At 41.9% G+C, this 144,179-nt stretch overlaps 3 protein-coding genes across 6 annotated transcripts in view; 2 read left to right on the plus strand and 1 right to left on the minus strand.

Annotated features, from left to right (window-relative positions):
* Positions 1 to 480: 480 nt before the first annotated feature.
* Positions 481 to 19,793, plus strand: rnf41l (ring finger protein 41, like). The gene is made up of 6 exons (XM_060900918.1): positions 481 to 686; positions 5,966 to 6,105; positions 9,637 to 9,675; positions 9,845 to 10,007; positions 19,250 to 19,370; positions 19,545 to 19,793. Exons 1-6 carry the CDS (start codon positions 481 to 483, stop codon positions 19,791 to 19,793), a joined length of 918 nt encoding a protein of 305 aa, XP_060756901.1.
* Positions 19,794 to 20,193: 400 nt separating this feature from the next.
* virma (vir like m6A methyltransferase associated) lies at positions 20,194 to 82,875 on the minus strand. 3 transcript variants are annotated; one of them, XM_060900139.1, is made up of 23 exons: positions 82,800 to 82,875; positions 78,268 to 78,380; positions 67,750 to 67,836; positions 67,515 to 67,563; positions 63,649 to 63,814; positions 63,363 to 63,482; positions 60,236 to 60,442; positions 58,643 to 59,825; positions 55,661 to 56,185; positions 55,410 to 55,564; positions 47,517 to 47,599; positions 46,607 to 46,700; positions 43,338 to 43,879; positions 40,246 to 40,481; positions 34,201 to 34,668; positions 33,963 to 34,095; positions 30,368 to 30,484; positions 25,388 to 25,548; positions 25,152 to 25,248; positions 24,780 to 24,946; positions 24,132 to 24,478; positions 23,874 to 24,017; positions 20,194 to 20,539 (listed from the first exon to the last, which is right to left on the minus strand). In XM_060900139.1, the coding sequence occupies exons 1-23, from the start codon at positions 82,860 to 82,862 to the stop codon at positions 20,358 to 20,360; spliced, it is 5,439 nt and encodes a 1,812-aa protein (XP_060756122.1). In that variant the 5' UTR covers positions 82,863 to 82,875; the 3' UTR covers positions 20,194 to 20,357. The 3 variants fall into 3 exon arrangements, with proteins under 3 accessions (XP_060756122.1, XP_060756121.1, XP_060756120.1); XM_060900138.1 differs by having other exon boundaries at positions 33,966 to 34,095; positions 60,206 to 60,442; XM_060900137.1 differs by having other exon boundaries at positions 60,206 to 60,442.
* Positions 82,876 to 99,638: 16,763 nt separating this feature from the next.
* The window catches only part of esrp1 (epithelial splicing regulatory protein 1), a 47,261-nt gene continuing 2,720 nt past the window's right edge, over positions 99,639 to 144,179 (plus strand). The window contains exons 1-14 of one of the 2 annotated variants that reach the window (XM_060900140.1): positions 99,639 to 100,082; positions 100,364 to 100,492; positions 107,592 to 107,705; positions 107,874 to 107,988; positions 108,987 to 109,082; positions 109,188 to 109,242; positions 109,365 to 109,475; positions 109,690 to 109,822; positions 114,065 to 114,107; positions 114,203 to 114,504; positions 118,654 to 118,890; positions 123,429 to 123,627; positions 126,480 to 126,684; positions 137,244 to 137,412. In XM_060900140.1, coding sequence (XP_060756123.1) covers positions 99,951 to 100,082; positions 100,364 to 100,492; positions 107,592 to 107,705; positions 107,874 to 107,988; positions 108,987 to 109,082; positions 109,188 to 109,242; positions 109,365 to 109,475; positions 109,690 to 109,822; positions 114,065 to 114,107; positions 114,203 to 114,504; positions 118,654 to 118,890; positions 123,429 to 123,627; positions 126,480 to 126,684; positions 137,244 to 137,412 — 2,040 coding nt within the window. In that variant the 5' untranslated portion in view covers positions 99,639 to 99,950. The remainder of the gene's footprint in view (positions 100,083 to 100,363; positions 100,493 to 107,591; positions 107,706 to 107,873; positions 107,989 to 108,986; positions 109,083 to 109,187; positions 109,243 to 109,364; positions 109,476 to 109,689; positions 109,823 to 114,064; positions 114,108 to 114,202; positions 114,505 to 118,653; positions 118,891 to 123,428; positions 123,628 to 126,479; positions 126,685 to 137,243; positions 137,413 to 144,179) is intronic. The other variant, XM_060900141.1, reaches the window with a different exon arrangement.

A 144,179-nucleotide genomic window follows, 5' to 3' on the forward strand; every position in this document is an offset into this window, starting at 1 on the left:
GTTGTAGAAGCTCCTCCCCCTGTGAATTCTGAACCCTGATATTTCAATGTCTCCATTTAACAGCTGGCAGCCATGTTGTTCCTAAGGCAACCTAAAGCTTACTCTCATTTGTAAGAAGAACAGAGTGTGAGACAGAAAGACGGGGGACTCACCTGGTCGGACAGGTAAAAAGGGTTCTCTTTTCATTTTTCAACCTTTGCAAATCATCACATTTCATGTGGTGATATTCACAAAGATTCTCCTTTGTCCTGGATCTTTGGCTTATCATGGCTCATGTTGTTGATTAACCTATGTCTCAGGGTAAAATTTTAAGTTGGTAAAAACATTTAAATAATAAAAAAAAAGACGTGTCCTTGAAGCATCTGTGCCACATGATTTTCACAGTATTTGTTTTAGCATCTTTGTGTATGGGTCTAAAATACCTTTGCATCAGTTTGACCATATAATTCCACAGTATATTTCTGTCTCTCTGTGTGCAGCATGGGTTATGACATGGAGCGTTTTGTGGGCTATGTGAACGAAGGTTTGCTGTGCTGTGTGTGTCGTGATGTGTTGGAGGATCCTCTGCAGGCTCCATGTGAGCATGCTTTCTGCAGTACCTGCATTCATGCTTGGCTTGTGAACCATCAGAACTGCCCTGAGGATCGGCTGCCCCTTAGCATCGCAAACCTGCGGCCACTTTATAGGTATTTGTGTCAATTAACTGAGAACATGCCAATCAACATACAACCCTGATTCCAAAAAAGTTGGGACAAAGTACAAATTGTAAATAAAAACGGAATGCAATGATGTGGAAGTTTCAAAATTCCATATTTTATTCAGAATAGAACACAGATGACATATCAAATGTTTAAACTGAGAAAATGTATCATTTAAAGAGAAAAATTAGGTGATTTTAAATTTCATGACAACACCACATTTCAAAAAAGTTGGGACAAGGCCATGTTTACCATTGTGAGACATCCCCTTTTCTCTTTACAACAGTCTGTAAACGTCTGGGGACCGAGGGGACAAGTTGCTCAAGTTTAGGGATAGGAATGTTAATCCATTCTTGTCTAATGTAGGATTCTAGTTGCTCAACTGTCTTAGGTCTTTTTTGTCGTATCTTCCGTTTTATGATGTGCCAAATGTTTTCTATGGGTGAAAGATCTGGACTGCAGGCTGGCCAGTTCAGTACCCGGACCCTTCTTCTACGCAGCCATGATGCTGTAATTGATGCAGTATGCGGTTTGGCATTGTCATGTTGGAAAATGCAAGGTCTTCCCTGAAAGAGACGTCGTCTGGATGGGAGCATATGTTGCTCTAAAACCTGGATATACCTTTCAGCGTTGATGGTGTCTTTCCAGATGTGTAAGCTGCCCATGCCACATGCACTAATGCAACCCCATACCATCAGAGATGCAGGCTTCTGAACTGAGCGCTGATAACAACTTGGGTCGTCCTTCTCCTCTTTAGTCCGAATGACACGGCGTCCCTGATTTCCATAAAGAACTTCAAATTTTGATTCGTCTGACCACAGAACAGTTTTCCACTTTGCCACAGTCCATTTTAAATGAGCCTTGGCCCAGAGAAGATGTCTGCACTTCTGGATCATGTTTAGATACGGCTTCTTCTTTGAACTGTAGAGTTTTAGCTGGCAACGGCGGATGGCACGGTGAATTGTGTTCACAGATAATGTTCTCTGGAAATATTCCTGAGCCCATTTTGTGATTTCCAATACAGAAGCATGCCTGTATGTGATGCAGTGCCGTCTAAGGGCCCGAAGATCACGGGCACCCAGTATGGTTTTCCGGCCTTGACCCTTATGCACAGAGATTCTTTCAGATTCTCTGAATCTTTTGATGATATTATGCACTGTAGATGATGATATGTTCAAACTCTTTGCAATTTTACACTGTCGAACTCCTTTCTGATATTGCTCCACTATTTGTCGGCGCAGAATTAGGGGGATTGGTGATCCTCTTCCCATCTTTACTTCTGAGAGCCACTGCCACTCCAAGATGCTCTTTTTATACCCAGTCATGTTAATGACCTATTGCCAATTGACCTAATGAGTTGCAATTTGGTCCTCCAGCTGTTCCTTTTTTGTACCTTTAACTTTTCCAGCTTCTTATTGCCCCTGTCCCAACTTTTTTGAGATGTGTTGCTGTCATGAAATTTCAAATGAGCCAATATTTGGCATGAAATTTCAAAATGTCTCACTTTCGACATTTGATATGTTGTCTATGTTCTATTGTGAATACAATATCAGTTTTTGAGATTTGTAAATTATTGCATTCCGTTTTTATTTACAATTTGTACTTTGTCCCAACTTTTTTGGAATCGGGGTTGTACTACTGTATCAGCAATGACTAGACCACACAACACTTTTTTTTAGTACAATAAGAATATGTATGCCTGTATGTTCTCTATTCTTGTGCATGATATACATATGTTATGGCTGGGTTCTTGCCCAAACTGATAATCACATCATCAGTTTTTCATCAGGAGGAGCCATGGCCAAATGGTTAGAGAAGCAGCTTTGAGACCAAAAGGTCACTGGTTTGATTCCCTGAACCAGCAAGACTGGCTCAATTGCCCTTGAGCAAGGCACCTAACCCCCAACTGCTCTGGCAAGATTGGAGGCATACCTTGTGTCTGATTAGCCAAAAAAAACCTGTCCATCCATCCATCTTCTACCGCTGGTCTGGGTCACAGGGGTAGCAGCCTAAGCAGAGCTGCCCAGACTTCCCTCTCCCTGGCCACCTCCACCAGCTCTTCCGGGGGAATACCAAGGCGTTCCCAGGCCAGCTGAGAGATGTAATCTGTCCAGCGTGTCCTGGGTCTGCCCCGGGGTCTCCTCCCGGTGGGGCATGCCCAGAAAACCTCCCTTGGGAGGCGTACAGGGGGCATCCTAATAAGGTGCCCGAACCACCTCAACTGACTCCTTTCGATGTGGAGGAGCAGCGGGTCTACTCCGAGTATCTCCCGAATGACCAAGCTTCACACCCTGTCTGGATCAGATGGCAGGGGAGGAGGCCGGACAGACCTGGCAGGCCCAAACGTGTAGTGAGGAATGACTCTTTTGAAAGGAAAAAAAGAAAAACTGATGATGATGAAAACTGATATACATATGGTTTGGCATTAACACAATGGATTTGAAATTAAACAATGACTTTGAGGTTCAAATCATTGACTTTATATCAGGGATCAGGGTGGACAAATTTGAAATTCATTAGCTAGTCCACCAAGTAAATAAAAGCTCAGATGTAGGCCCCTACGACCTTATAACATTGCTATTTCAGATCCAGAATCATAGAAATATATGTGCTCAACCCAACTACAGTGCAAAATCATTCCGTTATAACTTTCCCCAGTTCGCCTAATGTGTGCGTGAGTTTTTCCCCCTCGTGACAGCGTGATGCAGCCCAGCCTCAGTGGACTTCAATGGCATTTGGGAGCTATGCGCTTTTCAATCTCAAAATGTAAGACGATTATTGGAGAAATACTGCGAAAACGCCCGCCCACCGGACTCCCAGCCTCACAGTGGGAGGGACATGGCAAAGCTTTCCGCGAGGAGACTGGTGATTGGTGAAAGTGGCCGGATATTTTCTTTGATTGACAGCTCGTTTCAAATATAGCCAGGCAGCGGTGAATTTCAGTTCAGTCCCATGTGGATTCGCAAGTGCTGTGGTGTATTGTAAGAGATCAGCTTACATTTTGATTTCATTCATTACATACAGTTTCTACCAGCTTTTTTAGTTTGTATATATTTTCATTGTAAATAAAGTGTAAATATAGTGTTGTCAAGTTTGCTGTCTTAGTTCCAGAAATTTCGTTTATTTGAGTGACTGAACTTGAGGGGGCTAGTCAGCTAGCAAGAAAGCTGCGCACGGATGCTAAGCATTGCTGATTTAATTTTGACGAAGCCATTTGCCAGTCTTCCTTTCGAGGAAAAAATTAAAATTAAAGAGCAGGGTAGACCAACGCCTCAAACTGACTTGGTGAAAAAGGTAGGGAATAATACTCGTTCCTTTCAGCTCTCCTGGTACGAGAAAGTGAATTGGCTAACAGCAAGTGACCCACATCAACAACAGTAAATAGGCTACTTTAGTAATATGTCATGGATGGACCAAAAATATAGAATCTATTTAAAATGTTTATGCTGAGTATATTATATTGGAATATATATTTTTCTGGATATGAATTAAACACAGCTACAATTTGGAAAACATTTTTAAACAAAAACACAGCCAAGAACATTTCACACTACAGACCTGGATTAAAAGTGAAGGGTTATCAAAATTGTCAGTAAAACATTTCTCAGTCAAAATAAGTAAAATATAGGGAACGTGTCATTGAACGAAATGTGTGGCACCCAGCTCTATGTTTGGCTCCCCAAGGTCAGTGCTTGTGCCTATTCCAGAACACTCTGCTGTTACTGCTGAGGTTCCTGACAAAGAGCTGCTTTCAATAATGATCAATTTTTAAACAACATGCCACAATTTTAAAATATAAAATGTTAAAATATACCCCCCCTCCAACACCACCATCATGTATATTGGACAGTAGGCTAATGGGCCAAAAGAACCTGTTATTTCACAGTTTGTGACCCTGCCAACAATCAGCCAGATCAGAGGCAAGAGTATGGGCAAAATTGATGTGTTTTTTCTTTTAAAATCTGGAAATATCGTAACCAACCAGCCTTCCCTGTTTGAAAGACTACCAGCCGCCACTGGTGACCAGTGTATGGGAGTAAGGGTGTGCATGGTAGTGAAAGAGTGGTAGAAGGAGTAATGACTGGATTACTGTTTATTCAGGATCTCGATGGCCTGCAGGTAGTGTGGTAGTCTTCAATCTGCTGATTTTGGAGTGAATGTTGTGATACAGTCCGACTGATGACAGTCTGATAAACAGTCCATGTGTTGGATGATTGCGGTCTGTGGTGATTTTGTGAGCTTTCCTCAGACATTGTCCATCCATCCATTATTCGTAACCGCTTATCCTGTGCAGGGTCGCAGGAGCCTATCCCAGCTGACTATGGGCGAGAGGCGGGGTACACCCTGGACAAGTCGCCAGATCATCGCAGGGCTGACACACAGAGACAAACAACAATTCACACTCACATTCACACCTACAGTTAATTTAGAGCCACCAATTAGCCTAAACTGCATGTCTTTGGACTGTGGGGGAAACCGGCGCACCCGGAGGAAACCCACACAGACATGGGGAGAACATGCAAACTCCACACAGAAAGGCCCCCGTCGGCCGCTGGGCTCGAACACAGAACCTTCTTGCTGTGAGGTGACAGTGCTAACCACTACACTCACCTTAGACATTGTGTTAAATTAAAATTTGTTTTGCAAAATTTAAGTCTAAAGCAAGTAGGACTTTTTCTTTCTCTGCAATTTGGACAAGAGATAAAAAAAGGTGAGTGACTGCTATTCTACTCAACCTATATGTCCGCTGGACAAAGAAAAGAAAAGCCTGGACACGTAATCTTCTTGTTGGATGGATGGTTGTCCATCCATCCATTATCTATACCGCTTATCCATTGCAGGTCGCAGTGGAACCTGGAGCCAATCCCAACTGACTTCAAGTGAGAGGTGGGGTTCAACCTGGGCAGCTCACCAATCCATCACAGGGCTAACACAGAGACAAACAACCATTCACACTCACATTCACACATATGGGCAATTTAGAGTAGCCAGTTAACTTAATCCACATCCCTTTGGACTGTAGGAAGAAACCCACACAGGCACGAGGAAAACATACAAACTCCAGACGGAAAGTCCTCGTCGGCCGCAATGTTCGACCCCAGAACCTTCTTGCTGTGATGCGACAGTGCTAAGCACTCCACCACCATGCCACCCCAGAAATGTGTCATCATTACATAATTAGTTTAAGCACAACAGAGCTTAAAAAAGGTGTGACGTTACTTGTATATAGCTATGATATTTATTGCACAGCATGACTTGCGTTACAGATACATGCGGAATGACTTGGCGAGGCTGCAGCTGAAGTGTATGTATCGCTCACAAGGATGTGAAGTCATCTGTGCTTTGGAGTCCATACATCGGCATGAGGAACAGTGTGACTTTGCTCTGTTTAATTGTAGCAATGCTGGTACGTACACACATTAAACACAACATCAGGTACATTAATATACAACATGTACAGTACTATCTGTAGATACAATATCTTACATTAGATAGCAAGTGCCAGATGATGTGCTGTTGCCTCTTACTGACACCCCCACCCACAAAATAGTGACAGATGACAACTATAGAATGAAGTAACCGCAAAGTGTGTGTGACTACCAGAGCAATCATACTTTTAAATATTAATGAAGAGGCCCCCTGGACAGCCAGTGTAGTATAGCATTTAACTCGACCAGTCGGCTGATCCAGCTAATAGCAAACTGTGATGGTAATGTCAAACTTTATACAGATTAACTACAACGTAGTCAACAAAATGTCAACAACTGTTTTACCTTTCATGTCCTAATAAGTATAAGTACAACCTCAATTTCAAAAAAGTTGGGACACTGTGTAAAACATAGATAAAAACAGAATGTGAAGATTTGCAAATTATGTAAACCCTATATTTCATTGAAAATAAACTCAACAAAAATAAAAACTTTACACTCGTTTCAAAGTCAATAATTTGAACATTTTGGAAAATAGGTTTGAAATAACGATTGTATTCAATTATCTTGTCATTAAAGATGCTATAGCATACAGATCATGTTTGTCATGGAATCGGTTCCACCGGAAATGCGACGACAATGTCCATGATCAAAAACTGTGAGTCACAACTTAATGAAATCATGTCAGTATCGGGTGTGTCCTCCATGGGCGTTCACAACTGCGATACAACGTCTCCTCATGGATTGGATGATGTGTCTGAACACAGCTTGGGGAATGCGCCGCCATATTTGTACCAACATGGCACCAAGCTCCTGCAAGTTCTGTGGAGGGTTCTAGTGGTTCCTGTGGTGCCAGTTTGATGGAGACGTGTCTGGAGATTATGGATGGTCTGTCGACTGCATCCCATAACCCTCGCAACGTCAGTGACGGATGTTCCCGTATTCAGCATGCCAATGGCACGTTCACGCTGAATGTTTGACAGTCGTGGCATTGCAAATTAACGAATAATTAACCATAAAACCTTGTTTTTCTGAGATGACACTCTACTCTGCTACCGTGAGATCAACTGCACGTGTATCAATAGGTCATGTCACTTGTGTCACGTGGAAACGTGATTTTAGCGTGCAGTGCTCTCGCACGTGCTACGTAGGCCCGACCAGTAGAATGAATGTGTGACGTAATGCCCTTGACAATGCATTTAACCATAATCACAACAAGAACTCATCTCATCTCATCTCATTATCTCTAGCCGCTTTATCCTGTTCTACAGGGTCGCAGGCAAGCTGGAGCCTATCCCAGCTGACTACGGGCGAAAGGCGGGGTACACCCTGGACAAGTCGCCAGGTCATCACAGGGCTGACACATAGACACAGACAACCATTCACACTCACATTCACACCTACGGTCAATTTAGAGTCACCAGTTAACCTAACCTGCATGTCTTTGGACTGTGGGGGAAACCGGAGCACCCGGAGGAAACCCACGCGGACACGGGGAGAACATGCAAACTCCGCACAGAAAGGCCCTCGCCGGCCCCGGGGCTCGAACCCAGGACCTTCTTGCTGTGAGGCGACAGCACTAACCACTACACCACCGTGCCGCCACAACAAGAACTCTTTCAAGAAAAGTTTCTAAACACTATTTGAAAAATAATGAGTGTCAAGTTTTTATTTTTGCTGAGTATAGTATATAACAAAGACAACATATCAAATGTGGAAACTGAGAAATTGTATAGGTTTTGTTTTTTTTAAATATATGCTGATTTTGAACTTGATGAACACATTTCAGAAAAGTTGGGACAAAAGTTGTGTAATGCTAAAAAAAAAAATTCTTGGTTATTGGTAATTATGGTTAATTGGCAACAGGTCAGCAACATGACTGGGTATAAAAAAAAGAGCATCCCAGAGAGACGGAGTCTCTGAGAAGTAAAGATGGCGAGGGGTTCACCGCTCTGTGAAAGACTGCATGGGCAAACAGTGCAACAATTTAAGAATAACGTTCTTCAATGTAAAATTGCAAAGAATTTGGGGATCACATCATCTATGCTACATAATATCATTAAAAGATTCAGAGAATCTGCTCACCATGGTTGTAAAGAGTGGTTTTTTGAGTTGCTATAGATTTCTAACAGCTCTAGAGACTGTTGTGTGTGAAAATCCCTTTTCAGTTTCTGAAATACTCAAACCAGCCTGTCTGGAACTAACAAGCAACTAAGTAAACTGTGTAAACTAACTAATTTGAGAAATTTTAATTTTTCATGTTTCCATGGAAACAATTTCAGACTTAGTCTCGCAGGTTAGTTTTAGGGGTAGTTTTTTTTTTTCCAGAGCAGAACTTGAAAACTGTGAGTGGTATGGTCTTGAAAGTTGGTATATGTGTTGATTAAGTAATGTATATGTGCGTTTTGATACTAAGAAATGTGAGAAATTTTAAGTTTTAGCTCACCTGGACCAAAGGTCCAGTGGGTTTATGCCATGGGCTGCTGAGGTCAGTGTAAAGAGGTAGGGTTGTTTTCCTGCAGTAGAACTTGAAAAATGTCTCATCTCATCATCTCTAGCCACTTTATCCTGTTCTACAGGGTCGCAGGCAAGCTGGAGCCTATCCCAGCTGACTACGGGCGAAAGACGGGGTACACCCTGGACAAGTCGCCAGGTCATCACAGGGCTGACACATAGACACAGACAACCAGTCACACTCACATTCACACCTACGGTCAATTTAGAGTCACCAGTTAACCTAACCTGCATGTCTTTGGACTGTGGGGGAAACCGGAGCACCCGGAGGAAACCCACGCGGACACGGGGAGAACATGCAAACTCCACACAGAAAGGCCCTCACCGGCTACAGGGCTCGAACCCGGACCTTCTTGCTGTGAGGCGACAGCGCTAACCACTACACCACCGTGCTGCCAACTTGAAAAATGTGACAAATAATATCTTGAAACTTGGCATATAGTTGGTATATAGGGCGGGGGATATAGATGACTCGATCTTCTTATTGTATTTGTTGTTTTGTTTTGTTTTTTTCAAAATGCCTTTGGAGATGAAACTAGGAGTAAACAGACTGAGTGAACATTGTCCAATCAAAGTAGAAATGAGAGAACTGTAAGTTTTTGTGTGGTTAGAAACAAAATGGCAAGTGCAGCTTTTTTCTTTAATATGCTTGTTGCTCAGAAGAGAAACAACATAATTACAGATATGACTTAAAAGGATAACAGTCGAAGCCACTGAGATCCCATCCCTCTCCCCCTATTCTTTCTGCATGATTTCATGCATTGTGCTGTTACTACTTGATTGGCTGACTGGATAATTGGATAAATATACAGGTGTTAACAAATTAGATGGTAACTGTGCTTTCACTTTTCGTGATCATGTCTGAATAAAATGGATATCTCTGTACATCTTTTGAGTCTTCATAGTTCATCTAAAGACTTTTATTTCAGATTTTGTATCACCGACAGGCTAGAACAAATCTCTAACTGTCTAAATATTTATGTTTATATGTACAGGGGCGGAGTACTTGTGTTACCACTGTGGTAGGTTTTCATATGACGCTATCTTTCATATTCAAAGATTTTATATTGTGCTTTGCTCTCTATTTGAAACAAACCTAAACACATAAATGTTAAAATCTCCTAATTTGCCTTCACTTATGAAATGTAAGAATTTCAAAGCCAAGTCCATACACTGCTTCTTTCTGCTCACTGCTTCTCACAGGTTGTTCAGTGCGAGTGTCTCAGCATTCTCTGGAAGAACACTTGTGTGTGTGTGAGTACCGCAACGGAGTGTGTGCAAGTGGGTGTGGATACACACTACCAAATGCAGACAAGGCTCAGCACAATTGCATATCTGAACTCCGAGCTGAGCTGGACTTGCTGAGGTAGGTGGTTTGTCTCACTAACGAGCATTACTTACAAGAAAGTTTATTTTTTCAAAATTCTTTATATCATTTTACGACTGTAAAACTATTATGGTTGAGTCTGAGAGCACAGGGTCTCATCGTAGGCATGTGGCATATCACTTACACATACGTAGGAACTCATCTCATCTCATTATCTCTAGCTGCTTTATCCTGTTCTACAGGGTCGCAGGCAAGCTGGAGCCTATCCCAGCTGACTACGGGCGAGAGGCGGGGTACACCCTGGACAAGTCGCCAGGTCATCACAGGGCTGACACATAGACACAGACAACCATTCACACTCACATTCACACCTACGGTCAATTTAGAGTCACCAGTTAACCTAACCTGCATGTCTTTGGACTGTGGAGGAAACCGGAGCACCCGGAGGAAACCCACGCGGACATGGGGAGAACATGCAAACTCCACACAGAAAGGCCCTCGCCGGCCACGGGGCTCGAACCTGGACCTTCTTGCTGTGAGGCGACAGCGCTAACCACTACACCACCGTGCCGCCCATGTAGGAACTCAGTTATTGAAATATAGATTGGTAACACTATTCATTATTGTTATTCTTTTAAGTCATATCTGTAATCACGTTGTTTCTCTTCCAAGTAACAAGCATATTAAAGAAAAAGCTGCACTTGCCATTTTGTTTCTAACCACACAAAAACTCACAGTTCTCTCATTTCTACTTTGATTGGACAATGTTCACTCAGTCTGTTTACTCCTAGTTTCATCTCCAAAGGCATTTTGAAAAAAACAAAACAACAAGTACAACAAGAAGACCGAGTCATCTATATCCCCTGCCCTATATGCCAATTATATACCAAGTTTCAAGATATTATTTGTCACATTTTTCAAGTTCTGCTGCAGGAAACCAGCCCTACCTCTTTACACTGACCTCAGCAGCCCATGGCATAAACCCACCGGACCTTTGGTCCAGGTGAGCTAAAACTTAAAATTTCTCACATTTCTTAGTATCAAAAGGCACATATACATTACTTAATCAACACATATACCAACTTTCAAGACCATACCACTCACAGTTTTCAAGTTCTGCTCTGGAAAAAAAACCCTACCCTTAAGACTAACCTGTGAGACTAAGTCTGAAATTGTTTCCATGGAAACATGAAAAATTAAAATTTCTCAAATTTCTTAGTATGAAAAGGCACATCTACATCACCTTGTTAACATGTATACCAAGTTTCAAATCTGTATCATGAATAGTTTTGGATATATGCTCCAGAAACGAACATGGCTCTTAGAAACTAAGTCAAAATCATTTTTTTATGTAAAAATTTGAAAAAATACTTTTTTTTTTTCAAAAATCCAAAATAGCAAAAGGCACCAGTTCACATGTTGCTTGATATGTATACAAAGTTTCATGAAGATATATATATATCTTCAGTAGTTTTAAAGATATGGCCCGGAAACGAAAACGTAACCGGATGGACGGACGGACGGAACCTGTTTCTATATCCCCCGCCAAACTTCATTTGGGCAGGGGATAATGATCAATTCACAATGTGTGACAGAACTGAATCTACAGTCTGGACTAAAAAGACATCAGCCCCAGAAAAAGATATCATACCATTCTGTCTACACTTACATGTTGTTCCAAAAAAGTAAACAATAATCCAGTTTAAGCCATTCGTTTACAACGGCTTTACAATTGCACATAAGATCATATGGATCCCAATATATTTTTTCCATGAAATAAAGGGATCTAGAGAATGTTATCTAGAGAACGAGGACAGTGTTGTTAAAAAAAAAGAAACACTAACATTTTATGTCAATGTTTGAGGTTTTCTTTTTCTTTAAAACAACAACCTATTCATTGCTAACAGAATAGCGCTTGCTTACTGTGTGGAATAGACCATGATTTACTCAATACAAACCAGATCAATTAAAAAAAAAGATCATCAGTGACGGCATAGCTCACTCCAGCCCTGTCTAGTCCAGAAGGAATAATCTAAAGTGGGCCACCTTGCGCAATAAATGTTGCAAGCTACATACACTATATACAAGCTATATACGGTACACCCTAGGAATCCCTACCTATTTGCTAGAAAGAATCCAAAACGGCAAGGAATTGGCCGAGAAGAAGTAATTTTTCTTGAACTGCTCATTAAGGCTTAATTAGCCCATAACTTCATTAATAATTGTAATTAAGTAAATCTGGGTAGAAGTTATATGCACCCTAGGTACCCCACCTTCATGCCTGAAAGGATCAAAATCAGTGAAGAATTGAGGGAGAAGAAGCAATTTGTGTAGAAACTGCTCGTTAGGGCTTAATTACTCCATATCTTCACTATTAATTGCAATTATGCAAATTTGGGTAGAAGCTATATGCAACCCAGGGAGACCTACCTCCCTGCCAAAAAGAATAAAAATCAGTGAAGAATTGAGAAAGAAGAAGTGATTTTCGTGAAATGTGGACGATGCTGGATGGACGACGGACAGACAACACATGATGGCATAAGCTCATCACCTGTTGGCCGGATGAGCTAAAAAAAATGAAGTGTTAGAAACAAAACTCCTCATACTGTAGTATATCAAAATATATGTGCTCTATATAAATATAGAACACCTAAACCATACAGTAATTATAGTTTATTACCTTTGTTTGTACTTAGTTTGTCCACATTTTAATCATTACACCTTACATCTTGCTGTACATGGCAAAAAAAAGTTGTACGCATCATCATTGATGGCTAGTTGTAATATTAGATGGAAGGGCAAAAACCTATTAGGTCATTCTATCCACAGCATGACAATCCCTATTAGGGTTGAGCAATTCATTGTATCCAAAAATGTCTCATCAATAGCAACCAGTGGCGGCTGGTAGTCTTTCAAACAGGGGAGGCTGGTCGGTTACGATATTTCCAGATTTTAAAAGAAAAAAGAAAAAACACATCAATTTTGCCCATACTCTTGCCTCTGATCTGGCTGATTGTTGGCAGGGTCACAAACTGTGAAATAACAGGTTCTTTTGGCCCATTAGCCTACTGTCCAATATACATGATGGTGGTGTTGGGGGGGGTATATTTTAACATTTTATATTTTAAAATTGTGGCATGTTGTTTAAAAATTGATCATGATTGAAAGCAGCTCTTTGTCAGGAACCTCAGCAGTAACAGCAGAGTGTTCTGGAATAGGCACAAGCACTGACCTTGGGGAGCCAAACATAGAGCTGGGTGCCACACATTTCATTCAATGACACTTTCCCTATATTTTACTTATTTTGACTGAGAAATGTTTTATTGACAATTTTGGTAACCCTTCACTTTTAATCCAGGTCTGTAGTGTGAAATGTTCTCGGCTGTGTTTTTGTTTAAAAATGTTTTCCAAATTGTAGCTGTGTTTAATTCATATCCAGAAAAATATATATTCCAATATAATATACTCAGCATAAACATTTTAAATAGATTCTATATTTTTGGTCCATCCATGACATATTACTAAAGTAGCCTATTTACTGTTGTTGATGTGGGTCACTTGCTGTTAGCCAATTCACTTTCTCGTACCAGGAGAGCTGAAAGGAACGAGTATTATTCCCTACCTTTTTCACCAAGTCAATTTGAGGCGTTGGTCTACCCTGCTCTTTAATTTTAACTTTTTCCTCGAAAGGAAGACTGGCAAATGGCTTCGCCAAAATTAAATCAACAATGCTTGGCATCCGTGCGCAGCTTTCTTGCTAGCTGACTAGCCCCCTCAAGTTCAAGTTCAGTCACTCAAATAAACGAAATTTCTGGAACTAAGATAGCAAACTTGACAACACTATATTTACAATGAAAATATATACAAACTAAAAAAGCTGGTAGAAACCGTATGTAATGAATGAAATCGAAATGTAAGCTGATCTCTTACAATACACCACAGCACTTGCGAATCCGCATGGGACTGAACTGAAATTCACCGCTGCCTGTCTATATTTGAAATGAGCTGTCAATCAAAGAAAATATCCGGCCGCTTTCACCAATCACCAGTCTCCTTGAGGAAACTGCCATGTCCCTCCCACTGTGAGGCTCGGAGTCCGGTGAGCGTGCGTTTTCGCAGTATTTGTCCAATAACCGTCTTGCATTTTGATATTGAAAAGCGCATAGCTCCCAAATGCCATTGAAGTCCACTGAGGCTGGGAGTCCGTGGGCGGGCGTTTTCGCAGTATTTGTCCAATAATTATCTTGCATTTTGATATTGAAAGCGCATAGCTCCCAAATGCCATTGAAGTCCACTGAGGCTGGGCTGCATCGTGCTGTCACGAGGGGGAAAAACTCACGCACACATTAGGCGAACTGGGGAAAGTTATAACGGAATGATTTTGCACTGTAGTTGGGTTGAGCACATATATTTCTATGATTCTGGATCTGAAATAGCAATGTTATAAGGTCGGCTATAACATAAGCCTAGCGCAATTCAACCTACACGATGTTCGTCATTTTTAGAGGAGGCTGAGCCTCCCTTGTTGTCTTCGAGCAATCGCCCGTGATAGCAACAAAGAATGTGGGTGAACTGTTACACCCCCACAAACACACACGTACATACACTTAAAGGCTGATCGACAGCGACAATTATGATTTCCAAGTCTGTAATGCCCTGTTTTCATGCCGTATTTTCTCTAAATATGACAAACAGAACAATTATAACCCCTTAATTCAAACCAAAAAGACAAGCTGTGCTTAGTTGATCTGCTTTCAGTTTCTCTTCCAGGCATTTTTTGGAGAAAAATTACGTTAGAGTAAATAATCCACCTCATTTGCATTCATTAAACCCATGATTTTTTTTTCACATGTGCCTTCTTAAACAATGCTGACATGTTAGATATGCATCAGCACAGAGGGATGAAAAATATCAGCCCACTTGATAAAATTTTAATGTAACTGTCACTGATGGATTTCATGAATCTACACTCTGGGCTCAAAAGAAATCAGCCCCAGCCTCACTTCTTCATATGATGCTGTGTATTTTTCTTAGGACTACTGGTAGTGGTGGTGTTGGGGGGAATCCAAGATATCCACTTTCAGAACATTTGTTAACTGTAAATAATCTGGTGCCAAAAATGAAACCTTATACTTTTACTGTTTATATTTAAAAGGCAGCAGAGGCTTAATCCTGCTAACCCATTTATATGAGCTGCCCCTGTGTTTGATCAATCCTTGCCTATCTTTTTTTTTTATTCTCTTCCCAATTTCATCACCTACTAATGTCACCCCACCAGCCAACTCTCCACAGTCATACAACAGCCATTAGGAGCTCTATCCCTGTCAATCTTTGGGTGACTAAGTGTAGGTATCCATTGCATCCAGCAAGTACACAATGTTCTCCCCAGAGCGCTTTCACGTGTCAGGGCTGACACACTATTTTTTTGCCCCAACACTCCCTGAAAAATCACGTCAGATTCCTGCCTTGCGATGTTTGGAGCATATTTTGAAGGAAAATCTGTGTTTTGGGCCGGTTTGTTGGCATGATGCACTCAGGCAGACCGGAAATACCCCTGGGAAATCCTCAATCACAACAAATGCCCTCAATCACTTTACGGCTGCACTGGTACCATGAGGCTTCAGTGCCTGGCACGATCATGGTTTATGGTTTTTGTGTGGTGGGTATACATCTCCACATTTCAATCATGCCGAAAAGAGGTGCGAATGGCGCTTGCGATGTTTGGAGCATATTTTGAAGGAAAATCTGTGTTTTTGGCCGGTTTGTTGGCATGATGCACTCAGGCAGACCGGAAATACCCCTGGGAAATCCTCAATCACAACAAATGCCCTCAATCACTTTACGGCTGCACTGGTACCATGAGGCTTCAGTGCCTGGCACGATCATGGTTTATGGTTTTTGTGTGGTGGGTATACATCTCCACATTTCAATCATGCCGAAAAGAGGCGCGAATGGTGCTCACCACCCCATAGATTCATATTTTCGACAGCTAAACAAGACTAGGACAGAAGAGCCAGAAAGAGAAGAGGAAAGAAGTGAAGCCGAAGTTTGAAGTATTAATTAGGCCTAAGTATAAAGGTGCTACTCAAGATTGTGGCATTCGTGCAGTAAATGCAGTCTGCAGGGTTTTTTTTTTTTACTGCAACAGAACTCATTTAAACTTTTGGTTAGTGGTGTTCTGGCAGTGGTTCACGTAATAAAACAGCATTATTAGAAACTACATTGCTGTCAGATGACGACTTTATTTATTGCTCATGTGAAGCCCATGCCGCAAACCTCAGCATCACAGACCTCCACTTGTTGTGGTAACCTTTTCAATCATGTTAACAGTAAAAAGTGACAGTGTCAGTACCACCATAAAATGCTCCTAAAAGTCACCAGATGCCACCAAACGGGCTCCATTTTTTCAAAATTTCCTTGCAGCCACCCAAAAGTTAGGGCTTTATTTTAATCCTAGGGAGAACACTGTCTGTGAAGATTCTCAGTCATCCAGGTCATGGTAAACTGTGGGTGGTAAAAGAGAGCAACTGGACTTGCTTGAAGATTCTTGAAGATGTTTCACCTCTCATCCGAAAGGCTTCTTCAGTTCTGTCTGACTGGTAGGGAGTATCAGGTATTTATCCTCTCATGGATGAAAAGCTCATCTAAGGTATCATTGAGTCATCCTGTTGGTGTGGGTCAACTGGGAGCTGGTTGTGAACGGCCTCGAGAATCGTTAGGATGATCAATGGATCGCCCGTTAGGGTGATCAATGGAATGCTGATTCTCTCTGTCCTCCTGTGAGTCACTGAAAACAGCTGGGTTTTGGTGTGCATTCAGTTGTCTGGGAAGTGTGCCAAGGACTGCATTGTAGGTGGCTGATAAATGATGTCTTAGACCCCCACCTCTGTTCAGTGATGGCCGTTCCAGGTTGACAAAAATGGCTTCTTTAACTCCTCGCTCATATCAACGATCCTCTCTGGCTAAAATGCGTACGTTGCAATCCTGAAATGAGTGTCCTTTGTTGTTAAGATGAAGGTAGACGGCAGAGTCCTGGCCTGAGGAACTGGCTCTCCTGTGTTGAGCCATGCGCCTGTGAAGAGGTTGCTTTGTCTCCCCAATATACGAGTCCGTGCATTCCTCACTGCACTGAATGGCATACACTATATATGGAGCACTTGCATGTGACGTCACAGCCGATCCAGATTGTGACAGACGCCATCGTGTCGGTCAAACGCCATATTCCGCCTTCTACTTCTGCTTCTACCTTTTCTTCTGGAAAACCCTACTATATACAATTCTACTACAACGGCTGCGGCTACAAGCTCTCCCTACCTGTGCACGTTTTTTATGTTTTTTGTGTGTATTTTTGCGTGTTGTTCGTCTGTACCGGACTTCAATATCCACTACAACCGTATGGACTTACTGGACATGGGTTTCCAGCAGAAAATGACGGTTTGTAGCGATTTCCATTGCATGCACAACATTCCGGACGAGAAAAAAAAACAAAACAAAAAAATTCCAGACGAGATAGCGAGACCAGCGGGGTCTCCGTGGATTGTTATCGGAAGCAAAGCGAAGGAGGCAGTGCCGGGAGCAAAAGCGAGGCTGCAGAGCCAGCCTGTTGACTAAGCTCAGAAAACAGCCACTCAAATCTCCACTGCTAAGCCTCTACCTCTCCAACGCCAGATCCATGTAAACAAGACGGACGATTTGGAATTACCTTATTCTATTCTATAATCGGCTGGTCAGTGCTATACTCAATACTTAAGTGACTTACCCATTCAATGAGGATTCTTGTTTACAAGATGCCACATCTGAGTCGCTGACAAATCCTGAATTTCTGTAAAGATAACTGTCCAGAGATTTATAAGCACGCAGTGCTTCACCACTGAACAGCGAGGGAAAGTTAATGAGGTAATTATACACGTCCGGGTATTCCGCTGACAGTTCAAAATCCGGTCGTGAAAACTCCGTCCGGTAAGCCATAAGGGTCACAAATCTGTAGATCGTTTATTTTAGACATATATCTAGTTATCTTCATTAGAAAAATGAGCCGTGTAGTCCGTCGGTTGAAATTGATCCATTCTGTACACGAGTGCAGCAGTATTCAGCGGTGTTTTTGACCGACAAGATGGCGGTTGTGTACTTTCCGGTCACGTGACTGCAAGATCTCTATACTATAGGGAGAACACTGGGACATCTGATCATGTGGACAATAAACTTACCAAGTTGTCTTTGGGATTTCTGGGAGGAATTCGACTACATCTGTATCTGGATGGGCTGTATTTAGTATGTGGCATTTGAAAATAGTGTACATTTTGGTGTATAAATGGCCACGTGTCTTAATGCTAACATGCATTTAAGCCGTTTCCTTACCTCAGGCTTAAACCTTCAGTGGCTTTCGTTCAAAACTTAAATAATGTCTGAATTGTATGAATTCGTTCTGCATTGTTTGGCCCAATGTAGGATTTATGTTACAACAATCCACCCGATACTGCTGAGAGATCATGATCATACTGCTGTATCCCACTGGCCCACAATATCCACTGCTGCCTTCTTTGGTTCTGTAATTAATATAATTTTTAGGACATTTTTCAGATTTTAATAGCGTTTTTGCCAGTTATTAGCCATCTGATATGCTATTATTATTGAACAAAATATTTAACCATTTTAACCAGACTTTCTAACAGTTTCTTCCTCTGGGCCATACGCATCATAAACGATCACTGACACCTCCCCCAATTCTCTCACACACACACACACACACACACACTCCTTCACCTGCTCCGAGGACTATCGCACTACTTTAAAGTTTTAACTTTGCATTGCACATTTGAAAATGCCACCTATTTTTATATACACTGTATGATGTTCTTTATTTATTTTATTATTGTTTTTATTTATTCTATCATTTGTTTCTGTACACTGTTTTTGGTAGAGCTCACTCAATTTCATTGTACCCCACTGTGCAATGACAATACAAGTCCATTCTATTCTATTCTATTCATCCACATTGCATTTTGTTCTGCCAGCTGCATAATGGACTTTGAAAAACGAAATGTAGAATTGAACAATACCTGTTAGCAATTATTTTAAAAAATGACATGCAAACATGACTAAAGGACTTTAATTAAAATTTTTGATCAGTTCATTGTGAAAAAGGAAGAAAAAAATACGTTTTAAGCCAGTTTAACTTCTAGCTGTTCTCTATTTCAGATTTACCTTGATCATTATCATAACTGTAAAAACAAACTGTACTACAGAATATGTCAATTTTAAAAGGAGTGCCTGTTTTATAGGACTCAACTGGATTGTAAGGTTGAGAAAGTGAGACGTGAGATGGAGTCCCGGCTGGATTCTCAGAGGAGACACATGGTACAAAAGGAGAGCCTACTAAAAAACGAGGTGGATGAGCTCAAGGTATGACACACACTCACTTTTATTGGTTTTCCTGCTCAAGTATGCTCACTTAATGTGTGTCTAGGTGACTAGGAGATTTCTCTGCAATTTAAATAAAAAATTTCCTCATCGATTGAATCTGCATTTTTTGAAACTATGTACTTTTTGTAACAGCCATTAAAATTTTTTATTCAGGGCCAACTGTCTCGTGTAGTGTCTGACGTGTGTGCACTATTGGGAGCAGAGCGAATACGCAGGCAAGAGCTGGAAAGAGCGGAGTTTGAGAAAGCACAGCTTCTGGAACGTCTGAAGAATGAGGTTCTTAAACCAGGCATAGCCACTCAAATGGCAATGCGTCACGATGACGAGCATCGAAAGCAAAGCCCACACAGCCTAACGTTAGACTGCCTCAAGAAGAAGAGCAGAGACATCACGGTTCTCTGAAAACCAGCACACACGACTGCATAACTGTTTGGGGGTCTGCTAACTGCCAAATCCTACTGGTGCAGATACATGCTGCGAACCAACTGTGGTTCAAAACCAGCAGCATTTTTCACAAAAAAAAAAAAGATATATGAGGTGTTCATATTATCTTAGCAGTTTTATAAATGTCTAGGGATTTTCCAAGACAGACTAAACGATTAGGGACCTTCACAGATTTTTCAGAATGATTTATTTCACATTGTCTATTTTCTCTAACTGGCTCACAATAAAATACTTTGGAAAGTATCTATGACAATGTCTTTCTTGGAAAACAGCACTTCCTAGCAAATAGCTGAATATAAAAATGTATGCCTTGAAACTAAATTCCAATGTTAGATTTAAAAGATATTAAACACAAGTGCATATTCACAGAATTTTAATTAGCTTTTGACACACACACACACAAAAAAAAAAAAAAACACATACCACACAATATTACAATAAACGCATCCACCAATTCTCCATGTCCAGATCCTGATTGGTCCTTTAGAGCCATGTGGCCGAGTCTTGGACAGTTTACAGTTATTATCGAGTGAACGAGCGTACGTGCCGGCCTCGTCCACCTCCGCTCCCGCTGCTGCTGAATTTCCCTTGACCACGCCCGTTGTTACTTACTCCACCTCCTACACTGAGTCCTCCACTTAGCCAGGAAAGGCCAGTGCCTCTTCCTCTGGGGGCACGGTCTCGAGGAGCCAAACGATATGCGCCTGAGAAAAGTACAGAAGAACCTGTAAAAATAGAGTCGCCCCAAAAAACACTAACACCGCTGTTATTTGACCAAGTGCAAAAGCCTGAAGCTCAAAGGCATTAGTTTCATGTAAAAATGTATGCATTATTCATAAGACTAAATGTTGAGAATTGCTTCTAAGCCATGTGTTCAGGGTACTGAAAATGCAGTCAGCAGACTGTTTTTGTTTATACAAGTTGATTAAAGCCAAGTGTAACAGATTTTATTTTTCATTCCTTTGCCTAGTCCTTAGTTTTCTAAAATAACCTATGACTGATATTCAGTGTACTCGATCAGGAGTTCTCAAGCATTTTGACACAGATGCCACTTTGAAACCCACTCTAAAGCCTAGGTCACAACTGGACGTACGATTTTTTGGCTGTGCGATTTTTGGCGTTTCCCAAATTGCTGCGTTTTTTTTTGTTCGTGGAGAAAGACGTGCGTTGGCCGTAAGTTTGTCTTGCAACCTGAAAAAAACGTAAGCGCCCGTAGACTTTGTTTGACATGACAAAGAACCTCTGCGGCCGGTCTGCGGCCAGTCTACGGCTGGAAAATCAGCACGTCACACTCCGTGCGTTTCTTGCGTTTTTTGCACGTAGACCGGCCGTAGGAGCACGTATGGCCGGTTGTGACCGAGGCTTAATAGACTACATCTCAGAGTAACCATGCTAAAGCTAGTTTCCACTGAAAGATGTGGTGCACACAGTACTTGTTCTTGCTTCTTCTGTCCTATCTGCAGGTGGTCTGGGAGCTGCAAACAACCTGCTAATCTTTAATAAGTCAAAGTCCCATGTGGTGCCGATCTCCATTTCCGTAGCCCTCGGCCTCTCGCCTATTACATAGTTATGGTTACAGTGGGGGGCTAGTCCTCTGGTAACTGCAAGAGTTTGACTCCCCACTCGCATCTGTATTGCAGCGCGCCTTGCCAGACGGCAGTAGGTACCATTTTTATGATGGGTAAGACCCGACCATGAGTAGAACTCGCGATCTCCCGATCGAGAGATGGACACGCTAACCACTAGGCCAACTCGCAGTTAATCTTTAATAAACCTGCCACAAATTCCCTTCACCCACACAAGAGATACATGCATAAATTTGTGGCCTGATTAAAAAAAGAAATAAAATAATAATTTAATGGAAAAAAAACCCAGAATTAAATAATTATGGAAAATTGTAATTTGTCTGTAAATGTAACCAGAACATCAATGACGTAGCAGCTCGTCTGGCCTGCCATCAAAACACCCATAACTACCAAAACATCAAACAGAACTGAAATGTGACAAGGTGAGCAAAGACCAACCTCCACGACAAATTGTTTACAACAGGAAAATCAACAAATTTCTAAATTTTGCTCCCCGAGGGAAGATCGACCCAAAACACCGATCAGAACTGAATTTGCATGATAAATGAGAGAGGACATACAATTCTAGTCAGAAGAAAACGTGTTAAGTTGACCTAATTACTAATTTGTTAGCAAAAAATCGACAACGCAATGATCAAGTTTTGTGCAGAAGGACTAGTTCTTTCAAACGAAACAATCAGAACTGAAATCTGTTGAGAATCGAGGGAGGAGATACGATTTAACTGAAAATAAGCAAAAGTTGTAAACAAATTGTTTACAACAGGAAAATCAACAAACAAACGACCAAGTTTTGTTCCTCAAGCGAAGATCTACCCCAAAACGTCGATAAGAAACGAGAGAGGAAATAAAATTCTAGCGAGAGGCCTAATTCATTTAGCCTAATTACTAATTCGTTATCAAAAAATGTGACAAAACAACGACCAAGTTTTGTACGGAGTGATGAGTTCTTTCAAATCAAACAATCGGAACGGAAATCCATGGAGAACTGAGTGAGGAGATACGATTTAAGTGAATTGTGGACGACGGACAGACGGATGCCATGCCATGCCATGGCAATAGCTCTTCGGCCTTATGGCCAGATGAGCTAAATATATTCATCCATCTAGCTTAGGGTGCATCAGTTGCCCTCACTTTCATAAAATCTGATGCGTTTTTGTTTGGGTGTTCCTTTTCACCAATAAAGACATCCTGTAAAATTTTTTGACCATATTCAAAAGTCTAATGGTGGCACCATGAGGTTCATTTTTTGCCAAAAACGCTTATTTTATGTTTTCGCGTAAGGTTTGAATCACAATGTTGGACTCCATTTATTGATTTCTTGTGAGCCAGAGATCATGTTAAGAACCTTTACAAGGGATTGAGAAGCATTAATGTGATTCATAATACATTTGTATTGTTTAAAAGTAGTTGAACAATGATTCAATGAACAGCTAAAACTCAAACTGTGCTTGATAATATATTTAGAATATGGACTAATGTCGCTTTTCCACTACCAACGCGGCTGAGCCGTGCCGTGCTGAGTTGGGCTGAGTCGAGCTGAGTGGGGCTGTTGGAGTTGCATTTCGACTACAACCGCGCTGAACCGTGCTGGCTGGAAGTGGGTGGACACATTGGGTGGAGTTAGCGAAAGTGGGTGGACATTACGTGATGTCGTTAGGCGGCGCAAACAGTGACATCAGTGACCTTTTAAGCGGTAGTCTCACAACCCGGAGAGTAAACAATAAACATGGAGGACATGGAGTCGTTAGTGTTGCTGGTCTTGGTGTTGTGGCTTGTTGTCACCGACAACACGAACAGATACTGGCAAGAGCGTATAGATGAGGCGAGGCGCATAAGGCTTCAGAAATTCTCGTAATTCTTCTTCTTCCGGGTTTGCGGTGTTTACAGATCCCAGCGTGCTCGTGGGGCGTGTGTGGGCGTGTGAGGACACTCCTCCTCACCAATCAGTGCACAGGGGAGTGTCTCCTCACGCCCCTAGCCCCACTCGGCTCGGTTTGGCTCGCTTCAGCCCTACTCCAAAACCGTGCGAGTTTTGGGGGCTGAGCAGGGCTGAAGCGAGCCGAGTCGTGCTGTTCTTAGATAGTCGAAACGCGAGCCGTGTCGGGCTGAAGTGAGCTGAAGTGAGCTGAAAAAGGGTAGTGGAAAAGGGCCATTAAAACGTGTATCTAAGATATTTGGTATACTCTATAAGGTGCCATAATGTTTCATGAAAAGTGATAGAAATTTTGTCATAAAAGTCATAAAATAGCAGCTTTTTCCATAACTTTGAGCTCCTGGTGCCACCATTAAACTTTTGAATTTTGTCAAAATATTTCACCCAGTGTGTTTTCTTACCAAAAGGAACATAAAAACAAAAATGCATCATGATCGGAGGAACTTTTCATTTTTAGGGGGCAACTGATGCACCCTAATCTAGCTATTAAACATCTGCATGAGTATAACATGAGTGTACCTGCTGGTGGCTGCCTTGACGGTAACGGCCGTGTAAAGTTACTTTGTGCTCCTCGGGGTTCACTGTATGTCCCTCTGTGAGTGACTGCAGTCACTGGAGTGCTCCAAGTGGACCCTCGTCCACCCTCACGACGAGGATAATTACCTTAGGTGTGGAAGAAAAAAAACAAAAAAAAAACGCGCAAACGTTGATTTTCAAAAGCTATCAAACTACAACAACAAGATCTGTATGTGTTTGAATATTATCAGCTGTACATACTGGCAAGCAGTGCGCTCTTGGGTGCGGCTGGAGTGAAGAAGCGGGTGTGGCTCTGGAAGCCCCGTCCTCTGGTTCCACCAGTAAACAGGCCTCTAGTGGGTGGCTTGGCCCCTCCCCCTTTGAGAGGACGTTTGGGTAGAGCCAAGCCTACAGGTAGGCTCACTTCCTTGAACTCTGCAGCCAAGAAGTCATCTACGTGCATGGAGGGTGGCCGGCTCGTGTTCTGTTTACGCTGCCTGAAGATGTCGTGAGGCCGGCTGAGCTGGTTGAAAGCGCCACGTCCGCGCCCACGAGGAGCTACCATGATGTGAGCACGCTTAGCTGGCTCCACATACTCCGATTTGCCACTGCCGAGAGACATACAAAATAATTCTGAGTAATTATGTTGGCTATTCTATGCACACGAAGGGGGTTTTCACATATGCAGTGTTTAGTCTGTTTGAATTGAACCATGCATTCTTTGACCAGTGAATACGAGAAATGTAATAGACAAACTAATTATTTTCATAATTATCTCATTACTTATCTAACTCCAGCTGTGTTTTGCGTGCTTGGGTGAGTTGTGTGATTTCTATGTGCACTTTGCAAAGCTTATTCAATCCCTGTACTTCTGACTAATGAAAGTGCATATGAATGTGTTTTGTGTACCTAGACGTGATGAAGGTTTCATGTTTGTGCTTCCCCAGTCTAAAGCCCTTTGCTGGTTTGCTGTGGCCTGGTGAAGTCGGCTCACTCAGGAATGAACGGTCTAACTCAGCCTTCAGGTTAAGATCGGGGCAGCACTGCTGCGCCAGCGTGACCAGGTCTACTTTAACCTGCGAGGCAAAAAAACAAACTCCGCATGACATTTCAGCACAAACACAGCACATAGTACCTCACTCATCTTGAAATAAATCAGTATGAAACCTGTTTTGTCTTCTAATAACCACAGCCACCTTTCTCACACAACACAGATGACTGGGAACTGGTAATAACTAAACTGGGAGAAAAACTAGGTACATTTTTTTTTTTTAATCTCACCATGTCCTGGTCTGCCTCCATGTCATCTGACTGGAATGGAGAATACCAAAGAGCCCTCAGCTGATCATCCAAAAGATCAGAGAGAATATATACAGTTCTTTGGGGGAGAGAACACACCGTCAAATCACACAGGCATATCAAGAACCAACACTGAGTGTTATATTAAACATCACCAAATAAATTTTAGAGTAGTAATGAGAACTCAACAAGCAGGTGAGACAGACACGCTCCGATACCTGTTGTTAAACTGGGTCTGGAGCGGTTCTGGAGAAGGAAGAGTTGGCTCGGTTTCAGGTTCTGCTTGGCCCATAGTCTCTCCAGCAGTTTCCACAATCTGCCGGAGACCCACCACGTTCTCCAGCAGCGCTTCCAACGAATCATCCTCTTTAAGGAGTTCCTATGATAGTTTGGTTATAACACAAGCATTAGATGCGAGATACACCGAAAAAAGTTCATACTCAGCCAGACATCACGAACATATTTCTTTAAAGCACGCATACACACACACACACACACACACACAAAATGGAGGCTGTTCATTCGGCATATTATTTTCAGTTAACAAGATGGATGTGTGGTGCAGTTCCAATGGAGCACTTGCATGTGACGTCACAGCCGATCCAGATTGTGACAGACGCCATCTTGTCAATCAAACGCCATATTTCCGCCTTCTACTTCTGCTTTTACTTCTACCTTTTCTTCTGGAAAACCCTACTATATACAATTCTACTACAATGGCTGCGGCTACAAGCTCTCCCTACCTGTGCACGTTTTTTATGTGTATTTTTGCGTGTTGTTCGTCTGTACCGGACTTCAATATCCACTACAACCGTATGGACTTACTGGACATTGGTTTCCAGCAGAAAATGACGGTTTGTAGCGATTTCCATCGTATGCACAACATTCCGGACGAGACAGCGAGACCAGCGGGGTCTCCGTGGATTGTTATCGGAAGCAAAGCGAAGGAGGCGGCGTCGGGAGCGGAAACAAAAGCGAGGCTGCAGGCAGAGCCGGCCTGTTGACTAAGTTCAGAAAACAGCCACTCACATCTCCACTGCTAAGCCTCTAACTCTCCAACGCCAGATCCATGGTAAACAAGACGGTCGATTTGGAATTACAGCTGGAATTACCTTATTCTATTCTATAATCGGCTGGTCAGTGCTATACTCAATACTTAAGTGACTTACCCATCCAATGAGGATTGTTATTTTCTTGTTTACAAGATGCCACATCGGAGTCGCTGACAAATCCTGAATTTCTGTAAAGATAACTGTCCAGAGATTTATAAGCACGCAGTGCTTCACCACTGAACAGCGAGGGAAAGTTGATGAGGTAATTATACACGTCCGGGTATTCCGCTGGCAGTTCAAAATCCACTGACACGGTCGTGAAAACTCCGTCCGGTAAGCCATAAGGGTCACTAATCTGTAGATCGTTTATTTTAGATATATATCTAGTTATCTGTTCATTAGAAAAATGAGCCGTGTAGTCTGTCGGTTGAAATTGATCCATTCTGTACACGAGTGCAGCAGTATTCAGCTGTGTTTTTTACCGACAAGATGGCGGCTGTGTACTTTCCGGTCACGTGACTGCAAGATCTCTATACTGGGGGCAATACAGGGCTGTGACAACTAATCAACAAGAGCAATAAAATATGATAAAAATACTTGCCAATGAATATTAATATTGATTTGTTGGTCCATATTCACACTGGCCCACATCTAAGCAATACATTTGATGGCAAATTAGGGAGAACTTTACAACTAAGGAAACTATATGACCAACAAGAAGACATGCTCATCACTATCCGCTGCCACGAGCATCTTATGAAAACCTCTTAACACTTACGCCCTTATAAGCCCATTGCTTTAATATTGACTTATGTCGTAAGTACTATGGCACCTTCATAAAACGCTACCCAGCTTTTTTCAGTAATATTAGCATGCAAAGTTTCATTAATGTAGCTTATGTAGTTTCTGAGAAAACTTGTCCTCATTGAAACGGACGGACAGAAGGACGGACTCCATTCCTATATCCCCCTGCGCACTTTGTGGCGGGGGGGATAATAATAATTTCACGTAAACGATTTTCGAACTCAGCTTAGATCATGAATAGTAATATAAGCACGCAAAGTTTCATTGATGTAGCTTACGTAGTTTCTGAGAAAACTTGTCCAGATTGAAACAGATGGACGGAAGGATGGACTGACGGACGCACGAACTCCATTCCTAAATCCCCCTGCGCACTTCATGGCAGGGGATAAAGAGTGTGTTAAAGGGGAACTGAAGGCAAATATTTAGTATCAAAATTCTATTTCTCATTTTATTAAATACAGAAATGCATTTTTGATAGCTATTCTGTCGCTGCTATAGCAAGTTATGAGTGTTTGAAATACACTATGTAATATATCAGTCCATATGTCAAAGCAATGGCCATAACCGAGATTCGCTGAGACCTGTGCGAGACATCGTAGGACGGAAGTAAAACGTACAGCGGAAATCAAAGTGACCAGCATCTGCCAACGTTGTCAAAAGACGCGCGCGCCCTCCTTCGAATGCTGACATAATCAAGCCGGAAGTTTTCCCCATGTCCGAAATCGCTCCCTCCTCCCTATATAGGGCACTATATAGTGGGGACGCCATTTTGTAGTGCTGTCCGAAACCTTAATGAGGATTATTTACACCCTATATAGTGCACTCAAAGTATCCCACAATGCGTCACGAAAAGTAGCGTACAACCGATGGTCACTAACCAAAGCAATATATCCCATCATGCATTGCGGTCGCACTGAAAGAAATCAAATTAAAAGTCTCAAATTTGGTTTAATAAAAGGCAGCGGCAAAGAAGAAAGTATTCAGCCTTGATTTAAAAAAATGAAAGCTGCAGGTACTTTGTATTGATTAATGTGGGAAATGCGCTCAGTATAATATGGATTTATCACAGAAATACATGCATGTATTTATTATTTTGAAAACCCACCAGCTGCCTGATCTGGCACGTTTTAATTGTGCGACAGTAATTATGTAAATACCAGCGCGACGGACTAGTGTCCGAAAGCGTTTTTTTTTTTTTCATTTAACCAACCAATGGTTCGAAGTCGTATGAAATAATCTCCATCACTGATGAAGCTGGCAAATCTCGAAATTAATCTAAATTGGAATGATATGGCGATCTGGCTGCTGTGTAAACAGTTTTCAAAATGGTGACGCTGACGCGTCACGTTTGAAGTCTCGCACAAGTCTCGTAAAGATCGCGCGGATAAACGATGCCTGCCGTGGACCATACGGACTACATTCAACATGATTAAAAACCGAAAAGGCCGAAAAGTGAAATATAATATGCCAATACGAGTCAGGATATAAGGTTAATAAAACCGAAAACGTAATTGAATAACACGCTAATTAAGAAATAAAGCAAGTTTAAAAATGACTTCAGTTCTTTTTTTTTTTTTTAAAGATATTTTTTGGGCTTTTTTCACCTTTATTGGATAGGACAGTGTAGAGACAGGAAGTGAGCAGGAGAGGGAGAGAGACGGGGAGGGATCGGGAAATGACCTCGGGTCGGAATCGAACCCGGGTCCTCGGATTTATGGTGTGGCGCCTTATCTACCTGAGCCACGATGCCCCCCCAAAAAAAGACTTCAGTTCTCCTTTAAATATCCTAAGAAGCAAGAACAATGAATGGGTCATATCAAAATATAAGATTTCTATGTGTCAAATACAACACTGAGTACTATAAGTATTAAAGCATACATGAAAAAAACGTGTTACTGTATATGAAAGTGGCATGTTCAGATTGCTAGAAACCATATAAAACTAGCATTTATGCTATATTGTGCCCAGAATTTAAATCTCATGCTCCCAGCCCTTGTCCTGGAGTACCCCTTGTCCTGCATATTTTAGTGTTTTAACTCAAGAAGAGCTACTAAATGGCTCCCTTGGCTCCTGGACATGGATGGCTGTGGCATTGTTGAGATTCATGGCGTATTCACACCTACGTTGTTTGGTCCGGACCAAACGAACCAAATTTCCCTTGGTCCGGACCTTTTGGGTTGGTCTGAATACAAACCACCGAACTCTGGTCTGGACCAAACAAGCGGACCGAGACCGAGCTGCAAGGTCAGACTCGGTCCAGACCAAAGGAACCCTGGTGCGGATCTTTTGGAGGTGTGAAAGCAGACCGGACCTAATCCGACAGTTTTGCTTTTTTGTACCTCGGGAGCTTCCGTCATTTGTCGAGCATTATGGGAAACAGAGTCTTGACACTCCACCGCAAAGTGCAAACACTGTTTCGGTTGTCAAGGGAACCTTACAACAGTCGTTCAGTCATTCAGACCAGTGGTAGGCTAGACTACAGAGTACAAAAAATGAGTAGGGGGCAAACGTGGGCCGAGGAAGAAACGCGTACCCTTGTGGATATATGGGCAGATGTCCACATATCTGAACTTTTGGAGAGAACACACAAAAATGCCGACGTGTTTGCTGTATTCAGTGAGAAAATGAAGGAGAAGGGGTTCACGCGCTCCCCAGAACAATGTCGGCTAAAAGTGAAGAAACTCCGTCAGACCTACATTAAAATCAGGGACGTTCTTTCAAAAAGTGGCGGTACTAGCGACGCAAAAACGAAATTCATCTATTGCGTGAAGAGCCAGAACTGTCACAACATGATGTGCGCTCATCAGCGCTATCCTCCGTAGCCGCCTTGCCCTTTGTCGTCGTCGTTGATAAATTACTTGTACAACTGCATAGTAATCGCACAATTGTGAAAACAGTAAAAACTGGAAAAACATATAGCTTTGATGACATTAAAAAGAATAACAGCACGGAAAGCCTCCATGACTACTTTTGAACTTAACGCTTTGTGCGCGTGTCGTCTCTGACCAATAGCTGAACGACCTCAGGGCGCGTGGCTTTGTTGACAGATTTTGGTCCGCTTACTAAAATGTACAGTGTGAAAGCGAACCGCACCAAAATGAAAAAATAAAAAAAAACATTTGGTTCGGACCAAAGCAAGTGAACTATCGAACTATCCTGGTCTGAATACACCCTCAATCTCTTTTTTTTTTTAATGTATATTCAAATTCACAGTGATTTAAGGCCTTAAATGCGTAAAATGTAATTTCAGACAAATTACGCCTTTTACAGACCTGTTGAGACTTTGTTCGATTCAGACTGGAAAATATGTAAAGTTGGCAGTTGTACCAATGCACTTCATACCGTGACGTGTCTTTCCAACTCTGCAAGCGGATGTTCGGTGGAATCATCTTTCCACTGGAGCAGCTGTTTCATATCATTCACATTCAAAGCCAAAGAGCGGGAGTCCATATCTTCATCCTGGTACAGTACAAACAGGCTCTCATAAACACAAACTACACTCTTCCTCTCTTCCACATGCAGTCATGGGAAAAAGAAAGTACACCCTCTTTCAATTCTACGTTTGTATTTATCAGGACCAAAATAACAATTGTGTAGTCTTCACCAACTTCTATAAACAAACAAATAAACTCCGGTGACTACATATTGAAATGTTTTTTGTTTTGTTACCAATTTCCCCAAAAAGTAAACCAGCATTCTGAAATCAAGTGAGGAAAATATAAGTACACCCTATACCATATATCATAGCAACAATAACTTAAAGTCTCTCACATCACTTTTGATAAATTTTGGCCCACTCTTCCTTACAAAAGTTCATTGATATTTGAGGGCATTCGTTTATGCAGAGCTCTCTTAAAGTGCACATCACGGGTAAATTCAGGAGCAAGATCAATGCAATTCTATTTTATATTGAACTTTGGTCAAATATCCGTCACATTTTGCGCAATTTTTTTTTTACCTTGCACAATACCAGAAAAATTCAGCTGAAATCAAGCCATTTGAGGCGAATTGGTCCGCCTCTGAAAAAACTTGGCATTTCCAGGCAAACATTGATTTTCGTGACGTCGTGTGCGGGACGCCTCCCTCTAAATCCTACATCAGCGCTGGTTTGTTTATGAGAAAACGACCTGGTGGTTTTCTGCAAATTTCTTCAACGTTATCGCGTAATTATTAAAATGGTTAACAGATGTATCATAGGAGGGTGTAGCAACACCAATCTTGATGGGATTAGTACTCATTTTCCAAAAGACCGGACAATGAGAGAGAAATGGGAACGCTTGGTCTACACAGGCTGTGCACTGAAACCGTGCAAAGCTCTCGCAGCCTGCTGGCGCTTCCGCAGTTAACGTCACAAATCTGGCTCCAGACTCCCTTGGGATTTTTCCAGACACGTTTTGTTATTTTATTTTTTTCTGCTGTAGACAGATGGCCTTGTGCAAAATTACCCTCCTGGATGAGTGTGTAAAGGGACATACTTTCATATAAAAAAAATGAAATTGGTCCAGGATATGCACTTTAAGATCTTAACACAGCATCTCAATGGGCTTGAGGTCCGACTTGGCCATTCTCGTGGCTCGATTTTTTTCTTCTTGAGCCATTCAGAGGTCAATCTGTGGTGTGATAGGGGTCATTGTCCTGTTGTACGATCCAGTTTCAGCTTCAAATTTGTCTCAAGGATATTCTGGTATAAAGTGGAGTTCATTGTTGTCTCAGTGACTGCAAGTTTCCCAGGTCAGGTGGCTGCAAAACATGCCCAAATCATCACCTCTCCACTACTCTGCTTTACCACTGGTATGAGGTGTTTGTGGTGATGCACTGTGCTTGGTTTTTCCAAATATGGTGCTGTGCGTGATGACCAAGCATCTTCTCCTTGGTCTCATCAATCCAAAGGATACTGTTCCAGAATGTCTGTGGTTTGTTCAGATGCAATTTTGCAAATCTAAGTCATGCTGCCATATTCTTTTTGGAGAGAAGGGTTTTTTTTTTTCCTCGTCACCCTTCCATGAAAGCCATACTTGTTCAGGCTTTTTCTGAATGTGCGGTCATGAATGAGGTGGCACGGTGGTGTAAGTGGTTAGCACTGTCGCCTCACAGCAAGAAGGTTCTGGGTTCAAGCCCAGCGGCTGACTGGGGCCTTTCTGTGTGGAGTTTGCATGTTCTTCCCGTGTCTGCGTGGGTTTCCTCCGGGTGCTCCGGTTTCCCCCACAGTCCAAAGACATGCAGTTAGGTTAACATGGGAAGGCCTTGGGCTGAAGTGCCCAAGAGTGGCGGCGCACACACACGCAGCGGCTTTGCTCTCCTATGATGAACTAAATTTCATTGTACATAAGGCATCCTATTAAACATTTAACGTGTTCACAGAGGTCTTTAGGGCACATGATGTATCTCCTGGGTTTGTCTTGGTATTAAACAATCTGACCTTGGTCTGAATTTGCTGGAATGCCCACTCCTGGGATTACCGACGACTGTCTTGAAGGATCTCCGTTTGTAAACAATTCGTTTTACTGTAGAATAATGAATTTCAAATTGTTTGGAGATGGCCTTATAACCCTTTCTTGATTGATGAGCAGCAACAATTGTTTCTCTGAGGTCATGGCTGATGTCCTTTCTTCTTGGCATGATGTAGACGCACACCTGAGTGCTTCAGAACACCAAACTGCCAAAACGTTTGCTTTTATAGAAGTAGTCACACTTCTTAATGATTAATTAATGCATTTGTGCATTATATTAGTAACTCCTGGCTGCTAATTACGCTCTTAACCTCCTAAGGCCCAAGCTGTTTTTTTACATGCATTTTTTTTATTTCTCTTTGCTATTTGGGCTTATTAGAACCTGATTAGAATAAAAACTAAGCATCATCTTTTGATAAGATGTACTTTTAGAGAAAAAGTATGTCCACATATGTGGATTCTTGTTCCGAATTTCTAAAAAGTGCTGTCCACGCATGTGACCGCTAAGCCCTAGGAGGTTAATGACTGTGGAAGCAAGAAGGGTGTACTTATGGCCCTTTTCCACTACCCTTTTTCAGCTCACTTCAGCTCGCTTCAGCCCGACACGGCTCGCGTTTCGACTACCAAAAACCAGCACGACTCAGCTCGCTTCAGCCCTGCTTAGCCCCTAAAACTCGCACCGTTTTGGAGTGGGGCTGAAGCGAGCCAAACCGAGCCGAGTGAGGTTGGGGGCGTGAGCAGACACTCCCCTGTGCACTGATTGGTGAGGAGGAGTGTCCTCACATGCCCACACACGCCCCGCGAGTACGCTGGGATCTGTAAACACCGCAAACCCGGAAGAAGAAGAATTACGAATTACGAGAATTTCTGAAGCCTTATGCGCCTCGCCTCATCTATACGCTCTTGCCAGTATCTGTTGGCGTTGTCGGTGACAACAAGCCACAGAACCAAGACCAGCAACACTAACGACTCCATGTCCATGTTTATTGTTTACTATTCGGGTCGTGAGACTACCGCTTAAAAGCTCACTGATGTCACTGTTTGCGCTGCTTAACGACATCACGTGACGTCCACCCACTTTCGCTAACTCCACCCAAGTGTCCATCCACTTCCAGCCAGCACGGTTCAGCGCGGTTGTAGTCGAAATGCAACTCCAACAGCCCCACTCAGCCCGGCACAGCTCAGCCCGACTCAGCCGCGTTTGTAGTGGAAAAGCGGCATTATTTCTTCCCACCGAGTTTCTGAATGTTGGTTTAATTTTTGAGGAAAAATTACTACATATTATTGTTTTTTTGTTGTTACCTGAGGTTTTGTTTGTTTATAGAAGCTAGTTATGACCACACAGTTGTTATTTAGGCCCTGATAAAGTACACATGGGTGCACTTTCTTTTTCCCCATGACCGTACATGCATGAAGCTTAATGTTAACACACAATTCTGACTTTATTACGACAACAAACAGCAGGAAGTGATTATGTTTTTGTTCACCACTGAGTCATTGTTGAGAATCTGTCGTAGGAAGTCCAACAGAGCAGAAAGCAGTTCAGCTGATTCTTTGTTAAAAGACATGATTTCTCTTCGGAGGAGTGACGACACGGCAGAATTGTGCTTCCTTAGTGAGCTGCAACATAAACAGCATGATAAACCCCATGTATGGCAAAACCAAGATCAGCATTGAATGAACTACTGCACATACACAGGGGATATTTAAATAAAAGCATGTTACCTCTTCAAGTGATACAGCCCATAGTCATGTTCGGTCAAGAACATCATTGTTCTGAGGCAAGTGAGCTGAAGAGTGTAGCTGCTGTGTGAGTGTCTGAGCACCTCCAACATTCTGTCACATATACTCGGTATCATGTCCTTTGAAGGTAAGGCGTTAGCCAACTGCTCCGCCTCAGACACACACACCTCCCCTGAGCCACTCACAATCAGAGAAATGTCTTGGTCGCACAGTGATTGGATAATTGAGGCTATCAGTTCTGTGTTCTGTTGCACCGATATGTTGGCATCCACCGGCGGGAGGAGCATCGCAAGCAGGATCAACAGCATCTCGGTCGGTTTGTCTTCAGGCCGCCCCTCGCTGCGTATGCCTCCGCTCAGAAGAGCCAACATGGCTGCCTTACAGGAGCGCTGAGACACCAGTGAGTCTAGCAGGGCTAGTAGCCTTGTCAACTGCGAAGTCACAGCTTCCCTAAAACAAACAAAAAAAAAGTGTCAGTAAATCAATATCTGCTCATCTCATTATCTCTAACCGCTTTATCCTGTTCTACAGGGTCGCAGCCTATCCCAGCTGACTACAGGCGAAAGGCGGGGTACACCCTGGACAAGTCGCCAGGTCATCACAGGGCTGACACATAGACACAGACAACCATTCACACTCACATTCACACCTACGGTCAATTTAGAGTCACCAGTTAACCTAACCTGCATGTCTTTGGACTGTGGGGGAAACCGGAGCACCCGGAGGAAACCCACGCGGACACGGGGAGAACATGCAAACTCCACACAGAAAGGCCCTCGCCGGCCACTGGGCTCGAACCCGGACCTTCTTGCTGTGAGGCGACAGCGCTAACCACTACACCACCGTGCCGCCCCTGCTGAGATCATACCAATCTTAAAAGGGGAAACTCACTTAATAAAACAATTCAGTCAGTTTTTTTTTTTTTTTGGCTGCCTATTTCAGAAAACATGTGCTTCAATAAGCCATTCAGATTTGGCTGTCCTTTCCCTGTCACAAGGTAAGCTATTTCGAATTATGCCGCAGCCTCTCCTGAGTGTCTCCATCCATGACTTGAGAACTGCCTTTAAGAATGAATATTCACGAGGAAAGAGCTACCTGATTGGTCAGCAGAACAGGAGGGTAGGGTGAGCAGTGGCTCATTGTCATTGACAGGAATTGCTATGGGTTGCATCCGGCGTCACATCTGCCTCATTAGATATGCAAGACATGAAGTGGTGGTCAGCTGAGCTCACTGTTCACAAAGTGTCACTATCGCCGAGGCATCTTGCTAGTCATTAAAATGCCCTGTTCGAATCAAACAAACTGTGAAACTGATAAAAGTTTCTTCCAGGTTCCCTGTGAAGTGACAGAAAAGCGTGAAAGGATTTTACCAAAAAATGATGAGAATGGTGGCTCTTGAACCTTTCGCTGCGATGGAAGGGCACCGAGTCAAAGAACACTTGAGTTTGCAGCAGGGCTTTGAACCAGAATTTTTTTCCTATTGGTTCGTTCCGAACAGAAACGGAATTTTAACGTTTCCGGTTTTGGGTTCCACCATTAAATAGACGTTCCCGAACCGGTTAGAACAAAAAAATTTCGTTCCCGGAACGGTTAATTATGTTCCCTGTCAGCTGTTTAACAAATGGCTATAAAATTATGTCTCTGTCTCATCCAGCTTAAGCCAAATGTAGGCTAATTCTATTACAACCTTCATTAAATAAGACAAGAAATAATTCAAAACAATTATTATTTCAAATGTTGGCGATTTGGATTCTCAGTACGTCTTCCCACCTACACAAACAGAAAAAGTGCCAAAAATGAAAGATAATTCGTTTAGTGTGTTACCAAAGGCTAGTCAGGCCCTATGCATTGATAGGCTAACAGAGGTTAACGTCATTTAATGTTCGCGAGCCTCTCATTAACGTGGACAAATATATAGATATCGTGTTTGAAATTAACGTTTTTGAATAATGATAGACTGCAATATTTACCGCTTATTTAAGATGTGGAGACGTGATAGTAGTCCACCCTCCCGCTCTCTCCATTCAGTCAGCGAACGTCACACAGGAAGTGAACCCCAGCGGGTCATAGAAACTTGCGCAGGAGAAGAATGACTTTTTTATTTGTAGGCTACGGAAACTTTGAGGAACGAAATAAAAAACGGTATTAACCGGTTACCATTATTTTTAATAAGCGTTTCTGTTCCGGAGCATAAAAAATAATAAAGTTTCTGGTTTCATTTCTGTTCCATGTGAAATAGAAAAAGTTTCCGGTTTTCGTTTTCGTTCCTTGAACCGGTTCAAAGCTCTGGTTTGCAGTGATCACTTTGTGAAAGGTTTGTAAATTCCTCCGATTTATTTTGTCTGGATTCACAAATGACTTATCGCCATTTTCCATAATTCCGTGATGTTTTGAAGTTCAGGAGCCGCTTCAGTCCTCAGATGTGCTTTTGTTTACTGTTTGATCGTGGTCGCCATATTGTAAACTAACGCGTATGTTTTCACTTTATTTATCAGGATGTCTTAGCAATAGATGATGACGGAGATGAGGCTCCTACACTGGACTAGATAGATAATCGAGACGATCCACAGAAACACAAAAGCAGAGCTCATGCGTTAACGGCACGAAAGTGCCTCCCCGGTCACGCAGTTACAGTGAGCCGTGATAACTTCTCCGTCCTGTTTCACCAAGACCCAGGTCTTTAAAGGGATTTCTGTGAATGTTTGCGAATGATTTACCCAGAAGAGAAGAGCAGGGATGATTGAGAATCGAGCGGTTGTGGTTTGTTTACACCCAGATATTAAAACCCGTAGCGTCCTAGCAACTGTTGTAAAGACGCGTATAAAAAGCCCAAAAATTCCTACTTACCCGGGCATAAGTGATAGTGTTTTTCTTGTAGTGTCCTGATCCTCAGATCTTTAACCCAGCCACATGTTAAAAAATAAATAAATAAAAGTTGTTTGCCTCCATGCTCTTCCAAGTTATCATCTGTTTGTCCGTGTAGAACAGGGGTGGGCAATTATTTTTTCCATGGGGCCACATGAGAAACAGAAAATTTTGTGGAGGGCCGGACCAAAAGGCTGAACTAAATTCTGCATAATATTAATTGTATTTCTTTATATAAAGCAGTAAATAACATTGTTTTTACAAGCTGCTAAGACTGGTAAGAGTATGGAAAAAACGAGGTTGCCTTACAAAAAATGTAATTTATTCAATCAAATTTCCCAAAACAATGGTTAACAAAATGTGAACGTTTGTACCATTTTTTTTTCAGTCATATTCACCCCAAAACACAATAAAGACATCACAGTATTGTCTTTCTACTCCAAATATCAAGCAAGATACATCATATTATAATAATGATGCCGTGTCAATTCGGTGCAGGTATCAGATCTACAGATCGGCTCGGGCTCCGGCGCCTGCTGGTGACGTCACACTATGTGATTGGCTGGACCGTTTGAAGGATGACGTACAAGTTTGCGGTTGGTCTGGACAAATTACGGAAGTAGTTATCGCGGGATTAGGTTTTGTGGGATTTCATGTCATGTTCATGCCGCGCGCATTGCGTTTTTGTTGAACACAACTTCAAAATAAAAGCAATGCACATTCAGTCCATGCATGAGGTAAAATTAGAAAATACGTTTATTTTGTAATTTCTAATTAATCTTACGCGGGCCGGTCAGAATGAACCAAAGGGCCGGATGTGGCCTGCGGGCCGTAAAATGCCCAGGTCTGGTGTAGAACGATGCCTGCAGCACCAGGTAGTGTGAGATGTCGGGGAACTCAACAGATGGATCATTTTCCAACTCGTAGGAAAAATCCTTCTTTGTTAACAAGTAAGTATCTATTCCATCGCAAAGAGCAACTTTCTGAAGGTATCTTGACCGTGCACTGGCCTCTAAACTGCGAAAATAGCCAGAGACGGTTTCACTAGCTCTTTGCATAACGGCAGCCAAATTGGTTTGCCTGACCACCACGTCGTTCACGGGAAGAAAACTCGCAAGCAAAAGTCACGTGACCGAATACAACCTATAGACCCTTTTCACGTGACGTCACGACAAACGCGGCCGCCATTTTGGACATGTACTACCAGTAGTTTACCACAGCCAGCATTGAGGAACGGCAGCAAAGAAAGTGTTTATTTTCAGCAAGACTTCCATCATGCCACTATATTGTTGTGCACCTGGATGTAGTAACCATCAACACACAAGGCAAGGGTTATCATTTTATCGGATCCCGACGGAAAAGATGGATAGCGGCCATTAACAGGAAAGATTGGCAGCCCTCGGCATACCAGCGCTTGTACAGTGACCACTTTGTTGGAGGTAAGACGAATAAAATTAGCCAGAAAAGGCATTACATTGCTGTTAACATTCTGTGGCGGCGAGTGTGTAACCAAATAGGCTAAAATAACCCATTGTAACCTCTTTGTTCTTCTGTAGTAGCTATTAGCTAACGACATTAGCTAGCGTCGTGTTCCTTTGCTGTTGGTAGACTGTAGGACAGATCAGAGGCAGTGTCCTACAAACAGCGCTTAATTTGAGGGGGAGCAAGCCGGAGCGCGCTCCGGAACCTCGGGCGTTGGCTCCGGCAGCTATTTACACTGGATCCGGTGATCCGACACCTCTTTTGACTATGTAACAAAAAAAAACAACCCAAATAATTAAATAAAAAAATGCAAGTTTATTTAGTGTTAATGTCTGATTTTGATATCTGTCTTGTTGGTGATTTCTCTCATGAAACGACATCCACAAAATATCTGCAGATGAACTTAATTTGCAGTGTTATTACAAAACATGCCCAGAAGCGCAGCGCCGCGCCCCCCTCCCCCCCTCTTTTTTTCCGCACTGGAGCCACTCATCCTCTGCGCTCCGGGACCTCCCACTTTACAAATTAAGCACTGCCTACAAATAAGTGTTCAAAACAAGAGGAACATGTATTTGTCTCTTAAATCCAGGCCGTTCCCTGTAATCTGTCACAACGGTTGGAGAAAGTAATGGCAAATAGTGAGTGCACAAGCCATAGAAGGTAAACTGTACACAGCGCCAGGGCAGTGTGATGGTATGTCTACTTTTAGATTGTGTTAGCTTATCAATGAACACACTCGTCACTCGACGAGTTTCACGTCTTTACAACGGATACTTAAATGTGTGTTAGGTATTATTGTTGCAGTCTAAGCAGTCATTGTAGCAGCTAGATGAGCGAGAACCGAAAGGGTCTGTGCCATAAACCGTTATTTTTGTACGGCGTTGCTAATGTGTCATTACTGTTGTTATTTCTCCCTCTGCTCGCCCTGTAAATGCCCTACGTCGCTGGATAGCGAAGGTGTTTTCTGCATCTCGCTCCTTTTTCTTGTATGTTCTCCGTTTGTCGCCTTCCTCGCATTCAAACCAATTCGAGCCGAAGTCCGCTACATGTCCAAAATGGTGGTCGCGTTTACGAAGGTCACGTGACTGAAAAGGGTCTATAGACATTCAAATCAGCTGTTTTGAACAGGGCTGTTTAGACCAGCCTTTCTCAACCGGGGTGCCATCTGGCTTCGTTAGGGGTGCCGTCAAAAAATTATATATTCTAACACTGAAATAAATAAAATGAATTACAATTCCAAAAAAACGATAGTTACACTAATGCAGATCATTGCCGCCTCACGCATCATCAAAATTTGTCTCACGGCCCCCTTTCCCATGTCACAACGTCACTGCCGGGGTCAGCGTATGGTCAGCATGACTGTGCATATTTTATAAGCGGGTGCCTTGAGAATTTGCATACTTCTGAAGGGTGCCGTGACCGAAAAAAGGTTGAGAAACGCTGGTTTAGACAGTGTGAGAAGGGAGCTGTGGTGCTTTTTCTTTGTGGTATTTTGAACAAAGCAGGTCACAGGCATTTCATTAAGTGCTCTGGGGACTGTGTCAACTTGTGGAAAAGGAGTACGTCACCTTTAACACATTAAATATAAATACAAAGTCAAAGGGATATTGGCAAATCATTGTAAATGTCACATGTGAACATTTTTCAGTCATGCATGTGCAATCATGGTACATAACTTACAGTTGTATCTCTTCATGCAGCTGCTCCAGCAGGGTCCTCATAACAAGGGTGGCAGTTGGTGCTGCAAGGTCGCAGAGCTGCACACACACTCGCCGGAGCACAGACAGGAGAGGCGGGCAGCTGCTCACACACACACACTGCAGCACCTCCTGTAAAGTGCGCGCCTGAGCATGTAGATGCATACTCCACAGCTTACGTGTGTTCATTGCCACTCCAATGTCTTGGACTGACAAAGCCTGCCAGGTAGAGAGAAAAATGAAGGTCATCTTTAAACAGCAAAGCCTTGTGAGTTAAAGCGATTAAAAAAAAAAAAAAAACTTTCTCTGAGGCGAGAAAACACAATCTCCTGTATATCTCAATATTTGCTAATAGAGTACTAACAGAGCCATATTATGAAATACTGAAGTTCAGATATTTCAGCGACAAGTTACAAAACATTACTGAGAGAAAGATTTTTAATGAGGGGGGGGAAAAAATAAGTATTTAATGAGAGAAAGGAATAAACCAACTGAATCACTATCAACTTCAAAATACTGAGGAAAGCACGTCAATATATTTCAATTTCTATATAGTCTACATCATAAGGGGTGAACGAGTCATAAATTCATGAGCACGCCTATCAGATAAATGAAAAATCCAATGGCTTGTCCGGTCCCATATAATGATTTCCCAGAAGTCCAATTAACCAGGCTAAAATGTGGCAACTATAATAATATATACTTTTTTTTTTTTTGGGGGCTTTTTTCACCTTTATTGGATAGGACAGTGTAGAGACAGGAAATGAGCGGGAGAGAGAGATGGGGAGGGATCGGGAAATGACCTCGGGTCGGAATCAAACCCGGGTCCCCGGATTTATGGTATGGCGCCTTATCCACCTGAGCCATGACGCCCCCATAATAATAATTTAATTCAAAAGTATGATAAGCAAATTGATCTCATTAATACACACTATGAAAAATAAGCAAAAATAAACGATGACTTTATGCAGCCGTGATCTTAGCCGTAATCTCGTCCTGAAGCGTCATGTTTGCGCCCTCAACAAAAAGGCAGAAAGTCTCTGGCTAACATTTTTGCCAATGAGCCGAGTGGTGTTCTCTCATTGCATGTAAAGACATTAGTGGGCTATGACACAGTTTTCATAAAATTGATAGTTTGGATTCTAAAATCTGACTGGCTGAACCGTATTTGCAGCCATTGTTATATTCCTGATATACATACATACTGTGACCACGTCATAATAATTGAGTTTTGTAGCAATGTCCCAAGTTTTAAACCAACAGAACTGTCACACTAAGCCAATGTTCTTTTGTAGAATGTCCTAGTAGTAACCAAAGCTTACAAGTTAACAGACTATATACTGTAACATAGTGGAAAAACTGTTTACTGCAAATCACGGAAACCCGATATTGCATTGAAAATAGTACAAAGACAACACATCAAACGTTGAAACTGAGAAATTTTATTGGTTTTTAAAAAAACGTATGTTCATTTTGAATTTGATATCCGCAACACGTTTCAAAAAAAGTTGGGACAGGGGCATGTTTACCACAGTGTTACATCACCTCTACTTTTAACAACAATTTGCAAACTTTTGGGAACTGAGGAGACCAATTGCTGTAGTTTTGAAAGAGAAATGTCGTCTCATTCTTGCCTGATCTATAATTTCAGTTGCTCAACAGTTCGGGGTCTCCTTTGTCGTATTTTGCACTTCATAATGCGCCAAATGTCTTAAAATGGGAGACAGGTCCGGACTGCAGGCAGGCCAGTTTAGCACCCGAACTCTTTTACTACTGAGCCATACAGTTCTAATACAATATGTGCAGAAAGCAGTTTGGCATTGTCTTGCTGAAAGAAGGAAGGCCTTCCCTGAAAAAGATTTTGTCTGGATGGCAGCATATTGCTCTGAAACGTGTATTTATCGTTCAGCATTTATGATGCTTCCCCAGATGTACAAGCTACCCATGTCATGTGCACTAACACACCCTCATACCATCACAGATGCTGGCTTTTGAACTGTGCACTGATAGCAAGCCGGATGGTCCCTCTCCTCTTTAGCATGGAAGACATGGTGTGCATGATTTCTAAAAAGAATTTCTACTTTTGATTCATCAGACCTCGGGACAATTTTCCACTTCACCTCAGTCCATCGTAAAAGAGCTCGGGCCCAGAGAAGGGGGCGGGGTTTCTGGATATTGTTTATATCTGGTTTTAACTTGCATTTGTGGATGCAGTAATGAAGTGTTTTCACAGACGATGGTTTTCTGAAGTGTTCCTGAGCCCATACAGTGATTTCCACTACAGACACATGTCTGCTTTCAATGCAGTGTCCCCTAAGGGCCTGAAGATCACAGGCATCCAACGTCAGTTTTCAGCCTTGTCTCCTGCATACAGAGATTTCTCCAGATTCTCTGAATCTTTTAATGATATTATGTACCATAGATGATGTGATCCCCAAATTCTTTGCAATTTTACATTGAGGAACGTTGTTCTTAAATTGTTACACTGTTTGCCCATGCAATCTTTCACAGAGCGGCGAACCTCTCCCCATCTTTACTTCTGAGAGACTCCGCCTCTCTGGGATGCTCTTTTTATACCCAATCATGTTACTGACCTGTTGCCAATTAACCAAATTAGGGTTTTTTAGTATTATACAACTTTTTCAGTCTTTTGTTCCAACTTTTCTGAATCGTGTTGCTGAAATCAAATTCAAAATGAGCATATATTTTTCAAAAAACAAACTTTCTCAGTTTCAACATATATTGTCTTTGTACTATTTTCAATGAAATATAGGGTTTCCATGATTTACAAATCTTCACAGTCTGTTTTTATTCATGTTTTACACAGTGTCCCAACTTTTTTGGAACTAGGGTTGTATTTAACAATGGACTTTATCGTATTGTTTTTTTCGTTGCTGTTTTATAAAAGCAGTAAGCCATATAAGGGTATGTACAGTATAACAGTGACTTGGCCAGCTAATAAGTTTTAGTCTGCTTCGCGTCGCGCCTAAGGACAGAGATTGTTTAGCGTCTGTTCAAGTTCAGTAATGTTCAAGTTCTCTTATCTTATTCACTCCAGTTGTATGTGCGTATTACCTGTGTGGTCTGCATGGGCAGCGGTAAAGGCAGTAATTCCGATAACAGACTGAGGCTGCTGTAAATGTTCTCTGGTGCAGCAGTAATGGAGTTGAGCACCTCTTTCAGCATGAGAGACCAGCTATTTGCTGCCACGGTTTCCTCAGAACCCGTCTCCTGCTCACTCACAGCGTGTGTGAAAGTCAGTAAGACATCAGTGATGTCGCTCTGCAGGCGCAGTTCCTCGGCATCCAGGCGCCCCAACGGCGTGGAGCATGCAATTGTATGCAGGGTAACACACACGGCTGGGACACGCACGTCCCTGAACTCGCATGAACCGCCATGCAGCAGCTCGCTTAGCATTGCCCGCATAAGCCTCAGCGCACAGGACGCCAGTGACATCATCATCATCCGCTGTGGCGTGGGGCCCAAGGGTCCATGCAATCGCCAGGGGGGTAGTAACACCGAGGTCAACTTTTGGAGGACTTTAATAAAGGTGTCCATTCCTTCAGCGCTGAACAGTGTGATCACTGCTTGGTTCCATTTCAGGTCCTTCTGCTGACCTTTATACACAAAACAGATTTATGATAAATATTCACTAGTGCTGCACACTTTCCTTTATTTTGAAGAATGTAGCTTTGAAGAAAGTAGGGCCATAATGATATGCATCGTACAATGTATACTCTACGTATATAAACTCAAAAGTATTGGAACAGCAAGGCCAAATCTTTTGTTTTTACACAAATGACATTTGGGTTTGAGATGAATATAAGAGCAGATCAGAATTTCAGCTTACATTACCTGATATTTATACACACACACATATATATATATATAAATAAAGAGAGGGATAGAGAGAGAGAGGTGAGGATATTACACAGTTACGATATGAAGTTTATCTTTGAGTGGTGAATGTATACATCATGAGTGAGTGAAGCGAACTAGTGAAAATATTTTCAACAACAGAAGATAAACTTCATATTTTCATGCCGCCGTATAATGTTCTTTATATTATATGGACACATCCACAAAAAAATACGCAAGTTAATCAAAAGAATTTTAATTTTGAACCGGTTCGCTACTTTGACAACGCGCGTCAAGTCAGCAGGAAAACATTGGCAGTGACATCAGCGGAGTGAAGATATTGGGTAAATAGGTCACTCAGATCAACGATGCATTTCGTATGACATATGAGAGTTTTTCAACACAAGAAGATAAACTTCATAGCTTCAAGCCAACATGTGATGTTCTTTTTATTATATCAACACATTAACAAACAAAAAGTGCCCAAATTTATCAAAACAATTAATTTCCTCACGAGTGAAACAAAGAATTATGTTACGGTTTTTGATCTCCATGTCCCGGATGTATGAAAAATACAAGTGGCATATCTCCCAGTAAAACACTTACGCCCATATATAAAATGTACAATTTAAATGGGAAACATGCTTCAGATACATTGTGTTCATTATAATTTCCAGGGGTGCCAATAATAGTGGCACATGTGTTTTTGTTGAAAATAATTATTTATTGATGAGGGATTTTTCTTTCTCTGATTAAATTTATTTCAGTTAAAGGTTGGATTTTTCTCATTTTTTCAGTGCAAGACGAAGCGAATTCACCAAAAGGTTAAGAGGGTAAGTCAAAAAGTTCTAAAACAGATGCTATAATTTCAAAAGGTGTGAAAGACATCCCCCAGGATTCTACAAAGAAGAAATTCTCCGATGGAAACACCGCTTGCAGAAGTGTTTAGACTTAAATGAAGGATATGTAGAGAAATAGCTTTGTTATTTTCATAAATCAAGATTTTTTTTCAATTTTTCTTAGGACTTTTTGACTTACCCTCGTGTGTGAGCGCATATATATATATATATATATATATATATATATATATATATAATTATCTGTAGCCGCTTTATCCTGTTCTACAGGGTCGCAGGCAAGCTGGAGCCTATCCCAGCTGACTACGGGCGAAAGGCGGGGTACACCCTGGACAAGTCGCCAGGTCATCACAGGGCTGACACACAGACACACAACCATTCACACTCACATTCACACCTACGGTCAATTTAGAGTCACCAGTTAACCTAACCTGCATGTCTTTGGACTGTGGGGGAAACCGGAGCACCCGGAGGAAACCCACGCGGACATGGGGAGAACATGCAAACTCCACACAGAAAGGCCCTCGCCGGCTACGGGGCTCGAACCCGGACCTTCTTGCTGTGAGGCGACAGCGCTAACCACTACACCACCGTGCCGCCTGCCTATATATGAGTGATTCCACGCTTATGGGTACTGAAATGGGGACATGAACTTATTTTTAAAAATTCACCTAAAACCATTTCTTTTTTTTACCATCAGGTCACAAAACATGTAATCTTTAATGAATGATATGTTAAAAGATAACTTTAATTTTCTGAGATGTAATAAAAACATATTTATATGCCAAAGTCAGAACGTAACAGAAGTGTTGTGGACATATATATTCTCAATTTTAACAATGTAGAATTACTTTTTGAAACAAAGGAAGGTGATGTTTTAGCAAATATAATTAATACACATGTGTAGTAGAATAAACATACACATTCTTTCAATAAGATTAACATGGTATATAGCTAGATTGTAATTAATTTGTAACAGACGCGAGATGGACAATCGTAACAGAAGTAATGTAACAGACATCATTTTGGAACTCATAGGCTTGACTTTGGCATATAAATGTTTTTATTACATCTCAGAAAATTAAAGTTATCTTTTAACATATCATTCATTAAAGATTACATGTTTTGTGACCTGATGGTAAAAAAAGAAATGGTTTTAGGTGAATAAGTTCATGTCCCCATTTCAGTACCCATAAGCGTGGAATCACTCATATATATATATATATATATATATATATATATATATATATATATATATATATATATGAACTGTCCAATTAGTTCGTAGTATTGCACTTTAGAATACGTTTATAATAAGTGGACAATTAAGAGTGTGTACATTTTACTTCAGAAATAAAATCTTTTATATATACACACATATACACACACGTACATTTTATATATATATATATATATATATATATATATATATATATATATATATATACACACACACACACACACACATATACACACACACACAAACACACATATATATATATATATACACACACACACACACACATGTACAGTTATCATAGATTTTTCATTTTCATACTGTTCCAAAAACAGAAGATGTATGTGTGCTTGTGTGTGTGTGCACGCACGTGTGTGTGAGTGTGCACGCACCTGGCACCGAAGCTGGTGGACAGGCAATGTGACAAAGCACTCTGAGAGCAGTAACAAGGCCCACTCCGTCTGGTGTCATTACATTTTCCAGATTCTGATACAAGGAACAGAATCTCAGTTATGCATTGGTAATCCTTAAGCAGTTTGCCCACAATATATTACCACTGGGTCAATGAACTGTATAAATGCATGCATTAGTCCTAATCATACACAAACACTGACCCTACTTTAATTTAAACATGTCTAATAACTGGTTTCATATAAACTATATATGAAATGATAGATTAATTATAGCAGTAAAAGTTAGGCGAATAGACCTCTATCAGTGGTGTGTCTTAACAATTTAAAATAACTTTTATATAATTCCTGTGGCATATTTGTGTTGTAACTTGCATACTACACAGGAAATGTCCAGTTAGTTCATCGTATTGCACTTTCGAATACGTTTATAAGAAGTGGACAATTAGAGTGTACATTTTACTTCAGAAATAAAATCTTATTGGAAAAGCAGCACTTTCATACAAATGTATTACACTTCTCCTTTAAACCCAAGACACCAGATGTCCTGTTACAACTGACCAGATACATTGACTGACCACTTGTTTAAGAGCTCTTCAGCTGTATCTGCATGATTTTATGTTGTGCATAGCTGGCACAGGATTGGCTGATTAGATAATTGCCTGAAACTGAAAAACATACAGATGTTCCTAATATAGTGGCCAGTGAGTGTATAGCTGTGTACTTTAGGACAGGCTCAGTGTAAATAGATTAAAATAAATAAGCAAAAATAACAACAACCACCTAACTACAATGAACACGTGCTGATGCTGTCATATCCGACCTCTCTTTCAGCTAATAATTATGAACCCTAAACCCTACCATCTTGTTCTATCGTTGTGGTTAAACAGACCTGTTTGATGTAATCAATAAGGGCTGGTATGCCACTCATATCAAAACGTAGCTTCTCCAGTGGCTCCAGCCATTTACTCAGCTCTGAAACAGAAGTCACACGTCACCAGTTTCACAAAGAAAACATATACAGTGGTGCTTGAAAGTTCGCGAACCCTTTAGAATTTTTCATATTTCTGCATAAATATGACCTAAAACATCAGATTTTCACACAAGTCCTAAAAGTAGATCAAGAAAACTCAAACAAATGAGACAAAAATATTACACTCGGTCATTTATTTGTTGAGGAAAATGATCTAGTCAAGTCAAATCAACTTTATTGTCAAATATGGTATACATGCTTGACATACAGCACAGATGAAATATCAGTCCTCTCTGACCCACGGTGCAAACTGGCAATGCAATAAATAAAAATAGAATAATTGAAAAAAAAAACCAAACAATATAAACAGTATAAACACTCTAGATAGGAACTAGACAGACTAAACACTCAAACAATATAAACAGAATAAATAAACAGTATAAACACTAGATAAGAACAAGACAGACTAAACACTCAGACAATATAAACAGTATAAAACACTAGATATGAACTAAACACTCAAACAATATAAACAGTATAAACACTAGATAACAACAAGACAGACTAAACACTCAAACAGACAATATAAACAGTATAAACACTCTAGATCAGGGCTTTTCAAAGTATGGGGCGCGCCTCCCCTGGGAGACGCCAGAGTTCTTCGGGGGGGGCGCAACGTGAGGAAAAATAAACCAGAATAAGTTACTATTGCGGACATTTAGCGAACTTCAGCTAGCCTTTACCAGAGACAAAATGGATCGATTTTTAGTACCTAAAGCTACAGTGAGTGAGGAGACAGAGTCTGGGCCAAACAAAAAAACAGACCCTCCAGGATGTTGCGATTTGCAACTTCAACGCAAATTCAACCAATCCCCGCGAATTCAGGGCGGTGTTGCAATTATACCCAATCACCGCAACTTTCCCGCAAATTTGACCAATCGTTGGCGTCGTCTTGAGGTGACGTCGACAAACTACCTTCCGCCTTACTTCCATGTATACGTTCAAGAGAAGCAGCATGCGCACAGCGTTGCCAGATTGGGCGGTTTCAAGTGCATTTTGGCGGGTTTTGAACATATTTTGGGCTGGAAAACGTCAGCAGTATCTGGCAACACTGCATGTGAGAGTCAGTGTTTATGTAGGCTTAAATTCTGTGACTGAAAGTGTGTTATGTTTACAGTGAAGGACTGTGTGCACTTTACATTATTTTACTTAATACAAGAAATTAATGGATGCCAACATTTTTGCCAAAGTGATATTTTATTTTCCATTGTTTAGGCAGCTTCAGCATCATACTGTGAGATTCTGTTCAAATTGTTTTTTTTCTTCTATGAAGCCTGAGCCATTTATTTTATTAATTTATAATTATTGTTTAATTTAGTCTTCAGGAGAGACTGCCTGCACACAGTACTAGTATTAATAGTTTTTTTTTTCTTACATGAAAGCTGAGGCATTTATATTATATTTTAAGGTGACTTCATGTTGTGCTGTGAGGTTCTCTGCACTTTAACTTTTGAACCAACAGGAGCATTTGGATAAGTAAAGCCTATTTTTCTGCATTTTTGTAGTCCTGGTAATCTTTTATATTGGTAAAGTTGTTTATAGGACCATTTCTCAGTGTCTTTGTTTTTTTTAATCAATAGTTTTTCAGTAATAACTTAATATTTAACATATCACTCAATTTTAATCACAAAAAGAGAAAATCGCAACAATTTCTCGCAACTTTCACTTCCTCCCGCAATGTAATCGCAACAAAAACCTATAAAACACCGCAACTTTCATCGCAATTTTTTGGAAACCCCCCCCCCCCCGCAACATCAGACATTTTAGCCCGCAACGATCACAAAAAAGGCCCGCGGAATCCTGGGGGGACTGGAAAAAGAAGGAAGTATGACCACGATTATTTAAAGTTTGGATTTTCATGGACTGGATCTGAAGATGCTCCACTGCCACAGTGTGTTGTCTGCCAAGAGGTGCTAGCTAACGATGCTATGAGATGTTTAAAATGTGTAAAACAAGATGTTTTAAAAAGCACAGATGTTTAAAATGTGAAAAAGAAAAAAATTAAAATGTGTACAACAACCATTTTTTTAAAAAATACGAATGGAACATTAAGTATAGCAACAACAAAAATTGTAAGGGGGGGGGCTGTTGTTTATTTGCTCTCCGAGGGGAGGCTGACTCTCCCACACTTTGAAAAGCCCTGCTCTAGATATTAACTAGACTCAACACTCATACATACACACACACAAATTGGTACAATAACCAAACAGTCAAGGGCACTTGAGGTATAGCAGGTAAACATGAAATAAGCAGAATAAACAAACTAGCAGCTGTTAAGGTGAGGTAGTGCGGAATAGTGCAAATGGGCGAGGTAAAGTGAGATGTGCGGTCCCTGAGTTGTGTGTTAATGAACGATGAGATGTATGTGTGCATGCGTGTGTGTGTGTTCGGGGGGGGGGGGGGGGGGGGGGGGACTGTGAGGATGACATGTCAGATGCTGAAGGGGTGTGTGCGAGCAGAATCTGTGGCGGGGGGAGGAGGGGCAGAACAGGGAGGGAGTTGAGCCTCCTGACCGCCTGGTGAAAGAAACTGTTCTTGATAATGATCCTGGGAGTGGCAGAAGTATGTGAACCTCTAGGATTAGCAGTTATTTTGAAGGTGAAACTAGTCACGTATTTGCAATCAGTGGGCCGACAATCAGGTGTTGACTGGGCGTCCTGTTTTATTTAAAGAACAGCGATCTCTCAAAGTCTGATCTTCATAACACGTTTGTGGATGTGTATCATGGCATGAACAAAAGAGATTTCGGAGGGCCTCAGAAAAAGAACTGTTGATGCTCATCAGGCTGGAAAAGGTGACAAAACTCTCTCTAAAGCATTTGGATTCCACCAATCCAGACAGTTTGTGTGCAAATGGAGGAAATTCAAGTCCATTTACCCTCCTCAGGAGTGGTCAACCCACAAAGCGCATTACTTCTAAGAAACTAAAGCCCTCTCCAACACTGACTAATGCTAAAGTGCATATCACGGGTAAATTCAGGAGCAAGATCAATGTAATTCTCCTATTTTATATTAAACTTGGGTCAAATATCTGTAACATTCTGCACAATTTTTTTTACCTTGCGCAATACCAGAAAAATTCAGTTGAAATCAAGGCATTTGAGGTGAATTGGTCCGCCTCTGAAAAAACTTGCCATTTGAATTTCCCGGCAAACATTGATTTTCGTGACGTCGCGTGCGGGACGCCTCCCTCTGAATCCTACGTCAGCGCTGGTTTGTTTATGAGAAAACGACCTGGTGGTTTTCTGCAAATTTATTCAACGTTATCATGTAATTATTAAAGTGGTTAACAGATGTATCGTCGGAAGGTGTAGCAACACCAATCTTGATGGGATTAGTACTCATCGTTTTCCAAAAGACCGGACTATGAGGGAGAAATGGGAGCGCTTGGTCTACACAGGCTGTGCACTGAAACCGTGCAAAGCTCTCGCAGCCTGCTGGCGCTTCCGCAGGTGACGTCACGAATCTGGCTCCAGACTCCCTTGGGATTTTTCCAGACGCGTTTTGTTATTTTATTTTTTTCTGCTGTAGACAGATGGCCTTGTGCAAAATTACCCTTCTGGATGAGTGTGTAAAGGGACATACTTTCATATAAAAAAAACCAAAATTGGTCCAGAATATGCCCTTTAAATGTTCATGAGTCCACCATCAGGAGAACACTGAACAACAATGGTGTGCATAGCAGAGCTGCAAGGGGAAAACTAGTGCTCTCCAAAAATAACATTGCTGCCCATTGAAAGCTTGTTAAAGATCATGTGGACAAGCCAGAAGGCTATTGGAAAAATACTGTGGATGGAGGAGACGGTAGAACTTTTTGGTTTAAATGGGAAGACGCTGCATTCCAGCATTTTTTTTTTTGGTATATAACTTGCATATGTGAACAATGGCCCAGCAACAAAGAAGTTCCCTACTGAGCTAATCAAAGGGTTCACTGCAACTCAAGAAACATAAGAGAAGAAAATAAGAAATTGATATGCTAAAATAAAAAATAAACAACAATGACTTAAGGTCTATTTAGGAGAAATCCATGTGCACGTCCTTTGAAGGAGTCAAGGCCAGATACAGACATGTTGCCAACAATGTGATCAGGAAGACTGTTCCAGAGACGCACAGTTGAGTGGATGAAGCCTCTATCCAGTGAGTTGATTCTGGAGTCAGGTATGGTGAGTGCATGGTCTGGCATTGAATTGCTAGACCTTGTCACACGTCTTCTCTTCAGTGGAGGAGGGAGTAGCATGTGAAGGTCTGTTGGACAGTGCCTGGTATGCATTTCGTAGAATGTCAGCATAAGAACCTTATCCCATCTGTGAAACATGGTGGTGGTAGTATTTTTTTTTTCGTTTGTTTCCGGTTGAGAGTACGTCGTGCGCGTTCTGGCTGTCGCTTCTCACCAGAGCTTTTTTATTTTATTTATTTTCTATTTTTTTTCTGTGTGTTTGTGTAGTTTGATGTTTGTTTGAGTGTTTTTGTCCGCCAGTTGTGGTGTAGCTCTGGACCTAGTTTTGGGCGTCGGTTCCCTCCAGGCCTTGGTTCGCCGTGGACAATGCCTGTGCTCCCAGCTGTGGACTGCAGTGAGCTCGTTGCTCATTTTACATCGTGGTTGTCCAGCGCTCTGCGCTTTAACGCTTGGCGTGATGTTCTGAGCGATGTTGCTCGGTGGTGTCGCGGCGGCTGTGCAGGCGGTTTGGGACACACCAGCGCTCTGCATGGCGGAGCTTCTCTGCTCGCTGTGTGGATCCACAGCGTGGTGTTCGAGTGATGTTGCTGACGGCGTCACGGCGGCGGTACTGGAGATGTGGGACTTGTTTTCGTGCGCCTTTTGGTGGGACTGTGACTGCTACACCACGGGAATTACATCCTGACCCCTACTTGGTGGACTTTTTACTTTTTATTTATTTATTATCTTTTTTATTTATTTATTTATTTTTTTCTTTCCTTGTCTATATTGTAAAGCGTCCTTGGGTTTTTTGAAAGGCGCTATATAAATTTAACTTATTATTATTATTATTATTATCATGATTTGGGCCTGTTTTGCTGCATCTGGGCCAGGACGGCTTGCCGACGACCCAAAACACAAGTCGTTGTACCAAAGAATGGCTAAAGAAGAATAAAGTTAATGTTTTGGAATGGCCAAGTCAAAGTCCTGACCTTAATCCAATCGAAATGTTATGCGAGCAGTGCATGTGAGGAAACCAATCAGCATCCCAGAGCTGAAGCTGTTCTGTACAGAAGACTGGGCTAAAATTCTTCCAAGCTGATGAACAGTTACCGTAAACGTTTAGCTGCAGTTATTGCTGCACAAACGGGTCACACCAGATACTGAAAGCATTACATTACAGGCATTTAGCAGACACACTTACCCAAAGCAGCCTGGGGAGCAGTTAGGTGCCTTGCTCAAGGGCACTTCAGCCATTCTTACTGGTCCAGGGAATCGAACCAGCAACCTTTTGGTCCCAAAAACTACTTCTCTAACCATTAGGCCATGGCTTCCCCGGTTCAAAGCAAAGGTTCATATACTTCTGCCACACACTGATATGTAATATTAGCTCATTTTCCTTAATAAATAAATGACCAAGTATAATAATTTTGTCTCATTTGTTTAATTGGGTTTTCTTTATCTACTTTTACGACTGATGTTGGATCATATTCATGCAGAAATATAGAAAATTCTAAAAGGTTCACAAACGTTCAAGCACCACTGTAAATTATAGACTGGTTACAACATTAACACAAGATTTAGATATAGTTTTCTTTACTGTGTAGTACAGAGGCCCTGAAGCGCAGGTTGTGAAAAAATATTGAAGTGCTATGCTGTTATTTAGAATTAATACGCAATTTCAACTCAATTCATTATTTTCACGTGAACACGTATTTTGTTATTTTGACTTAATAACTCGTAACTTCAACTTAATTTGTTATTGTCGGGGGAAAAATGTTGACGTGCTATGCCATTATTTCATATCTTGTTATTTCTTACTTAATTATTTCAACATCTCAGTATTTTGACTGAACACGTTATTTCTACCACAAGTTGGGTTAAAAAAAAAAAAATGCTGAAGTGCTATGTTGTAATTTTGACTTAAAGTGCTGATGACACGTTTTTGACATCTTTGGCGATGTTTTATAACATAAAAAGTAATTCCCGATGATCCATATATTAATTCACGAAGGCGCCTATTTTACAAGTTATGATAAAAAACGCGGCTATTTGGGCAAATTTGACGGGGCTGCAGCACCCAGGAGACGAAGGAGGAGGAGGAGCTATATGACGTCAGCGAAAGAACCTTCCTCCTAACTTACCAGTTTGTTGTTGATGTGACAGGTGTTCAGTTTGTCATTGTTAGTATTATTATTATACATTATATATATATATACACATTATATATATATATATATATATATATATATATATATATATATATATAAGTTATTATGCCTTCGCGTTGTGTTGCCGGCTTTTGCTCCAAAACCTACAAGGATGGGGTAAGTTTATTCAAGTTTCCCAGAGATCCCGAGCTGCATGCGAAGTGGGTGAAGCAAGTCAGGCGCACTCGTGACAAGTGGGAGCCCTCACCAACATCCGTCCTGTGCTCTGAACACTTCGATTTGGATTGTTTTGACACCCTTCCCAGCTTAAAAGAATCTCTTGGGTGTTCAGTTCAGCACAAACGTGTGTTACTAACCATCAGCAGTGCCTACACAGTGTTGCCAGATTGGGAGGTTTCCCGCCCAGTTGAGCGGTTTCAAGTGCATTTTGGTGGGTTTTGAACATATTTTGGGCTGGAAAACGTCAGCAGTATCTGTTGCCAGATACTGCTGACGTTTTCCAGCCCAAAATATGTTCAAAACCCACCAAAATGCACTTGAAACCGCCCAACTGGGAGGGAATCCTCCCAATCTGGCAACACTGCCAGTATTCCGGAGGGGGTCTACTAGTAGCTATGCCGGATCCAAAGACAGTCCTCCTGTCAGAACATGTGTTGTGAAACGACATAAGATAAAGGTACGTAGAGCTATAGATTCTACATGATAATCATAAATGTAATCATAAAGTCGGCGTGATATCAGTCATGTATTTGCTTGTGAAAGCTTGCGGCTTTCATGTAACCGCCGCCTAGCAACGAGAGACAAAGGGTAAAGAGGGTAGGCTATCATAGATTCTATTCGGAAGAGATCAACACAATTCTAGACTCCCAGAAGAGGAAGAGCTAGCACTGGAGAGTTCACCGGCGTTTTCATGCGCCATTTCCATTGAGTAGAACCAGAGTAGAACAGCCAGTGGACCACAGCGTGTTCTTCCGCTGACGTCACAACATGGCCGCGAGCCACGGACCCAGTTTTCTTGCGCTGTGCAATTAAAAGTTGGATATTTGCGTAACAACAGCTTCTTTTCATGTAATTATAACAGAAATCTAACATGTTTGCCATGTTGTATAGTTTATTTAAGAAACTGCATAGAGTCATGTTCGTGTCATCAGCCCTTTAATATCACTTTTGTTATATATTATTTCAAAGTAATTTTGGAAATGCATGGTCATTATTTCAACTTAACTCCTTTTGTGTCCTTATCTTGACATACCTCAGTGTAATATTTTGACAAAACACATTAATATACTGTACAACAACTTAAAATTTAACATCATCGTACTTCATTTAATTTTCACAACTTTCGTGTTCAGGTCTTCTGTAGGACGGAATCATAAATGGCTTTGGTAAAAATTTTAAGTTGCTTGGAAGCAGATTTATGTCTCACCTTGAAGTTTTGCATTGTTCTCGTCAGCTTTGCATATACTGAGTAATGGAGCAGCATAATGTTCCATCATTCTCAGCTCAGCGGCGGACTGGATCACCAGCAGCACCAGCATGCAGGCGTAGTTGTATGTTACAGACTTTCTGGCTTTTCCCTCTCTAAATATAAATCAATCAATACATTGAAGCGCATATACACAGGATAAACCCCAGCTTGTTTGTCTTGTGTCTACTGTGTGGTGTATGTGCGCTCACCCCTGTCCGTCTCTGGCGTGATGCTCCAGCAGATTGACCAGGCAGCTGAGATTAACGTCCAGGCTGAGTACGTGTGTGACTGCGTTTCGTCCCGTGCTGCTAAAACTGATCAGATACAAGCTGTGGAGTGTAGACAACACTTCTGGATTGTCACCTTCTTCAAGCTCCAGGCCATTCAGCTCTGCGACGGCTTGCAGGGCGTGCAAGGCGTGCATTAACCACACCCAAAAGCCATCGTCCAATGAGCTCTCAGTGCCAGTGGCAGCATCTTCCCCCTCTGCCTCCAACAGAGGGGTCATTGGGGCCAAGTGTGTAAGGGGAGCCAGGTGTGTGAGAGGTGTGAGCAGACGTAACAGGATGTTGGTGGGCTCGTGCTGGCTTAAGAGAAATAAGAGGCCCTGTTGAGATTGGGACAAGAAACGCAGCAGCTCTCGCACAGCCTGCAGTACTCCCACGTGGCTGCAAGTGGCCGGAGAGGTCAAGACAACCGCCAGTGATTCCAAGAAGTGGGTAGCATGCATATACCTGTACAAAGAAGAGATTTCTATTACAGATTTTGTAACTGTCCAATATCTGGCTAACACGATCGCACAAATGATAAGCAATGAAAATACTGGGCCTCGTTTATCAACCTTTCAGTAAAGTTGTGGGTCAAACAGAAAGAAGAAATTCTTCATACTCACGTGTGTATGTTTTTCAACGCCGATCACTCACTCGTAAATTACCGAGTGCGTTCAAAGCATGTCCGATTTGCATTGAGTGAGGCTCAAAAAACTCCCAACCATCGCAGTGTATCGACTACCACAGGCACACACTAACCTTCTCCTTTTATAGAACGCCATTACTTTTGTCCTAATTAAACGTCTCGTCTTGTTTGTTTTAGTTGAAGTATGGATTCTGGACTTTCCCAAGAACTCTCATAAAGATACAAACATTTTTTCAGAATTAACTAACCGATTTACAAATAAATTGATTCGTGTCCAACTTCATAAATGAGGCCCCTTGCCTTTATATTACTTTATTATGATCTAATTATCTTATTTACAGAAAAGTGCGTGTGTAAGTCCAATAGTTTTGGCTAACATGGTCCTAAAAATCACAAAAATTACTACTTCTTTTGGCTGCTCCCGATTAGGGGTCGCCACAGCGGATCTTTCGTCTCCATTGCTCCCTGTCTTCCGCATCCTTCTCTACCACACCTGCCACTTTCATGTCCTCTTTCACCACATCCACGTATCTCCTCTTTGGCCTTCCTCGTTTTCGTTTGCCTGGCAGCTCCATCCTCAACGTTCTCCTTCCAACATGCTCTGCATCTCCTCTTCTCAGGATGTGCCCGTACCATCTCAGTCTCATCTCTCTTAGCTTAATTCCCAAGCTCTCCACATGTGCTGTCCCTTATCCTGTCCAACCTCCCATTGCAAACCTTAACATCCTCAACTCCGCCACCTCCAACTTTGCCTCCTGTCTCTTCGTTGCTGGTCTCACTACTGTCTTATACATCTTACCTTTCACTTTTGCTGGGACTTTCCTATCACAAATGGCTCCCGAAATCCTTCTCCAACTGCTCCACCCTGTCTGCACTCTCTTTCTCACCTCACTATCGCAGCCCCCATTTTCCTGCACAGTTGACCCCAGGTACTTGAATTCACCAACTTTCTTTACGTCTATTCCTTGCATCTTCACTACACTCTCATCCCCGTTCTCACTGACGCACATGTATTCTGTTTTGCTCCTGCTCACCTTCATTCCTCTTCGTTCCAATGCATACCTCCATCTCTCCAAACCCAACTCAACCTCCTTTCTACTTTCACCACACATCACAATATCATCCGCAAACATCATGTTCCATGGTGACTCTTGCCTCACTTTGTCCGTCAAGCTATCCATCACTATGGCAAACAAAAAAGGACTCAAAGCAGATCCTTGATGGAGTCCCACCTTCACCGTGAACCATTCAGTCGTTCCAACTGCGCACCTCACTGCTGTTTCACTGTTCTCATACATGTCTTGCACCACTCTAATATACTTCTCATTCACTCCACTCTTTCTCATACAATACCATAACTCATCTCTCGGCACTCTATCGTATGCCTTCTCCAGGTCTACAAACACACAATGTAGCTTTCTCTGGCCTTCTCTGTACTTCTCTATTAACATTCTCAAAGAAAAAATTGCATCCGACGTGCTCTTCCTTGGCATAAACCCGTACTGCTGTTCACAGATTGCTACCTCTCTTCTCAATCTCGCCTCCAATACCCTTTCCCATAACTTCATGGTGTGGCTCATCAATTTTTTCCCTCTGTAATTACTGCAGCTCTGTACATCTCCATTATTCTTGTATATTGGGACTAGCACACTCTCCATTCATTTGGCATTTTCACATTCTCTAGGATCTTATTAAACAATCTCGTTAGGAACTCCACAGCCGTCTCACCCAAACATCTCCAAGCCTCAATCGGGATACCATCTGGTCCGACTGCTTTCCCAGTCTTCATTCTTTTCATGGCTGCCCTCACCTCATCCTTGCTAACCAAAAATCACAAAAATTACTAACAGTTAAAAAAAATAATACCGCGAGTTGGCCTAGGGTCCGCCTCTCGATCGGGAGATTGCGAGTTCTACTCATGGTTGGGTCATACCAAAGACCATCATAAAAATGGTATCCGCTGCCATCTGGCAAGGCACGCTGCAATACAGATGCGAGTGGGGAGTCAAACTCTCGCGGTTACCAAAGGACTAGCCCCCCACTGTAACCCTAGCTATGTAATAGACGAGAGGCCGAGGGCTACGGAGATTGGCGCCGCCCTATGCGCCACATGGCGTGGGAAGGACTTTGATTTGAAAAAAATAACGCTTCATTAAACAGCTAACACTTTACAAGCCGTACAAAAAGCGTGGCTAGGTTTACTACATGTAGCGAGATTTACTGTAGCTAGCACGAGCCTGATTATAATGCCTGGGGTGTGGCTGTGTGTGAATCACCTATAAAGTGCTGGATAAGGATCATCTCGCTCTGGAGGTCCAGTAATGCGTGCAGTAGTGGGAAAAGCCTTGCCAGGTGGCTGCACCATGCAATGAGGCGCTGTTTCCAGCAGGTGGAGCAACTCTTCTAGCAAACCTTGCAGCCTCTCCAGATCAGCCTCTGACAGAGAATTCGATTCCAGCAGCGTGTCCATGTCCATTGGGCTCTCTGGCTCTGCCTCGATGTTTTCCCGGTCTCCCTCCTCTCCCTCTCTGTCAGTGCTTTCTCTCTCCCTCTCGCCTCCTTCTCGTTCTCCAGCCTCACCTTCTACGGGATGGTGCTCAGCCCACACACCTGCTGTTTTCTGAAGGTCAGTCAGCACTTCGTAAAAATGTCCCTTCTGCATGATGGCAGCACCCGCCGTCGCCACTCGAACAGTCTGGTCCAACAGAAACAGCTCGAGCAGACGCTGGTAGCCACTGGTCCCTTCGCAGTCTTGTTGATCCGCTCTAATCAGCGCCTCCATGCCAAGGGGTTCGCTTATGATGCTGTCGAGGGAGCGCAGAACGCTGAGTTTCAGTGTGGAGGACACGTGATCGGCAAACAGGAGGTCCAGCAGGAGACCCACGATTCCTTTCTCCAGCAGGGCCTGCACAGTCTGAGCACCGCACTCGGCCAAAGAAGACGCCAGTTTGGTGCCTGCTTTCAGTTGGCGCAGGTTCAGGGCAATGGGCTGCGCTAAGGCGGAGTCAAGATTCAGAGCTGTGGATGTCCATTCAACCAGCACTTTCAGCTGCTCCTTCTGACCCTCTAGGTCCTTAACCGCCAAGAAGCTCAATCCTTTCACTAGCAAAGCAGAAACTTCTTCTAATGCTGTTATCCAGCCTGCACCACGCTCCGAGTCTGGCCCATCTCTCCAAGCCTCTAGTAGTTCTGACAACTTGGATGCAGACTCGGCCCATGGCGACGTTGGGTCCTGAAGCTGCGTGACCTTAAGACAATTCAACTCTGCCTCATAGCGTGTGATATGGGGTGCAGTGAAGTGCTGGAGGGGGCGGAGTTCCCGTTCGTAGGGATCATACTGGACAGTGGGTAGCGATGCGAGGTCCTCAGGGGTGCAGTCAAGGTCGAAAGCTGGCAGTTTAAACGCCCCACTCTCGAGATCCTCCTCATCACTGGAAATTTGTTCATAGCCATCATCACCTAAAGAAAAAAGTTAACATCTGGCAAGGGAGCGTACGCACAGAATAAGCTATTATTTCATAATAAACTAAACTACTAAGAAAGCCCAGCCCGCATGCAACATCTCAGAGTCTGCTTGCTTTCATTATGGAACTAACTATTGAGCCACATTTCTAATTTTTCAACTACGCAAAGCAGAATGAGTACGAGACAGGGACGAACAAAAACCCACAGAAACAAGTTCCATGTCTATGCTATCTGTAGCTCAGGGGGAGGCGGTGTAACATGCAGTGTGATTTTAGTTACTTCCTCTCTGCTCTCAGGTTAATGCGTGAGCATGCTGGGAGAAACACATCCGCACACACGCCTGAGGGGCACACACTGTGCTGCGCCTCCCCTACCTTCACCATCATCCTCCATCTCCTCCTCACCCTCTTCTTCATCCTCCATCTCCTCCTCCTCCTCCTCCGGCTCACTTCCCTCAGAACGGGCGTCGTCGTCTTCGTCCTCCCCTGCTCCTTCATCTTCCTCCTGTTCCTGGTCTGAGAACGCATCATCAGGAGGGAGGGAGTTTCGTTCAGGAGAAACAGGCTCCAAATCGTCGTCCCCTCGCTCCACGCTCTCCTCCTTCACCGGGCCTATAACACATGAGTGATGTATTGTTTTTGCAGGATTGGCAAAAAAAAGAAAAAAAATCATCTCTTGAAAATAAATCAAATTAAAAAAAAAATAGTATTTGTACATATACAATTTCGATGAGGGTAATTCCATTCTATTACAGCAGCACTGTAACCACAAGGTTTGTTCAATATTGAATTTTCCCTACCATTAAAAAAAAATACTAAAAATCGCAATAAATTATTTCAATCACCCAGAACCTACAGTATCATACAGTCTAAAAAAAAAAAAAAAACAGAACATTTGCATTTCCACCACTTCAAGTTTCAAGTATGAGAGGGTGTAATAAGATTACCAGCTGTGCAGTTGGAAGCTGCAGCAGCAATCACGAAAACTCAGCTGGATGGCGGTTTTAGGCGATTCAGTAATAATGAGCAAACTGCTATTCCAAGCCGTCATGTTCGTACCATATTTTGGGCAGCCTAAGGTTACACCTATGATACCCAAGCAGTATACTAACTTCATATTGCTTGCTCTTTCGAGTTTTTTTTTTTTAATTTTAAAAAAAAAAAAACCTTGAAAGATTTGGAGACTCAAAAGATTTTTTTTTTTTTAAATCTGGGGAACGCGATGGCCTAATGGTTAGAGAAGCAGGGCTTTCCACAAGCGCCGGCTGCCGGCCATACAGCCGACTACACAATTAAGTCCAGCCGGCTACTTTAATGACTATTATTTTTATAGCCCACAGGCTCTAAATATTAATTTTCGATTTTAATAAAATTAAATGTTTATCTAACGGACTGACAATAATGTCAAACTGAACCACACTCATTTAAGTTGTGATTCGCGCTGTTTGTACCGATAATAACCACAAATTCCCCGCCGACTTCGTTGACCAGGGGAGAGTAACTCATCCGTGACCCCGACATGCGGTGTGCGCGCGCGCTTGGCGGAGGCAGTAGTGTGTCGGGGCCGTCGGAGGCGACATCGGAGGGAACAGAAGCAGAGATAACGCTTATTTTGTCTTTCATCTAGAGACATGATTCAAACTTTAAAACGGAGACAAAATTCTCCTGTGTGGATCTGGCATTCAACTTTTTTGCTAGGTTCTATACCCCCCCCCCCAGCTGGCTACTTATTTGTCATGGCTGGCTAGTATGAGCCTTAGTGGAAAGCCCTGGAGAAGCAGCTTTGGGACCAAAAACATCGCCGGTTCGAGTCCCTGGACCAGCAGGAATGGCTGAGGTGCCCTTGAGCAAGATACCTAACCCACAACCGATCCCCAGGCTGCTCTGTCTACGTCGCTCTGGATAACAGCGTCTGCTAAATGCCATTAATGAAATGTAATAAATGTTGCACTTTGAATAATAATAATAATAATAAACACTGCAACCCCACTATAATAAACTCCTTGGAGGATGTCCAAATAATTTGTTACACCAAAAAGTTCATAATACCGAAATGGATCCACTTATCACACCAAACACTCAAGTCCAAGTACGTACAAGTCCACCTGTGTGTTATAATTTATTTATATTTACGCTTAATTCACTTACATATTTTTAGGAAGTAAATGAAATAAATCACACTGTCCGTTGTTTGCTTGCCGCATCTTCTTTCTTTTCAGCCCATATGTTGACTGCAGTTATGTACAAAGTCTCGGAGCTCTTTTTCTTTAAAAGCTGAAATTGAATTTTTTGGGGGGATACCATATTCTTTACGCAAATTCGTTGCTTTCTTACCAGGCTTTAGACGGTCCAGGATATGAAGTTTGTCTTCAACGGTGTCATGTCCGCAGGCATCTATGCTTGGCGCGCGCAGTACCATTAGAACTAATTACCATGTACCTGTTCTGAATTCGAGCGCAATCACAGCACACACTTACACAGACTTTACAAAGTACACGTGCTGTACTTTATGTCTCACGTTACCAAGCCTTTTGTAGCACTGCGCTGATATTCTGGCTTCCGACTCCATCTTGTATTTTGCCCTTTGTCTCCATCTGTGCCTCGCTTGACCATTACCTATTTCTTGACTCTGATTTACGATCACCGATTTGGATCTGTTTGCCAGCATGTCTCATCTCATCTCATCTCATTATCTCTAGCCGCTTTATCCTTCTACAGGGTCGCAGGCAAGCTGGAGCCTATCCCAGCTGACTACGGGCGAAAGGCGGGGTACGCCCTGGACAAGTCGCCAGGTCATCGCAGGGCTGACACATAGACACAGACAACCATTCACACCTACGGTCAATTTAGAGTCACCAGTTAACCTAACCTGCATGTCTTTGGACTGTGGGGGAAACCGGAGCACCCAGAGGAAACCCACGCGGACAACATGCAAACTCCGCACAGAAAGGCCCTCGCCGGCCACGGGGCTTGAACCCAGACCTTCTTGCATGGAGGCGACAGCGCTAACCACTACACCACCATTTTGCCAGCATGTTTTTAAATAAAACTCTTCCAGCGATTCTATCACCTACGTTTTCTGACAGAGCGCATCTTATGTTTATGAGCTGCCATGATAACAGTGTTTACAGAGTAAAGACTCGAGTAAAACTGCTTTAGCTCATAAAATAATGCCCTCAAGGGATTTGGGATTTTTTGAAGTCAGTGATCACTGTTCTTGATATCTGTTTGTGACTGACACCTAAGTGAGGCTCGTTAAGCCTTCGTTTTATGGGGTTAATGCATATTGTTAACTTGACTGCGGACTTATTGTTACTTATTATTTGTCTCTGGTGGGAAGAGGAGCGCATGGCTCAGTGAGGGTTTTTTTTTTTGAAGACTCCGACTCATTGTCATTAAAGGCAGGGGAAACAAACTGAGTTCGTTATATGTGAAAGTTCATAGTAAAAAAGTTCGTTATGGCAGGGTTGAAGTGTATGAGAAATAAACTGTTCAGAGGCAGAATTTTCATTGTGGAAATTTTCATACACACCTGGCACAGGCAGTGCTTCCTCATCATCATCATCTGGGGGTGGAGGCCCTGGTGGGGTTCGAGGGCCTCTGGGTTGTGGTCTGGGTGGGCTGCCATTAAAATGCTCCTCGTTATCCCATTCTGACGCAAAAACACAACATGAAAATAGAAACGATATACACAGTTACAACAGCTTTTTCAACCGTACATTCCATCACATTCCTTTAAAGAAATAGAGCCTCGAATGAAAGCAATCGTGTTCATTTCTAACACTGCTGATGTGTGTGTAAATAACAGATACACTCACCATGCTTGACATTCCGCTTGGACGCAGGTGTCTGCTGTTGCGGCGGTGGAGGAGGGGGTGGGGGTGGAGAATCGCGCTCGTGGCCATGTGAGCGTTCGGCTGTGCCGTACACCGCCAACGTTAGGCATGTGTACCAGCCTCGCAGCACCAACCCGTCTGTATTTATCTAAACAAGATAATCAATCAAGGTGAAGTTGATTAATCATCTCACAAATTACACATACCTGTAAAACCCCTACTGCAGCCTGGCAGGTCTAAATTTGGCTCACTGGTTTCCTGCAACCTATTGAAAAGTCTGTCTTGCACACCAATTCTCTGGATCTTCATGATTAGCAAATCCTTTTTAAGGTAAGGACATGAACATCACAAAGATGGCAGAAAGGTGAACTTCTCCATGCAGCTGCTGCTGCTCAGTGACAATTATGGCATGAAATCATACAAAGAAACAGCATGAAAACACTGATCACAGACAGACAGGAGTTAAAAACTGGAAAATGGGAACAAGAATGCTCCAAGAGCACAATATCCCCCGCTGGCAACTCTGCCATAACTCTGGTAAAATGTGACCGAATTGAACGAAATTACAATATGCGTATTAGCGACATAGAACAAAGAATCCTGCCAAGTTTTGTGAAATTCCTCCAAAAATTGTTTGAGGAGTTGATTTCAGAAGGTGAGGCCAAAAAAAAAAAAATGTGTGTTTCCAGTTACCCGACCGACCCTAAACTTCTTTTTCATTTTTTTCCCAGTCGCGACTTTTACATATAACCCAACCGCGTGAACCGGAAGTTTTTGTCACTCACTGGGAAAATCAGGGCTTTCCACAAGCGCCGGCTGCCGGCCATACAGCCGACTACACAATTAAGTCCAGCCGGCTACTTTAATGACTTATTTTTGTAGCCCACAGGCTCTAAATATTAATTTTTGATTTTAATAAAATTAAATGTTTATCTAACGGACTGACAATAATGTCAAACTGAACCGCACTCATTTAAGTTGTGATTCGCGCTGTTTGTACCGATAATAACCACAAATTCCCCGCAGACTTCGTTGATCAGGGGAGAGTAACTCATCCGCGGCCCCGACATGCGGTGTGCGCGCGCGCACTCGGCGGAGGCAGTAGTGTGTCGGGGCCGTCGGAGGGAACAGAAGCAGAGATAACGCTTATTTTGTCTTTCACCTAGAGACATGATTCAAACTTTAAAACGGAGACCAAATTCTCCTGTGTGGATCTGGCATTCAACTTTTTTACTAGGCTCTATACTTTTTGATCAGTCACAGCTCAAACACCATGAGCACATCTGGAGAAATTCAGGCTTTATAATGGGTGTCTATGGCGTTACACACCAGTGGCGCTCAGGAGTTTAGAGTGTAGGCAGCTTGAAAAAAAAAAGCTCTAACTTTCTCATTTAAACTGTTTTCTCAGCCACAATTTTCACTCTACACACACAACTTTCTCAAAAGTTGTAGTCACACATTGTGTGAATCAAGACAAGTGTCTACCTGAGCGATAGGATTTACAGTTTTTGAATGAGAAGCCTGAAAGTGAGGAGAGGACAGCCGCGCTCTCCCATAGACTCGCATTATAAATGTGGCAGCGCTTTTACTGCAAAATCAGAAAAGTCACTTGTTTTTAACTCGCTCTAGTGTCCACATTTTTTACACTAGGGACAAAAAAAATTACATTTATGTGTTCATGGGAGCCTTGTAGCACTCAATGTGAAAGAATTTTGTGAATAGCTCCTTCCGTTTGCATGTAAATCAGCGTTGTTCGAGGAGAGGGAACTCTGAGAAAAAGCGCTCTTTGCTTGTTATATTGTGTCTTTTCCCTGCACCGTTACCAAGGCGACGAGCTGCACTCAGGGAGCAGAGAGGGGCGGGGCTGCTCTCTCTCTCTCATGGTGTATTGAGCTGTTATATTTACAGAAAAATTCATGTTAAAAGGTGTCTCATGCTGCATCAGATTCATCAGAAGGTGGTAACTCAGGTGACCTGCAAAGAAATTCATTATATTTTGTGAAATTATTCCTGTCTAAATATAGGTTATGGCAGCCATCTTGAAAAAAAAAATTTAAAAAAAAAATGCCTGCCTACCGACCCTAGTCTTGAAATCTACGTAACCGGAAACACACACACTTTTTTTTTTGGCCTGAGTACCCTTCTCGGGATGGATGGACGGACATCGCAACGACATAATCCCCCTTCGGGCCTTTCGGCCAGTGGGGGATAAAAATTGCAAGGGAAGTTGATTTCAGAAAGCAAGCACACCTTGATGAATTTGCCAAAGTACAAGTTTGTTAATAATCAAAGGCAGAACTCTGATAAAATTTGCCCAAATTAAACAAAATTTCAATACGCGTATAAGAAGAAGAAAGCTTTATTCGTCACATGCACACATCAAGCACAGTGAAATTCATCCTCTGCATTTAACCCATCTGAAGCAGTGAACACAAGCGCACACCCAGAGCAGTGGGCAGCCACACTACAGCGCCCGGGGAGCAGTCAGGGGTTCGGTACCTTGCTCAAGGGCACTTCAGCCCAAGGCCGCCCCACATTAACCTAACTGCATGTCTTTGGACTGTGGGGGAAACCGGAGCACCCGGAAGAAACCCACGCCGGCACGGGAAGAACATGCAAGAAGAACATGCAAACTCCGCACAGAAAGGCCCTCGTCGGCCACTGGGCTCGAACCCAGAACCTTCTTGCTGTGAGGCGACCGTGCTAACCACTACACCACCGTGCTGCCCATAATTGTTATATAACTGTCATATAACAAAGCCTTTTGCCAAGTTTGGTGAAATTCCTCCACGAATTGTTGATTTCAGAAGAACGTACACCCTCATGAAATTGTCAAAGTAAAATTGTGAGAGGAGTTGATTTCAGAAGGAAAACACACTGTCGTGAAATTGTCAAAGTATAATTTTGTTAATCAAGGGCTGTAACTCTGGTACAATGTGAGCAAATTGAACCAAATTACAATATCTGTATTACCGACATATAACAAAGAATCCTGCCAAGTTTTGTGAAATTCCTCCAAAAATTGTTTGAGGAGTTGATTTCAGAAGGTGAGCACCCTTCCCGGGACGGACAGACGGACATCGTCATGACACAATCGCCCTTTGGGCCTTTCAGCCAGCGGGGAATAAAACCTTGAACCTAATGCATTGTGTTCTGAGCTACACTTGACATTTATCAGTAAATAAAATCAGTTGGTACCATCTCTGACTATCCACTCAGAAATTCTCGCATTTTCTCATCTATATAATACCATTCTACACATATAAAAGCAAGGTCATATTTCTTTTTGTTGCTTCCTTTCTTCCTCACTGTGAATGTGTTCAGATTTGCGATATGAAGGCAGTGTGCGAACATGTCAGACTGAATACTCTGTGGATCAGCACCACGCTCAAAAGAAGAAAATATAATCTATGCTCTAACATCACGTTCCCTCTCTAAAAGGGAACACGTCGGGTCTAACACGCACACGTGTAATTCTCCTCTTACGCTACACGTCTAACATGAATTATTTTTCGTCTGTTAACTGCAACGTCTGATTTTGACTATCTACTATTTGAGAAACACTTTCCTTTCGTGGGGAAAGGTGGAGGGAATTATTTCAAGCATGCAAACAAATCATGTTTTGCATAGACATCCTAGAGCTGGAAATTCCAGACTGTATAGAACGCACTGATTTGGAGTAGATGAAGGATGCCACGAGCAACGATGATTCAAGTACAAAGGCTTTTTTTTTTTTTTCACATCTACAAACTTGCCGCCCTGTAAACCACCATGTAAAAAAGGGAAATCATAAAAATATACTTAAGGGAGAGAATATTAGGCAAAGAAGTAGTCGACTAGTCTCTCACCTTTCCACTGGGCCTGAAGACAATTGATTTATTCTCATCGTACTCCAAGCTAGGGAAAAATAAATGACGTATAACGTTAGGGATAAGACGAGGGCCTTTGGGAAAAAAGTGAGAAATATTTTCAAGTGGAAATTTACAACTGTTAAATTAGTGGATAACAGTTGTGACTGTTGGCATTTATAAAAGTGTGTGCACTGACGTGTTGAGTGGGTGGGTGGGTGTGTGTGTAGAGTACCTGCCCAACCGGTCAAACACTGGGGTGCTGGGTTTGGACACATTGTTAAAGAACAGGTCCAACTGGAATGCGTGAGGAGCAGTTTCTCTGAAAACACACACACATACGTCACAACTCAAATCCAGGTTTGGCAGCGCCCCAGCACACACATGCACTTTCCAATGGTTTGCCGTTGACATGAACATCATACGTTCTACTCACACACCAATACAATACAATACAGTCAAAGACCTTAGAGCTAATTTCCTGGATCCAAGTTCTTCCTCAGGCAAGTAATGACTGAATACATTTTTTCTTTTTAAAACGTGCTTGAAAGCAGTGCAGTGCTTCTCTCAACGCACATAATGCCCAACAGTGAAAGTACAAAACATGCGCTTCAATATATAAAAGGCAGAACCAATTTATCCTAGTGCATACTTCATACTTGGCAAAACCAAGTAAAATGAACTGAGATCAAATTTTCGCATGCCTAAATCTAAACAGTTGATGAGGGAAAGTAGATACGGTGAGAGGAGAACAAGCAATTGAGAAGACAAACGCACAGATAGGCGAGTCATAACTGAAAGCAGGAGAATACGGGGTGTGGTGCATGTGATACCTAAGAAGAGTGAGAACAGTAGAAATAAAGACACGCAAAAAACCCAGTCCTATTCCCCTGCTGTGTCTTTCAGCTAAAACTAATAAAGTAACCACACTTGCTTTGCAAGCTAAAGAAACCAGACTAACTTTAATTCTGAAGCCTGCATCAAATTCCTTTTCTTGGATACACTGCAGTTTACATGTCTGTCATGTGTCCTATTATGTTATGACGTGTGTGAGAACAATGAAGGGGGGGAAAAAAAAAAACAGTTGATCTATATAAATTCATAGTCAGATCAATCTAAGCTTTCACTGTTTATATGACTAGTTTAATAGGAAAATCAATTTGCGTGTGATAACGACTCGGGTCTGAATGATTATGTACTTTATAAACTAAAAAAAAAAAATATATATATATATATATATATACACACACACACACACACAGTGTAACTGTCAGTCGTGTTGTGCAATGACAAACGGTTCAGGGCATGGCTGTCATTCTTTTAGGATATTTTAAAGGTCGACTGCCTTTCAGGTTTTTCAAGTGTAGGTCCTAAAAAGAATTTTCCCTGACACCCAATTATTTTTGTTGAGTGGAACAAAAGCCACTGAATTCGAATCACAGACTTCCAATTACATTTTTTTTTAACAGAACAATTAATGAATTTAAGGCCACGTGGCCCTAAATTCTCCGCTATTTTTTCCTGCTTCACCATGACCCAATACAAGATCCTACGTCATGCATCACGTGGTGGGCTTTCCCCGTTCTCACAAGGCATTGTGGGATACAAATTTGAAACAGGAGAGAAAGGAAACGCGGGACCAAACTAATAAATATCAGCAGTCAGCGAGCACCTCGGTGTGATCAGCTGTTCGTTTAGCGACAGAATGATGGAACGGTCAGTGCACGCTCAAGGTAAACCTGTAGATGGCAGTAATGCAACACTGTGGATGCCGGCTGCCGTAAAACCCAAAAGAAGAAGGAGGTGAACCTGCGCATGCGCATACGGACTTCCTCTGTCTGCTTGACTGCGCAAAGCGAGCGATTTCATGCACTTTATTTGCTCGGGAATCCCTCAAATTAAATGACTTCCCAGCCACAGAATGGCCTGATTTTGTGAGATATTACAGAAATAAACATGCATCACAATGACCTAATTTCAGAAGGAACTAAATTTCACCGATTTTATGAAATTGAAAGGCTTTAATTATGTTAAACAAATTTTAGACAGTGATTTGTATCACAAATTACAGAAGATTAATTTTGACATGCTTAAGTATAAATTTAAAAAAAATAAATCACAAGAAGGCAAAAACAGAATTTGACCTTTTACAGACCTTTTATTTCAAATAAAATTCAAATGGAAAACAAATTTTAAAAAATAAGGGAAGGGGAAAAAAAAAGCCTGCAATTACCTGGCTGAATAAGTGCGTACACACCTTTCTAATGGGGCATGAGGCTGTGTTCAGAATGAACCAAGCCCATTCAATCTCATGTTCAAAATTAATCATCATATACAGTACGTGTCCTCAGGGATGTGATTCTGGTGATTCGGATTAACCCCAAATAAAGATCAGCTGTTTCTGTAGGATTTTCTTGATTTTTCATATGACTGCTGAAACCGTGGTCTTCAAAGTGCTTACAAAAGCATGTACGGGAAAGATACTCGATCAGGAGAGGAGTACAAAACAATTCCCAAACCCTCAGACGGAACATGGAACAAATGAGGCGCCGCAGTGACATTACCAAGAACAGGACGTCCCTGCAAAATTGACAAATGGACAAAATGAAAACTTATCAGTTAAGAAGGCTGCCAAGACACCTACAGCAACATTAAAGGAGCTGCTGGAATATCTAGCAAGTATCCTGCACTTGACAATCTCTCCTATTCTGCACGTTTGGGTATAAACATAGCTACATATCGGGTGTTGGGGAAGGAAGCCCTTTCTCACAAGAGAAACACTTCCAAGCCTGCCAAAATGTTGCCAAAACATACATACAACCTCTGCAAACCATGCAGCAAAATGTGTTTTGGTCAACTGACACCATGAGTCTAAGAAATATCACCCAGAGAACACCACGCCCACAGTGAAGCATGGTGGTGGCAGCATTGTGCTATGGGGCTGCTTCTCTTCAAGGCTAGCTCCGAATACCAGTCTATTTTGGCACAGAACCTACAGGCCTCTGTTAGACGGCTGAAGATGAATAAAAATTTCACCTTCCAGCACAATAATGACCCAAATACACAAATCCACACCTCCACATCAACAATGAATGTCAAATCAGATTTTAGGTTCAGAGGAACTCCTGGGATTCAGCCACAGGGAGGAAAAAAAAAACCCACCCTGATGCGTGTCTGTTACATCAAATGCACCTAAACGTTTTTATTTCGAAAATGTTTCTATATACAGTACCAGTCAAAAGTTTGTACACCCCTACTCATTCTTAGGATTTTCTGTATTGTGACTATTTTGTACATTGTAGAACAATACTGAAGACACCAAAACTATGAAATAACATCTGGAACATGTATGGAATGATGCGGTAAACAAAAAACAGTGTTTAAAAAAAACAAAATATGTTTCATATTTTAGATTCTTCAAAAGTAGCCACTGTTTACCTGTAACATTCGGCCTATTAATTTTTTGGCTGTGTTACGTTAAACGCACGAGCGGTTCTTTGGAATGAAAGCAATACTTAGCAAACACAAACAGATCATTTTCGTGAATGGTTTGTCAGTACATATAAGAAGCTGTACACATGAAATAAACTAACGATAGCATGAATTATATTACCGTCATTCCACAGTCACAACACTCAGGAAGACGCGCAACGAACAGTTCAGGGTCACATAGTGCACAGCGCAGTATATTAAACAAAAATAATAATAATGCGCCAGATACCCAAAACCACCTCAACAAAAAATATCCCGATATATTTATTAAAATCGGGATTTTTTTCGCAGCCCGGTTTCCCTGCGCTCTGATTGGCTGGCAGTTATGGACCCCGGTTATGGACCTCTGGCGACTCGCTCGTTCACAACAACAACAAACATAGTAGCATTTTTTGTCAACATTTATCTTTTTTTTTAATAAGATTTATTTATAAGATTATCAAAAATCTTATAAATTTTTGCCAGCCTTTCTCAATAGAATAGCATTAATTTTACATCATGGATAGTGATAACGACAGTGTTCACAGCGAAAGCGAGTTTTACTACCCTGAGGAAGAAGAAATAAAAGAAAACATTTCAGGAAAAGCTAAAAACATCTAACTGCTGCTAACGCCGAGCAAAAACATGGCTGAATCCTGAATGACTCAATTTTGTATAAATGGGGGACTACATAGGCGGCAAAATGTAGTTTTTTTTTTCCTGCCATGGAAGTGCACTTGTATACCGAGGCGGAAGCCATTTGCATTACAGCGTTGAATGAGGATTCAAAATGGCGGCTCAGCTCAGTTTTCCCTTTCGGGCGCTCGTTTTCTGTTAGAATTTGGTAAAGAAAAAAATAAATATATTATTTACCAGCTTAAGGTCGGCCCATATGGTAAAATACCATGACCTCGGCCTTAAATACTGACCTCAGCCCAGAGGGCCTCGCTCAGTACTTTCAAGACCTCGCTCATGGTATTTCACGATACGGACCTCCCAGCTGGTAAATAACATTTATGTATTAAACAAGAATCCACAGCTCGTAAATCCAGGAAACAGCAAGCCAGTGCGCTCCTGTGCACGTCGGGCAGCAACAGAAAAAATATAATCCACAAGTCAGGGAAAAGTTTAAAAAAAAATCATCGCCAGTTAAGGTATACCCAGCCAAAAATATATATATAAAAAGGCATAGATTAAAGTAGAAATGTGTTAATTAGCTGTATATATAGAGCGCCAGAAACTAGTATAGAGGCGTTTATGGACTGGATAGAAAAGACATTTACAGTAGATAATAAAAAAGTTATCTTCATTTGTGGGGATACTAATATTGATCTGTTGAACCCTAATAAGCACAGTATGACTGAGGACTTTATTAATACCATGTACAGTATGAGTCTCCACCCAAAAATTACCAGACCCACCAGAATTACTGACCATAGTGCTACCTTAATAGATAATATATTTACCAATGATATAGATAATAACATTATAAGTGGAATATTAATCAATAATATTAGTGATCATCTACCAGTTTTTACAATTTATGACTGTAATCATAAGAGAAATGTGACAGACCATAAACTTAAGTATAGAAGAGTTAGGACTGAGGAGGCCATGTTTGCATTAAATAATGATTTATTAATACAAGACTGGGAATCAGTTTATATAGAGAATAGCATTGATAGAGCATATGATAACTTTTTAAGTATATTCAAATTATTATATGATAAAAATTGCCCACTGAAGCAATATAGTACTAAGCAAAACTATAATGACCAACCTTGGATTACTAAGGGATTACAAAATGCCTGTAAGAAGAAAAACACTCTATATAGAGAATTAATTAAATTAAGAACCAAAGAGGCAGAAAATAAATATAAAAAATATAAAAACAAGTTAACGAGTATCATAAGGAGATGTAGGAAGGATTATTATGGTAAATTAATATATAATAGCAAAAATAATATTAAAGGAATATGGAATATATTAAATAGTATTAAAGATGGCTCTGGACAAATAAATTACCCTAAATACTTTAATGACAAAGGTATCGAAAATTATAACATGGATGTAGTTGTTAATAGTTTTAATAATTTTTTTTGTTAATGTTGGACCAAGATTAGCTCAAAATATCTCTGATCCGGTAACAAATGATGATTGTATAGATAATATTATAAAGAGGAATTCTTGTTCTGTGTTTCTTACACCAGTAGATGAGAAGGAAATTATAGATATAGTTAATAAATGTAGTAATAAAATATCCACAGATTGTAATGATATTGATATGAAACTAGTGAAAACTATTATTGGGGGGATTTCTAAACCATTAACATACATCTGTAACTTGTCATTTCAAACCGGTACATTTCCAAGCAATACGAAAATAGCAAAAGTAATTCCATTTGTATAAATCTGGGGACAAACACAACTTCACAAATTACAGACCTGTTTCTTTACTTCCTCAATTCTCCAAAATTCTTGAAAAACTATTCAATAACAGATTAGATAAACTCATTGAAAAATACAAACTACTCAGTGATAGTCAATATGGATTTAGAGCAAATAGATCAACAGAGATGGCACTAATGGAGTCAATTGAAGAAATCAGTAACTCTATAGATGATAAGAAATCTGTCGCTGGGATATTTATTGATCTTCAAAAAGCTTTTGATACTATTAATCATGATATATTAATTAATAAGATGGAACAATATGGGATAAGGGGAGTTGTATTAAATTGGATAAAAAGTTATTTGAGCAACAGGATACAATTTGTGAAGTTGGGTGACTCTGTCTCAACTCGTTTGAATATTGATTGTGGTGTCCCTCAGGGGTCAGTATTGGGTCCTAAACTGTTTATTCTTTATATAAATGATATGTGCAATGTATCAAAGATATTTAAGATGGTATTATTTGCAGATGACACAAATATGTTTTGTTCTGGAACAAATTTTCATGGGTTAGAAAACATAATCTCTTCAGAATTGTGCAGGTTAAAAAGTTGGTTTGATCGAAATAAATTATCATTAAATCTGTCTAAAACAAAAATCATGTTATTTAATAATTATAAAATAAATAAGGCAATAAATGTACAGGTAGATGGTGTTGATATTGAAAGAGTTTCTAATAATAAATTTCTTGGGGTAATAATAGATGATAGAATTAATTGGAAATCACATATAAAATACATACTAATTAAACTATCAAGAAGCATATCTGTGTTGAGTAAAGCTAAGCACGTCCTGGACTATAATTCACTCCGCATTCTTTACTGTTCCCTGGTTTTACCGTATTTAAATTACTGCTCAGTGGTGTGGGGAAATATATATAAATGTTCACTTCATGCAATAACTATACTTCAAAAAAGAGCTATAAGAATAATTCATAGTGCTGGTTACCGAGATCATACTAATTCACTATTCTTAAATTCAAAATGTTTAAAATTCAGGGATATTATAGAATATAAAAATGCCTTAATAATGTACAAAGTAAGGAATTATAAAGTACCAAGGAATATCCAAACAATGTTCTCGGATAGAGAGGGGGGCTATAATTTTAGGGGGAAATTGAAATTTAAAATTCGCAGTGCTAGGACAACGTTAAAAATGTTCAGTATTTCTATTTGTGGAGTAAAGCTATGGAACAGTTTGAATGTGGAGCTCATGAAATGTACAACTATAAACCAGTTCAAAAAAAGGTATAAGGAACAGATTAACATCATAACATTCTATTGATAAGTGTATATATGTGGGTATGGGTACATACGGATATATACAGTATATTATATAAAATGTGAGTATTTTGTATTTTTTATATATATATATATATATATATATATATATATATATATATATATATTAGTGCTGTCAAGCAATTAAAATATTTAATCGCGATTAATGTCGCGACTGTCATAGTTAACTCGCGATTAATCGCAATTTAATCGCACATTTTTGTCACATGAAAAACCATTGTAATTCTCTTATCAGCATAAAAAAGTGAATGGGCTTGCTCACCGTTCGAACTACGGGGGTACTCGGGGGATCCGAGATCCCCTGAAACAGACATGAGATCCCTTGAAAACATGATTTGGGAAATGTTGGGGGGTCTCTAAAATATTGGCAAAATGATGTTTATTGACATAGCAATCGTGTGTAACGGGAAGCATTTGCATATCCGAAGTGAGCGCGCGATGGAGAGCCGCGCTCTGAGACAAGCGCAAGCACCCCCCCCCAAGGGAAAATAAGGGACCCCCCGAAAATATCGGCATAGTTCGAACACTGGTTGTACCAATGTTTTTTTTTTTTATTGCAGAGCATAACACGTCTTGTCACAGCCACTGCAAAGTCGGGCTGGAGCCGCCGATGGGAAAACGAAACCTAAACCGAGCACCGTGGCTCTTCGGGGGAGGGCAGAGGACTCTGGCTGTGCGGGGCGTGGCATCATGTCACAGAGCGTTAATCTCGCGATAAAAAAATTATCGCCGTTAAAATTGAGTCAAGTTAACGCGTTAATAACGCGACATTTTTGACAGCACTAATATATATATACATGCATAATTGTATATAATATATAAGCATAATATGCATAATTATGATATGGGTGTCTGTGTACGTATGGATGTGTATAGTTATAGCTATGTGTACGGTATATGTATGTACTGTATATATGTATTGTATGTGTGTATATATGCATAAGTATCTGTATATATGATTTGATCGATATTATACCATGTTGGTATGTCTTGGTATGCTGGTATGTTTTCTTTTTTCTTGATTTTGTTTTCTTTTGTATATATAGTTTATTATGGTGGAAAGTGACGTTTGATTAGCGGTGGTATAGAGGGTTAGGATTTGATAAGTTATTTACTTCTTCCTAATCCTTTCCGAACATTATGTTACTGCCTTGTGGCTACGCTATTCTGTTTGTTTATGACGATGTTTTGATGATTGCATTTTTTATTTTTATTTTGTTTTTTATATCTTCTTTACTGTTCGGAATAAAGCAACCAATCAATCAAAACCAATCAATCAATAGATCTCACCGGATCTGTAGTGAACTCCACACCTGCTTGGGATGAAATCTTCCCTTGCGTCCACTCGCTGTAGATGCGAGGATTTTTGTTCCGATAGTCCAGTACGAACGAGTTTAATAAATTCTAACTCCCCGGTTGCAAAAGACGATTAACACATCTATCAAACAAAGGAGTCTTTTAGACTGAGTAGAAGCTGTAGCGTTCAAGACTCGTGCCACACATCCCAGTCTCACGCACTTGCTCGTGTATGGACCGCGTCCCCCTCAGACACCCTTTGCGCACCTACCTAAAAAAGGTAGGGCGTGCGGTGATGGGTGTAATGACGGCTGTGTCGTTTGTACAATAAACCCCCACAACCATACCATAATTTGTACAGTGGAATAAACATTAATAGGAACATGCTGTAAGCACATCTTGCTATTTACTGCTTGAGCTCAAACACATTAAGAAGGCGAGAAATTGCGCGAGTTAACTTTTGACGAGGCACACCTCTACCACATACATAGTATTATATGTAACTTATACAAACTTCATATTCATTCATTGAGCAGATGAGAAAACCAATGACAATTAACTTAATGTGACGGTGTCACATACCTTGATGACTCTTTACACACTATTGGCATCATCTTAACCAGCTTCATGACGTAGTCACATTTTCAATTAACGGGTGTGCCTCGTCAAAAGTTAATTAGCGCAATTTCTTGCCTTCTTAACATGTTTGAGATCAAACAGTAAATAGCAAATAATAATACAGTAAATAGCCCTGTTCTACAAGTGTAGTAATCCATATTGCATCAAGAACCGCTCAACTAAGTAAACAGAAACGACATCCATCATTACTTTAAGACATGAAATGTGATTTAATGAATTAAAATAAAGAATGAACATTGACTTAGAAGGTGTGTCCAAACTTTTGACTGGTGCTGTATGCTAAGCCAAAATGTACACCATATATCTCATCTCATTATCTCTAGCCACTTTATCCTGTTCTACAGGGTCGCAGGCAAGCTGGAGCCTATCCCAGCTGACTACGGGCGAAAGGCGGGGTACACCCTGGACAAGTCACCAGGTCATCACAGGGCTGACACATATGCCGCTTTTCCACTACCAACGCGGCTGAGTTGGGCTGAGCCGTGCCGTGCTGAGTTGGGCTGAGTCGAGCTGAGCGGGGCTGTTGGAGTTGCATTTCGACTACAACCGCACTGAACCGTGCTGGCTGGAAGTGGGTGGACACATTGGGTGGAGTTAGCGAAAGTGGGTGGACGTCACGTGATGTCGTTAGGCGGCGCAAACAGTGACATCAGTGATCTTTTAAGCGGTAGTCTCACGACCCGGATAGTAAACAATAAACATGGAGTCGTTAGTGTTGCTGGTCTTGGTGCTGTGGCTTGTTGTCACCGACAACGCCAACAGATACTGGCAAGAGCGTATAGATGAGGCGAGGCGCATAAGACTTCATAATTCTCGTAATTCGTAATTATTATTCTTCCGGGTTTACGGTGTTTACAGATCCCAGCGTGCTCGCGGGGCGTGTGTGGGCATGTGAGGACACTCCTCCTCACCAATCAGTGCACAGGGGAGTGTCTCCTCACACCCCTAGCCCCACTCGGCTCGGTTTGGCTCGCTTCAGCCCGACTCCAAAACCGTGCGAGTTTTGGGTGCTGAGCAGGGCTGAAGCGAGCTGAGTCGTGCTGTTCTGAGGTAGTCGAAACGCGAGCCGTGTCGGGCTGAAGTGAGCTGAAAAAGGGTAGTGGAAAAGGGCCAATAGACACAGACAACCATTCACACTCACATTCACACCTACGGTCAATTTAGAGTCACCAGTTAACCTAACCTGCATGTCTTTGGACTGTGGGGGAAACCGGAGCACCCGGAGGAAACCCACGCGGACAACATGCAAACTCCACACAGAAAGGCCCTCGCTGGCCACGGGGCTCGAACCCGGACCTTCTTGCTGTGAGGCGACAGCGCTAACCACTACATCACCGTGCCGCCTACACCATATATGGCGCCCATTTATTAAATTCACTTCATGACACTGGGCATGTAACCAAAAAGGTTTGGTAAAGCTCTGCTTTAGTAAATGTATGTTCATCATTAGTTTATCTTTGACTTTATTTAGTTTTTGCCTTTTGATACATTAATAACCATTTCAATAATTGACATAACTGAAGAGAAACATAAAACAGCAAAAACACTAAACGAGGCTTCTCAGGCTTATATGTGGATAACCATTTATGTTCTTACCCAAAAGCTCTGCTGTCTGGGAGGTTGCTGTGGGCTTTGATACCAGGAGGGATGATTCTGACTTCTGTGATCATTACACCATACGGAAACCTCACGACGTCCACATTTGTGAACTACAGTGGGGAAAAATATACAGACATTTATGCAAGAGAATTTCAACCAACTAAAATATGGACGTAGAAAAGACATTGGTTCCCTTCTATTAAGCAAAGTTACATTTTTTAAATCTAGTTTCAACTTCATAGAGGGGAAATCCATTTCTACAAACAGATTTTGGCAAATGACTGACTGGTCTAACGACTTTTGATACCGTGGCACGGTGAAATTCGGACTGATCAGAAGGCGCTCGTTTTCTCTAAGCCCATGTTTACATTAGACCGTATCAGCAGATCATCAGATTAACGTTTTTAAAACGATTAGTGTGCACACAGCAACACCAATACATGATTTGCGTGCACACAGCAACACCAATACACGGCTCCGCAGGCATCCTGCGCTCCAAATCACTCCGCCCTGAACAGCGAGTGCCCTCTGGAGGGTGCGCACTCCGGCCCTGCGCAGCTCACAGAGCACGCGAGTGAAGTGCACAAGCTGTGATTCGGGACTGAGCCGCTGTGTGTGTGATCCCAGCGCATATCACTTACCACTTGCAAGTGGAAGGATGGCTAGCCTAAAGACCATCATAACTACACAATGGGCAGTATTTGCATCAGTATTTGCAGTATTTTCATACTTTTATACTCTTTAATGAAAGGTGATACAAGGCGGAAGTCCGCGCTGTTTTTCAGCAGTCGCGTCACATGACCAACGCCAGCGAATCAGGAAGGTGGATGTCACAGTGACGTTGTCCAATGACGACACCAGCTAGAGCTCAGCACAGCGTATCCGCGTATTCTCAATGTTTACACAGCACCGGAGCTGACACGATCTGGATTGAATACGTGGACGCTGGCGGATTCCCGTTTCCCGGCGTTTCCAGGCGTTTTAATGTAAACGGACAGTGCATCCGCGAAGAAAACGAGACAGATACGGTCTAATGTAAACTTGGCCTAAGAACACTAGTGAAAAACGAGAGAAAGTTTCAATGCAGTCACAGGTGTCATTCATATGAATGCACTCATTATGATTTTTTTTAATAATTCACATTTAAGACGTTGTGCGTAATGTAAAATAGCCTAATAATAAGCAGATATTTAAACAAACTGTTGTTCTTTGAGAAAAACATGTTAAAGTTGTTGTCGTCAAAATCTATATAAGAGCATGCCATGGTTTCAAACAAAATTCAAATAATCAGCCCTTTTGTAACAGTCAAATATAACGTGAGTGTTGTTTCTTTCATTTTCTGGTACAGGGAACATCGAGAAAGAGGTGCAAATCACCCATTACTACTGTGAGTCGAAATGGTCTTAAAGCAACCTGATCTCACGCCTCTTACATTCTGCATAATTTGACAACAGAAACTGGATGAACAATGGTTAGTTTACTGTTAGTTTCAGATCAGCATCATCCAAAGAAATCCAGAGCACTGATATCAAATGGAATGAGTAGGATTGGTGTATCCCTAAAAACAACAGCTCAATCTCATTACAGCGCGAACAACTTTATACCACAGCACTGCTCAATTCTCTAATCTGATTAGTCAGGTGGTGTTGATTCATTCTCAGTCAAATGTCAAATTTCCTGACTTTCACTGACTAAAAAAAACAGGACACCTTTGTGCTTAGCAAACAAAACCCATCAATGTGCAAGCTTTATTTACCAGTTCAAAACGTAAAGTTTTCACTGCTTTAAACATAGTGACATAACCTCATAAACCAAAAAACGCTGCATGGAAAAATCACATTTTGAAGAAGAACAAGAAGCCTTTATTTGTCGCATGCACACTCAAGCACAGTGAAATTCGTCCTCTGCATTTAACACATCTGAAGCAGTGAACACACACATGCACACACACACACACACACACACAAGTGAGCAATGAGCGCACACGCATACCCAGAGCAGTGGGCAGCTATACTACAGCACCCAGGGAGCAGTTGGGGGTTAGGTGCCTTGCTCAAGGGCACTTCAGCCCAAGGCCGCCCCATTTTAACCTAACCGCATGTCTTTGGACTGTGGGGGAAACCCATGCAGACACGAGGAGAATATGCAAACCCCAGACAGAAAGGCCTCTGTCGGCCACTGGGCTCGAACCCAGAACCTTCTTGCTGTGAGGCTAACCACTACACCACCGTGCCGCCCACTTTTGAGATGTGACAACTAAATTTATCCATGCTACAAACAAAATTCCCTGAAATTCCACGACTTGGACATGGGGAAGCTGTGACCTAATGGTTAGAGAAGCAGCTTTGGGACCAAAAGATCACCGGTTCGATTCCCTGGACCAGCAAGAATGGCTGAAGTGCCCTTGAGCAAGGCACAATCTTTAACTGCTCTCCAAGCTGCTCTGGGTATGTTGTACGTCGCTCTGGATAAGAGCGTCTGCTAAACGCCTGTAACGTAATGGACAAAAATGATCAAATCCCTCGACTTTCTATGTCTGGAATAGATTTTTTTCTTAAATTCCAGAAATTCCATGACCCGTACAAATCCTTTAAAATTATTATTATTATTATTTACAGTCAGTAAGTTTTTCTCCACAGCAGTGTGTTCAGGATTAAGGACTTTGCAATTTTGCTGTTATTCAATTCAAGAAAAGTGTCTTGTGAAGATATAACTGTTTTTAGCTTTGACAACATAAGCAGTAACAGGAAGGAACTTCTTACAGACATTCAGTACCATTAAATGTAAATGTAAGTTATTAAAATGCCCATTAATGAATTAAAGATGATAAACATGGACAAACTGTTGTACTACAACAGGGAATAAACCACTATGGGACAGGCTGATTTAGGAAAATACTGTAATCAACTTTAGGGTGATTACTTTTATCACAGAGGAGTTCTTTTCCTCGAACAGCATGCGGTTTGTTCTTTATATACCACATACACTACCGTTCAAAAGTTTGGGGTCACCCAGACAATTTTGTGTTTTCCATGAAAAGTCACACTTTTATTTACCACCATAAGTTGTAAAATGAATAGAAAATATAGTCAAGACATTTTTCTGGCCATTTTGAGCGTTTAATCGACCCCACAAACGTGATGCTCCAGAAACTCAATCTGCTCAAAGGAAGGTCAGTTTTATAGCTTCTCTAAAGAGCTCAACTGTTTTCAGCTGTGCTAACATGATTGTACAAGGGTTTTCTAATCATCCATTAGCTTTCTGAGGCAATGAGCAAACACATTGTACCATTAGAACACTGGAGTGAGAGTTGCTGGAAATGGGCCTCTATACACCTATGGAGATCTCGTCTCCTTCCGCTTTATCCGGGACCGGGTCGCGGAGGCAGCAGTCTAAGCAGGGAAGCCCAAACTTCCCTTTCCCCAGACACCTCGGCCAGCTCCTCGGGAAGAACACCGAGGCGTTCCCAGGCCAGCATGTCCTGGGTCTTCCCCGGGGCCTCCTCCCAGGGGGACATGCCTGGAACACCTCCCCAGAGAGGCGTCCAGGAGCCACCTCAGCTGATTCCTCTCGATGTGGAGGAGCAGTGGCTCTACTCCGAGCTCCTCCCGAGTGACTGCGCTTCTCACCCTATCTCTAAGGGAGTGCCCAGCCACCCTGCCAAGGAAACTCATTTCGGCTGCTTGTATCCGCGATCTTGTTCTTTCGGTCATTACCCAAAGCTCATGACCATAGGTGGTCCTATGGTACCTATGTAGATATTGCACCAAAAACCAGACATTTGCAGCTAGAATAGTCATTTACCACATTAGCAATGTATAGAGTGGATTTCTGATTAGTTTAAAGTGATCTTCATTGAAAAGAACAGTGCTTTTCTTTCAAAAATAAGGACATTTCAAAAAGTGACCCCAAACTTTTGAACGGTAGTGTAATAGAAAACATTTCAGAGGTTTTATATTATATATTATAACAGAACGCTTACTTTCAAACTAGATTATTTAATAAACTATATGTGAAAGGAATGAAGAAAGCTCATTAGTGGACGATTGCAGATGTGTATATTTGGATTCAGGGATGAGGATGAGTGTGTTTTAAGGGTGTAGAAGACCTTGCAAGAACATGAATCAAACCTTGCTTGCATCAACACTGCAAATCACAGCACTTGAAAAAAATCGAGCCACTTATCTAACTTCCTCTGCAAGCCACCGGTGCTTATCGCTATCAATTTCTAGACTTATGCGCCAACTATAAATCCACCAGCTCTAAGAACAGCACGAATGTTTACTTCAGAAGAACAGCAGGTCACTGAGAGGAGCACTGTTACTATATGAACATGGTATTTCTTACAGTAGTGTTCGCTTTGGGACCTACCGACATGCTAGTGCATTTAGCCACGCTGCTAACTAACCTGCTTTGTACACAAAGCACATTAACAAAAATAATCATAAGCTCGTGAACTTATCTTACTGACACCATTTTATTGGAACTGTCTCCGGCAATAATAAAATATACATAATTCTATCGTTTACCTCTGCGCTTTGATGCTTAAACGTATCTAAAAACAGAAGCTCCATTGAGGAATCCCCCGCCATCTTTATTTCTCGGTCATTTGTACTTCCGGTTGAACTTTCACTTCCGGGTCATCGGCATGACTTCGGGAAAGAAAAAAAAAACAACGTAAAACAGTTCAGAGAAATCTTGTGCTCAAGACGCGGGTTTATCACTAATATATTTATTACTTATACTGTGTAATTTTAATAAATTCTGTGTTAATATAAGATGAGTTTGTTATTGTGTGTAAATAATGCCGTTTATAGGATTACACTGGGAATGAGTTTCCATTTATGCGTGGAAATGCCTAGTTTCTGATATTTCTGTTCAGTTTTTGAGATGGAGCCCAGTTGAACATACTGTATTCCTTAAATACACGTTTATGTTCCGCTGATAACAAAGTCATACAAATCCCAAGTAACTATCTATATGTACAGTGGTGCTTGAAAGTTTGCGAATACTTTAGAATTTTCTATATTTCTGCATAAATACGACCTAAAACATCACCAGATTCTAGATAAAGAGAACCCAGTTAAACAAATGAGACAAAAATATTATACTTGGTCATTTATTTATTGAGGAAAATGATCCAATATTACATATCTGTGAGTGGCAAAAGTATGTGAACTTTTGCTTTCAGTATCTGGTGTGACCCCCCTTTGTGCAGCAATAACTGCAACTAAACGTTTCCGATAACTGTTGATCAGTCCTGCACACCGGCTTGGAGGAATTTTAGCCCGTTCCTCCGTACAGAACAGCTTCAACTCTGGGATGTTGGTGGGTTTCCTCACATGAACTGCTCGCTTCAGGTCCTTCCACAACATTTCGATTGGATTAAGGTCAGGACTTTGACTTGGCCATTCCAAAACATTAACTTTATTCTTCTTTAACCATTCTTTGGTAGAACGACTTGTGTGCTTAGGGTCCTTGTCTTGCTGCATGACCCACCTTCTCTTGAGATTCAGTTCATGGACAGATGTCCTGATATTTCCCTTTAGAATTCGCTGGTATAATTCAGAATTCATTGTTCCATCAATGATGGCAAGCCGTCCTGGCCCAGATGCAGCAAAACAGGCCCAAACCATGATACTACCACCACCATGTTTCACAGATGGGATAAGGTTCTTATGCTGGAATGCAGTGTTTTCCTTTCTGCAAACATAACACTTCTCATTTAAACCAAAAAGTTCTATTTTGGTCTCATGCGTCCACAAAACATTTTTCCAATAGCCTTCTGGCTTGTCCACGTGATCTTTAGGAACTGCAGATGAGCAGCAATGTTCTTTTTGGAGAGCAGTGGCTTTCTCCTTGCAACCCTGCCATGCACACCATTGTTGTTCAGTGTTCTCCTGATGGTGGACTCATGAACATTAACATTAGCCAATGTGAGAAAGGCCTTCAGTTGTTGAGAAGTTACCCTGGGGTCCTTTGTGACCTCGCCGAGTATTACACGCCTTGCTCTTGGAGTGATCTTTGTTGGTCAACCACTCCTGGGGAGGGTAACAGTGGTCTTGAATTTCCTCCATTTGTACTCAGTCTGTCTGACTGTGGATCGATGGAGTCCAAACTCTTTAGAGATGGTTTTATAACCTTTTCCAGCCTGATGAGCATCAACAACGCTTTTTCTGAGGTCCTCAGAAATCTCCTTTGTTCGTGCCATGATACACTTCCACAAACATGTTGTGATGATCAGACTTTGATAGATCCCTGTTCTTTAAATAAAACAGGGTGCCCACTCACACCTGATTGTCGTCCCATTGATTGAGAACACCTGACTCTAATTTCACCTTCAAATTAACTGCTAATCCAAGAGGTTCACATACTTTTGCCACTCACAGATATGTAATATTGGATCATTTTCCTCAATAAATAAATGACCAAGTATAATATTTTTGCCTCATTTGTTTAACTGGGTTCTCTTTATCTACTTTTAGGACTTGTGTGAAAATCTGATGATGTTTGAGGTCATATTTATGCAGAAATATAGACAATTCTAAAGGGTTCACAAACTTTCAAGCACCACTGTATTAGAGACTGAACTTAGGCACATCAAAAATCCCTTCTTGTACATTTAGATTAATCACTGTAGCCTTCAAAAGTATGCATTTATATGTATTTTTCTTGAATTTAAAAATGTTTGGTGCTTCTTAACTTGTTTATAGAAACACAAATAATGCTATGACTGATTCAAAGAGCAGTTAAGTTACAAGCAAGTAGGGATAACTTTTAAAACATCCACAGTGATATTTAGAAATGTGTTCCCCTTAGACTGAGTTACCTGAACCATCAGGGATCGGTTAGGATCAAATCTTACAACAGGCATATAAATGCATTATAGTAATGAACATTTATTTGGTCCTTCCACAGTTTTTCCAACTTGGTCAAATCAGTTTCCCCCCATGTCATTATTTCTATTTTCCACCTTAATTTATAGTTCTAACATCTTTTATTTATAGTACACTTTCAGAAAATAAAGTACATTATTGTAGGGCGGCACGGTGGTGTAGTGGTTAGCACTGTTGCCTCACAGCAAGAAGGTCCGGGTTCGAGCCCCGTGGCCGGCGAGGGCCTTTCTGTGCGGAGTTTGCATGTACTCCCCGTGTCCGCGTGGGTTTCCTCCGGGTGCTCCGGTTTCCCCCAAAGACATGCAGGTTAGGTTAACTGGTGATTCTAAATTGACCGTAGGTGTGAATGGTTGTCTGTGTCTATGTGTCAGCCCTGTGATGACCTGGCGACGTGTCCAGGGTGTACCCCGCCTTTCGCCCGTAGTCAGCTGGGATAGGCTCCAGCTTGCCTGCGACCCTGTAGAACAGGATAAAGCGGCTAGAGATAATGAGATGAGATGAAGTACATTATTATACCTTTAGGGATACAACAGCTTGTCACTGGGGCAGTACCCTCTAAGGTACTTATTTGTACCCTTTATATACTGCTTGGGAACATGTATACACCTTTTTGGCCCTAAAAAGGTACACATATTCACCTTGAGGTCCAATAATGAGCCCTACGGGGTACAACAGTGCAGATTGGACCTTCGGGGGACAGAAATGGACTCCTACTGTACCCCGGTTTCTGACAGTGTAGTAATGTATTTTGAGTCATACAGTACTGTGCAAAAGTCTTAGGCACTCTATTTTTTTCTTACAAACTTTGTTATAGATTTCTATTTTATGACTTCTACATTAAGGCAGCACAGTGGTGTAGTGGTTAGCACTGTTGCCTTACAGCAAGAAGGTTCTGGGTTTGAACCCAGCGGCCGGTGAGGGCCTTTCTGTGTGGAGTTTGCATGCTCTCCCCGTGTCTGTGTGGGTTTCCTCCGGGTGCTCCGGTTTCCCCCGCAGTCCAAAGACATGCAGGTTAGGCTAATTGGTGACTCTAAATTGACCGTAGGTGTGAATGGTTGTCTGTGTCTATGTGTCAGCCCTATGATGACCTGGCAACTTGTCCAGGGTGTACCCCGCCTCTCGCCCATAATCAGTTGGGATAGGCTCCAGCTTGCCTGCGACCCTGTAGAACAGGATAAGTGGCTACAGATAATGGGTGGATGGGTGGATGGACTTCTACATTATCGAGTCAGTACAAAAACATTTTAGAGTTCCAAACGTTCGTTTTCCAGCAGAAAATTAAATGTTACAGGGAAAAAAATGTTTGTATCTGAGCAGCATATTACCATAAGAGAGCACTTTTCAGAATAAAACAGAAAACATAATGAAGGTTACTGGGTTTTGCTGCAAAATTAAGAAGCGAGTGTGACAATCAAAGTGTCCAGAAGAACTGTGGCTGGTTCTGTAAGATGCTCAATAAAACCTACAGCTCATTTCCTTATAAGCCTGCACTCACTGTACCTGAGACTCCTATTTTTTTTAATTATTTTTTTTAAAGCAAAGGGTCGTCTCACACCAAATGTTGAGTTTGTTTCGTTTATTATGGCTTACTTGTGTTATGGTATTTTTTAAATGTTGAAACATTTCACTTTATTATTTTTTAAGCCATTTTTGGTCTACAGCATTTCTTTACATATGCCTCAGACTTTTGCACGGTACTGTATATTTGGGTCAAAAACAATCAATTCCACCTCTCAGATTTTATAATAGTTTTTTAAAATAAGAATCCGTGTTCCTCTGAGTGATGAAAGATGTAAATGGAAATGTGCTGACAAACAAAGAGATTGTATTAAGAAAGTGGAAAGAGTACTTTGAGGATTTATTAAATGAGGAGAATCCAAGAGAAAAAAGGTCAGATTCACTGGAGACAGCAAATCAGGAAGCAGGGTTGGTTAGTAAGGGTTAGGTGAGGGCAGCCATGAAAAGGATGAAGACTGGGAAAGCAGTCGGACCAGATGGTATCCCGATTGAGGCTTGGAGATGTTTGGGTGAGACGGCTGTGGAGTTCCTAATGAGATGCAATCTTTGCTTTAAGAAAGTTAATGGAGAAGTACAGAGAAGGCCAGAGAAAGCTACATTGTGTGTTTGTAGACCTGGAGAAGGCATACAATAGAGTGCCGAGAGATGAGTTATGGTATTGTATGAGAAAGAGTGGAGTGAATGAGAAGTATATTAGAGTGGTGCAAGACATATATGAGAACAGTGAAACAGCAGTGAGGTGCGCAGTTGGAACAACTGAATGGTTCAAGGAGAAGGTGGGACTCCATCAAGGATCTGCTTTGAGTCCTTTTTTGTTTGCCATAGTGATGGATAGCTTGACGGACAAAGTGAGGCAAGAGTCACCATGTAACATGATGTTTGCGGATGATATTGTGATATGTGGTGAAAGTAGAAAGGAGGTTGAGTTGGGTTTGGAGAGATGGAGGTATGCATTGGAACGAAGAGGAATGAAGGTGAGCAGTAGCAAAACAGAATACATGTGCATCAATGAGAATGGGGATGAGAGTGTAGTGAAGATGCAAGGAGTAGACGTAAAGAAAGTTGGTGAATTCAAGTACCTGGGGTCAACTGTGCAGGAAAATGGGGGCTGCGATAGTGAGGTGAGAAAGAGAGTGCAGGCAGGGTGGAGCAGTTGGAGAAGGATTTCGGGAGTCATTTGTGATAGGAAAGTCCCAGCAAAAGTGAAAGGTAAGATGTATAAGACAGTAGTGAGACCAGCTGTGATGTATGGATTGGAGACTGTACCCTTAACGAAGAGACAGGAGGCAAAGTTGGAGGTGGCAGAGTTGAGGATGTTAAGATTTGTGATGGGAGGTTGGACAGGATAAGGAACGAGCACATCAGAGGGACAGCACATGTGGAGAGCTTGGGAATTAAGCTAAGAGAGATGAGACTGAGATGGTATGGGCACATCCTGAGAAGAGATGCAGAGCATGTGGGAAGGAGAATGTTGAGGATGGAGCTGCCAGGCATACGAAAGTGAGGAAGGCCAAAGAGGAGATACATGGATGTGGAGAAAGAGGACATGAAAGTGGCAGGTGTGGTAGAGAAGGATGCGGAAGACAGGAAGCAATGGAGACGAAAGATCCGCTGTGGCGACCCCTAATTGGGAGCAGCCAAAAGAAGAAGAAGAAGTTCCTCTGGAGAAACATATAATATGGGAAAAAGCCTTCTGAGTCTTAAAGTAACCATTTTTTGCATTTTTAGTTATTTACAAGTATCTAATTTAACACAACAGATTTACTTAATCAGCCTTTCATGGGCATCTGAATGTTAAAATGAAACATTTAATCAAATCTTTTTGGATTTGTTTACATATGACATTATGTTTTTAGATTTTATGGCATGTGTATGTATATCACTCAGTACAATTATAACAATCATGTTAATCATGCAGCATTTCAAGAAAAATGATTTTTTTAAAAGATCACATGTGGCCATTTGCACTCTTCAATAATAATACCACTTTTATCATCTGCCTGGCCAATATCAGAGGATGTCCTCAAAAGGCATCCATCCACTATCTATACTGCTTATCCATCAGGGTTGCAGGGGAAGCTGGAGCCAATCTCAGCTGACTTTAGTCAAGAGGCAGGGTACACCCTGGGCATTCACACCTATGGGCAAATTAGAGTAACTAGTTGACCTAATCCTCATCTCTTTGGACTGTGGAAGAAAACCAGAGCACCGAGAGGTAATCTACATGCAAACGCCACAAAGAAATGCCCCTGTCAGCCACAACGTTCAAACCCTGAACTTTCTTACTGTGAGGTGACAGTGCTGACCACTGAACCACCTAGCCACTTATAGCTAAAAGCTTAAGTTGCCAGTGTCTTAGTGCATGTGATTGAGGCCACAGCAGGAGCGTTCACATCGCAGCCGCTGTCAGGATCTACTGGAATCTGGGAATCCTGCTACCACACCATACACTGGTTTTAACTGCTACCAACTACTAGCCCCAACTCAAAGCAATGCCACATGAAGAACAAGACCATTGTGTCTGATGAACTAAAGAAAAACTGATTATGTGATTATTAGTTTGGGCAGGAGCATGGCCAAAACTAAAAACTAAGGAAAAAAGTCACTGGCGCAGGCAGAAAAATGGCCTCCCTCAAGGAAGTGTCCTGGCATCCACCTTGTCTAACATATATGTTAACAACCAGCCTATCCATCCCAACACGAGGAGCTTCATCTATGCGGATGACCTGTGCATTACAACCCAAAGTGCTGACTTCCCCAAGGTAGAAGTTACTCTATGTGAGGCTTTAGCCAACCTGTCCTTATACTATCAAGAGACTCACCTACAAGCCAACCCACAAAAACCCAAGTCTGCACCTTTCACTTGAAGAACACGCATGCAAACCGTAAGCTAAAGATCACATGGAATGGAGTCAGTTTGGAGCATTGTGACAATCCAATCTACCTTGGTGTTACTCTTGATCATTCCTTGACATTCAAAGCATGTATCACCAAGCTTAAGGGGAAAGTCAGTTCCAGGAATGCTCCTCTTCAAAAGGTGAGTATCTCAAAATGGGGAGAAAATCCAATGACCATCCAATCAACAATGCTGGCTCTCTGTTTCTTTGCTGCCAAATATACCTGCCCAGCATGGGTATGCTCAACTCATGCAAAGAAGATCGATTCTGTGCTGAACTCAAGTAGTCACTGCATGAAACCTACCAAGACTGACAACATCTATCTATTGACTGGTATTGCACCTCCTGATATCAGAAGAGCTGTAGCCAGCCAAAAAGAATGACTCAGGCAATCAGAGGATGAAAGACACCCCCTTTATGACCATCACTTGCCACCCCAGAATTTGAAATCATGCAGAAGCTTTTTATCTTCTGTCCAGCCCTGGGACTGCAGTGCATCTGCATCATCCAAAAGGGTTAAACTCTGGGAAGAGATACTTGAGAAATCTCCAGAGGACAGTCATAGATCTATCAATCCCAGATGAAAAGCTGCTCAAGCCCTAAAACTGGCACAACCTCCTGGGCAGATGCCTGAGTAGTCTTTCAGAGACTGGCATGCTTGTATCGACAATAACATCAGGAAAAAGGAACTTGAGAAGCTCAAGAATATCAGGGGCTGAAAGAAGAGCTACAAAAGATGTGGAAGATGAAGACAACAGTGGTCTCCATGGTGATAGGAGTCTTCGGTGCAGTGACCCCCGAACCGGGAGAATGGCTCTAACAGATCCCAGGAACAACAACTGAGATATCTGTCCAGAAAAGTGCAGTCCTAGGAACAGCTAAGATACTGCACAGTACCCTCAAACTCCCAGGCTGGTAGAGGGCCTGAGCTTTGAGGGGAAAAAAGACTGCCCAATGGTGTGTGTGTGTGTGTGTGTGTGTGTGTGTGTGTGTGTGTGTGTGTGTGTGTGTGTGTGTGTGTGTGTGTATCTCATCTTCATCCGCTTATCCGGGCCGGGTCACGGAAGCAGCAGTCTGAGCATGGAAGCCCAAACTTCCCTTTCCCCAGACACCTCGACCAGCTCCTCGGGAAGAACACTCAGGTGTTCCCAGGCCAGCCGAGAGACATAGTCCCTCCAGCATGTCCTGGGTCTTCCCCGGGGCCTCCTCCCGGGGGGACATGCCTGGAACACCTCCCCAGGGAGGCGTCCAGGAGGCATCCGAAAGACATGCCCGAGCCACCTCAGCTGATTCCTCTCGATGTGGAGGAGCAGCGGCTCGACTCTGAGCTCCTCCCGAGTGACTGTGCTTCTCACCCTATCTCTAAGGGAGCGCCCAGCCACCCTGCGAAGGAAACTCATTTTGGCCGCTTGTATCCGCGATCTTGTTCTTTCGGTCATTACCCAAAGCTCATGACCATAGGTGAAAGTCAGAACGTAGATCGACCGGTAAATCAAGAGCTTTGCCTTTTGGCTCAGCTCCTTCTTCACCACAACGGACCAGTAAAGTGACCGCATCACTGCGGAGGCTGCACCGATCAGCCTGTCGAACTCACGCTCTATCCTTCCCTCACTCGTGAACAAGATCCCGAGATACTTAAACTCCTCCACTTGAGGCAGGACTTCTCCACCAACCTGGAGAGGGCAAGCCACCCTTTTCCGGTTGAGAACCATGGCCTTGGACTTGGAGGTGCTGATTCTCATCCCAGCTGCTTCACACTCGACTGCAAACCGCCCCAGTGCATGCTGAAGGTCCTGGTTTGAAGAAGCCAACAGGACAACATCATCCGCAAAAAGCAGAGATGAAATCCTGTGGTTCCCAAACAGGATTCCTTCCGGCCCCTGGCTGCGCCTAGAAATTCTGTCCATAAAAATTACGAACAGAACCGGTGACAAAGGGCAGCCCTGCCGGAGTCCAACATGCACTGGGCACAGGTCTGACTTACTGCCAGCAATGCAAACCAGACTCCTGCTCCGTTTGTACAGGGACTGGACAGCCCTTAGCAAAGAGCCCCGAACCCCATACTCCCGAAGCACCCCCCACAGAATACCACAAGAGACACGGTCGAATGCCTTCTCCAGATCCACAAAGCACATGTGGACTGGTTGGGCAAACTCCCATGAACCCTTGAGCACCCTATGAAGGGTATAGAGCTGGTCCAGTGTTCCGCAACCAGGACGAAAACCGCTTTGTTCCTCCTGGATCTGAGGTTCGACTATTGGCCGAATTCTCCTCTCCAGTACCCTGGAGTAAACCTTCCCGGGGAGGCTGAGAAGTGTGATTTCCCTATAATTGGAGCACACTCTCCAGTCCCCTTTCTTAAAAAGAGGGACCACCACCCCAGTCTGCCACTCCAGAGGCACTGTCCCCGACCGCCACGCGATGTTGCAGAGGCGTGTTAGCCAAGACAGCCCCACAACATTCAGAGACTTGAAATACTCAGGGCGGATCTCATCCACCCCCGGTGCCTTGCCACCAAGGAGCTTGCAAACCACCTCAGTGACTTCGGCTTGGGTAATGGACGAGTCCACCTCTGAGTCATCAGCCTCCGCTTCCTCAATGGAAGACGTGATGGTGGGATTGAGGAGATCCTCGAAGTATTCCTTCCACCGCCCGACAATGTCCCCAGTCGAGGTCAACAGCTCCCCACCTGCACTGTAAACACTGTAAAACCGATAGTCCTCCTCCATGGCCTCACCGAACTCCTCTCAGTTCCGAGTTTTTGCCTCCGCAACTGCCCGAGCTGCAGCACGCCTGGCCTGCCGATACCCGTCAGCTGCCTCAGGAGTCCTGGAGGCCAACATGGCCTGATAGGACTCCTTCTTCAGCTTGACGGCATCCCTTACTTCCAGTGTCCACCACCGGGTTCGGGGATTGCCGCCACAACAGGCACCGGAGACCTTGCGGCCACAACTCCGAACAGCCGCATCTACAATGGAGGTAGAGAACATAGTCCACTCAGACTCAATGTCCCCCACCTCGCTCGGAAGCTGGGAGAAGCTCTCCCGGAGGTGGGAGTTAAAGACCTCCCCGACAGAGTGCTCGGCCAGACGTTCCCAGCAGACCCTCACCATATGTTTGGGACTGCCAGGTCTGTCCGGCTTCCTCCTCCGCCAGCAGATCCAACTCACCACCAGGTGGTGATCAGTTGACAGCTCAGCCCCTCTCTTCATCCGAGTGTCCAAGACATAGGGCCGGAGATCAGATGAAATGACAACAAAGTCGATCATCGACCTCCGACCTAAGGTGTCCCCTATGCTTGAATATGGTGTTTGTTATGGACAAACCATGACTAGCATAGAAGTCCAATAACGAAACACCACTCGGGTTCAGATCAGAGAGGCCGTTCCTCCCAATCACGCCCCTCCAGGTGTCACTGTCATCGCCCACGTGAGCGTTGAAGTCCCCCAGTAGAACAATGGAGTCCCTAATCTGAGCACCTCTCAGTACCTCTCCCAGGGACTCCAAGAAGGCCGGATACTCTATACTGCTATTCGGCCCGTAGGCACAAACAATAGCAAGAGCCCTCTCCCCGATCCGAAGGCGCAGAGAGGCGACCCTCTCGTTCACTGGGGTAAACTCCAACACATGGCGGCTGAGCTGGGGAGCTATAAGCAAGCCCACACCAGCCCGCCGCCGCTCACCATGGGCGACTCCAGAGAAGTGGAGAGTTCAGCCCCTCTCAAGGAGCTGGGTTCTGGAGCCCAAGCTGTGCGTGGAGGTGAGCCCGACTATTTCTAGCCGGTACCTCTCAACCTCCCGCACAAGCTCAGGCTCTTTCCCCCCCAGCGAAGTGACATTCCATGTCCCAACAGCTGGCCGCTGTGTTCAGGAATTTATATATATAAAACATTTAAATAAAACTGTACAGTGTCTCTGTATGTTTGAGCCCAAATATTATTTATTGCATGCATTATTGTATTATATATAGGTGTGAGTGTGAATAGTTGTTTGTCTTTCTGTGTCAGTGTGTATCTCTATGTGTAGGTGTGAGGACTTGAGTACTGGGGAAAGTGGAGTTACCCCTTAATCATCATTGCTCCCAGGTCCGCTCTGACCCAGAGTGGTAGCACCTGCCTGGGTTCCAGCTATAGGTTAAATAGTACTTCACCAATAACACGCTGGCAGCAGGGTACTTTTCGGTGCAATGTGGCAGATGAACCCAACAGGGTCAATGGCGCACCACCAGATGGCATGCAGAAGAGCCATTCAAATGGCCAATGGATGGCATTATTTGGCAAGTCAGTTGTCACTGCGGGGCAACTTCCATACCCGTCAGGTCTGTGGCACTTTTGTGCACCACTTGGCATCAGGTCTGTAGGTCTAGAGAGACAAAACGATGGGGGCATGACATTGTTTGTCTTACCTTACTGTGCAAGATGCTTTGTTAGGAGAGAATAGTATGCAAGAGTTAATTAGGCCAGACATTCCGGGGCAGCTTGGCCAGGCCATTCGTGCTGCCACTGTGGGCGACTCTGTTGCTCTGGTGTGGGCCTCACGGCCCATCTGCGTTTCTGCGCATCCTAATGAAGCGGTCATCATCGCTAGCAATTGACAGCTGACGATGACGTACACAGGCTGTGTCCTCGTCTCACACCTCCAGTTCTGGATCCACTGCAACACTGACCAGAATAAAGCAGTTACTGAAGATGTTGTGAATGAATGAAGGGTACCAGTATTTCTGGAGGGTTGTGTACATAATACATAATAACCAATTTACATCATATTTTCACTATTTTATTTTGAAAGAGTTAGTAGATAATTCATTCACCCCACATATTCAACTCAACTCTTTAGTCTTATAGTCAGGTTGTTGTTTTGAAAGAATGCCTTCATTTTCTATTAGAAATTGTTCAAAACCAGTGCAACAGCATTCCACTGCACAGTATTGAAGCTTGGAGTGAACTACAGGCATTGCAACGCTTCATTAATAACAGTGAAAAGTTAAAACCTCCAGTGTCGTCACTTGCACAATATCCCTGCCCCAGTATAAATGGGTATTTTTTTATTATTATTATTTTTTAATTTATTTTATTTATTTTTGCTTGAAGGTATCAAACTTATAAACCATAAGCAAAGGAACATGGGGAAGGATTATTTCCTGGGATAACATAAACAGTGCAACTCACTTCAGGTTAGGTTTATAATTTGGCATGGCCAGTTTGGTACAGATCACTTATTTATTTTATTTGATGATTGGGTCATGATTGGGATGAGTGGGTCATTATTACATTTTCAGGAAGAAAGCTGGACCATTCCTTGTTGATGGAGTGGTATTCACAAGCATACATCTTTAATACCTTTAATTAGAAATGTGTATATAGTTTAGCTTTAAAGCTTTAAATCAGAAGCTGATTTTTCAGCAGTGAGGTACATCTTTTGTACCTTAAATTATTTTTAAAGGTACATTATTTAAATAATATTGGCTGGCGTTGAGTGGTATATCAGATATATTCCATTCAGGTAGCATGATACTAAATGAGTCGAAGACAAGTTCAATATCATGCTAACTGAATGGAATATACCTGACATACCATGAAAAAGCCAGCCAATATCTCATCTCATCTCATTATCTCTAGCCGCTTTATCCTGTTCTACAGGGTCGCAGGCAAGCTGGAGCCTATCCCAGCTGACTACGGGCGAAAGGCGGGGTACACCCTGGACAAGTTGCCAGGTCATCACAGGGCTGACACATAGACACAGACAACCATTCACATTCACACCTACGATCAATTTAGAGTCACCAGTTAACCTAACCTGCATGTCTTTGGACTGTGGGGGAAACCGGAGCACCCGGAGGAAACCCACGCGGACACGGGGAGAACATGCAAACTCCACACAGAAAGGCCCTCGCCGGCCACGGGGCTCGAACCCGGACCTTCTTGCTGTGAGGCAACAGCGCTAACCACTACACCACCGTGCCGCCCTTGCCTCGAACATATTATATAAATAAAATGTATCTGGGTTCTGCAACATAGTAAACTCGCTAATGCCGCTTTTCCACTACAAACGCGGCTGAGTCGGGCTGAGCCGTGCCGTGCTGAGTCGAGCTGAGTGGGGCTGTTGGAGTTGCATTTCGACTACAACCGCGCTGAACCGTGCTGGCTGGAAGTGGGTGGACACATTGGGTGGAGTTAGCGAAAGTGGGTGGATGTCACGTGATGTCGTTAAGCGGCGCAAACAGTGACATCAGTGATCTTTTAAGCGGTAGTCTCACGACCCGGATAGTAAACAATAAACATGGAGGACATGGAGTCGTTAGTGTTGCTGGTCTTGGTTCTGTGGCTTGTTGTCACCGACAACGCCAACAGATACTGGCAAGAGCATATAGATGAGGCGAGGCGCATAAGGCTTCAGAAATTCTCGTAATTCTTCTTCTTCCGGGTTTACGGTGTTTACAGATCCCAGCGTGCTCACGGGGCATGTGGGCATGTGAGGACACTCCTCCTCACCAATCAGTGCACAGGGGAGTGTCTGCTCACGCCCCTAGCCCCACTCGGCTCGGTTTGGCTCGCTTCAGCCCCACTCCAAAACCGTGCGAGTTTTGGGTGCTAAGCAGGGCTGAAGCGAGCTGAGTCATGCTGTTTTGAGGTAGTCGAAACGCAAGCCGTGTCGGGCTGAAGTGAGCTGAAAAAGGGTAGTGGAAAAGGGCCAATAGACACAGACAACCATTCACACTCACATTCACACCTATGGTCAATTTAGAGTCACCAGTTAACCTAACCTGCGTGTCTTTGGACTGTGGGGGAAACCGGAGCACCCGGAGGAAACCCACGCGGACACGGGGAGAACATGCAAACTCCACACAGAAAGGCCCTCACTGGCCACGGGCTCGAACCCGGACCTTCTTGCTGTGAGGCGACAGCGCTAACCACTACACCACCGTGCCACCCCCCAGCTAATATTATTATTATTATACATTCCTTTCGGGTGTTCAATGTGTTTCTCTTTCAGAATTCTCTCAGAATCTGCCGTATTTAACAAAGCAAACCTGACGGCCATGTTTGTTTACAAATTGTTACAGTCACTCGCTAGTGCAGAAGTTTTACATCTCCAACGTGTGATGTCATGTTGTCTTGACAACCATGCAATATCGTAAACCATATTCAATGCTCATTATCCACTGGGTAGAGTGATGTAATACATGTAGGATAAGCGATATGCTAACAATATTGCATGCTATGAAACCAAATGAATGAAATCTGCTAGAAGGGAATAGAATACATACAGTATATGTTATTTACCAGCTGAGAGGTCCGTATCGTGAAATACCGTAACCGAGGTCTTGAAAGTACTGACCGAGACCCTCTGGGCCGAGGTCAGTATTCAAGGCCGAGGTCACGGTATTTCACCATACGGACCAACCTTAAGCTGGTAAATAATATAGTTATTTTTTTCTTTACCAAATTCTAACAAAATGAGAGCGCCCGAAAAGGAAAACCGAGGCGAGCCGCCATTTTGAATGCTCATTCACGGCTGTAATGCAAATGGCTTCCTCCTCGGTATACAAGTGCACTTCCATGGCAGGAAAAAACTACGTTTTACCGCCTATGTAGTCCCCTATTTATACAAAATTGAGTCATTCAGGATTCAGCCATGTTTTTGCTCGGCGTTAGCAACAGTTACAGGTTTTTAGCTTTCTCCTGAAATTTTTTTTTTATTTCTTCTTCCTCAGGGTAGTAAAACTCGCTGTGAAGACTGTCGTTATCACTATCCATGATGTAAAATTAATGCTATTCTCCTGAGAAATGCGAAAATAAATGTTGACAAAAATTGCTACTATGTTTGTTGTTGTTGTGAACGAGCGAGTCGCCAGAGGTCTGTAACCGGGGTCTGTATCGTAGGATATGGACCCGCTCGCCAGCAAATCAGAGCGCAGGATTTGATGGAAACCGGACAGCGAAAAAAATAAATGTTTTTATTCCATCAATAAAGTATCCTGTATGTATAATAATTCCTGATATTTCACTCCGATGCCATCACTCCCAGTGTTTTCCCACTGACTGGATGCGCGTTGTCAAAATGGTGAACTGGTTCAAAATGAAAATTCTTGATTTTTTTGTAGATGTGTCCGTATAATATAACAAACATTACACGGTGGTGCAAAGATATGAACTTTATCTTCTCGTGTTGAAAATCTTTTCACTCGTGAATATATTCACCACTTGAAGGTAAATTTCGTATCTTCACAGAACCATGCAATATCTTTGATGTTTCCAGGTGTAAGCTAGCTATTGAAGGTAGAAAAAAAATGTACACTACCGTTCAAAAGTTTGGGGTCACTTTGAAATGTCCTTATTTTTGAAAGAAAAGCACTGTTCTTTTCAATGAAGATCACTTTAAACTAATCAGAAATCCACTCTATACATTGCTAATGTGGTAAATGACTATTCTAGCTGCAAATGTCTGGTTTTTGGTGCAATATCTCCATAGGTGTATAGAGGCCCATTTCCAGCAACTCTCACTCCAGTGTTCTAATGGTACAATGTGTTTGCTCATTGCCTCAGAAGGCTAATGGATGATTAGAAAACCCTTGTACAATCACGTTAGCACAGCTGAAAACAGTTGAGCTCTTTAGAGAAGCTATAAAACTTTGAGCAGATCGAGTTTCTGGAGCATCACATTTGTGGGGTCGATTAAATGCTCAAAATGGCCAGAAAAATGTCTTGACTATATTTTCTATTCATTTTACAACTTATGGTGGTCAATAAAAGTGTGACTTTTCATGGAAAACACAAAATTGTCTGGGTGACCCCAAACTTTTGAACGGTAGTGTACCTCCCTGATGAAAACCCAGCTTCGTCTGCCCAGCTCCCCAAACACAAGCCGAACTGGTCAAACTGCTAAATCATTTTGTTATTTCCTTATAAATTATTTGACTATCATAAAGCATTAATGGGGCGGCACGGTGGTGTAGTGGTTAGCGCTGTCGCCTCACAGCAAGAAGGTCCGGGTTCGAGCCCCGTGGCCGGCGAGGGCCTTTCTGTATGGAGTTTGCATGTTGTCCGCGTGGGTTTCCTCCGGGTGCTCCGGTTTCCCCCACAGTCCAAAGACATGCAGGTTAGGTTAACTCATCTCATCTCATTATCTCTAGCCACTTTATCCTTCTACAGGGTCGCAGGCAAGCTGGAGCCTATCCCAGCTGACTACGGGCGAAAGGCAGGGTACACCCTGGACAAGTCGCCAGGTCATCACAGGGCTGACACATAGACACAGACAACCATTCACACTCACACCTACGGTCAATTTAGAGTCACCAGTTAACCTAACCTGCATGTCTTTGGACTGTGGGGGAAACCCACGCGGACACGGGGAGAACATGCAAACTCCACACAGAAAGGCCCTCGCCGGCCCCGGGGCTCGAACCCAGGACCTTCTTGCTGTGAGGCGACAGTGCTAACCACTACACCACCGTGCTGCCCCGGTTAGGTTAACTGGTGACTCTAAATTGACCGTAGGTGTGAATGTGAGTGTGAATGGTTGTCTGTGTCTATGTGTCAGCCCTGTGATGACCTGCCGACTTGTCCAGGGTGTACCCCGCCTTTCGCCCGTAGTCAACTGGGATAGGCTCCAGCTTGCCTGCGACCCTGTAGAACAGGATAAAGCGGCTAGAGATAATGAGATGAGATGAGATGAGATGAGATGAGAAGAAATTGCTTTTTAATAGCTGCTGAAGTCTACCAGCTTGACCAGTTCAGCTTGTATTTTGTGTCTAGCTTTCACCTGGAAATGTGAATATAGCCTTTCAGAGGTGCATAAAGGTACAAATGTGTATGCTTGAAGGAATCACCATAGCGACGAGAATATAGTTTGGTCCCCTTTCTTCTGACAGCGCAGTGATGAATGTACAGTAGTAATATACTGAGTTAGATATTAGCCTCAGTGTGTTGTGGGCTATGTTGAGTGTGTGTGTGAGTGTGTGTGTGTGTGTGTGTGTTTCCTGGTCCATTGCCACGTCCCTGTTTCTGAGCACCAATGAGAGCGCGCGCGCACTGGCCAGGTAACGCGTTACCTGTGGGTCACGTGGGCGATGGCCAGGTAAGAGGCGCGCACAAAAGCAAGCACGAGCGAGCAGCCATTACGGGGCTCGTGCGACTGTTTTTTTCCCTCTTTCTTTCTTTCTTTTCTTTCTTTCTTTCTTTTTTTTTTTGCATAGAGCTTGACACGCAATCGAAAGGCCTTGGAGACAGCGCACTGCTTACCTGTTCTGAGGTGTGGGGGTGACTGGGGGCCCTTACTTCTTCACTGTCACCTGGGGATTTATTTGGGATCAGGATTTACATTATTTCTTTCTCATTTTTACTTCTGTATTTAAAAAAAAACAACAACAATGACGGTTAATCCTGAATACCTGGTGCTGCTGTTCACCACGACGTCCGGCTCGAGTGGAGAACTCTTAGGCTCAGACGAGAAGGAAATCGTTCAGATGGTGTGGCAGGTCTTGAATTTAAGCACTAAAAAGGTAACTTTTGTCCTTTTTGTCAGCGTGTGAAACAGGATAAGTGAGAATAAGTTTGATTGTTTCTATAATTGACATTTAGGATAAACTTTTGTTTTGTTTCTGTAAGTTTATTTCTGTTTTTTCGACGACGACGACGACGATTGAACTAGCTCATCGGCAACATGCTCCAAAACAAACGCACTGAAAGAAATTCCACAGTGTTGTCTGTAAACAAGCATGTGCGGACTGATTATTGAGGTTATTTTAGCTGGTGTGAAAGCCTGTTGTTGTTTGTTGTTGAGACTGGAGCAGTGAATGAAGTGCTGGTGAAGCCGGAGAGTGTGGAGCTGACAGAGGAGTGCAGGGAGGTGAGCGGCCTCAGTGAGGAGGCCCTTTCAGCTGCTGCTCCACTTGAACAAGCTCTCAGTCAGGTAGGAACTCACACTGCAGGGACTTAATCATACACACACACTTGATCTTATAGTTCACTGATAGCCTACCTCTGATCAGTAGTGTAGTTTAGCTGTTTTAAACGTTTATTACCCACATGCAAACCACAGAGTAGAAATACATATTCTGTATGTAACTTATTTCACTGTAAAAATGATTTGTTGTTTTAACTTAGTGTTGGGGGATGCCAAAGTCAGAACGTAACAGAAGTGTTGTGGACATATATATTCTCAATTTTAACAATTACTTTTTGAAACATAGGAAGGTGATGTTTTAGCAAATATAATTAATAAACATGTGTAGTAGAATAAACATACACATTCTTTCAATAAGATTAACATGGTATATAGCTAGATTGTAATTAATTTGTAACAGACGCGAGATGGACAATTGTAACAGAAGTAATGTAACAGACATCATTTTGGAACTTTAAGGCAGCCCCCAACACTAAGTTAAAACAACAAATCATTTTTACAGTGAAATAAGTTACATACAGAATATGTATTTCTACTCTGTGGTTTGCATGTGGCTAAACGTTTAAAACAGCTAAACTACACTACTGATCAGAGGTAGGCTATCATCTTAATCAGAGCTTGAACAAGCTCTCAGTCAGGTAGGAACTCAAACTGCAGGGACTTAATCATACACACACACTTGATCTTATAGTTCACTGATTAAGATGATAGCCTACCTCTGATCAGTAGTGTAGTTTAGCTGTTTTAAACGTTTATTACCCACATGCAAACCACAGAGTAGAAATACATATTCTGTATGTAACTTATTTCACTGTAAAAATGATTTGTTGTTTTAACTTAGTGTTGGGGGCTGCCTTAAAATTTTGAGTTCATTGAAATTCATATGAGTGATTCCACGCTTATGGGTACTGAAATGGGGACATGAACTTATTTTTAAAAATTCACCTAAAACCATTTCTTTTTTTTTTTTTTTACCATCAGGTCACAAAACATGTACACTGTAAAAAATGATTTGTTGTTTTAACTTAAAAAAGTTAGTGCAAGGGTTGCCTTAAGGGCTGCCTTAAAATTTTGAGTTCACTGAAATTAATATAGTAAGTTCACAACAATTTAACTTACTATGTGAATTCCAGTGAACTCAAAATTTTAAGGCAGCCCTTGCACTAACTTTTTTAAGTTAAAACAACAAATAATTTTTTTACAGTGTAATCTTTACTGAATGATATGTTAAAAGATAAGTTTAATTTTCTGAGATGTAATAAAAACATATTTATATGCCAAAGTCAGAACGTAACAGAAGTGTTGTGGACATATATATTCTCAATTTTAACAATTACTTTTTGAAACATAGGAAGGTGATGTTTTAGCAAATATAATTAATAAACGTGTAGTAGAATAAACATACACATTCTTTCAATAAGATTAACATGGTATATAGCTAGATTGTAATTAATTTGTAACAGACGCGAGATGGACAATCGTAACAGAAGTAATGTAACAGACATCATTTTGGAACTCGTAGGCTTGACTTTGGCATATAAATATGTTTTTATTACATCTCAGAAAATTAAAGTTATCTTTTAACATATCATTCATTAAAGATTACATGTTTTGTGACCTGATGGTAAAAAAAAGAAATGGTTTTAGGTGAATAAGTTCATGTCCCCATTTCAGTACCCATAAGCGTGGAATCACTCATATAGTAAGTTAAATTGTCGGCAGCACGGTGGTGTAGTTGTGACCATCAGGTCACAAAACATGTAATCTTTAATGAATGATATGTTAAAAGATAACTTTAATTTTCTGAGATGTAATAAAAACATATTTATATGCCAAAGTCAGAACGTAACAGAAGTGTTGTAGACATATATATTCTCAATTTTAACAATGTAGAATTACTTTTTGAAACATAGGAAGGTGATGTTTTAGCAAATATAATTAATAAACATGTGTAATAGAATAAACATACACATTCTTTCAATAAGATTAACATGGTATATAGCTAGATTGTAATTAATTTGTAACAGACGCGAGATGGACAATCGTAACAGAAGTAATGTAACAGACATCATTTTGGAACTCATAGGCTTGACTTTGGCATATAAATATGTTTTTATTACATCTCAGAAAATTAAAGTTATCTTTTAACATATCATTCATTAAAGATTACATGATTTGTGACCTGATGGTAAAAAAAGAAATGGTTTTAGGTGAATAAGTTCATGTCCCCATTTCAGTACCCATAAGCGTGGAATCACTCATATAGTAAGTTAAATTGTCGGCAGCACGGTGGTGTAGTGGTTAGCGCTGTCGCCTCACAGCAAGAAGGTCCGGGTTCGAGCCCTGTGGCCGGCGAGGGCCTTTCTGTGTAGAGTTTGTATGGTGTCCGTGTGGGTTTCCTCCGGGTGCTCCGGTTTCCCCCACAGTCCAAAGACATGCAGGTTAGGTTAACTGGCGACTCTAAATTGACCGTAGGTGTGAGTGTGAATGGTTGTCTGTGTCTCTGTGTCAGCCCTGTGATGACCTGGCGACTTGTCCAGGGTGTACCCCGCCTTTCGCCCGTAGTCAGCTGGGATAGGTTCCAGCTTGCCTGCGACCCTGTAGAACAGCGTTTCTCAACCTTTTTTCAGTCACGGCACCCTTCAGAAGTATGCAAATTCTCAAGGCACCCGCTTATAAAATATACGCAGTCACGCTGACCGTACGCTGACCCCGGCAGTGACGTTGTGAGATGGGAAAGGGGGCCGTGAGACAAATTTTGATGATGCATGAGGCGGCGATGATCTGCATTAGTGAAACTATCGTTTTTTGGAATTTTAATTCATTTTATTTATTTCAATGTTAGAATATATAATTTTTTGACGGCACCCCTAACGAAGCCAGATGGCACCCCGGTTGAGAAAGGCTGCTGTAGAACAGGATAAAGCGGCCAGAGATGATGAGATGAGATGAATGAAGTTAAATTGTTCGCCTCATTGTGTTAACTTACTATATTAATTTCAATGAGCTCAAAATTTTATGGCAGCCTGGACACTGACTTTTTTTAAGTTAAAACAACAAATCATTTTTTACAGTCTATCTATCTATATATCTATCTGTCTATTAATTGGTTGGTTGCTTGCTTATTTTAACATGGAGATAAATTCCAGTTGCCATTTGGCGACAAGTAAAGGGATCTACAAAGTTGACACCCATAATGGTTTCTCTAGGTTTCAGCTGAAGCCTTCAAACAAACAAATTTATTCTTTCAGCTGCTCCTGTACATTCAGGGTCACCACAGCGGACAGTGTTCTCCACTTTTCAAAAATAAAAGGTGGTGGCGGGGGTTTAGCATTTCGTATCCAATAAATGGATAGGAAGTGGTAAATCATTGTTAAAATCATTTTACAAAAAATGAACACGTTCTTACTGTATATATCATCTTTGTCAACGTGAGACTCATTTGACATTTCACTTGAGACTGATGCGCATCCCTGAATTAATTATATTTTTTTCTGTGTGTGAAAAATAAATCAACTTCCATGCATAAACAATAAATGCATAATTTATTTATTTTTTTTACAATACACATATACGGTAAAAAATGATTTGTTGTTTTAATTTAAAGTTAGTACCTGGGCTGCCTTAAAATTTTGCGTTCATCGAAATTCATATAGTAAGTTAACACAACGAGGTGAACAATTTAACTTATTATGTGAATTTCAATGAACGCAAAATTTTAAGGCAGCCCGGGTACTAACTTTTTTAAGTTAAAACAACAAATCATTTTTTACAGTGTAATTAATGTTAATTTGGTGAAACGACGACAATCCATGCACGAGCTGGTGCGTGTGCCCGAGACTGGCACTACAAAGCCATCCCGGCCTCTGTAGTTCAGGTCTTTTGACCCAGGAACCCGGAAGTCCTGCAGTAAACGACCACAGGGAAGCAACGAGAAAATGCATCTCTCGCCTACACTGTAAACCCGAATAAGTTGAGTTTACTTAAAAAAATTGAGGAAAGTGGTTGCCTTAAAAAAAATAAGTAATTATTAATGATTGAATTGAGTACCTTAAACTTACCAGAAGATTGTAAGTTTAAGGTACTCAATTCAATCATTAATAATTACTTATTTTTTTTAAGGCAACCACTTTCCTCAATTTTTTTAAGTAAACTCAACTTATTCGGGTTTACAGTGACACAATTATAGATACGTAAAATAAAAGACCTGAACTTAACTAGTGTGTGTGTGTGTGTGCTGTTATATGATTACTGTAACTGTGCATGGTCAGAAAAGACGATAGATAAGCGTAACCGTTGCACAATAACGCTACAAACGCCTGCAAAGTTATTTAGCTGCTGGCTAGCTGCAGCTTGTAGCTTCCAACGTTACTATGTGTCAGTATAGTGTAATGTGGTGCGGTGTAGTGTAACGCAGGGATAGACCTCAATCTGCAGAGCTCTGGGTCACGATCTCTATGCAGCCGGCCAGATGGTTTTCTACTGCAATTGCGTGGCCACTTCAGGTAGCCCCGTATGCATTCGTTTAATGGTCTTCTGTGTGTTAAATAGCTACAAAATTATAATAAAGCGAATACTTTACGATTTATTTGGTGTATACTGATGAAGTTACGTATTTTTTTTGGCCAAGGGAAGGGCGGCGGGCCAGAATTATAACGTGACGGTGCGTCACTTTAAAAGCACCCGTGGAGAACACTGCAAGGGAAGGGTGGCGGGCCAGAATTATAACGTGGCGGTGTGCCACTTTAAAAGCGCCCGTGGAGAACACTGGCGGATCTGTTTCACATATTTGATTTGGCATAGGTTTTACACCGGATGCCCTTCCTGACACAACCCTCCCCAATCTATCCAGGCTCAGGACCGGCACTAAGTATGCACTGTCTTGTACAACCCCATTGGCTGAGTATTTTACCTAATCTTTGAATTGTGGGGGAAACCGGATCACCCGAAGGAAACCCACACAGACGCGGGGAGGACATGCACACTGTAAAACATTTCAGCCTTGTTTATGTCCACTTACTTTTTCGCTTTAATTCAATGAGCTCTGAAAAGTGTTTTAATTTGAACTAATCTGTGCAAGTTTTCAAAGGTTAGACTTGAATTACTTAGTTGTCTTGACTAATTGAGACTTTTTCTGAGTTGAAACAAAGATAATCGTCAAATTGAGTTAACTTGCATTTTCAAGGCAGCAGGTCAACTTGCATTTCCAAGCTAAACCAGTTTGAAATGTTTACAGTGCAGACTTCATAGAGAAAGGCCCCTGTCGACCGTGAGATTCAAACCTGGAACTTTCTTGCTGTGAGACAGCCATGCTAACCACTGCACCACTGTGCCACCTAAACAAACAAGCAACCAAAAAAACAAAGAGAAAACAGTTCAGGCTCATGAGCAGTTTGAAAAGCTGAAATCGATTTCCATTTGGTACAAGTTCACTCGGATGGAACTGTGCTTTGTGGTTTCAGGAGGCGTTTTCCTCAGGGAGATAATGTAATTGCTTTTGCTGTGCCTATGCTTTCAGTTGTATAACTGTCACCCTTAGTCAGATTATATCTATTTGACATGGCTTTTTGTTTTCTGTTTTATTTTTCGACGTGGTTTAAAGCAGTGATGAACATTAAGGTTTTTTTTTTTTTTTTTAAATTCTCAGAAAATATCACATGGCATTACATAGGTTACCATGTCCATGGCTGTACACAGAATCTGAAAAGTCAGAAAAACCAATGGGAATATGTTGAGCAAATATGTTGATTCAACATTATGTTAAGAACATAATGTTCTTCAACACTGTGCTACTTTAATGCCATTTGATTTACTTCAAAATGTCGACATGCCTCTATTAGACATAACTTTTATGTTATACTAGGAAATGTGTAGGGGACTCTTTTGCCCTGCTTTACATCACAGTTGAAATATAACCTGGAGAGTAATTATTTCGGGCGGCACGGTGGTGTAGTGGTTAGCGCTGTCGCCTCACAGCAAGAAGGTCCGGGTTTGAGCCCTGTGGCCGGCGAGGGCCTTTCTGTGCGGAGTTTGCATGTTGTCCGCATGGGTTTCCTCCGGGTGCTCCGGTTTCCCCCAAAGACATGCAGGTTAGGTTAACTGGTGACTCTAAGGCCAAGTTTACATTAGACCGTATCTGTCTCGTTTTCTTTGCGGATGCACTGTCCGTTTACATTAAAACGCCGGGAAACGGGAATCCGCCAGGGTCCACTTATTCAATCCAGATCGTGTCTGGTCCGGTGCTGTGTAAACATTGAGATACGCGGATACGCTGTGCTGAGCTCTAGCTGGCGTCGTCATTGGACAACGTCACTGTGACATCCACCTTCCTGATTCGCTGGCGTTGGTCATGTGACGCGACTGCTGAAAAACGGCGTGGACTTCCGCCTTGTATCACCTTTCATTAAAGAGTATAAAAGTATGAAAATACTGCAAATACTGATGCAAATACTGCGCATTGTGTAGTTATGATTGTCTTTAGGCTTGCCATCCTTCCACTTGCAAGTGGTAAGTGACTTGCGCATGCTGCCCGATATGCACTGGGATCACACACACAGCGGCTCAGTCCCGAATCACTGCTCGTGCGCTTCACTCGCGCGCTCTGTGAGCTGCGCAGGGCCGGAGTGCGCACCCTCCAGAGGGCACTCGCTGTTCAGGGCGGAGTGATTTGGAGCGCAGCCACTGAGGAGGAAGCGATGAGCCGCACTGACACATTTCAACTTACGTGCCGAATTAGTCATGTGATTAGCGTATCCGTGTATTGGCGTTGCTGTGTGCACGCTAATCGTGTATTGGCGTTGCTGTGTGCACGCTAATCGTTTTTAAAAACGTTAATCTGATGATCCGCTGATACGGTCTAATGTAAACCCCACCTAAATTGACCGTAGGTGTGAATGTGAGTGTGAATGGTTGTCTGTGTCTATGTGTCAGCCCTGTGATGACCTGGCGACTTGTCCAGGGTGTACCCCGCCTTTCGCCCGTAGTCAGCTGGGATAGGCTCCAGCTTGCCTGCGACCATGTAGAACAGGATAAAGCGGCTAGAGATAATGAGATGAGATGAGTAATTATTTCATTATTTGTTTGTGTCTGTGTGTTGTGCGTGTAGTTTAACCAAAGGTTGCACTCAGAAATAAGCACAAGTTCAGGGAACGCTTTCTGCCTCTGCACGGATGGTCAGCTTCACCTGCGTCAGGTTCTGCATCCGGAGGCTTCCAGCAAGGTCTGAAGGTCTACTTCTGTAACTTAATGTTATAATTCTGTTATTACATTGTATTATATTGTACATTATCAGTCATATCAGAGTCATGGACAGGTGTTAATGTTCCAGGGATTAAAATTAGTTTGCCAGCATCTCTGAATCCAAATGTAATTTCACTTTTTGTTGCAGAACATCCTACTACCTGAATGTTTTTTCTCATTTTTTGACCTGCGGAAAGAGTTCAAGAAGTGTTTCCCATCTGCGGCTGATCTGAAGGACTTGGATCTTAAGTTTATGGCAGATTGTATCCTTCAACTTTTTTTTGTTATGTACAGTTTAGCGTCAAGTCCATCGACTGTACAGGAATATAAATCGCTAATCTTTAGACATGCACAAGATCAACAGCTATACAACATGAAGTTTTGTAAGTTGCACAGTTTAGAGCCGGGATAATGCGTGCGTTGCTACTGTCATGGACATGGACAGAATATATAAACATTGTATAAAAGGACATTTTTTAAAATGAATTTTATAATGAAAGCATTGCTATGTTCCAAGGCAGAGACTATTTTATAGATCTAGAAGTGCACTCAGACTGAAGTCAGAAGTCAGTTGACAGCCTGTTTGAGAGGTTGCATGCTAAAGGGTGTGTCTATGTGTGTGTGGAAAAGGGTGTTGGCTGCAGGAGCCTAAGGTTTTGAAATGCAAATACAGGAACAATAGTGTGCGTCCAATAAGCCTGCAAGAGAAAGCAAAGGATGTTTAGCCAACAAGCTTGCTACACCCACCTAATGACATCACACACACACACATGTGCATACACATGCGCGTGCGCGCACACACACACAGATATATGCATGTACACATGCACACTTGGGTATATATAATTGTATACACAAAGGTGAATCATAAACCTTCCTTTTCAGTGGATTGTGTTTGCGTTAGGTCAGTATTTCTCAATCCTACTCCTGGAGTCCCCCTGGCCTGCATATCTTCTGTCTATCCTTGCTCCAGACACACCTAATTGAAATGAGCGTGATTAACATGCCCTTGGCTAAATCAGGTGCACTCAGCCCTGATGAGTTCAGTCAGATAGGTAGAGAAGGGAAAGATGGAGAACATGCAGAGCAAGGGGGTGCAGGAGAAGGATTTAGAATCAGTGCATTAGGTTACACTTTAGTGGTTATACTCTGTTGTTATAAGCGATTATCCTGCTCTTTTTTTTTAATCATATTATTATCATTAATTAAGGTGTCTGGAGTATAGGGTTTGGTAGCTTTCCTTAACTGCATCTCTGGTCAGACCTGAATGTGAACGTGGATTCTGTTAATAACTTTACTGCTCTTAAGGTTCATCAGATGTCCAGCATTGCTCTAGCACTCATCTCTGAGCCTGAGTGTAAGTGACAAACTTATACACGCACAGACACACATACACAGCAACTGTAAAGCAGTGAGATACATTTTGGAAAGTTTAATTTTAAGCTTCAAAATATTATCACAGGTCAAATGTTCTCGTGCCCTGAGAAAGTGAATGAGAAGTTTGAAACTGGTACCTGGTAAGAGTTTATTTTAACCTCGTTGATGTGGTGTTTTGAAGTGTTGTATACTGTAGTACTTCATATAATACTTGATGATTGATTATATTGTTACCTTCGTGTGTGTGTGTGTGTGTGTGCAGCAGTAAGATGGAGCGGATAGATGACAATACTGTGATCAGGGCTCGAGGCCTTCCCTGGCAATCCTCAGACCAGGACGTTGCACGCTTCTTCAGGGGTCTCAACATTGCCAAGTATGTACCTCTAATTAAAGCAATTTTAATTATTTATTAATAATAAGCTACTCTGTATGATATAGTACATTTCAAAGCTGTGTTAAAAGCATTAATAGAGTGTACCTAACAATGCCAACGCACAAGGATTAGCCATTACTGATTTATAACATTTTATATAAATCTTCCAAATGGGACCATATAAATCAGTGTGTGTGTGTGTGTGTGTGTGTAGAGGGGGTGCTGCTCTGTGCCTGAATGCCCAAGGCAGAAGGAATGGTGAGGCACTTGTTCGATTTGAGAGCAAAGAACACCGGGACCTGGCACTGCAAAGACATAAACATCACATGGGCTCAAGATACATTGAGGTGCATTTTATAAACCGGTTTTAGCTCATCTGGCTGAAAGGCAATGAGCTTATGCCATCATGTGTTGTCCATCGTCCGTCTGTCTGGTGTCTGGCGTCGCCTACATTTCACGAAAATCGCTTCTTCTCTCTCAATTCTTCACCAATTTTTATTCTTTTTGGCAGGAAGGTAGGTCTCCCTGGGTTGCATATAGCTTCTACCCTAATTTGCATAATTGCAATTAATAATGAAGATATAGAGTAATTAAGCCCTAATGAGCAGTTTCCACGCAAATCTCTTCTTCTCCTTCAATTCTTCACCAATTTTGATTCTTTCTGCCATGAAGGTTGGGGTACCTAGGGTGCATATAACTTCTTCTACCCAGATTTGCTTAATTGCAATTATTAATGAAGTTATGAACTAATTAAGCCTTAATGAGCAGTTCAACAAAAATCCCTTCTCGATCAATTCCTCACCGTGTTGGATTCTTTCTGGCACATATTTGAGCTGGACTGGTTGAGTGTAGAACTGCGCAAGGTGGCCCACTTTAGATCGTTCTTTATGGACTAGATGGGGCCGAAGTGAGCTATGCCGTCATTGACGGTCTCGTTAGTACGTAAAGTCTTTATGCAAATGAGAGACACGTCTATGTAATTCTTAATAAACTGCATGTTATCCTATCTTCTGAATAAGAATTGTTACGTCATCTCAATCTGTTAACTAACCAAAATATTTGTATTTTGTCATCCTAATATGTGTTTGCCTTGAGTCATTTAGAAGCATTTTCAGAGTTGAGTTACAGTGTATAGTGTTGATTTAATACCAAAATTGTGTCTGTCAGTATTTAGACCTCAGACGTGAATTGTGGATTTATTTGGTATGCAGGAATTATGCGTGTGGGGCGGAGTTTACCAAGGACAGAGGCGTCTCTTAGTTAGGCCTGTGTCTACGGTGCTGTTTGAAAGTTTGTGAACCCTTTAGAATTTTCTATATTTCTGCATAAATATGACCTAAAACATCATCAGATTTTCACACAAGTTCTAAAAGTAGAGAAAGAGAACCCAGTTAAACAAATGAGGCAAAAAATATTATACAACCCCGATTCCAAAAAAGTTGGGACAAAGTACAAATTGTAAATAAAAACGGAATGCAATAATTTACAAATCTCAAAAACTGAAATTGTATTCACAATAGAACATAGACAACATATCAAATATCGAAAGTGAGACATTTTGAAATTTCATGCCAAATATTGGCTCATTTGAAATTTCATGACAGCAACACATCTCAAAAAAGTTGGGACAGGGGCAATAAGAGGCTGGAAAAGTTAAAAGTACAAACAAGGAACAGCTGGAGGACCAAATTGCAACTCATTAGGTCAATTGGCAATAGGTCATTAACATGACTGGGTATAAAAAGAGCATCTTGGAGTGGCAGCAGCTCTCAGAAGTAAAGATGGGAAGAGGATCACCAATCCCCCTAATTCTGCGCCGATAAATAGTGGAGCAATATCAGAAAGGAGTTCGACAGTGTAAAATTGCAAAGAGTTTGTACATATCATCATCTACAGTGCATAATATCATCAAAAGATTCAGAGAATCTGGAAGAATCTCTGTGCGTAAGGGTCAAGGCCGGAAAACCATACTGGGTGCCCATGATCTTCGGGCCCTTAGATGGCACTGCATCACATACAGGCATGCTTCTGTATTGGAAATCACAAAATGGGCTCAGGAATATTTCCAGAGAACATTATCTGTGAACACAATTCACCGTGCCATCCGCTGTTGCCAGCTAAAACTCTATAGTTCAAAGAAGTCGTATCTAAACATGATCCAAAAGTGCAGACATCTTCTCTGGGCCAAGGCTCATTTAAAATGGACTGTGGCGAAGTGGAAAACTGTTCTGTGGTCAGACGAATCAAAATTTGAAGTTCTTTATGGAAATCAGGGACGCCGTGTCATTCGGACTAAAGAGGAGAAGGACGACCCAAGTTGTTATCAGCGCTCAGTTCAGAAGCCTGCATCTCTGATGGTATGGGGTTGCATTAGTGCGTGTGGCATGGGCAGCTTACACATCTGGAAAGACACCATCAATGCTGAAAGGTATATCCAGGTTCTAGAGCAACATATGCTCCCATCCAGACGACGTCTCTTTCAGGGAAGACCTTGCATTTTCCAACATGACAATGCCAAACAATTACAGCATCATGGCTGCGTAGAAGAAGGGCCTGGGTACTGAACTGGCCAGCCTGCAGTCCAGATCTTTCACCCATAGAAAACATCATAAAATGGAAGATACGACAAAAAAGACCTAAGACAGTTGAGCAACTAGAATCCTACATTAGACAAGGATGGGTTAACATTCCTATCCCTAAACTTGAGCAACTTGTCTCCTCAGTCCCCAGATGTTTACAGACTGTTGTAAAGAGGAAAGGGGATGTCTCACAGTGGTAAACATGGCCTTGTCCCAACTTTTTTGAGATGTGTTGTTGTCATGAAATTTAAAATCACCAAATGTTTCTCTTTAAATGATACATTTTCTCAGTTTAAACATTTGATATGTCATCTATGTTCTATTCTGAATAAAATATGGAATTTTGAAACGTCCACATCATTGCATTCCGTTTTTATTTACAATTTGTACTTTGTCCCAACTTTTTTGGAATCGGGGTTGTACTTGGTCATTTATTTATTGAGGAAAATGATCCAATATTACATATCTGTGAGTGGCAAAAGTATGTGAACCTTTGTGTTCAGTATCTGGTGTGACCCCCTTGTGCAGCAATAACTGCAGCTAAATGTTTCTGGTAACTGTTGATCAGTCCTGCACACTGGCTTGGAGGAATTTTAGCCCGTTCCTCCGTACAGAACAGCTTCAATTCTGGGATGTTGGTGGGTTTCCTCACATGAACTGCTCGCTTCAGGTCCTTCCACAACATTTCGATTGGATTAAGGTCAGGACTTTGACTTGGCCATTCCAAAACATGAACTTTATTCTTCTTTAACCATTCTTTGGTAGAACGACTTGTGTGCTTAGGGTCGTTGTCTTGCTGCATGATCCACCTTCTCTTGAGATTCAGTTCATGGACAGATGTCCTGACATTTTCCTTTAGAATTCGCTGGTATAATTCAGAATTGTTCCATCAATGATGGCAAGCCGTCCTGGCCCAAATGCAGCAAAACAGGCCCAAACCATGATACTACCACCACCATGTTTCACAGATGGGATAAGGTTCTTAAGCTGTAATGCAGTGTTTTCCTTTCTCCAAACATAACGTTCTCATTTAAACCAAAAAGTTCTATTTTGGTCTCATGCGTCCACAAAACATTTTTCCAATAACCTTCTGGCTTATCCACATCATCTTTAGCAAACTGCAGACGAGCAGCAATGTTCTTTTTGGAGAGCAGTGGCTTTCTCCTTGCAACCCTGCCATGCACACCATTTGTTGTTCAGTGTTCTCCTGATGGTGGACTCATGAACATTAACATTAGCCAATGTGAGAGAAGCCTTCAGTTGCTTAGAAATTACCCTGGGGTCCTTTGTGACCTCACCAACTATTACACACCTTGCTCTTGGAGTGATCTTTGTTGGTCGACCACTCCTGGGGAGGGTAACAATGGTCTTGAATTTCCTCCATCTGTACACAATCTGTCTGTCTGTGGATTGGTGGAGTCCAAACTCTTCAGAGATGGTTTTATAACCTTTTCCAGCCTGATGAGCATCAACAACGCTTTTTCTGAGGTCCTCAGAAATCTCCTTTGTTCGTGCCATGATACACTTCCACAAACATGTGTTGTGAAGATCAGACTTTGATAGATCCCTGTTCTTTAAATAAAACAGGGTGCCCACTCACACCTGATTGTCATCCCATTGATTGAAAACACCTGACTCTAATTTCACCTTCAAATTAACTGCTAATCCAAGAGGTTCACATACTTTTGCCACTCACAGATACGTAATATTGGATCATTTTCCTCAATAAATAAATGACCAAGTATAATATTTTTGTCTCATTTGTTTAACTGGGTTCTCTTTATCTACTTTTAGGACTTGTGTGAAAATCTGATGATGTTTTAGGTCATATTTATGCAGAAATATAGAAAATTCTAAAGGGTTCACAAACTTTCAAGCACCACTGTACGTGCACCCTAATGTAATAGTTATTACGCTGTAGAATATTTTCTTCAAGATAGAATTGTGCCATTTCCTTTCTGTTTATAAATAAAGCCATACAGAGAGAAATATTGTAGTTTTGTGTTTCAGGTTTATAAAGCAACTGGTGAAGACTTCTTGAAGATAGCAGGAGGTAAAGAAATAGGCCTCTCACAGCTTCTTGTGAACTTTTGTCATAAGCAATACTGTATGTAATACAAATGCATTACATTTGTATTTCAATAACAGGCACCTCTAATGAAGTTGCGAAATTCCTGTCACGGGAGAGCCAGGTGATCATACGCATGCGGGGGTTACCATTTACTGCCACAGCTGAGCAGGTGCTGCAGTTCTTCTCTCCATCGTGCCCAGTGACGGATGGCACAGAGGGTATACTGTTTGTGCGCTTCCCTGATGGCAGGCCCACCGGGGACGCTTTTGTCTTGTTCTCCTGTGAAGAGTATGCAGAGAATGCACTAAAGAAGCACAAGGAAATTCTTGGCAAGAGGTACATTGAGCTGTTCAAAAGCACGGCGGCAGAGGTGCAACAGGTTTGTACAAATATTCATACTGTCTATGATGTATGGTGAGCATGCAACATGACCTGGAATGAGATTTGTTTTTGGACTACTTTGCAAAATGTGCTTACATGGGCTTTATTAATATTTACCTCCGCCAAGGAGGTTATGTTTTCGGTAGCATTGGTTTGTTTGTTGGTTTGTCTGTTAGCAACATTACGGAAAAAGTTACGAACGGATTGCTCTGAAATTTTTCCCAGAGGTGTGACTGGGCACAAGTAACAATCCATTAAATTTTGGCGGTGATCCAGATCACCTTCTGGATCCCGGATTTTTTTAAAGGGTTCTTGGTGGAGGTCTGCGCTCTCCGAGTGCTTTTCTAGTTATTAACGGAATAATTCATTAAATGGGGTGTGTTCATTAGAATCATTAAAGAAGCTTTTTAGACCAGGGGTTCTCAAAGTGGTCCAGTGAAGCATCGGCAGCAAGTCTATTGTTTTTAATTTTGTGACAGTGGTGGAAATCACACCCTGTTATGACCTGGCGACTTGTCCAGGGTGTACCCTGCCTCTCGCCCATAGTCAGCTGGGATAGGCTCCAGCTTGCCTGCGACCCTGTAGAACAGGATAAGCGGCTACAGATAATGGATGGATGGATGGATGGATGGATGGTGGAAATCACAACCCGGCATTATTAAAGCTATTATTTTTATTATTATTTTTTTTAATACTTATTAGACTGGTCACTTCATATAATTGAATTAATAACTCAAAAACAAGATATAAATAATGTCAATTTGGGCATAATGTGATTTGTTGGTGTAAAGAATAATCTGTATGGCTCTAAGAAATCGTAAATATTATTGGACACTTTTAAATAATGCTAATCCACTACATCGGTACTGAGGAGGTCCTTGGAATGAATTTCCATCCATCCATCCATTATCTCTAGCCGCTTATCCTGTCCTACAGGGTCACAGGCAAGCTGGAGCCTATCCCAGTTGACTATGGGCGAGAGGCGGGGTACACCCTGGACAAGTCGCCAGGTTACCGCAGGGCTGACACACACAGACAACCATTCACACTGACAGTCAATTTAGAGCCACCAATTAGCCTAACCTGCATGCCTTTGGGGGAAACCAGAGCACCTGGAGGAAACCCACGGGGAGAACATGCAAACTCCACACAGAAAGGCCCCTGTTGGCCACTGGGCTCGAACCCAAGACCTTCTTGCTGTGAGGCGACAGTGCTAACCACTACACCACCGTGCTGCCCTTGGAATTAATTTATAATTTTTTATTTATTTTTAAAGCGGTCTCTGGCTATGAAGAGTTTGAGAACACCATGTTTAGACAACTCACTCACAAGTCAGCACAGTGTCGTGCATTTCCTCCTCTTACTTGATTTGACTTGTCAGCGACATGTCGTTTTAATTGATATGCCGATCTGAGTGTGTTGCAGCAAGGATGTTACGTAAATTTGTAAGACTGTTGTAATGCAGCTCTGGATTTTAACACACCTGTACTAAGTCATTAATGAACCTGGCATTATAATAAGAGGTTTTTCTGGTGAAGTGTTACTCATAATACACTATGTTCAGTAACACCCAAGTGTATTTACAATTGTTCAAACATGTTTTTTTTTCCTTTCTGATAAATCAGTTCCTTGTTTTCCACTTGCAACTTATGCTGCCGATTTAACCACCAGGGAAATGTAGTCACGCAACACAATTTCGAGAAGCAGAATGCAACCGATGACATCAAATCCAAATCAGTTTCTTGTCAATATGTGGCAAAACCTTGAACATTTATATCTGTGATTTGAGAGTGGATAGTAGCTAGTGAGGAACAGTTCATGTATAAGCAGTTCTTGTACTTGTTACTGACAAATTAGTAGTTTTGTGTCTATCAAACTGTTTTTACTCTTATATGAGAGTCATGATTTCATGCTTTAATACAGGTATATTTAAGTTATTCCACGAAATTGAGTCGTACATGAGCTGATAGCCGACGAGGCGCGTAGCACCGAGTTTGCTGTAAGCCATGTACGACGAGATTGAGTGGAATAACTGTTTTATTCTATCCACATTCACTGGATTTTGAGAAACAGAGCATTTTTATTTTTATTTTTTGCAAATTCGATAAATACTGTAAAAACTTTATACAAAACGTCCGACAAAATCATTTCCGCTTAGAATGCAAACAAACCGGCGAAATGACAGGAGCAATTTGTGAAAAATGCTATAATAATAATTAATGAAAAAGTAAAAAAAAGACATGTTCTTATCAAATACTTTCATTCCATATTTTGTTGTTTGTTTTTTTGCGTTTTTTTGAGTTTTTTTTTCAAGTAGAGTTTTTATTTCGTCCTCAGTTGGTTCAGCAACACGCTCCTCCATTTTGTTTTTCTCTACTCATGGTATATGAGCTGATAGCCTAGTAATAGAGTAGCCAATCAGAGCACACGATCGCTCATATCCAGTGAATGTGGATAGAATAATTAGAAATTCACCGAGACAACATGGAGTGATATGATATCAGTTTACATCCATAGAAAGGCAGCTACACCTTACTTCTCCACAGTGCTGCGAAATCTTTTCAGTCGAAAATAACAAAGGCGTAATCAACGAAGTCACTACAACTCACTCGATGATGTCGTAGACTAATTTTCATGTTGGTTGAATCATTATTATTTACATATCAGAATGTGTGACATGAAGACTGAAGAGTCTTAGAATAGAATAGAGTTTTATTAGAAGAGAAAATATGGGGGGTGTCGTGGCTCAGGTGGATAAGGCGCCATACCATAAATCCGGGGACCCGGGTTTGATTCCGGCCCGAGGTCATTTCCCGATCCCTCCCCGTCTCTCTCTCCTGCTCATTTCCTGTCTCTACACTGTCCTATCCAATAAAGGTGAAAAAAGCCCAAAAAAAATCTTGAAAAAAAGAAGAGAAAATATGTTGTAACATACTGAGAAGAACTATTTATCTATTTCCAAAATAATCATCAATTCTATCGAGAACATGTATCATCTTTGGTTCATAGACTTTAAGGACAAGGTTAGACATGGTATAAATGGCTTTGATTACTTGTAAATATCACCAAGAAAGAGCTTAAAATGAAAAAAACAACAAAAAAAGTGTAGACGGGGTGCACAATTGGTCATCAGAAACAGGCTTGTGCAAGCACAGCTCAGTCAGGCTTTACACTCTGGTGGTGAACGAACCTGCTCTCTCAACCTGTATAACTTATAGCTGTGATGTGAGCTGGATAGCTATATCGAGGGCAGGACCGTTGCTAACGCCTGCTCAAAAAGTCAGTAGACGCTCTAGCTACAGAAAATGAACGAATTAATTTTAATGAAGCTGAACCATTCATTAAATGTACCTAGGCTGAGGAAACTGTGACCACCTCCGTTCCTTTTTATATCGTCTGATTAGTAACATAGATTACAGAGGTTCTGCTCTGAACTATCCTATTCATTTCCTGTCAACAATTTTGGCAAACGGTATTGCAAATTAAAGCACGGGAAATATGATAATGAACTTACAGTAATCATGAAACTGCAGTAATTATATTGAAATAAAATATTTGGTTGCTAATGCAGTGTTTTAATTCAGAACATTAAAAATGCACAAAACCGTGACACTTATCCTGATGTTTTTGTTTTAGAGAAGGGAAAAAAGTGCAAAAATCTTGCCTTTGGCATTTTGCAGTCTTGGTAAATGATGCTTAAAATGTGCGTGTGTGCATTTGTCTATTTTCTCCAACTTAATAGTTTTAATAATTGAATTGTGATACATGTCACTGCAATCCGTAAAAAAGATTTGCTGCCAGCGCACAGACAAAACATTTCAGTCAAACTGTGTGCAATTGTCTGTCTGTCTACCTGAATGTTGTTTGCAGTTACATTTTTGCTTATTTAATAGAAATGTTGTGTTCACCCTGTTAAGTTTTACCATCCAGAACACACACACACACACACACACACACACACACACACACACACACACACACACACAGGGTGTGTATCAACATGTAGTCATTTTATTACCACTCTGCAGAAAGCAAACATTGGTATCCTTTTGGCCCTGATCCATAACTGCAGTGAGCTGTGTGTTCTAATATGTCGTAATGTGTGGAAAAGTTTTTGTTTCATTGTATGGACATCTGTATGTGTCAGGTTTTGAACAGATATTCTTCGGCTCCACTAATTCCAGTGGCCCCCTCGCCTATCCTGCCCCTAATGGCCCAGCCTACATTTGTGCCATCGACAGTTGCTGCCATACCTGGAACAAGGGACTGTCTGAGACTCAGAGGTCTGCCATATGACGCTACTGTTCAAGACATTCTGCTTTTCCTAGGCGAATACACAGCTGATATAAAACCACATGGAGTACACATGGTTCTCAATCAGCAGGTAACACACCTACCTACACAATGTATACATGGACACCTTAGGTCTCACATGCAGTATTGTCCTTATTGCCAAGGTCTCAGTTAATGATTGTTTCGTTAACTAACACACATACACAAAGGCCCAATCCCAATTCTAATTTCTACCCCTCCCCCTCCCCCTTCCCCTTGGCCCTTCCCCTTGAAACTGAGCTACAAGGGATAGGGCTTGAAATTCAACCCCTACGTATTGGGATAGCCCTTCAACGATCGCATACGTCATCGCGTACCTCCGTCAGCGTTTACGTTAGCAAAACGCGACGCGTCATTGGCTGCGACCAGCCGCTACAGTCAGAGCCAGAAATCTCTGCTGGCAGGGTGTGATTTGTTAACTAACACCACTGAATGGGATATCTTTGGCGCTTCGTGCACCACATCCGACAGAATGAGGTGTCAGAACACTCATGTAAACAATAAAAGCGAGAATAACAGAACAAAACGTACGCAGTCAAGCAACCGAAAACAATACTCACTCCCAAAGCTTTTTAGCAGCAGCTTGGATTTCAGAAATCGCTGCTCATTCTCAGCTCGAAAGCGAATCAAGCGGTGTGTTTCCTCTGGATAACAACTTAAAACACGTAAATAATGGAGAAAATACATTTATGACAATCTTTCACCGCGGGAACCGCCATCTTTCTGAAATCCGCATGAAATCTCGCTGAAATCCGCATGGCATTGTGGGAAATCACTCAAACCCCTTCGTTCGGAGTCAGCTCCAGGAAAATCTCCGTTTGGAGGGGTATAGAAGCCCTACCCCTTCCCCTACCCCTCCGCGTTAACTGGGATTGGGATACCCCTACCTACTCCTACACACAAGTTGTTCTTATTGTTAAGGTCTCGGCATACTTAATACAACATCTACAAAGGTTGTGCAAAGACAAAGCTACCTTAGCGAGTTTACTATGTTGCATCCTGTCTGCGGTTTCATATTTGTTGTGCACCAGTATTACAGATGGTGCTATTAAAATTTCATGACAGTTTCCACAAATACAGAAAGAAGGTTGCCATTCCTTAAAGGAGATAGGCAGAACCATGGCCTTACTTTCGTTTATAAATGCCTTGAGACCTCAAGAATGGCACAGGAATAGTTTTAAGCATTACCAATAAATCTAATATAGTCATTTTTACGATTAAAATGATTCATGTAGGTAGCGGTCTGAGTGAATGACCTTGACATCCGTAATGTCACAACAGGAAGTCTGTCGGTCTCGTCGCCATTTCCACTATACTAAAACACAGAGCTGACTGCAACTCTGATCCTCCATTTTGAGCTAATTTATCGCCATGCCACGTAGATGTGTTGCTGGCCGGTGCAGCAAGACGACAGAAGGTGGATTTATGTTGCATTCATGGCCCAAGAATGTTCAAACTGCAAAGATTTGGACACGTTTTGCGAGAAGTTCACGGGCACATTGGGTGCCTACGAAGTGGTCTTTCCTCTGCTCTGCACATTTTACTGAAGACTCGTACGAGACCTCTGATCTGTTGAGGAGCGTTGGCTGTAAGCCCGTATTGAAAGAGGGTGCAGTACCAACAATTAAATAAAACTACAAGAAAAGGAAAGTATTTATTATATTTATTTAAAAAAAAAAAAGGAAAGCAAGTCCAGTTGTACCAGTTCTCCCGGAGTGTGAGCCGAGGGTTGTTGGTAAAACCCGGGACGTGATATATTCTTGCTCGGGCAGTGACCTCCCCGCGGTTGTTGCTAAAACCGGTGACGTCCCGGGTTTTAGTAATTGCCTGAGCCGAGCAGTAATGGCGGAGTACTCAGTATGGAGAAAATGGAGAATGAGTGGACCAGCCGTCTGATTTCTCCGCTGAATATTGCTGCCATCTTGCCCTTACGTGGAAGAAGCGAATGAACGGAGAACTGAACGAACAACTGAAAATGAGATTGTTTCGAAACAATCGGCCACAAGATCGGCCTTCAAGAAGCAAGAACACAGATGGAGAAGCTCCGACTCTCATTTGGATACAAAACACGTTGTTTACCTGCATTTAGATTAATACATGTAACTTGTATTGTGTATTTAAGTTACCGGTATGAGATTATTTAATTTGCTTCAGAATGTGATTGTCTCAGTTCATCTGATTATTTAATGAGCCTTTTATGTTTTATCAGTGAAAATGCATGCATGTACATGTATACTGCATAAGTTATAACACCCATCCTGTTTTAATGAGAGTCAACCCACAATCAATGAAGTCAAATCAGTCTTAGTTGAGCAAGTCGGTAACGGTATTTCTTACTTTCACCATAAATTTTTATTTATATGACTTTGGTCTATAGCTGTCAAAGGCCTCGGCCTTAAAACCGGTTATCGCAGTGACGTCACGCACTCAGGGCTGGCTGGCTTAGCGGGGCAGCTCGAATGCCAACTTTGCGGTCGATTTTAACTCTCAAAAATATATTTTTTATTCCCATTTATGCAGCATACAAGAGTCAAGGATGGAGATACTATCCACTCAGAAATTTATTTAAAAATAAAAGGTTCTGCGTATCTGCTTTAAAGTCATCTGTCTTTGACAGAATAAGCTTGGGCATGTATTGTCTGTTTGCAACCAGTCACAGGCTTGGTTGCATAGCTTCTTCATTTGTGGAGTTCACCCAGCTGTCATGTCCATTTCACGGCCAGCCAAGGCTCCACTGAAGGCTGTATGTTGTGTATGTACATCATATTGTTCATGGAAACCAACAAAATGTCATGTCACCATAAAGTACATAGAGGCCTTCAGGGTAGCTGGTCCTTATATCACTGTGAAGCAATGTATTTTGCAAAATGAGAGTAAGAAAGCATATAGAAAGAGTATAATGCATTCACAATTTTATTTTCAAGTTAATCATGATCTGTTTTTTGTTTTGTTGAGGTTTTTTTTTCATTCCTGCATTCAAATTATGTGGTTAGATGTGTTGTGGAATGCCTCATAAGTCTTCATAAACCTGTTTAAAGGTATATACACTTCAGACCAGTCCAGTCTTATGCTGACAACACAGTCCTCACAGATGGCGTCTGCGTAGCCCCCCCACCTTCGCAGACGCTCTGCGCGCACCTCCCAAAAATTGTGACCACCGCAGAAGCCTCGCAGACAGCGTCGCAGACAAGATTGGTCCACTCCAGGTCCACTCTACATCCGCTGTACACGCACTTCCGCTTCCCTACTTTCCCGGTTTGTTTTGTTTTCACTACCGCCATTTTTAAAAACATGAGCGAAGATGGAGCAGCACGAAGAGCGGTTGATCGAGGAAGTGAGGAAGTACGTACATCTATACGACTCCAGTTCTAGTCATTATAAGTAACCGGAGGATAAACACTCCACTAACCACACCCACCAACTACTCCTAGCGATTTCGCGACTTCGCGCCCCCTTGCGTTGTGACAATACAGTATATATGTAAAAACTCAAATGGCAAAAGTGCATTTCACCATAGGTTTAAAATTTCAAAAGAAAAATTCAATTTCTAAAACTGAGGTCCAAATTAACTCAGCCCAGCCCCTTTATAACCCCCATATCATGAGTGTCATGGGGGAAGCTGTGGCCTAATGGCTAGAGATGCAGGTTTGGGACTAAAAGGTCATTAGTTTGATTCCCTGGATCAGCAGGAATGGCTGAAGTACCCTTGCGTAAGGCACCTAACCCCCAACTGCTCCGGGTACGTTGTAGGTCGCTCTGGATAAGAGTGTCTGCTAAATGCCTCGAACATATTATATAAATAAAATGTATCTGGGTTCTGTTTTTCCTTTTCAGTTTACAGGTTCCCTTTCTTTCCTAATGTCTTTCAAACAAATTTAGATCCTGATCAGAGTGAAAACAGAAAAGCCACACAATATAAGTTTTGATTTCACTTTTGCTCTTAAAAGTGCTTAAAATAGTATTTTCAGGGGCTTTAAATCAATGTTTGTTTGTTTTTTTACTTATTATTTTATGTATGACATATTTCCACTTGTATTATTGCACACACACACACACACACACACACAAATAAATAAATAAATAAATATACTGTGTGTATATATATATATATATATATATATATATATATGAGATCAGTGTATATAACATTATGACCACTGAAGTGAATAACATTGATTATCTCATTACAGTGGCACCCGTCAAGGGGTGGGATATATTACATAGCAAGAGAACAGTCAGTTCTTGAAGTGGATGTGTTGGAAGCAGGAAAAATGTGCAAGTGTAAGGATCTGAGTGACTTTAACAAGGGCCAAATTGTGATGGCTAGATGACTGGGTCTGAGCATCTCCAAAGTGGCACATCTTGTGGGGTGTTCCCAGCATGCAGTGGTTAGTACCTACCAAAAGTGATCCAAGGAAGGACAACTGGTGAACCAGTGACAGGGTAATGGATGTCGAAGGCTCATTTATTTGCATGAGTCACGAAAGCTAGCCTGTATGGTCCAATCCCACAGAAGAGCTACTGTAGCACAAAATGCCTAAAAAGTTAATGCTGGCTGTGTTTAATTTGTGTGTGTGTGTGTGCTTGTAGGGCCGTCCATCGGGTGATGCGTTCATCCAGATGCGGTCGGCAGAAAGGGCGCATGCCACGGCTCAGCGCTGCCATAAGCGCAGCATGAAGGAACGCTATGTGGAGGTATTCGCCTGCTCAGCACAGGAGATGAACGTGGTGCTGATGGGTGGCTCGCTCTCAAGGAGCGGCCTTTCGCCGCCGCCATGTAAGTTACGACGTAAGTGCTAATGGGCTGCGGGGCTGCTTCTCTCAGCTGCGGGTAGGTGGCGCTTCACGCCTTCCTCTTCCTCCTTTTCTTGCTCCCTTCCTCCCTCTCACTCAGAAGTCCATGGTACCCGGAAGAAGCCAGGAAGTGGGAACAGGCCGGAGTGTAATCATTTGGGTGGACGTTCCTTTTTTTGTGATTTATTCACGCTGACTGATTCTACATTCACTCATTTTTCCAGCTTTCGAGGGTGGGGCTCTAATTCGGGACTGATTTGGGATCATTATAAGTCTTTGATCTGTGAATGAATCTTGTGATTAAGGTTCACCTGTGTTGAAAATTGTATGGCACTCTGTTTGCATGATACACAAACTCTCAAGCATAAGACTTGACACAGACGAAACGTGTGGAGTGACCTTTTGTTTTGGTGTAGTCTCGATTTCTCCTTCCCTCCGTTCTGATCTAGACTAGATTGTCAGGTTGCTCACCTTTTGACCCCAAAATACCCAACAACCAGCACTCACAGGATCTCAAGAAGACAGATCATTTGAAAGTCCCACAGACACCACTCATGCTTTGGGCTTTCTAGGGCTTGTTGTTGTTGGGAAGGTTGGTGGAGGAGGGTAGCACATCTACCTAGCTGTTGAATGATGACGGCCATCACTTGATTGTTGAGGGGCATTTAGATCAGGCTGCATGCTTTTAAAAGGAGAGGAAATTTTCAGTGCTGAGTTGTATAACAATAAGATTTTAAGCTCAGTCAGAACATGAACCAATATTGGCCAGTAGAACAGGCTGATTTGAAGTCTGGAACACTGAGTGTTTTGCAGTGAGTAGTTCATTGTTTGTGTGCATGGGTGACTGCATGCTGTCCTGACAACAAACAATGAACAGGATCATAAAAAGAAGTTGTCAGTTACAATGGATTTCAGACACTGAATTGAAGACTATAGACCCTTTTCAGTCACGTGACCTTCGTAAACGCGACCGCCATTTTGGACATGTAGTGGACTTCGGCTCAAATCGGTTTGAATTCGAGGAAGGCGACAAACGAAAAACATAAAAGAAAAAGGAGCAAGATGCAGAAAACACCTTCACTATCCAGCGACGTAGGGCATTTACAGGGCGAGCAGAGGGAGAGGTATTTGCAAAAATTGAGGTTAGCAGGCTTAGAGAACGACGTTTACCTGCTTCCACCAGGATTGTTCACTAATGTACGGAAGTACACGAAGCCCTCGTCTTTACCTGACTTCGGCCCACATGATCTGTATACCTATGTCGTTAAAAACCCATCGCCATACACAGGTATTGATCTGAAAGCGTATAAGAGTTTGGATGCCTACAAATATTTTGTGTCAGGCTGGGTAACATGCCTACATCAGCGGGTCGTCCCTGGAGCCGGTGGTCGCCATCTTATTACAGCTAAGGTTTGTTCACATTTTCATTTACTTTCAGTCCTCAGGATAAACAAAATGTTATTAAATGTCATTGAAATAACTTCTTAGTCTGTTGAGACATGGCCCGTTATAAATTTACTGTTACCAGGCAATGACCAAGAACTGTATTATTAGGGTCGGTGTCTGTGTTGTAGCAGTGTACTAGCAGCTAGCTGTTAGCACTAGCTAATGTCAACAACATAGTAGCTGGTATGTTACTGTAGCAATGTTTACGTTCAGTCATTTGGATGACTGTTAAAACCTTTCAGTCTCAAGTTTTTCCTTTACTGTATTTACTAGTTTACTGTAATTATGATCCGGCAGCTATTTACACCGGATCCAGTGTAAATAGCTGCCGGAGCTAACGTCCGAGGTTCCGGAGCGCGCTCCGGAACCTTGGACGTTGGCTCCGGCAGCTATTTACCTGTACAGGGCTTAATTTGAGGGGGAGCAAGCCAGAGCGCGCTCCGGAACCTCGGACGTTGGCTCCGGCAGCTATTTACACTGGATCCGGTGTAAATAGCTGCCGGATCATAATTACAGTAAACTAGTAAATACAGTAAAGGAAAAACTTGAGACTGAAAGGTTTTAAGTCATCCAAATGACTGAACGTAAACATTGCTACAGTAACATACCAGCTACTATGTTGTTGACATTAGCTAGTCAACAATAGCTACTACAGAAGAACAAAGAGGTTACAATGGGTTATTTTAACCTATTTGGTTACACACTCGCCGCCACAGAATGTTAACAGCAATGTAATGCCTTTTCTGGCTAATTTTATTCGTCTTACCTCCAACAAAGTGGTCACTACACAAGCGTTGGTATGCCGAGGGCTGCCAATCTTTCCTGTTAATGGCCGCTATCCATCTTCTCCATCGGGATCCGATAAAATGATAAACCTTGCCTTGTTTGTTGATGGTTACTACATCCAGGTGCACAACAATATAGTGGCATGATGGAAGTCTTGCTGAAAGTAAAAACTTTCTTTGCTGCCGTTCCTCAGTGTTGGCTGTGGTAAACTACTGGTAGTACATGTCCAAAATGGCGACCGCGTTTGTCGTGACGTCACGTGAAAAGGGTCTATACATTAAGTTGGTAAAGGGAGTGGTGTAGGCTGGGCTGAGGTGTTCTAAAGGGGACCTTTATCATGCCCTATCACAGTTCTTTGCATGTCTTCTCCTTGAAGAACTCTGGTTTGCAGTGGCTCTCTGGAGCCACTTCACACTGGCGAGTAAACAGTAACTGGTGCATTAATGAACTCCTTAAGCTGAAGTGTGAACGGGCATGATTTGATATGGTTCAAAATTTAAACAATTTAAACCAAATACTAACTATGGGAGTTGCCTAGTCACGTTGACTAGATGCGTGAGGTATTAGTGAGTATTAGATTGTCCTACCTAAATTTTTTCATTTCTGGAATTGCAGGTCTCACTCCTGCATCTTACTCTTTCCCTCCTGTGGGGGCTGTACTTCCTGCTGGAGCAGTGCTTCCTGCAGGGTCGGTTCTTCCTGTGGAGGCCGCAGCACTCTACCCTTCCCAGTTCCTGATGAGTCCCCGCCCAATAGCACCAGCTACGTTCTATCCGGCTAACAACCAGATGTACGTAAACTACACCACCTACTATCCAAGGTGAGATCAAATATACAACCATTAGCATATTCAGTGACACTTGTGAGACTTGTGAGACACTTCAAGACTTGTGAACTAAAATGCTGTTCGGTAGGGTTCAGAAATCCGCAAGTCAACGGGAAAAATGATGGTGCTGTGAAAAAAATGTAAATTATATGGAAATAAATTTGCCACCTCATATTTCTTAAATAATACTACATATTTTTTCCCCCACTAATTTATATCAAAAAAGGTTAGTATTCACTAAGGTAGCCGCAACACTGATGTATAACACTTAAGGACCACAGGAAGTGAGTCAGGGTCAGGCTTTATAATATTGAGAAGTAAAAACAAATAGTGTACCCTACAAATGTGATGTGACAACAGTTTGTAGAAATGAAACAAATCCTGCGTACACAGGATAGTTTTAAATAATGTCTTTTGAAATAGTAATACAGACTGGGTGCTGGGTGGCACGGTGGTGTAGTGGTTAGCGCTGTCGCCTCACAGCAAGAAGGTCCTGGGTTCGAGCCCTGGGGCCGGCGAGGGCCTTTCTGTGCGGAGTTTGCATGTTCTTCCCGTGTCCGCGTGGGTTTCCTCCGGGTGCTCCGGTTTCCCCTACAGTCCAAAGACATGCAGGTTAGGTTAACTGGTGACTCTAAATTGACCGTAGGTGTGAATGTGAGTGTGAATGGTTGTTTGTCTCTATGTGTCAGCCCTGTGATGACCTGGCGACTTGTCCAGGGTGTACCCCGCCTTTCGCCCGTAGTCAGCTGGGATAGGCTCCAGCTTGCCTGCGACCCTGTAGAAGGATAAAGCGGCTAGAGATAATGAGATGAGATGAGACTGGGTGCTTTGGTTGTTTTTATAAATGATGAAAGAAAAGGTTCTTGGTGGTGTACTGAGACTTTTTTGTGTAGACATTTTTATGGATAGTAAATGAATCCTGGGACAACTGGGATATTTTGTTCACCTTTAAATTAAGCTCATTTTAAGTAATTCAATTAAACACGAGTTATCGGAGATTGCTTTTTCTTGCTGAATCGATAAAAATGCTGCTCTTTTGCCACTGGATTTAAATGTGTTATTCAAAACAGTAATGCTCCTGTTATAAAGTCCTTCAGTTAATGTGGAATTTAATGGTATCTGAGGAAAAAAATCAAGAGATTTCCTCCACTTTACTTGAACATTTATATTTTAATATTTTTAAATGACATTTAAGTATAAAATATAGGTTTAAGTGAATGGAGAAATGTTTATTATGATATGTTTGGTGAATTGAGAAACATTAGAAATTACTCTTTGGTACAATCTAGAGCTAATGTAATTGGAAAAATCTTTATCAGTCTAATTAGGCAGTAGTATACAACATACGGTGGTGCTTGAAAGTTTGTGAACCCTTTAGAATTTTCTATATTTCTGCATAAATATGGCCTAAAACATCATCAGATTTTCACACAAGTCCTAAAAGTAGATAAAGAGAACCCAGTTAAACAAATGAGACAAAAATATTATACTTGGTCATTTATTTATTTATTGAGGAAAATGATCCAATATTACATCTCTATATACATATGTATATGCATTTTGTTTCCTGACATGTGCTAAATAATGTTTATAGGGTTTTGTGCACCTCTGTATTTTGAAAAATATAAAAAAAAAATTTCAGAATCTTTATCTAGTTGAAATAAAATACTAAATCTATTCAGATTCATCTCCAAATGTATCTATAAATATAACGTACCGCTTCAAAGATTTAACTAATACCTTATCAGAGCTGCATGCCCATAAAGAAAGTATAGAAGAATTTAATGACGCAGTATCTCACATGTATCTGTACTGCTTTTTACTTCACAGTTCCATTTATATTAGTGGGCTAGAAAAAGATAACGGGATTGATTGATTGATTGATTGATTGATTGATTGATTGATTGATTGATTGATTGATTGATTGATTGATTGATTGATTAAAAATTTTTCTAGTTATTTCTCCCTGATAAAACTGTAGAATACTGGGAACAGTTATATTATTACATTATCTAAATGTGTTGGCCTAGAAATAACGTCAAAGTTTTTTGTTGTTGTTTTTTTTTTAAAATTGCTTTAAATTTGCATGATTTCTATTTGTATTTTACTAGCTAAATTACTTTCTTCTCCCCTTGATGCTGGAAGTCTATCACCTTTTTAATTCTGACATACAGTGCTGAAATAAGCTTTAGCGTCAGGCATGTAGTGGCACATCCACAGTGATACGGGTTATTTGTACAATATTTCTTCAAACAGGGCCTTTTTTTTGCTATTAAATTTTTATTGAAGAAAAGAAAGGGAAAAAATCAGGTTATACGTGTTGCTCTTGATTTTGTATGCATATCATCATGTCTTATCATCAAACAGAATAAGAAGAGAGAAATAAAAAAATAAAAAATAAGCAAAGGGAAGGGCGGCACGGTGGTGTAGTGGTTAGCGCTGTTGCCTCACAGCAAGAAGGTCCGGGTTCGAGCCCCGTGGCCGGTGAGGGCCTTTCTGTGTGGAGTTTGCATGTTCTCCCTGTGTCCGCGTGGGTTTCCTCCGGGTGCTCCGGTTTCCCCCACAGTCCAAAGACATGCAGGTTAGGTTAACTGGTGACTCTAAATTGACCGTAGGTGTGAATGTGAGTCTGAATGGTTGTCTGTGTCTATGTGTCAGCCCTGTGATGACCTGGCGACTTGTCCAGGGTGTACCCCGCCTTTTGCCCGTAGTCAGCTGGGATAGGCTCCAGCTTGCCTGCGACCCTGTAGAACAGGATAAAGCGGCTAGAGATAATGAGATGAGATGAGAATCAAAGGGAAAGAAAAAAAGGGAAGGCTCACATCTTTACAAAAGCACCCTCCCCTCTATTACAGTAATCCTGTACTTACATGAACTAATAGACAGTTTTAGTATTCAGATAGTGAGAAATAATAATTCAATTGACCCAGTTGAATGTTCTCAGTAACAATGGAGATAGGGAATCACTAAAAGTCTTATACCACTTCGCTGTAAATCCATCGGAACCTGGAGACTTATCAGGCTTGAGTCTAGAGATTGCCTTTTGCAGTTCCCCTATAGTCACATTGCCCAATAGGATTTTATTCTGGTTTTCCGTAATTGTTGGGAGGTTAAGTGATGAAAGAAGAGATTCAGGTGATTTTGTCCCCCTTATGGGCCATCCGGGCATATAGGTTTTTGTAATATCTTTCAAAACAACTATGAATGTCCTGAAAGTCATGTTTCATTTGTTTAGTTGTTGGGTCTTTAATTTTATGTACTACTCTTTCTGCTTGTTGTTTTCTTAATTTGTATGCCAAGATTTTAGCTGATTTACTACCTACTTCATAATACCTTTGTTTCAAAAAGGTTAGTTTCTTCTGAATGTCTGTCTCGTAAATTTCTTTTATCTGATTTTTAATTCCCCTAATTTTCTGAGTAATGTCCAACTGGGTATCTTTTTTTTTTCTTCTAATTTTCCTAACTCTTTCTAGTTTATCCATTTTTTCCTGTCTGAGCCTCTTTTGTAATGCCAATTTCGCAATGATTTTCCCTCTCAAAACAGCCTTGCCTGCATCCCATACCATAAGTGGGGACACTTCCCCAGTATTATTTTCTGACATGTATAACTGAATTTCCTCTTGAAGTTCCTCCTTGGTGGTACGGTGGTGTAGTGGTTAGCGCTGTCGCCTCACAGCAAGAAGGTCCGGGTTCGAGCCCCGTGGCCGGCGAGGGCCTTTCTGTGCAGAGTTTGCATGTTGTCTGCGTGGGTTTCCTCCGGGTGCTCCGGTTTCCCCCACAGTCCAAAGACATGCAGGTTAGGTTAACTGGTGACTCTAAATTGACCGTAGGTGTGAATGTGAGTGTGAATGGTTGTCTGTGTCTATGTGTCAGCCCTGTGATGACCTGGCGACTTGTCCAGGGCGTACCCCGCCTTTCGCCCGTAGTCAGCTGGGATAGACTCCAGCTTGCCTGCGACCCTGTAGAACAGGATAAAGCGGCTACAGATAATGAGATGAGATGAGAAGTTCCTCCTTCATTTTGCCCTTAAGTGCATTTAAGTTAAGCCTCCAGGAGAAAGTATTTTTGCTATTTTTTTAGATTTAAATCTAGATAAACCGGACTGTGGTCCGACAAGTCCATTATTCCAATTTTGCATGACCTTAGGAAACCGATATCTTTACTGTACATAAAAAAAAATTCAATTCTTGAGTAAGTTTTGTGCGGTGAAGAATAAAAAGTATAGTCTCTAGTTGTAGGATTGAACTCCCTCCATACATCACAAATACCCATCTCTCTTATCATCCTTCTCACCTTTTTGCCTACTGCGTTATTCTGAGTCTGAGTTAATCTTGACACATCGCACTTTGGATTCAGTCTCAGATTAAAGTCACCACCACAAATCACCATTCCCTGGGCTTTTGTAATCATTAGATTAAAAATGTGTCTATAGAACCCCCATGTCGCACCTGGAGGTGCATATACATTTAAGAGAGTGACTTCTGATCCTTCTAATTTTCCTACAGCCACCTTCCTTCCTTGTCCGTGATTTCTGTTATATTTTCAAAAATTACCCTTGTTGATATCAGTGTTGCCACCCCCCTTCTGTGTCCTGTTTTATAGGACGCTGAGTAAACCTGATTAATGCCCTGCCTTTTAAATTTAGCATGCTCGGAGTCAGTTAAATGGGTCTCTTGCAGAAATATTACATCTACCTTGTCTTTTTTCATTTTACCCAGAATTTTGCTTCTTTTTACCGGGTTAAGTACACCCTTCGCATTATAAGAAGCCAACCTAAGTGGAACTTTATGGCTTTCCATTGTAGATCCAAGTGCTGCCTTTAATCCTAATGCCCTCCCTCCACTCAAACTCTGTAAAAACATAAACACAATAAAGAACACGAATAGAACAGTCCCGTGAAAACGTGAACTTGGTACATTTTACCAATGTCTCAGGTTGAACTTCCTGTTTTGAGGTCTTGTTTGTAACCCTGAAGGAGCCGAGATCTTTTGCCGGCTCAGAGGGAAAGCCTCCATACATCCTTAGGTGTGGAAGGCCCTCCTTAAAGTTTTCAAAGTGATCCATGCTTTTAGCTTAGTCAGACCTTCCCCGATCAGACAAATTATATTATTAATGTCATTAACGTAGCCCAAACGCCTTCCGTAGTAGTGGTTTATTAATAGTTTGTTCCACAGTCATTACTATTCTGCCTCCTTACCGTGAAGAATCCGCGCCAAGACAAAAGTTCACCGGCCAGCCCGTCTGAAAACGTCCAGTCTCTTTTTGAAACCATCCCGCTGCGCCTCTGGCTGCTGCTCTCCTCCTCTCAGGGACCAGATTTTGTGCCACATCAGATTTTTAATTCTGTCAGCCTAGCTCGTCGGTGGTTTGTATACCGTCACGGACAAATCTCTCTTCACCATGTCCTTGGTAGCCTCCTCTGCCGAGTTGTAGAGGCATGTCTCTCCCTCGTAAAATACTCTCATTCTGGCTGGGAAAGGAGTTTGGAACCGTATGTTATTCTCTCTCAGCACCTTCTTCGCCTCCGCGTATTCCCGGCGCTTCCTGAGGGTCTCCGGTGCGTAGTCATGATCCACAAAAACTCTCCTCTTCTCTCCTGATAGAGGAGCCCTTTTTTCGCCATACCAGTTTCAGGATTTCTTCTTTAGTTTTGCTGCTGGAGAATTTAACAACTATGGATCTCGGGGGAGAATCGGCCGGTGGTTTCGGTCCCAACACGCGGTGCGCGCGCTCGATCTTGAGATCATCGGTCTGAGGCAGCTCCAGTTTTTCCCTCAGCAAATTTTCCGTGAATGTTATCATCGATGTGGAGTTGTTCTCCGACCCTTCCTCTATGCCGTGTATGCTTATATTCTCCCGTCTTGATCCGTTAGCTTATCTTCCAGTTTAGCCTGTAGCTTTAGCAGTTCCCTCGTAGCCTCCTCCAGCCCCTGCACTCTTTCCTCTGTCTCTGAAATTCGCATTTCGGCCTCGTCGACTCTACTGTTAGTTACCTTAATGTCCTCTCGTATTTCTCAGAGAGTGTCTGCATTTTCTTGCCGAAACTCTCTCAGCTCTTGCAGTATCATTTGCAGGCTAGCCATGTCCGCATTCACCTGTAGCTCCCCCGTGTCAGGATGGCTAGCTGTGTCGTCTTTGACCGACTCTTCCTCAGCTGATTGAGTCCTTTCCTTTGCCTGTGGTGCGTTTTTGTTTGTTTGTTTGTTTGTTTGTTTGTTTGTTTGTTTGTTTTTGTTTTGGGCGTATTGTAAACGCCTCTAACTTCTTCTGCTAATGCTTAACAATCTTTCGAATAAATATGGCGTATTTCTTGGTGATCGGGGAGCTCTGATATTATGCTGCCTACCTCACGGCTGCTCAACTGGAAGTCCCAAACAGGGCCTTTTTAATGGAACGGAGAAGGGCCTGAATAGCCAACAAGGCCATTTTAAGAATTTGCACAGTGCATAATTGTGAGGTTTTTTTTTTTTTTTCCCGTATAGTGAATTTTTCATACTTTGGTCCATTCCTAGTTCCAACAAACATGACTCTGATATGAAAATGCTACTGAAGGGCTTGATGAGATGAGTTAGGTGTGTTATATTAGTGCAGCCTGTGAGTTACTCTCGTAGTCTCAAGACCTAATGAAGTCTAAATAAGACCTTGTGACCTGGGATGAGTTAGTTTTTATTTCATTTCCAGAAGAGCAGCTAAATTATTTAAATTTTGTTAAAAGTAAATTTAAAAATAATGCCGATGCCCGTTGCATAAATATTCAGCTGATGCTTATTTTCTCATTTCCTTTATCTTTTTTTTTCATTCATGGATGATACAACATTTGATATGAACATAATATTTAAGTTATTCCACGAAATCGAGTCATACATGAGTTGATAGCTATAAGTCATGTAGGACTCAATTTCGTGGAATAATTGTTTTATTATATCCACATTCACTGGATTTTGAGAAACAGCATTTTTATTTTTATTTTTTGCAAATTCGATAAATTAAAAACTTTATACAAAACGTTTGACAATCATTTCTGCTTAGGCGGACTTCTTAAAAACCTATCGATGGCTGCACAAATTGACTTTTAGTGTGTGTTCTTTTTTTTTTTGTAGAAAGCGCCGTCTTGCTGTCATACCGAGGTATAGAATAGCTTTAGACATTTATTTAATTCTTTTAATTCATTTCAGTGATGTAATTTTCAAACTTCTTTGAGCTTTTGAACCAGTCTAAAAAAAATTCAAAAATTTTAATGCTTAAAGATAAAGAATGTTAACAAACCGGCGAAATGACAGCAGCAATTTGTGAAAATGCTATAATAATAATAATAATAATAATAATAATAATAATAATTCTTGAAAAATAAAGATATGTTCTTACCATCAAATACTTTCATTTCATATTTTGTTGCTTCTTTTGTATTTTTTGGGGTTTTGTTTTCAAGTAGAGTTTTGCAACACGTGCCGCCATTTTGTTTTTCTCTACTCATGGTATATGAGCTGATAGCCTAGTAGCAGAGTAGCCAATCAAAGCACGCGATTTCTCATATCCAGTGAATGTGGATAGAATAATGCATAATATTCTTATCATATCCCAATTAATCCCCAAATTGTAAAGGTGTGTGCATGACTGTATTATCAGTCACTGAGTTAAATTGTAGATACTTGTTCTGTCTTTAAAATACATAGCTATTTAAACCCAACAGTTACAATTGTGTAGTTTAGTTTTACAAATGAACAATGTGATTTTTAGTATAATGTTAGGGGAAAGTGTTTTTTTTTTAACTTCTATTTCAGTAATTCTCAGCATTGCCTTTCCTTTTCCTTAACAAATTTTACTGATTGTAAGTATGAACTTGCTTGAGGCAGCTTCATAGAGCTTTGAAAATGCTGAACATAATGACCCTGTTACAGGCTTCAAGAAAGACTTGCGCAACCAGAATAGCATGCATTAGCTGGGTGTGCTACTGCGTTCCGTGTGTGTGTGTGTGTTTCACACCCAGCTCCTATAAACCCGATACGGAAATGTGTGTGGGAGAACTGGCTGGGTTACCTGCTGTATATTTGAATAAATCAAATGACTGTCTGGTTGACCTAGGTCTACATGATTCAGGATGAAATAGGAATCCTGAATTTTATTTATTTATTTTTTGGTTTAGCTTTGATATGATGATGATGATTCGCTCACACAGTTCTTTGACAAATTTTGTAAGGAACAATATGTATATTTACTAAATTCTTACATTACTGTAGCTACTGATAGCTACACTTTCCTAGTGGCTGTTTGTGAGTAAAAGGAAAAACATTAAATATGTTAGTACTGAAATATATTTGAAGTGTGTAGTGATCCTGGTGCTAATTTGTTGGTGGCTGGTGTATTTTCATTTTCTTGTCGAAGTTTGCAGTTGTCTGCCACTCAGACGTCACAGGGTGACGTAACATTGCTTGTGCAGTTACAATGGCGATTATGGGAGAAAAAAAAAAAGAACAATCTCAAGCATAAGGTGTAATAGTCAGGTTTCACTGTTAGCTCCTAAAAACAAAAAAACAACTCTTTTTTTTCCCACTCACCATTTTCCAGTGACATACAGAGTGTATCACTTATGAAATAAGCAATGTTCAACATCACATTAATGAAATATCCAACACAGAAAAGTGGAGAGAGCAAACTTCAGTGTCAAAGTTCTATAATGCAGTTACACTGAGTTACAGCAGGCACTCGGCTCGTTAGTGATCTACGAGATGAAAAGCACCATGGTGTTGACAGTGGTATTAACATAAAAGCCTTGGAACCATATCTGTTTGAGCAGCATGTACTGATAAAGAGTTGAGAGAGCTGGACAGACTAAAGGACTAAAGCACTGCTGCATCCCTCTCTTTTGGTAGAGATGAAACTAGGGCTAAATTGCACTCACACCAGTGTTGTAGTCGAGTCACTAAACCTCGAGTTCAAGTTCAGTCTCGGGTCCCCGGTGTTCAAGTCCGAGTCATTGAAGAAAATTTCGAGTCGAGTCCGAGAACAAGACTCCATCCGCACCATTTGACGGCGCCTGTTGCTGCCTTTATGTGAAAGCGTCTCTGCTACTGTGTTGGACTAAAGTTACTGCTTGACTGTCCCATTTTAGTTAATAGGCTACAGATAAAAAGCTTGTTCATCACTCAGCAAACCGCGCCCATTATCAGCAGGGCAAATAACATGACAGAGGGTTAACACTAGCTAGTTCATCGCTCAACAGAGCAATGAACATAGCGTATCACTTCCTTCTCTGGGTGTGGTCTTGCCAAATGACGATTGAAGTTTGAGGTTGTCTCCGTCGTCTCCTCGATAGTTCTTCTACATATGGAACACATAGCAGTGCATTGTTTCCCACTGCCCAAGAAGTCTGTATAAGCAAAGCGGATAATCCTAGGGGCTTCTCTCCGGGCATTTTAGCGCCATTAATGCTAGTTTGTTCCTGAACATGACGTATGAACAGGTGAATGGGCGTTCTTTTGCACAAGATTGGTATAAAATTAAATTTAGAGATGCATATTTTATGCCAAATTATGATGGCATTTTACAAAATATAAAGAAAAAAATCAGAGTCCTCGTCTCCAATTTACAAGTCCGAATGCAGTTAATGTACGAGTCCGAGTCATCAGTGCTCAAGTCAAGTCAAGTCAAGTTTATTTGTATAGCGCTTTTAACAATAAACATTGTCGCAAAGCAGCTTTACAGAATTTGAACGACTTAAAACATGAGCTAATTTTATCCTTAATCTATCCCTAATGAGCAAGCCTGCGGCGACGGTGGCGAGGAAAAACTCCCTCAGACGACATGAGGAAGAAACCTCGAGAGGAACCAGACTCAAAAGGAAACCCATCCTCATTTGGGCAACAACAGACAGCATGACTATAACATTAACAGTTTTAACATGAAGACAGTTTCGTTGATGTTCTAACTCTTCATTGATGGAAACTCCATCAATGTCCAGAGCGTCCTCCAGGTGTAACTTTCAACTGTCCTCATGGGGCCGTCCTCCACAGGAGCGATGCGATAAGACTCCAACCAGACACAGGGCACCAGGATGGATCAAGCAGGTCCGAGGGGCAGAAGAGGTCAGCATCTCGATCCCGGGGGGGACGGACACAGGTTGTTAGGGATGCCCTAAAAATGACACAAGTATTAAGTCTGTGTGGTAGGCTCGCAGAGACGAGAGTCTTGACATCAGGCATAATACACAACAGTCCAAGTCAAGTCATGAGTCCTTAAAATTAGGGCACGAGTCAGACTCGAGCACTACAAGCCTGGCTGGCACCACTATCAGCAGGTAGTTGAACCGCATTGTACGAAACCATTAATCAAAGTGAAAATAGACTAACGTCTATAAGAGGTTGGAGCCTATGTTGACCAAAACTCTAAAAGGTTACTTCAGGATTTTTTTTCTTATTATTATTTAATGGTTATAAGTTTGCTTAAAAATTGTTTTGTGTTGGTCATTGTCTTTTGTCTGTTATAATGCTGCAGAAAATATGTGATACTTACTTAGTGGTACTTGTACTCCTTGTTTTAAAATGACTTGTCTTTAGCCCCCCAGGATCGCCACCCAATATGGGCTACTTCCCAGCAAGTACACACACACCTGGCTCTATCCTTTCCAGCCCACATCCAGCACTGATCAGAATGCAGGGCCACACCTCCACTCATACCTACACCACCGGGGTAAAGGAAATCCTCAGCATGGTGCAGGCTTATCAGGTGGGTGGAACAGTGCACATCAGTCAGGAGCTTATACCTACACACTGGTTTACTCCCTCATTCTTACAGGGGTTACATTTAGGGCTGTGCTCACAGCTCGCGATACTCGATCATGCACGATTTTCGGCGGTATGATACGATATCGTTTACTCACTTGAAAATCGAAAATCCCATATATGACATATTTCATGCATATCTCCAGGTTCTGTAGCAGGTTGTCATCAGTTTTCACTTGATTTAAAGCATGTTTCATGCCAGAAATCGACGGAAATTCATGCTTGCACCCTGTTCCAACCAAAAACGTTTTTATTTACAAATGGCGCTTCCAGTTACTCAGGGCATGCGCACTAGAAATTAGGCGCTCTGCTTCAATGCGCTCTGCTACAGACGCTGCAAGCCGCTAATTACGTCCCCCATGTCTCCATGGCCTCGTCTCAAGACTCATTGATTGAATAATTTTGGCGCCAAATGTATTCGCGCCCTCTGCTTACAATACATTAAAGACATCGTTTAACTCGATATATCGCGATATATATGGTACGATATCATGAGCAACTGATGGCAAACGAACACAGCCCTAGTTACATTATTATTATTTCCCCTGGCGATGATGAGACACCTTTGTCACGAGTGACTTAAAAGTAGACGGCCTTTCGAGTTCATAAAATCGGTGAAATTTAGTTCCCTCTGAAATTTGGTCCTTGTGATATATGTTTATTTCTGTAATATCTTTAAAAAAAACAACAGGCCATTCTGTAGCTGGGAAGTTATGTAATTTGAGGGGATTCCCGAGCAAATAATGTGCATGAAATTGCTCACTTTGTGCAGTCAAGCAGACAGAGGAAGTCCATGTGCGCATCTACAGGTTTACCTTGGCGGTGCACTGACAGTTCCATCATTCTGTCGCTAAGCGAATAGCTGATCACACCGAGGTGCTCGCTGACCACCGATATTTATTAGCCTGGGAAATCCCATGCTGCTTTGCACAATCGTTCCGATCTGAAAAGACAGCATGGAAACTATGGTCTAAAGGCTCGCCTGAGTTAGGGAGCCAATCAGAGAGTGGGGAGGGGTGGAAAGACGGTGACGCGTACTACTCGACAAACGGAAGCTTGTAGTTTATTTGGGACTGTTTACGGATCACATTTAACATGGCGGCGAGCGATACGAACCAAACTTTCGATCAAGCTTTAGACACTGTTCTGAATAGTTTAGAGCGAAAGTTTGTTTTAAAAAAAGAACAGCGTTTGGCGTTACAGTCTGTTTTTGTTTTGCCTTCTCTTTCTCTTTCCTTCTCTTCTTCGCCTCTTCGTCTTCTTCGTCGCTCTAACTACGTCACCGGGTACAACTGCCATGATTGGCCATGGGCTACGTATACGCCAAATGATAGACATTCGCAACGTCCAATAAACGGCCGTTGACAATCGTAAACCACACCTCCCCTACGAGAAATTCAATAGGCGGATTCCAGACCATATTTCACTTGTGATATGGTCTGGTGTTAACCAGACTAGATATTTATTAGTTTGGTCCTGCGTTTCCTTTCCTTCACAACGTAACATCTTTTCTTCTTGCTTTCCGTTACTGTCGTCGATCTTTTCACGTTTCATTCTCACAGTCACGTCTGCCATTTTTCTCTCCTGTTTCAAATTTGTATCCCACAATGCCTTGCGCGAACAGGGAAAGCTCACCACGTCATGCATGATGTAGTATCTTGAATTGCGTCATGGTGAAGCAGGAAAAAATAGTGGAGAATTTAGGGCCACGTCGCCCTAAATTCATTAATTGTTCTATTTTTAAAAAACTTAATAAAATTAGAAGTCTGTGATTTGAATTCAGTAGCTTTTGGTCCATTAAACAAAAGTATTTGGGTGGCAGGGAAAATTCTTTTCATGACCTACACTTGAAAAATCTGAAAGGCAGTCTAGCTTTAAGATTGAAACTTGAATTGGCAACAACTAAACGGGAAGATTTTTTTTTTAAATAGGGTAATTTCTACATGCTTTGTTGAAAATTGTATTGAATACTAAGCCATAGGGCTCCTGATCAGAATTGCCCTTGAGCAATACCCTATTCAATATGGAACAGTCTTATAAATTTGAAATCATAAGCTCCTGTTGACGTTGAGGGTGAGCTCGTGCTGCTGTCATTCTGCTTTCAATCCCAAAGGTTCAGTGGGAAATGAAAATTTTGTGTGGTTGGGTGATTCTGGGTAGGGCTTGGTTGTAGAAAGTATTTAGGTGTGTCCTATGTCCTGTTGAGCAAAAGCGATTTAAACGTTTCGGTGGATCTGTGGAAAAGTTGTATACTTCTCTTGTGCATTAAGCTGAACAGGTTCATCTAGATTCCCTCATGTTACACAGGGTGTGGTACGTTGGCCTGCAGTAACATGATTCTACTCTTTTATTATCTCTGTTCATCCTCAGGCTTCTCTCATATTTTAGAACAGTGAAAGTTTGATTCTGTTTAAAGTAGTAAGTACTGATCTCAAAACTAAATATAACACATTTGCATACAAATAAGAGGGGCGGCACGGTGGTGTAGCGGTTAGCACTGTCGCCTCACAGTAAGAAGGTTCTGGGTTTGAGTCCAGCGGCCAGCGAGGGCCTTTCTGTGTGGAGTTTGCATGTTCTCCCTGTGGCTGTGTGGGTTTCCCCCAAAGACATGCAGGTCAGGCTAATTGGTGGCTCTAAATTGACCGTAGGTGTGAATGGTTGTCTATGTGATGACCTGGTGACTTGTCCAAGGTGTACCTCACCCATAGTCAGTTGGGATAGGCTCCAGCTCACCTGTGACCCTGCACAGGATAAGTGGTTCTGGATAATGGATGGATGGGACATACAAATAAGCATGAGCTGAGCATAAAAATGCTCTTTAATCAGTTGTAACCACTGTACACACTCGCAAACATATGACATTTGAGTGGCACATTAGTTTACAGTTTGAAATGGGTCGAGGTTCGTTATTTTTAAATTTGCTGATGCGTTTTCACACGCTCTCTGCATATACAGTGCCCTCCATAATTATTGTAAAGATTAGTTTGGACATGTAGAAAGGGCTGAGAGCTGTATTAACACCATAAGGAACATCCAGGTCGATGGGCGGAAAAGAAGGGGTAGGCCACGCAAAACGTGGTGCGAAGTGGTCACAAACGACTTAAAGGTCACTGTATATGTATGACACAATATAACCGAAGCATGTTTCTCATTTAAATTGTCCAGTATTTTTGAGTTGATTGGAGTGTGTCGGAACTTTCAAGCTGTAATCCATGACTTCCTGATTAACGGGGGGAGAATATGAGGTGACACAGAGGCCAAATTCCCTTAGACATCCATCAACATGGAAAACATAAGAGAGAACACAGACCAAATGAGGGAGAAGTGTGTTGACCTTCATAAGTCAGGGAATGGTTCTAAAAAAATTGCCCTCACATACAGTGAGGAGGAGGAGGGTAAGAGAGGCAAAATAATCCCCAAGGATCACTGTTGGTGACTTACAAGAAAAAGTAAAATGTTGGTTTCTAGGTCTCCAAAACCGCCATCAGACACCACCTCCATGCCAACAGATTATTTGGAAGCTATGCAACACTTGAGGCGTTTTTGGAGTAAAAAGAAGGATGGTTATAATGAAAAGAACCCAATCCCAGCTGTACAATATGGTGGAACTTCTGTGATGTTTTGGGCCTGTTTTTCCTCCAAAGGCCCTGGAAACCTTATTACAGTACGTAATAATAATAATAATAATAATAAGTTTAATTTATGTAGCGCCTTTCAAGAAACCCAAGGACGCTTTACAATAATAGACAAATAAATAAATAAAAAATAAAGGCAAAAAAATAATAAATAAATGAATAAATAATAAAAAGTAAAAAGTCCACCAAGTAGGGGTCAGGATGTAATTCCCATTGTGTAGCAGCCACAGTCCCACCGAAAGGCGCATGAAAACGAGTCCCACATCTCCAGCACAGCCACCGCAACGCTGCCAGCCACATCGCCCGAACACCACGCCGTGGATCCACAAAGCGAGCAGAGAAGCTCCGCCACGCAGAGCGCTGGTGTGTCCCAAACCGCCCGCACAGCCGCCGCGACGCCACCGAGCAACATCGCTCGGAACATCACGCCAAGCGTTAAAGCGCAGAGCGCTGGACAACCACGAATGTTAAATGAGCAACGAGCTCACTGCAGTCCACAGCTGGGAGCGCAGGCATCACCCACAGCGAACCAAAGCCTGGAGGGAACCAATGCCCAAAACTGGGTTCGGAGCTACACCACAACCGGCGGATAAAACACTCAAACAAACATCAAACTACACAAACACACAAAGAAAAAAATAAATAAATAAAAATTGAAAAAGAAAGAAAATAAAAATAAAATACAAAAAGCTCTGGTGAGAAGCGGCAGCCAGAATGCGCACGACGTACTCTCAACCGGAAACGGAAACGAAGAAAAAAAAAAAACCTGTGGCATCATGGATTCCGGCGGCACGGTGGTGTAGTGGTTAGCGCTGTCGCCTCACAGCAAGAAGGTCCGGGTTCGAGCCCCGGGGCCGGCGAGGGCCTTTCTGTGTGGAGTTTGCATGTTCTCCCCGTGTCCGCGTGGGTTTCCTCCGGGTGCTCCGGTTTCCCCCACAGTCCAAAGACATGCAGGTTAGGTTAACTGGTGACTCTAAATTGACCGTAGGTGTGAATGTGAGTGTGAATGGTTGTCTGTGTCTATGTGTCAGCCCTGTGATGACCTGGCGACTTGTCCAGGGTGTACCCCGCCTTTCGCCCGTAGTCAGCTGGGATAGGCTCCAGCTTGCCTGCGACCCTGTAGAACAAGATAAAGCGGCTAGAGATAATGAGATGAGATGAGATCATGGATTCCATGAAATAGCAGGACATTTTTAAATCAAAATGTTGCTGCCTCAGCCAGGAAGCTAAAACTGGGTCGTCATTGGATCTTCCAGCAGGACAATGATCTGAAGCATATGTCCAAATCAACACAAAAATGGTTCACTGACCACAAAACCAAGCTTCTGCCCTGGCCATCTCAGTCCCCTGAAGCCCATTGAAAACCTGCGGGGTGAGCTGAAGAGGAGAGCGCACACGACCAGGCTGAGGACCCTGGATGATCTGGAGAGACTGTGTAAAGAGGAATGGTCTCAGATGCCCTGCTCTGTATCTCCCAACCTTATAAATTGTTATAGGAGACTCAGTGCTGTTTTACTGGCAGAGGAAGGTTGTACAAAGTTATTTCTTGATGAGGGATTTGTTTTTCTCAGAGTAAATTTATTTCAATTAAAGGTTGGATTTTTCTCATTTTTTCAGTGTGAGATGAAGCTACTTCACCAAAAAGTGGATCTTTTTTTTCTCACCCTATTTTTTCCCTAATCTTTACAAGGAGTGCCGATAATCATGGAGGGCACTGTATGTGATGCTTGACAGCCTGAACACCTTTGTTTCTGAAAGCTGGTCAATAAAAAAAATGACTTCAGTGATTTCTGCAGTGTGCTCTCTAGGAAGAATGTTAGTTTCCGATCTCTCGGTGGAACTGCAGGATATTGGACATAATAAAAGATGCCAAACATGTTAACTTAAGTGATAGACACAGAAGCGTGAAAAGATTTCAAAAACACAGCAATACATGTCCTTTAAGCCAATCAATATTAACACAAACACTCAAAAGCATAAAAGTGGCAGTTTTTGGAATTTTATACATATGTACCTGGGGCAGCACAGTGGTGTAGTGGTTAGCGCTGTCGCCTCACAGCAAGAAGGTTCTGGGTTCGAGCCCAGTGGCCGGTGAGGGCCTTTCTGTGTGGAGTTTGCATGTTCTCCCCATGTCTGCGTGGGTTTCCTCCGGGTGCTCCGGTTTCCCCCACAGTCCAAAGACATGCAGGTTAGGTTAACTGGTGGCTCTGAATTGACCGTAGGTGTGAATGGTTGTTTGTTTCTATGTGTCAGCCCTGTGATAACCTGGTGACTTGTCCATGGTGTACCCCGCCTCTCACTCATACCCTGCATTCATGTGCTCTGGGAAGATGATATTTTCCAGTTGGGAAGTGGTATTTACCAGTGTGTTGTGTTCACATGCTTTTGTTGTGGTTGACAAATTAAAGATGGTGGACCAGATTCAAGTTAGCAATAGTTAGTTAGCTATCGTTAGCAATAGCGTCTGCTCTGGATAGGTAAAAACAAACCATAACAACGCATTTTTAAAGGAAACGGATTTCTAATGTATTATATTACACTTGTTAATGACGCAACATTGCATAGACACCAAAAACTACCCACTAGTACTAGTAAAAAAAAAACTTTAGTAGCGTACAATGCTTAGCATTCAAGTGTCTTGTACCGCTCGCCGCCATGTTGAAAAGGTTAAAGTTCATCTCATCTCGGCAACTCGTGTATCAAAATTTTCTACGAGTTGCCCAGTGGAAAATACCACAAGAGGGGGCGTTCATGTGTGTTTTCCATGTCGGCGTTTGGTATTTACCATAATTCCCATAGCACATGAATGCAGCAATAGTCAGCTGGGATAGGCTGCAGCTTGCCTGCAACCCTGTAGGACAGGATAAGCAGCTACAGATAATGGATGGATGGATGGATGGATGTACCTGTAATCCAGAAGACTTTTAATTCTTTCATTCATTTCTTAATTAATCATGTCATCTCAGAGAGGTTTTCCTTGACAGTTTCACCTCTGGCTTGCTCACTGTCTGTTGTTAAAAGAAGTTTCAGATCAATAACCCAGAGCCATAAAGGCTGCCCAAATAAAATTGAATAG

Source organism: Neoarius graeffei, chromosome 19 (genome assembly GCF_027579695.1).
Source record: "Neoarius graeffei isolate fNeoGra1 chromosome 19, fNeoGra1.pri, whole genome shotgun sequence".
NCBI classification, from domain to species: domain Eukaryota; kingdom Metazoa; phylum Chordata; class Actinopteri; order Siluriformes; family Ariidae; genus Neoarius; species Neoarius graeffei.

Excerpts from the sequence above, each read along its gene's own strand:
- virma (XM_060900137.1), bottom strand. The coding sequence starts at position 82,862 with ATGGCGGGGGATTCCTCAATGGAGCTTCTGTTTTTAGATACGTTTAAG. Across the intron at positions 67,564-67,749 it reads GTGTTTGACCGGTTGGGCAG|CTTGGAGTACGATGAGAATA; the intron begins GTACTCTACACA and ends ATTTTTCCCTAG. Across the intron at positions 43,880-46,606 it reads TCCACCAGCTTCGGTGCCAG|GTCAGCAGAAGGACCTGAAA; the intron begins GTGCGTGCACAC and ends TTGTGTATAAAG.
- rnf41l (XM_060900918.1), top strand. The coding sequence starts at position 481 with ATGGGTTATGACATGGAGCGTTTTGTGGGCTATGTGAACGAAGGTTTG. Across the intron at positions 9,676-9,844 it reads CCACTGTGGTAGGTTTTCAT|GTTGTTCAGTGCGAGTGTCT; the intron begins ATGACGCTATCT and ends TGCTTCTCACAG. Across the intron at positions 10,008-19,249 it reads GCTGAGCTGGACTTGCTGAG|GACTCAACTGGATTGTAAGG; the intron begins GTAGGTGGTTTG and ends CCTGTTTTATAG.